The sequence below is a fragment of the Chenopodium album genome, chromosome 5, assembly GCF_948465745.1.
Source record: "Chenopodium album chromosome 5, dcCheAlbu1.1, whole genome shotgun sequence".
NCBI classification, from domain to species: domain Eukaryota; kingdom Viridiplantae; phylum Streptophyta; class Magnoliopsida; order Caryophyllales; family Amaranthaceae; genus Chenopodium; species Chenopodium album.
Genome location: NC_137838.1, coordinates 61,084,231 through 61,185,412, shown reverse-complemented (window position 1 = coordinate 61,185,412; position 101,182 = coordinate 61,084,231). Strand labels below are relative to the sequence as shown.

Here is a 101,182-nt window from a genome sequence, read left to right as displayed (position 1 = left end):
TTCATTTTCTTTTTGTTTTAACATCTCAAGTTGTCTATTGTCTGTTTCGTCTTGGATGTTACACTTATATCTATCTATGAAAGCGTTTATTATCGACTCCCAAGAAGAGGTTTTCTCATTGTCAAGGGAAAAGAACTATTGTTGACAAACGATCTCGAGAGATAGTGGGAATAGAGAGGGGAAAACCTTCTTATCGATACCCTTAATGCTCATTATGGTTTCAAAAGCTCTTAGATGAAAGTAAGGGTTATCTGTTGCCTTGAATTTAGGGATGTCAGTGGCGTTGAACTTATGCGGAATAAGTTCCTTGTCCAGCGAGACCCCTTGTGGACTAATGCCCTGAAATTTATAGTCACTAGATAGCTTGCTCAAGCTTTCTTGCATAAGGTTCATTTGTTGTTGCTTCACAGGGGCATCAATTTTGAGGGTTAAAGCCTTTAACACCTCAGTCACGTCATTCAATTGACTCCTAAGTTCATTGACCTCTTCATGACTTGCCATTATCTTTTTAAAGAGGTTGTCCTTGATTAATTGTCCTTCTCTTCTTGAACAAGTACTGTGGAAAAGGAATTTGGGGATATTCATTGTTAATTATTTGACTCAAACTCTATTCAACATGCAATGGATGGAGGAAGTGAAGAAAGATTGGAATAGAATGTGAAGAAAAATGATGTAGATGGAGGGATATGGAGAATTAGGAATAGAATGTACCCCCAACTCAAATGACGGAAAAAACCGACTCATGTATGAACCTAAGACATGGTCATGGTGATACATGTACTCAAAGTGTGTGCTAAGACTAGTGAGTGTAGGTGACACGTTAAGACTCGTGTTATGACCATGGGACTTAGTGCCTAGACTCAATTAATGACTCGACAAAGTATTATTGACAGTAATATTTTACCGAATTAATTAGTAAACTGGTAAATTAGACACTAGGTGATGACTCGATCAATAATCCGAACTGTCGGCAAAACGACAGGACTGGCGTCACACTGTGTATTGTAGCGCCAAACGACAGAGCTGTCGCCAGGCACCACACTCCAGAGAGTGGCGCTACAGTCCAGACGTTGGCGCCAATGCTGGAGCTTCAATCTGGGACTGTTTTCGGTGTTATTAATCAACAGGGGTATGCCTAAAGTCGTACTAGGTCAATTCTGATTAAAAAATTAGACTTTATTTACTCAAATTAATTAATCAATTAATTAGGAAAAGTTCTTTAAGACATTAATTTATTAAATCTCAACACAAGTCAAACAAACGGTTAAGAAATCATATATATGCACAACAATTAATGCACAATTAGTCAAATAGGCACAATATGATGCAATGAGTTTGCAACCTAACCATGGCTCTAGTTCTCTAAAGTTTGGGATATGGTTTAGTCAATAGAGGGTCCATGGTTAATTGTCCGGATGCACCGCGCGGAAGCCTAACCGTGAAGGGTTGGCGCGAGTGGATGGGACACCGCGAGTTTAGAAAAACTCGCTTCCATGGTTTGGTGAATTCAACATTCTCGGATGTACCCTTTGTTGCTCAGAGCGTTCAATCAGGTAGATGGAGCATGAATTCCCAGAAGGTTATGTCCATATGTAGAACACATATGGGTTTCAGAAAAGTGAGAAAAAATTCAATCAGGAAGTAGGATCGAGCAAACAATACGAAAAACTGGTCGAAATTAGAACGTATATTTCTAGCTCGGTATTGGAAGAATTTGGCGCCAGCAAACAGAGGTTGGCGCCAGGATTTAGCTGTAGCGCCTGGCGACAGAGCTGTCGTCTGGCGCTACAGTTAAATATCTGGCGCCAACTTCTGTTTGCTGACGCTAATTCCTACATGCCTCAGCAGCTTTCTGTGCTCGATAAAATTTTCCAGCTTCGCGCAGTGTTATTTCGGTCCTAGTTGTGAAAGATATTTCTTAAATTTCCTACGTGTAAAATCCTATGTTTTTAACTCATTACGGATGGTCTTTCTAATGAGATATTTTTTATGCATATGACAATAATGTTAATCAAAATTACGCACATGAAATACTTAGGACGTTTCGAGTCTCATCCACTCATTCTAAATCATTGCCGAAACAAGTTCAGAAATTAAAATAGAAATCCTCCCCAGAAGAGTCGCCAAAAAACTGTAGGGACTATTTCAAGTGTTAATCCCCTAGCTTTAACCCCACTGTGATCATACACTAAAGTACGATGGCGTCCAAAGGGAAAGAAGATAGAGAGAAAGAGTTGCCAACAAGTTTTTTTTGGAACTTGTAAACCGTTCACGAGGTGAAGGTTACACCCCTTAACGATCCAAGAGATCGTCAACTCCATAAGGTCTTGAACCAAATAGAGTTCGGGGATGAAGGTACAAATCCAACCTAAAAGAGATTGAACCTGCCCTAATAATAGGCCTCTACTTTATTCGGATCGTATTCATGTGCGTTTTTTGACTAACATGCAATCAATAGGTTTAACCCTAAACCTGTTTATCTATGTTGGTTGAATATTAATGCACAAATAAACTTATATTGGCGATCACTTGAATATTAATGTACAGGAGGATAAAATTGTATTTTTCCTCAAAAATGCTCTTGGATTCTTAATTAAAACTCTGAAAAGTCAGCAAAAGTCAATTTATCAATGCTAATCGAATTTAGAATGAAAAGAAACTTCTAGAAGAATCTAGAAGACTAAAACCATTCCTAATTGCATTAGGATGATAAATCTATATTAGGCCCTCCCCTAGATCATTGGGCCGCATATAAGGCTCAAACCGGGCCCAGTTCAGCAAATTGGCCATAACTTCCTTAATATTCATCGGAATTGGGCTTATAATATATCGTTGGAAAGCTCATGTCAAGCCCCATCCAACTACACTACTATTGGACCCATATAATGGACCAACCAAACTATATTAGTTGTTTTCTTTAAAATAAGTTTTTAAAAATAGAGAGAAGAGAAAAGAAATTAAAACTATCCGCAACACTAAACTTTCCTCACTTTCACTTCATTCGATTATGATTCGACGTGAAAGGTACTCATCGCTGGATTTGGTTTTGGGGAGACACAAATGGGTGTCTACACTATGCAAATGGGTATGCCTCCTGATTGTCCCCCCGCTACGAGCAGGACGGGTACTGCTGCGACTCCCACTGCTGCATTTGGGTTAGGTAGTAGTCGTCCTGCTAAGGGTAGTGCTTTTCACCCTTTCTGACAGGAGCCTCGTCCTAACTTCTTTGATCCTTACTGCGAGCGGGTGCTTGTTAAGGATGTGTAGACACCCAAATGTGTCTCCCTTAAACAAAACTCATTGATGAATACCTTTCATGTCATTAGATGTTGGGGTTTGGTGAGTCTGACTCACCGCGGAAACAAACCCAAAAACAACACCGTACTCGCAATAAATAAAACCATAAACATAATTAAATTAATCACAAGATTAAGATAAAACGATTACCTTTGGAGCCTGCATCGCCCGACCGGAAGGGGCTCTTACTTCGAAAGCAAGCATCGAAATTACGACGGCCTCCAACGATAATCCACCTATAACTCGTCCACCGATAACGGTCCAATGCCTTGGGGTTAGCAAGGCCCAACCAAAACCCGAGTAATTAATGAGTTCAAATGTTTTCGCAATGGTGATGCCTTTTTCAACTCTTACTCAAGTGCTCTTCCCAATGCCCCAAGTTAGGTATTTATAGGAAAGAGCTAGAGAGTGAAAAGCTCTCCCATCAATGTGGGAGATTTTCCCATTTTATTTTAAAGCTAAAATAAAATTAATAATCAAACTAGTAATAAATCAACAAGTGGCAAGCTCATGTGAGAGGTTAGGTGAGGACCATTTGGAGGAGGGGGGACCAAACTTGCTCCCAACTCCCTTCCCCAAAACTGGCCAACACAACACTTCACACACCTCTCACCATGCGCCACATGGAACCCACCCTTGGGCATCAAGGCACCCAAGGTGGCTGCCTTGTCCGTGGCTGCCTCGCCCAGCAGGCTCAGCACAAGCGTCCGGGCTGCTAGCGCTGCCAGCCAGCAAGCCCATCATGCTTGTGCGGGCTGCTAGCGCTCTCAGCCAGCGAGCCACGCACCAAGGATGCAGGCTGCTGCTGGCCTTGCGCCTTGGCCCAACATTCCTAGGCAGCACGCATTGGCCCTGCCATGTTGCTGCTAGCTGTTGCGGCTGGCGCGCCTGGCCTTGCGATGCTAGCATTGGTGCGCTAGCATGCACCAACCAGCCTAGGCTTGGCTTGGTGCGCATGCTAGCCACCATGCTAGGTCATATGCCCTTAGCACTCGGTTTGCTCGGGGCATTCCGATGCTAGGGGTATTTTGGTCTTTGTTGATTTATTATTATTTTCACGTCTCGTCTTTTACTATTTTTCAACTCGACTTCCGACATTCGGTTTTGACGCTCTAAGCTCGAATTCCCGACGTCTAAATATTAATTACTAGGTCGAATTATTAATTCCTTCTGGATTAATTCGTCTCTTCGGTTCGTTAGTTGCTTGGGTGTGACCCGAAGGGTTTAGTCAAGATTAAGCTGTAATATTAGTTATGCATTAATATTACTAATCGGAAGCGGCCTCCACCCAGGCATTCCGATCACTTGACCTTACTGAATATATTAGCTTTCTAATAATTGTGAACCCACTAACAGAATAGTACACTTGTTCGAAGGACACCAATCTTTTTAATCTCCCAGTTGTCCTTCCGGACAAGTGCGCATTTAGTGTGCAACCTTTTTCCTATGTCACTTAATGTCTCTTCATGAACTATAAGGTAAGATTATTTTGTCATCCTTATTACGTCCAGAAGTGTTTCTCGATTCCGAGTACAACTGTCAATAAATAGATGATTTCTAAAATCCATCCGAGCACGGCCATGCATTTTCACATTCTCGCTCTACAAGAGGCCTTGTATACAACAAAGACAACTTCCCTATTTTAGTAGGGGACATTCCCAGTCTTGTAATGTAGCTCCTCTTACTGAGAGGACCTAGCCGCCCGAGTGTTGCCGTTATAATCCCCTATTACAGCAGACGTTTGACAACATCAAAGCGAACTAGTACTCAAACAAGAGAACTCGCAATACTCATGGTCGAGGAAATAGGTTCCCATAGCCATAATGAGAAGTATACTTATGACGATTTTTAATCTCTTAAAGTATTCTCATAGGTCGATCCAGTATGGTTCTAAACCAATACCTGTGCAAATGATTTATGACAATCATGTCCTTGTAGCACCAGAAACGGTGCTATAAATCAGACTACACACTAATCTCAATTGGTCATTAATCGTCCACCGTTTAAATGACCTTGATTTGGGATAATTTTCTATTATAATATTCAATGTTCACTTAATAGGTGTTTCCTTACCAAGACTGGTCTTGATACCCTATTTTGAATATTCTCATAATCAAATGGACTCATTATTTAATCCTAAACCATAATTAAATAGCAAACGGAGCGATAAAATATTGCATGAAATTTATATTACTCCAAAACTTGAATGGTTTTTCTTAGTGTCTTACATTAAATGTTCAAAATTAACTAAAACACTAAACAAGGAAATCAAAGCCAGTCTCCTACATGCTTGATTCCCATTGCCTTAACGTGCTTGCTGTGCTTCACTTGAGGCAAAGGTTTAGTAAGTGGATCGGCTACATTGTCATCCGTTCCAACTTTGCAAATTTTGATTTCACCTTCTGATTTCCATTCTCGAATCATGTGAAACTGTCGTTTGACATGTTTGACCTTCTGATGTTCCCTTGGATCTCTGGCCTGAGCAATAGCTCCATTGTTGTCACAATAGAGGGCTATTGGACCCTTTATGGAAGGTACAACATCAAGTTCACCAACGAACTTACAAATCCAAACAGCCTCCTTAGCTGCTTCAGCAGCTGCTAAGTATTCGGCTTCAGTTTAAGAATCTGCAATTGTACTCTGCTTGGCACTCTTCCAACTAAACGCTCCTTCATTCAGACAAAACACATATCATGATTGCGATTTGAAATCGTCTCTGTCTGTCTGGAAGCTTGCGTCGGTATAACCTTCCACAACTTATTCCTCTGAACCACCATACACCAGGAATTTATTCTTGTTCCTTTTCAGGTACTTTAGGATATCTTTCAGGTACTTATTCTGATTGGTAACGGCTCGTAGCACTCAAGGCATACGATACATCTAGCCTAGTACATATCATGGCATACATGATCGATCCAATAAGCGAAGCATATGGAATCTGATTCATTCTTACCCGCTCATCAGGTGTATGTGGACTCTGCTTCTTGCTTAGGGTTATGCCATATGACATTGGCAGGTGACTTCTCTTGGCCTCATCCATGCCAAATCGAGCAAGTACCTTATCAATATAAGTACTTTGACTCAATCCAATCATCCTTTTTTATCTATCCCTATAGATCTTGATGCCTAGTATGTACTGAGCCTCTCCTAAGTCTTTCACTGAGAAGCACTTTCCAAGCCAGGCCTTTACAGACTCTAACAACGGAATGTTGTTTCCAATGAGCAATATGTCATCGACATATAAGACTAGGAAGGCGATGTCACTCCCACTGACCTTCTTGTAAACACAAGATTCATCTGGATTCTTGATAAAACCAAACTTACTGATGGCTTCATCGAATCGCAGATTCCAACTTCTACTTGCTTACTTTAGTCCATAAATGGACTTCTTAAGCTTACAAACCTTCCCAGCATTATTTTGGTCGACAAAACCTTCAGGTTGTGTCATATACACAGTTTCTTCCAAAATACCACTAAGGAAGGCGGTTTTGACGTCCATCTTCCATATTTCATAATTGTAATATGAAGCAATCGTTAGGAGGATACGAACGAATTTCAGCATTGCGACTGGTGAAAAGGTTTCATCGTAATCAATTCCATGAACTTGTCTGTAACCTTTTGCCACCAATCTAGTTTTGTAAATAAATACATTTCCATCTTTGTCGGTTTTCAACTTGAAAATCCACTTACATCCGATAGGTGTATAACCTTTGGGTAAGTCAACCAATTCCCAGACTTGATTTTCAAACATGGAATCCATTTTAGATCTCATAGCCTCTTGCCATTTAGCAGAGTTGGTGCTTGCCATCGCTTGCTTGTAGGTTGCCAGTTCATCTCCATGCATAATCAGGATGTCTTGATTCTCGATTAATACTAAACCAAGATATCTATCGGGTTGAGATCTCGGCCTCTGAGACCTACGTAGGGTAATGGATTGAGCATTTGCATTGTCGGTTTGACTTTGCACATTTTGATCATTTTGACTTGCGTCAACAGATGCTTTTTGAGCACTTTGACTGTCATTCTGATTTTGTTGCTCATCCTCACGAACTTCGTCGAGTTCAATTTTCCTCCCACTTGTCATTTTGGAAAGGTGTTCCTTCTCCAAAAAGACACCATCGCGAGCAACAAACACTTTGTTCTCCGATTTGTTGTAGAAGTAATACCCTTTGGTTTCTTTTGGGTAGCCCACAAAGTAAACCTTGTCAAATCTGGGATGAAGTTTGTCAAAAATCAATTTCTTGACATATGCTTCGCATCCCCATATCTTTAGAAAAGACAACCTAGGAGGTTTCTTCGTCCATAATTCATATGGAGTCTTTTCTACAGCTTTTGATAGTGCACGGTTCAGTGTTAGTGTCGCAGTTAGAAGTGCGTGTCCCCATAAAGAGATAGGAAGATCTCTAAGACCCATTGTTGATCGTACCATGTCTAACAAGGTCCGATTTCTCCTTTCGGATACTCCATTCCATTGTGGAGTTCCTAGAGGTGTCAATTCTGAAAGTATACCCTTTTCTTTCAGATGGTCATATAATTCTTGGCTCAAGTATTCACCACCTCGATCCGATCGAAGGGCTTTGTTTTTCTTGCCAAGCTGATTTTCAACTTTACTCTGAAATTCTTTGAACTTTTCAAACGATTCAGATTTATGAGACATTAGGTAGACATATGATCTGTGAAGACGATAAAATATCGGTGTCCATTTCTTGTGGTGGAGCTCATTGGTCCACATACATCAGTGTGTATTAGACCTAATAAGTCTCTTGCCCTTTCTCCCAACTTGGAGAATGGCTGTTTAATCATCTTGCCTAATAAACATCCCTCGCAATTCTCAAACGATTCTAAATCGAAAGAGTTAAGAACACCTTCCTGTAGAAGTTTCTTGATGCGTTTGATGTTAATGTGGCCAAGACAACAATGCCACAAGTAAGTCTGATTTGACTCCATGGTCTTTATAAACAATTTTGTCTAACCACACAAACGTGTCATTCCATAAATATAAACAAGAAAAGTCTTGTGATTAAATTCAAAATGATGTCTAACGCCAAAAGATTAAAATATGGTAGATAAAATTAAACAAGTTTTAAATCTAGATAAAAATATGAGATTACAAGCCTTCTTTGGAAAGATTATCTTCATTTTCCACTTGTGTACTCATATCCACTTGAAAAGCACCGCTCACTTTGTTCCTGAAATAGGAGCATATAGTGAGCTAATTTTCCGGTATCTAATGCCTCACAAATTGCTTATTTTCAAGTGTAAAGATGATACCTGATGTTGAGGTTACTTTTCTTTTCGCCTCATCTTCCAAATACATGCTACATTCTATTTTGTAGTGTCCGGGTTTACTACAATAGAAGCAGCGCATCTTAGCTTTGTTCTTGAACTCCTTCTTCTTTGGTCTCAAATCAACCTTAGGCCCTTAGCCTTCTTGCAAGAATAGGTTTTCTGGAGTTCTTGGACAACTTCCATCAAGGACAGTTTGTTCCGTTCGGCCGTGAGTCGCATCTTTAACGCAACATACCCCGAGTGGAGTGAGCTTAGTAGCATGTGAGTCGCTTTCTCATCGTCTCCTAGTTTGCCAATTAGCTCCAGATGGGTGAATAGCCTTGTCATGTTGAGCACATGAGCTTGAAGTGGCATCCCGGGTCTAAGTCTTGCACTATAGACCTTAGCCCATACTTCTTGTCTCTCTTTCGTGAGACACCCATCTTGCGGTGGCTTGATCCTGATGTTCGAGAGTGACCTAGTCACATCTTCCACAAGTCCATCATAGTTGCCTCTGGTACTCTTGGTGACCCTCAAATTGACTACATCCTGAAGATCTTTGAGCATCATGTCCGGAAATAGACCTGGTTATTGGGCGGGTCGGGTCAGGGTCGGTGCGGGTCGGTTGCGGGTCAGGGTCAAAGAGGGTCACATTTTATAGGGTCAATATAGGGTCGGGCCAATGCGGGTCGCGAGTCGATAATGGGCGGGCCTACAAATTAAAATAAATATTGGACAAAGCCATTATTAAATACATATTAATACAAATTAATCTATATAATTATTTTTACATTATGTATTTTCTTTATCAACTAAATTGGAAAAACATGTTGGCCCTATATTGACCCTACCCAATAAGGGCCCTATCCATTAATAGCCCTGTCCATTAAAATCCCTATAAGCTTGGCCCTAACCCTATTATCATTGGGCTACCCTGTCCAATAACCACCTCTATCCGGAAAATAGTTGGAGAACTTCCCCTTCCATTGTATCGGGATGGAGTTTTCCATGAGTCTGGAAACTCTTTTGCAATCCACACTCCATTCCTCATGTGCCTCATCACTCATAATCCCCCTTGAGTAGAAACTCGGGATTTGAGTGTCCAAAATATGCTCTAAGTAGCAATTTCTGAGGGTCTTTCGGAGTTCATCTTCCCATTACTTAAAGTTTACCAAGTTTAGAGAAATTGGCAACTTTTTAGGCGATTCCGGGAGCATAAGGTTGTTGTCATTAGTTGAAGACATGATTCTACAGTTGAAAGAATTTGAAATGAAAAACCATTCATAATACTTAAATAAGATTGAATTCATGCATTATAATCAAACTTATTTAAAACGTCTTATTCACACATTTAAAAGTTGTCCCCATTTTGGGTGAGAATAAGTCGATTCCAAGATCCAAAGAAATAAAGAATGGTTAAGCATGCTTTGGCTTGTCTTAACACTCAATCTCCTAAGGTAAGCAACGCTTTGCTAATAGCTCCAAGCCACTCTTGGTTGAATAAATCGTCGCATCTAATGCTCTCTCAACAATTTATTCACTTTGCCACGACATGTTAGAACTCCATCACTCATATCGTTGAGTACAACCAAAACCAAGTTGCATACCCGGTATGCCTTACGTTCCTTGGAGAAGTAGTGATGCCTCGCTTTGGCGTAGCCCACCACTACCCTCGTTCGATTGGTAAGTGTTGTTTTGGAATGGCAAGTTTTACTCAATATGTAGGGACCTAGGGTTTCTATGTTGGTTGATTTAAGTGGACTTAATTAATCATCACAACATTCGAAATGCTAAACATGCATCTAACATATAATTCATATAAATAAACATATATATATCGAAAAACATAAATAGAGATGCATTTGGCAACTAGCATGACCCCTTGAGATCTTCAAATCTTCAAAAGGCCTTCATTGGCAACTTCATGGCTTCGTCTTCCAAGGCTTGACCAAAATAAATGCAACTACTAGTATCTACAATTAGGACTAATCTAAATATTAAGGTACAAAAATACTCAACGGTTCGCAGACCGTATTTAGATTTACAAAAATACATCACGGATCATAGTCCGTATTTTCTATCCAAATCGGGCCCCACTAGTTGCCATTTCATAAAACCTGTGAGGGAATATACATTCCATTCATCCATTCACTATCTGTGAATGGCCCATGCATTTTACAACGATAAACAAGTAACAATGCATAAACACACGAGAACTAGTAACTAATTTAGGTGGTTAATCCAATTAACACGCCTAATTAAAACTAGTCAAAGTTGTTTTAACCGGTTATGAAAATAATAAATGAAGCTCCCACTAAATTCCGCATCCAACTTAATTAATCCAATTAATTAAGTCAGTAAACCTAAATATTTGCCAAAATTAAATTTTGCAAATGTCGCTCAAAAAACCGAGGCTAGCCTCCAAAATTTTAATTAAATAAACAAAATAATTAAAACGACGATTTAAGCAAAAAATTACGTAGTCCAAAATGTCTAAGTGCCTAGCACTAAGACTTGGAGTGCTCACACCCCGCACAACCGTTTGATGCTCAATGAACGTAGGAGTGGGCCCGATGTCACTAAGCGTTACACCACCCACATCAGCGAACTTTCACGCATCAATAACGTGGCCCTTGATGGCCATGTTGTACGAAATCATTGCACTACATTGCTACGCAAGCAACGTCTACGCATATTAACCATATTATGCAACGCACTAATAAACTCTTAAAAATAGCATTGTTTTAAAACCGGGGGTTAATGTGCTAACTATGGGATTGTGCGCATCGTGCCACAAGCACGTAGCACATCCAATCGCACTCCCCGCAACACCAAGCATGCACTCGGGCTGCTTGTGCTCGCACCAGCCACGGCCAGCCCAGCGTGCACAGCTCCATGCTGCTGCTTGTTGCTGGTAGGCGCGCCACGATGCTGGCAGCGAGCAGCAGCCTCAGGCCTTCCCTCACACACACGCACAGGCTGGCTTCCTATGCGCACAGCACTACGCACACACGCAAGAGGCGCCCAGCAGCCTCGACACCCTCATGTGGGCTGCGTGAGCAGCCCAGCTAGCCGAGAGCTAGCTCGGGGCTCTTAAGCCTCAACTTGTGTGCTTATGCCTCGAAAAAATTTCTGATTTTATGTGTGACAATATTAATCAATTCTAAATTAATTTTAGAATTAATTTTGAGAAAAAATGAAATTAATAACAAGTCCGACTTAATTAAATTCATCCAAGTGCAATTAACCAAAATTATTTCCAAGAACCATTCTTTAATAAAATTGGTTTAAACTTTGTGTAACAAAATAAATTAGGGCAATTCTCATTATTGATTTAATCAATTTAAATTTATCTTGAGATTTTGACAAAATAAAAGGGAGTTGGAAAAATGAACATAAGTTCAATAAAAACTCCAACTTTAATTCTTGTGAATCCTTGAAAAATTACATCTTCCAATATGAAGATAAACAAATTTCTATCACAAGTTTTAAACTTTATGATTCCAATCAACTAAAATGATTAAATCAACAAAGTTAACCAAAAAACATGGAATTTAGTAACTCAAAGTTTCAATCACTTAACATAATTAAAGATTGAATCTTTAGTACTTAGAAGCCTCAAAGAACAACAATTTCACACTTAATGCAATTAATTTGCAATTATGTGAAAAATAAAACCAAGCTTTCAAACATAAATTACCACCAAGTAAATAGTTTTAAAATTGCATATAAATTAAGGAAAGAACCAAATACATAACCACCATAAATATGCAATGAATTTTCAAGGTTAGAAAGACTTAAAAAAATTTGTCAAAACGAAAAATCTCTCGAAGAGTGCATTTCTAGTCGTTTTTTGGCTAAAAACCGAGTCCTAAAAGGGTAAAACCATTTCCAGAACGCCTTTTCCACCCAAAATTCACTATTTTTGGGTCAAAATTTGGGTTCGGGAGCCGAAGACAGCTCTAATACGAGGTTAAAATAGATAAAACGAGCTACTAATCTAATTAGCAACTTAATACCAGAAAAATTAAGCCATAAAAACACCTTGAAAAATATAATGATTTTAAAAATAAACGAGCGAGGCTCCGATACTGCTGTTGGGGTTTGGTGAGTCCGACTCACCGCGGAAACAAACCCAAAAACAAGACCGCATTCCCAATAAATAAAAGCATAAACATAATTAAATTAATCACAAGATTAAGATAAAACGATTACTTTTGGAGTGTGCTTCGCCCGACCGGAAGGCGCTCTTACTTCAAAAGCAAGCCTCGAAATTACGACGGCCTCCAACGATAGTCCATCCATAACTCGACCACCGATAACGGTCCAATGCCTTGGGGTTAGCAAGGCCCGACCAAAACCCGAGTAATTAATGAGTTCAAAGGTTTTCGCAATGGTGATGCCTTTTTCAACTCTTACTCAAGTGCTCTTCCCAATGCCCCAAGTAGGGTATTTATAGGGAAGAGCTAGAGAGTGAAAAGCTCTCCCATCAATGTGGGAGATTTTCCCATTTTATTTTAAAGCTAAAATAAAATTAATAATTAAACTATTAATAAATAAAAAAGTGGCAAGCTCATGTGAGAGGTTAGGTGAGGACCATTTGGAGGAGGGGGGGAACAAACTTGCTCCCCACTCCCTCTCCCAAAACCGGCCAACACAACACTTCACACACCTCTCACCATGCGCCACATGGCACCCACCCTTGGGCATCAAGGCACCCAAGGTGGGCTGCCTTGTCCGTGGCTGCCTCGCCCAGCCGGCCCAGCACAAGCGTGCGGGCTGCTAGCGTTGCCAGCCAGCAAGCCCAGCATGCTTGTGCAGGCTGCTAGCGCTCTCAGCCAGCGAGCCACACACCAAGGATGCGGGCTGCTGGCCTTGCGCCTTGGCCCAGCATTGCTAGGCAGCACGCATTGGCCCAGCCATGATACTGCTAGCTGCTGCGGCTAGCGCGCCTAGCCTTGCGATGCTAGCATTGGTGCGCTATCACGCACCAGCCAGCATAGGCTCGGCTTGGTGTGCATGCTAGCCACTATACTATGCCATATGCCCCTAGCACTCGGTTTACTCGGGGCATTTCGATGCTGGGGGGTATTTTGGTCTTTGTTGATTTATTATTATTTTCACGTCTCGTCTTTTACTATTTTTCGACTCGACTTCCGACGTTCGGTTTCGACGCTCTAAGCTCGAATTCCCGACGTCTAAATATTATTTACTCGGTCGACTTATTATTTCCTTCCAGATTAATTCGTCGATTTGGTTCGTTAGTTGCTTGGGTGTGACCCGAAGGGTTCAGTCAAGATTAAGCTGTAATATTAGTTATGCATTAATATTACTGATCGAAAGCGGCCTCCACCCAGGCATTCCGATCACTTGACCTTACTGAATATATTAGCTTTCTAATAATTCTGAACCCACTAACAGAATAGTACACTTGTTTGAAGGACACAATTCCTTTCATTAGATTATCGAATGAGGCGAAAGTGTGAAAAGTCTAGTGATGAGGATGTTTTTATTAAAATATCTCTTCTTTCTGTTTTTGAAAATATTTCTTTTCTTACCCTATTTGTGAAAAACGTGCATTCCAATTTAGTTTGGTCCATGATAAGGGTCCAATAATAGTATAGTTGAATAAGGCTTGAAAAGATCTTTCCAACGATATATTATAAGCCCAATTCCGATGAATAATGAGGAAGTTATGACCAAAATACTAAACTGGCCCGGTTTGGTTTTTATATGCGGCCCAATGATCTAGAGGAGGGCCTATTATTAATATTATTAATTATCATTCCTAAAGCTATTAGGATTGATTATAGTATTCTAGAATATTTTAGAAGGTTCTTTTAAATCCTAATGGAGTTAGGATTGATAATTATGTTTCAAAGAGTTTGAAATTGAATAAAACTACTCCTTTTAAGAATCCTTGTTTTGTACGAAATAGAATATATTCAGATTTTATTTTCGTGCCTCATAATCTTTATCCAAATTTTATATGGTTGGATAGATCTTGAAATTATCTTTCCAATGATATATTATAATATTAAATCCGAGCTGTAACGAAAAAGATATGAATGAGATATGAAACTCTATCCAAAACTAAAATCGTCCTACTATTTCGGCCATATCTTTTTATCTATAAATATTTTAATCTGATTCTAATTGGGTTGGAATTAAGACTTCAAGAGCTTTCCAACGACATATTATATGCCTTATTTGGACTTCTGGATCAAAAGATATGATAAAAACAAAATCCGCAAAAACTGTCTTGCGGCGCTGGACGACAGACTCTGTTGCGCGACGATAGAGGTTGTTGCAGCGACAGAGGCGTGTTTTATTCCTCTTCAAACTCCGATTCTTTTTTATCATAATCCAGACTGTTTTCATTATAAATAGCGTCCTTAGACCACCGTTTTTAATTACCAACTCTCATCAAGAATTTCTTGATTCTCTTTCTCTCTTTTTCTAAACTAACTTTTTACAAACAAAATTCCGCATTCACAAGATCTAGACACACCTAGCATAATTCGAAGTTGTCTTCGCCCTAGACGTGAAAGGTTTGATTTCTGAGGGTTTGGTCCCAAATCTAGTCTAAACTTTCTTAATTCTTTATTTCAATTATTTAATTTAATTGTTTTGATTTTATTATTTTCCTTGAAGTTACTAACGTGTGTATTTTGTTATTAGAAAGAGATAAGAGGCATCCAAGTAAGTGCTTTAATTGTTTAATTGATATTATGATATAGAAATCATGTTTAGGTTGTTATTTTGATTCCTAGTAACATGTTAGGATGTTTTTCTTAGTATGATGTGTAGGGTGATTTGCTTATATCAATTATGATTTCTATGATGCTTCCTATTTATTTCCTAATAACATGTTAGTATCATGCCTAGGATCTTGCTATTAATAATATGCTTTAACATGATAATTATGATTATGATTATTATGATGATTAAAGTGTATTTTTCCTAAAAAAGTTGTCTCTGTAAAACTCAAAAGGAAAAGTGAATGCCAAAAAAAAAAAAAAAAAAAAACGGTCGCAAGAATCGAACTTGAAACCTCTAGTAAGAATAACATGCGCTTAACCACTAAGCTAAACAAGCTTATGTAAAATTATAGTGCAACTAGTTATTTTCCCGGGCGATGCCCCGGATCATTATGAATTTATTACTTTAATCGAATTATATATATTTTGGCTTGTTTGTCATTGAGAGCTTAAGTGGTGGTTTTTTTTTTTTTTTTTTTTTTTTTTTTTTTTTTTTTTTTTTTAATATGATAGCTTAAGTAGTTTGTTGCTTGTATGAGCTGTTTTGATTATAAAAATAATTTAATTACATTCAAATCATGAAAATATGATAAATCAAATCTTTATAAATTAGATGTCAAAATATATACTACTCCATAATGCACATAAATCTTGAACTCTATGATTACAATTATGAGTTAATGCACAAAATAAAAATGGAGTAATGTTTAATTTCTTACAAACTTTATTATTGTGTAATTATTAAGGAGTTACATTCTAAGGGAAATTGTCATGCATATGAAGAGTTCATCAATTAAACTTAACATTAATACATGGAAGTTAATGCATAGAGTTTTTCAATAATTATCGTTATAGTATGATTTGGCGACACATCATATGCCAAATGGCAAAATTGGTGACACATGGCAAAACATCATGTCTTGCCATATATATTGATATTGATATAAAGTATATAGCCAGTTATAAGGAATTGGGGCCTCATCAGATTTTGGGCCTTGTGTAGTCGCTCTGCACATGGTAAGGGCCGCCCTAGACCCCCTCACCTGATTAAGTATTATTAGAGATCAAATCAATGTTATCTCAAAAGCAAAAGCAAATGCAGAGTAAGGATGCACAAAGTGAATCTTTGATTCCTCATAACAAAAGTCTTGATAATAATATTGCATTGATGACCTCTACATTACAAAATAGACCACCAAGTGTTCTTCCATCCATGCCACATACACCTACAAATCATGTGAACGCCATTACTTTGAGGAGTGGTTCTACATATGATGGGTCGTCAATGCCCAAAGATGATGAACTTATTGTTCCTAATATTGTAGATCCTAAGAGTAAAACTAACTCTTCTGATGATAAGTAGCAAGATCAGGATCAAGGAAAGAAGGATGAAATGCAGATCCCTGCAATTAAACTGTCATTCCTGGATCGTCAGTTGAAGAGTAAACTGGATACGCAGTTTGGTAAGATTTTGGAGGTTGTCAAAAATTTGAAGGTCAGTGTTCATTTTACAAAGCTAATTAATCAAGTTCCTGCATATGCAAAATTCATAAAAGGTATCTTCACCGGAGAATTAGCCTTTAATGAGGTACAAATAGTAGCCTTTACAGAAGAATATAGTACACTACAAAACTCTAACAAAATTATTTGCCCATTATCGCTATTTATTTTATCATTTTTTTAATTTCCCAACAGTTCCATAGTTCCACTTATAAACATTTTTCAAATCAATTGCACAAACTTGGTGTTGTTCACAGTGTTGCAATGAAAAAGGGATGTATACATAATAATGTTAAAAGTCAAAATAATGTAATTATTTGAAAACAATGATTTATTCATCTCAATCAACCATATGATTTCAACCATTCATTATAAAACATATAATTGATATAAAGGTGAACCATTTGCATAAAATACCCTGCTTAATTACGAAACTCGCCACAGTCTATTATGTCCCCGCACTTCTCTTCGCAAATTACTGCTTCTCCTGCATCCTGCTGCCATCAATTATAAGTATTGAACTAAAACAAAACGATTACTTTTTATACTATAAGACAATAATCAGGAACAATAAATTGAATCAATTAAGTCACTGGCTTAGGTCAACTGTACTCCCTCCTTTTTTAATTAGAAGGTGCTAGAATAACGCAATGTTTAAAAAAAAAAAGTTAATTTTTTTTGTTAATAATAATATACTATCTCCGTTTTTGAAAGTTCGACTCGCTTACTATTCATCTGGTCAAAATAAAATAACTTTGACCATATTTTATAATTTATAAAATAGAAATAAATTATTATGAGGGGTCTTATTAGATTCCCCTTATTATAAAACTAGGTTAAATCCCGTGTCATGTACGGTCATAATTAAATTTTACAATAAATAAATAATAAATATGGTGTTAATTCAATAATAATTTATCCAAAAAAATTATTTGTAACAAAATAACTTAAATTGAATGTAAAGATTATTGAATTGGATTGTATAAAAAAATAATAATGTAGTAATAGAAACTTAGACGATATAAGGTTTTATATAAGAAAATTAAATTATTTGCTTAGGTAATTAGGTTAGTACCCATATACGAACTAATATACATTTGTCCTTAAATTTTTGACACAGTTTGATCGACATAATATGAAAATTTATTTGAATTCATTTTACTTTAGGATAATTAGTATTTCGTAATCAACTTTTCAAATATATTATTAGTGAGTAGTAGATTTTAAAAAAAAAAAATAATTAAGTTATAATTTTCCAATATATGTTTTGTACGAAGTATAATATAACAAAATTATTTTGTTCTTATAAACGTTATGTATAGTTTTAAGATTAATACTCCGTACAAAGTATGCTACCAAAATGATTTTTTTTAAAAATTGATATTGATAATATTATAATAATCTTGGAAAACAATATATTCTAATACCTTATTTTTTTTAATCTATGTTAGTATTTTTGTAATTAAAAGTTTCCTAGTATATATAGAATATATATATGTAAAAATTTTAATTGAGTAATATTGGATTAAATATGTTGTCAGAATGGAAATAACTATTGAGCAACTCCAACGGCAAGCTAATTGCCAAATTAGCTTGCCATGCCACCTAGGATTGCAAAGCTATTCTTCCTTCTAGCTAATTTATGCCACAACGGTTAAGCTAATTAGCATTAAGATTTTCAGCTTTATTTTTTAAATAATTAGTATTTTATTAGAGACAATTAATTTCTAAGCTAATTAGCCTAACTAAGCTAATTTGCTTGACATTGGCTTGGCCAAGCTAATTATTAAACTATCCTCCAATGGTTTGGCTATTAGCTTGAAAATTATTAAAATTGCAAGCTAGTCCCTAAAAGCAACCATTGGAGTTGCTATAGGTTATAAAATATATAGATGTCATTAAAATATGGCAAAAAAAATTAAAAAGGAAAGGAAAAAAAAAAACGGGAAAATTTTTAACCAAGAAATGACAAGTATATATCATTCCTGGTTTCTCCTTGAGTATATGTTTATTGATTTTCAAATATCAACTTTTTATAATTGTTACTTATACATAGTCGAAGATATTTATGGTCAAAGATATTCATTGAAGACTGCAAATGCAAAGTAAGTCGAACTTTTAAGAATAGAGGGAGTACATATTATCTCTTACTCGCAACTTTAAAAAAAAAATGTGAAGTGAAATTTAAGAAGTAGGAATTCAAAAGATGTACCTGGCGATGATGAAAGTAGGAAGAAGAACGTTATTAGCAACAACATTGGCAATATAGTCACCACGAATAGATGGATGATGTAGTGGGATGCCATAGAAAAAAATTGTGATAATTATATGTAAAATTTCAAGAAAACTACCCAATATATGTATTCTATTTAATTTTTAAAGTGGATTGTAATGCCAAATTCATGTGTATGTATAATGAAATTATTGGATAGAAATCTCTTGTTGTTTGATTATAATATGTAAGGTATAAACTTTGTGGTTAGAAAATTACATGAAGTTAATGTTATTGATTTTAATATTTAATGTTTGTGGCCTTGTGGGAAAGATATTAAGTTTGATTTAGCTAGGTTGATATATGTTTCCTAATTCCTTAAGATTTTAACCTCTTCAAACAATAATAATTGAATTAAAATCATTCACACATCCTCTTCAGACAAAAATAATTGAATTAAAATCATTCAAACATATAAATGCATTAAGAATTATTCTATCCCTACCTTATAAAAAGTTCAAAAAAACTCTTATAAATAGTGTGATGACTTTTTTACCCCTAAAAATGTTAATTTATATGCCTATTTGTGGTTAATTTTATGCTACATGTAGGAGGGGACGGTTGTATAATTAATGTCTAACTGAGTTGGTTGGTTTTTTTTTTTTTTTGTTTTTTTTTTTTTTTTTTTTTTTTTTTTTGACAAGAAGAGTTGTATTTTAGAAACATGTCAAAAATTCATCTCTCTATTTAGTTTATTGCCTAATTTCCGTTTAATGTTTTTTTCCACTTTATCTTTGTTTTCGTGGAGGAGTATACATTATTTGGACAAAAAAAGTTTAATTATATATGAAGATTATCCTTTTCAACTTAAACTAGGAGTATACATTATCTTTGTTTTTTTTGTTTATTTTTTGTTGTTAATTTATGCTTTTTTGTGTGTTTGTAGCGGATGATGCTAAGCCACACGATGAAGAAGAGGAGATTGTTGAATTTGATGTCGTGTTAGATGACAAAACTGTTGAACCTGATAATAATCCTCCTCAAAGGGTGGGGGAATAGGCTTGATATAACCCACTTTGTTATAATTTCCTTTAAAAAGACCCACTGAAATTGCACCCTCTGAGCTTACCTTATCACCTAATTAGATAATTTTCTTTTGAAACTTTCTCCATTCACTTTAAGTTGTAACATTTTAACTTTCACACTTGCCAATTATAATTGAAATCATTCGAATTTCTAATTATAGATATGTAAAAATCTAAAAATTAGATATTTAAAATATATATAAATCGAGATGAATTTAATTAAACCTATTTGACTATTTTTGCCCAACAAAAAAAAAAATCAATACAAATATTAGTCCATTATAAAAATGTCAATAGTGTGCGTAAATTTTCAAATGTTGTAACTAAAAGTGATGGAGGAGGTATATTATAACTCACAACAATGTTTTTTTTTTATTTTTTTTTTTTTTTTGACAAATGTTTTTTTTTTTTTTTTGGACAAATGCAACTCACAACAATGTTGCGGCAACAAAAAACTTACAATTTTGTGCAAAATGAAATGACAACATTTATCTTCTCAAGGGTATGATTGTCAACGATTTATTTTTAGACTGCGTTCAAAAGCCTCCCCAATAAGTTTTGGATGTCAGGACAAGCTATTAAAACTTCACCAGACAAACTTATTATGTCACGCACAATGCACACATAGGCTCCCGTAGTCAAGATAAATTTGACAAAACGAAGCTTCATAAGTACTCCATAAACACTTTGTGAGATATTAATGTCCTTAACGTATCCCTACCCTATAAAAGCGAGGGAGCACAAATTAGAATTGCTCAAAGGTTGGAATGCTTATGAACAGTGCCAAGGCGAAATTACCCCTAAATTTTAGCCTAGAAATTCCTTATCTACAGTGGCCGGACTATTTTACCCTCTAATTAATTTACATGTGCACATGGGTGGTCTCTCTCCTCTTTACTTTTCAGTCTCTCTCCTCATTTTCCTTATTCCCTGATTTACTCTCAACCTCTCAATTTTCTTGTTTGATTCCATTGAAGCATACTCCCCGTTCTCTCTCTTCCTACTCTCTTTCTCTTTCCTCTTCTATTTTCCTACCACTTTCAGCCTTCCATTGAAGCTTACTCCGATTTTTCCATTGAAGCGACGATTGTTTCGAATTATCAGAAGGAGGAGGGTGATGGGTCTTCTCGGATTGTTGGTGGGTGTGGCCGGAATTGTCTCAAAGAGTGTTGCATACAAGGTATCCGATGAAATTCCTCTTTGAATTCTTGTTATTAATTTATATATGGTCTTTTTTTTTTGTGAAAATGTTTGATTGTAATTATTATGAATGCATGTTGTGCTATTGGTATTTGATGGATTGTATATAATCGGGTTTTTGTCCTAAAATTTTTGGGAATTTATGAATGCATGTTGTGTTATTGGTATTTGATGGATTGATCTTCTGAGCACTTTGGTCCAAATTCCTTCACTTTCCCCTCTCACTCTCTCTCTTATTTCATGTTCTCTCTCTACAGATTTCTTAGAGCTCGGAATTGGCGCCGTCGAAGAAAACGTTGTGCTGAAAGTGGGTTCGCCGGAGAAACGGCGAGAGGACGGAGGAGAGAGATTGGTGTGCGGCTGAATCAGGGAGTCTGAGCTTGACTTCGACCTCCATTGTTAAGGGGAAAAGAGGCCGATTCGTTGGGGTTTGGAGGAAGATCGATCGAAGTGTTGCAGAAGAGTAGTGGTGGTGGTGGTGGTTGTTGTGGTGGTGGTTGTTGCGGCGGCGGAGGAGGTGGTGTCGGAGGTGGAAGAAGGTGTGGTGAATCGGTCTATGTTTACTTATAGTTTTGATTTGATAGTTTGGAAGGAAATTCATTTTGGGTTTCTTTTTACATTGATATAATACTTGAAGTTACACTGTTTTCAATGTCATGTTTATGATGATATTGCTATGCACTTTGGCTATAAAACTCAATAAGCAACACGCATTTATGTGTATGATTTTACCATCCATTAAGAACATGGATTCACACACCAATAAAAAACCCAAAACCCAAAACTTACCGCATTAAAGAACAGTACTAAAAAATTTCAGATCATATGATTGGTAATTGATGATTGATGAATTCATACTCATATTATATTATCATAATAGCCATAATCAATAAGGGCACAAATCAATAAATCACTTAAGAAAAATAGGGTAATTAGGTAAATTAGCTTAAGAAAGAAAATTAAGACAATTATCTTAGGATGGCAAAAAAAAAAAAAAAAAAAAAAAAAAAAAAAAAAGAGAGAGAGAGAGAGAGAGAAAGGAAAAAGGAGAGTGATAGAGAAACAGCTTAGGCCCCGTTCTTTAGAGCTGCTCTGCTCTGTTGAAATCTGTTCTGCTCTGCTTCAATCTGCTCTGCTTTGCTCAAAATTAACAATTAATATTTAATAATAATAAAAAATAATTCGTATTTAATAATAATAATAATTAATATTTAATAATAATAATAAATATTTAATAATTATAATATTTATAATAATAATTAATATTTAATAGTAATTATAATAATGATAATAATAGTAATAATAATACTTATAACTAATAATAGTAGTAGTAATAATAAAATCTGCTCTGCTCTGCTTCAATCTGCTATGCTCTGCTGAGTAGTAGTAGTAGTAGTAGTAGTAGTAGTAGTAGTAGTAGTAGTAGTAACAATAACAATAATAATAAAATCTGCTCTGCTCTGCTCTGCTTCAATCTGCTATGCTCTGCTGAAATCTAATCTGCTCTGCTCTGCTCTACCAGAAGCTCAAAAGAACAGGGCCTTAGTCTTTTATACCAAGATGTTCAGGTACTATATATTGTGTCATGAAAATTAGTTTCTTAATAGAATACACTTCATTTATTTCCCTTACCAAAACCATTATTATCAATTTTTTAAAACAATAACCATCCTCAATAATCCTCTAGACATATGTAACAAGCACCCGAACAAGAATTTCTTTTCGGACTCATTATATATTTGAAAAATAAAAAAGAAAAACCCCTACATTGCCACACCTTTAAACAATAATCACACCTTAAAATTCAAACTAGCAATGTGCCGTGCAAAAAACACCCTAGTTTATAATAAAAATAGAAAGGGACCTTAAATTTTAGGGTAATAGCTGAATAACTAGTACAACATTCGTGGGATGCACGACTTATGGATCAAAATATAGTTTATCTCAAAATTCTTACAAGTATTGGAATTATCAATACGAGTAAAAGTTTGTATAGTATGGTGTACATGTTACTCCAGTATATATAATCATGCCACCCTTCTAAATTTGTTTTTATAAATCCTGTTTAGATAGGATGAATATGAGACAATTGTTCAACATATATATGCCTAAATTAATCATACAATATTTACAAGAATCATATCATATAACTAATATATAAAGCTAAACTTTTAGCCAGACGATGAGATAACGACACTTGACATTCCAACTTTTCGCCAAGTGTCGCGCCACGTAGGGTAGAGTTATAAAAAATTTAATTTAGAATTGTATTTTCAATCAAATTTGGATATAATTTTAGGATAAAATTATTAATTTAGAGTTTTATTTTATTAGTATTGGAATTGTACATGTTAATTTATTAATTTGGATAGAATTAGCTCAAAATGCACCACATCCATTATTTATAATATATTCTAATCAATTAAAACAATATACTTTATTATTTCAGGTTACGGGTCAAGAAATGTTTTTCACCAATATTATTATTAGTCATTACATGCCTACTATATAATTTAAATCATCACAAAAACACATCAATTCCTAACTAATTTTGTATCAATGATATGTTTTAAAATTTGACATATAGTTAAAAATTTATCTTAAAATTCAATAAACAACCCGGGCATCGCACGGGCACAAAACTAGTAAATAATATAACACAAAGTATTGGGTGAGTTAAGCCTCAGTATTGATAAGGATTGAAATATAGGTCGCTAACTATCTCATACTAATTAAATAATTTTTAGGAAATTTTGTTTTTTACCACCTTGCAAAAGCACTAAAATCTGTACTACCACCTCCCAAAAAAAAAGTATTACTTTACCACCTTATAAAAAAAAATAAATATAGGTTTTACCACCTCCACCTGACTCCGGTGACGGAAAGTTGCTGTGGGTCCCATTCTAACGGCTACTTTTTTAAATTTGGCCCTTTCTTCCTCGATTTTCCGATATAAATAACCCGTTTTACCAATTTGTTGAAAAAAATCCACTGATTTTGGCTTTTTTTTTCGATTTGCTTCCAAAAAGCTTAATTTCACTGTGCCCTAGCATTCCCAGCATCGATTTGTTCCATATTTGTGCTCATTTAACAAAGTTCACTGAGACATAAATTGGAAGGAGGTACGTTGTTCAATTAAATCTCGAATAAGATGAATTCGTTGCAAATTTTTGCAATTGTTGTCTGAATTATGTCGCAAATGTGATGTTTGATTTTAATTGTGGATATGACTTAAGAATTGAGCCCCAATTTCGTATTTTCAAAATTAGGGTTCATGTTAGTTTCAATTGAATTGGGGTTTTTTAAATTTGAATTGATTATTGTAATTAGGGTATGGAAATAGTAATTTTGTTCAATTAGGAGTAATGTTGATGATGGTGCTTGCCAATTGTTGCAGGAAATGTCTTCCATAAGTTATTCACCATCAAAAGAAAAAAAAATGTCAATGCGGATTACCCATGGCAAGGCTTACTTCATGGACTAGGGAGAATCCGGGACGCAAGTTCAGGTCCTGCAAGTTCTATGACCCTGTGACAGAGACAAGGGGTTGTAAAGACTTTGAGTGGGTGGATCAGCCAGATGGAACACCATGGCAAACAGAGGTGATTAACAACTTAATACTTGACAAGAAATTGATGAAGGGTGAGATTAATGACTTGAAGAGGGAAGTAGATGATGTTAGTGGGCAGAGGAGATGCTTATTGAATGAGATTAATTCCTTGAAGATCAAGTGTAAGGCACTGAATTCTGACAGGAAGAAGATGAGCATGGAGACTCATGGAAATGAAGGATCATCAAAGAATTTGGCTATGTTTATGGGTGTTGTTGTGTTTTGTTTCCTAGGTTTGGTTATGGCCTTGTATTTTGCTAGATCTTAGGATTAGTGTGAACATTTGGAAATTTAGGCAAGGTTTTATGGCTTTTGTTAGGGTTGCCATTTGAATATTTGCATTTGCTTAATCAAATGAAATGAAATGTATTGAAAAGTTTGCTCTAACTTGTAGTGCTTAATTTAGTCATTCCCATTCATTTTAGTAGCAAAAGGCATATTCACATAAGCATACAAAATGTTGAGAAAGTTTTGTAGCAAAAGAGCACTACATAAGTTCACCTTAAAATACTAAGTTGTCCAACTACACACATGAAATTACTTAAAAAACTAAGATGTTCATGAAGTACAAATTCTCTAAACTATTACAAGCTGTTCAAATTATTTGTCCTGCTCCTGGTAACTGGCAGCTTGGGCCTTGCTTCTGTTGCTTGGGCTGGCTGAGATGAAGACTCATATGGTTGGGGTTGACTTGAGCTCTTTTTTCTGCCTCTGGTGGTGTGTTGAATCAGAGATTGATAGGGTGCTGATGATGCTGGGGCAATTGCTGTAGACTGGGATGATGTTGCTGCAGTACTAGTCTGTGGTTTTGGCATTGTTAATGCAGCCTGCATTTCAAAAAGAACAGAAGTCATCAACTGCTGATTGTTACTCAACCTAACACACATACAATGAATGCAAAATTGTATGTATATACCTGTTTTACAGCTTTAGCCTCACTTTTCTTCCTTTGCACTTTCATCCAAGCTGTCTGCAGCTGTGGCCTTCCCCCTTTGGGAATTGGTGCAGCATGTTGTGGTTTCTCTGGTGCAGGACCTTGCTTACAGGTTTTGGCATAATGTCCAAACCCACCACAGTTGCTACATTGCTTTTTGATCTTTTGTTTTTTCCCCTGAGAAGTAGCAGCAGAAGACCCTTCACCTTGTTCAAGCTTCCTTTTGTTTGCTTTTCGTCTGCCTGGCTGAACCTTTATCACAGGTGGCAAAGGCTCTCTAAGCTGGACCCTTTCCCAATGCTTTGAACCAGGCATTGCAGCTATGGGAGAATCATATGCATCTAGGTAAGTGACCCTATAATAGTGAACATGCACATACAACTCTGGGTCCTCCCTCTTGTCCAAAATGCAAGCATAAGCATGGGTACAGGGTATCCCTGTCAACTCCCACCTATAGCAAGTGCATGTCCTATTTGACAAGTCAACAACGCACTGGTCATCTTTGTACTGAACCTCAAAGGTCTCTCCCCTAGAAGCCACCACAGTACATGCCCTAGCATACTTCTCAATGCTATCAAACAGCTTGTTCACATATGGTGTTAATAAACCCTCCCAGTTAGAGGCAACCTCCCACTTATCATTACTTCTCTTCATCATGTACCTTCTTAACCATTCCATTTGGGTAAGAATGGGCTTATCCCTAGCTTCCCTAATCACAGCATTAAATGTCTCACACATGTTGTTTAACAACATGTTAGACTTGCATGTAGTTGAGAAAGCATGCCTAGACCAGTGATGGGGGGGGGGATGTTTGCAAGGTACTCATAAGCTTCATCATTCATGAAGTGAATTGACTCCATAGCCACCTCAAATTCAAACTGACACACACACACAAAGACACACAACATAGATTCAATACTCCAAATTGTACAACAATGCCAAAGTTATGATATACATCAATGCCAAAATCAATACTCCAAATTGTACACACACACACAAACACACATATGCAAACACAAATATCCTAGACTGTACAAATAATAAACAGTAAAAACACACACATGCAAATACATGAAATTAAAGTGAAGGCACATACCACTGTGCTTGCCCTAGCGGCTGCCCAAAAAAGCTCCTTGAAAGTGGCCCCATGAAATTGCAATTTGAAATTTGCCCAAATGTGTCTCACACAGAACCTCAGCTCTGCCTTTGGGAAAACTTCAGCAAATGCTTCAATCAAACCCTAGAATATTACAAAAGACACAAAAGTTAAACCATATAAATGCAAACAAAAAAAACAAAAAAAAAAAAAAATCAAAAACCAGAAAGAAGATACTTACTTTCTGCCTATCAGACATGAAAGTCAAGCCATGTCCTTTATCAAAGCAGCCTAGTGACTCCATCAGACTTTGAAGAAACCACACCCAGGTCTCCTTATTCTCAATTTCACATGTTGCCCAGGCTATTGGAAATATGTTGTTATTTCCATCTTTACCTACAGCCACCAATATTTGCCCAGGATATGCTCCTTTAAGGTGGCAACCATCCACCCCAATGATGGGTCTGCAACCAGAGACAAACCCAAAACTCAGTGGAGCAAGGCAAATGTACATTCTCATGAAGATTGGCCTCTATATCTGATCCATTGTATCCACAACCACATTGCAACTGCTGCCTGGGTTGTACTTTAGGAAAGCTTTCCCATAGTCCCATACCCTAGCATATTGCTCAGCTGCACTCCCATAAATTACCAATTTGGCTCTGCTCCTTGCCAACCAGGCCTTGTAATACCCAACCTTTATCCCCAAATCATTCAATGCCCTCTCTTGAATCTGCCTTATCTTCCACCCTGGGTTACTCCTAAACTCCTCTAAGTACCAATCTGCCAGATATTCAGCTGTCAACTTCTTGTTCATCTTTGTCCTAACACACCTGTGCTTCAACACTAAAGACTTTATCTGCCAAGCATCTGGTTTCACTAACCTAGAAGCATAGAACTTAAATCTACACTTCCTCCCTTTCACACAAGTACACTGAACCAACCTACAACTTTTCTTGTTGTACTGACAGCTACACCTTCTTCTACAGTAAGCTGTTATCCTTTTGCTGTCATTATGCAATAGGTAGTACTCATACCTATTCTCAATTGCATGTTGCCTCAAAGCTTTCCTCACCACTTGAACATTGCTGAACTTTAAACCCACTTCAAATTGGATAGGCTTGGAGAAATCTGTTTCAGCATTAAACTAAGTACAACCACCATTGTCATCATCAGACTCACCATCTAAGCTCCTAAGTTCCTCAGAATCATCATCAGCTTCTTCTTCAACCCTCACTTCAACTGATTTCAGATGTCTGTCAATGTCAACCCTAGGATCCTTAGGCTCCTCTTCTTCTTCACCTACACCTTTCAAGCTGCCCTGCACCCCAGTTCTAAGCAAATCTAGGTTTTGCCTCAACCACTCTTCATCATCTTCATCATCATAAATATCCTCTTCTCCCTCCTCCCAGTCCAGTCCTAGATCACTGTGCTCAGAATCAGAAGACTCAGTTCCTCCCTCCCTATCACTATACTCATCTTCAAACACCAACTTCTTCCCTACACCTTGCTTGTTCTTGCCTGCACCTTGCTTCCTAGGTTCTTCACCCCTAGATCTAGCACCAACAGCTCCCTCAAGAACCTTTCCCTTACCCTTTTCAGCTGCAGTAAACTTCCCAGAAGCTCCCTCACCTAACTTTCCCTTTCCCTTATCTTTTGTTGTCTATCTATCTATAGCTGTATGCACCCTTTCACCCCTATCCTCAGCCTCTTTGTCATGAATCTCAATCCCTTTTAACCTTGGGCTTCTCCTTACTTCTAAGATAGTATCCTTTGGGCCTGTCTTAAGTATTCTAGGCCCACCAAATTTCTTTTTAAGTCTTCTCCTCTCTTTTGAAGTCAACTCATTACCATCTATAAGATTAAATTGTGTTTTATCAATTGCTTGAATTTGCTCATGGCTAGTCACATACATCTCTATTTCCCCATCTTTATTCATTGTCTCAAGGAACCCCTTTACCTCATCATCACTATTCAACTCCCTTTTACCAGTTACCCAAGACTTCCCTTTCTGTTTATACCAACAACTAAATCCCTTAGGCACCCTAACAGTAGCATACACAAAACCATGTATAGCTGACTCCCTCAAGTAGTGTACATCTATGCTAGAAACATGAACATTTTTCCTCACATAAACCCAACCACCATCCCAATTTAACACCCTTCTATTTTTACCAACTAATGAGGGTATAAATGCACCCCCTAATGTCATTTTAAGGTTCACTTTATCCATCCTAGCTGTAACAGGTCCAACAACAACAAAACAAACACAACAATGCACAATCTCAGTATTTAATTGAACAATTAATCAATCAATCCAATTTACAACTACTCACAAATTACAACATGCAAGACCAATTAGCCTACATTGTGCACTTAATTAACAATTAACATATATATTAGGGTTTAATCAAGTCAAAGATTATAATTAATTAACAATAACACAGTTTAATCAAGTCAAAGATTCGCATAATTAGGGTTTATAATTGTTTAATTCACATATTCCCAAAAACAGCAAATTTTACCCCAAATTACTCCCAATTACCCACACAAAGTACAGTAAGGAGCTAAAAAATACTTGTTTTGTCAGAATTCGAGATTCTTTGTCAGCAAAGACTCAAGCTTTTGGACCTTTCGCGTTGAAGATGAAAGATACCTCGCTGAGTGGCTTCGAAATTGTGGTCCCAACTACTCTTGCTGAGTGAAGAACTGTGCGACTTAGGGTTTACTTTTTGAGAAAGATCAGAAAATGAGAGGAGAGAGAGTGAAAGGTTGAATTTCAGAAAAAAAATTGATGAGAAATTGATGGAGAGAGGTGAGAATTGATGAGAATTCAGAGGGGAAGGTGAGAAAAGGAAGAGAGAGAGGGAAATCGTATTTTTCGTCTTAAATGTGGAGGGAAATGTTAAATGGTGGGACCCACAACAACTTTCCGTCACCGGAGTCAGGTGGAGGTGGTAAAACCTATATTTATTTTTTTTATAAGGTGGTAAAGTAATACTTTTTTTTTGGGAGGTGGTAATACAGATTTTAGTGCTTTTGCAAGGTGGTAAAAAATAAAATTTCCTAATTTTTATGATTCCTAAACTAATCCCTAAACGAGTATAGGGGCAAGTTTCGGAGTTGAACCACAAAGACTAAGGGCACAAATTTGAGTTAATTAAACAACTAGGTCGGACGTGAAATTGAAAGAGATGATTAAACAACACAAGACGAATAAAACCAAACGATTAAAGCATTATAGATAGGGAATTGAGGCGAATTGATGAGTTCTAATAACCAAATGCATATAAATTATCAAGAGCTCAATTAGGAGAAATTAACACAGTTTATCACTTTTGCATAATCAAACATGCTAATTAACTCAACTAAATTAATTCACTCCCACACAATTAATTTTTTAACACAATTAATTTTTTAAGAATATTTAACCATAAAACATAGGAAAAAAAATAGCTGTTATTTTGAAGATAAAACACGGTGCTAGAAATTCATACATGTCATTTCCGACGGCTATTTTAATAGTATTCCGTATCACTACGTATGTTATTTTAGTGACTAGATTTTGTGTTGGGGCCGAGGGCGGGGATGCAGTGAATCATCAAAATGTTGAGCGGGAAGCGCGCAGTTCACTAATTTGAACGCGCACTCAAATACAGTACTACAGTAGTTAGGAGAGCAAGCAACCAAGCAGCAGCAGAACAATGGAGAGTGAAAGTTCAAACAACGACTTACAGAGCTTGATTGAAGCCATTAAAGCATCGGAAGTAAGCTTTCTTCATAATCTCTCCGTTTCAACTTCCCTAATTTCCTTTTCTTTCTTTTTTCAATTTCTGTATAATTTTTGTTCTCATTTCGCCATATTTTTATCATCCAGATGATTTCTATATTGCTCATTTTTTCAATTACTTGCTACAATTTTCTAAGTATAGCAATGTTAATCTGTTGTTCAGCGTGTTTTTGATTGAAATTTTTAACCTATTTTCTGTATCAATTGTTCTATGACTTGAATTTAATTGATTATGAAATTTAGGGTTCTAAAGGCTAAATTAATTTTTGAGTTTTTTTTTTTTTTTTTTTTTTCTGTGAAATTTGAAAAGTAGAGATCAAATGTGTTTTCTGTTGAAATAATTTGTGTTAAATTGTGATTTTGATTCAGCATTGAGACCTTTTGGTGTTTTCCTTTATCGTAATAATTTGGCGCCAAAATAGCTGTTGACAGAATGCTCTAAATGTTGATATTTTATAGTCTTTGATTTTATATTTCGTTTAATGTAAGCGTGTTAAGTATGCGGAGTACTCGATTTCACATTCATATTAAGCTAAATTTAGAATAATTGTAAGCTATTCTTTGATAATTGCCATTGAAAATGAAGATGATTTTCTAAATGTTCGATTTAAACTATTAAATAATAGGTCAATATGTAGAGAATAACTTCCTCAGTGTGAAATCTTGGGAAATTGGGTTAAGGCTCTGAAGCTGTAAAAATTCCAGAACAAATGTAAAATTGTTGGCAAAATTCTGGTGGAAATTGTGTAGAAACTAGTGTTATGGAATCCTGAATATATGCACTCCGTATATTTCAGTGAGGTAGCTCTTCTTTTGATTGGTTTCTAGTGAAGAGCGAGAAGCATTAACTTAGTAACCTAAACGCATAGTTAATCATCTGATAATGGACTTGCATATGAGTATATTATGATATGATTATATGAAAGTATCTTTCTCTTGAATACTTGAAGAACTGTAAAGTATTCTGTCTTTACTGTCATTATTATTGCTCTTAGTTTATTCCATGCTGGTCACAACAACCTTTTCCTGCTTTCGATTTAAGTGTCCCATATTCAAGCTAGTGACTCAATATTCCAGATTTTTAGTGATCATTTTTTGCTTATTCCAGTAATTTTTGGTTGTTATATGCTTATATCTTTAAATTACTTACTGTGAAAGCTTTATGATATCACAGCTTGTTGAGACTCGTATTCAGCTGATCCTGAAGCTTGGGGTTGCAGTACCACCTGATAAAAATCCAGACGTGGATGCTCTTCTAGAATTTCTCATTGTATCCTATGCTAGTATAATAGTTATATACTAATATGTGACTATGCAACTGAATTTAATTTATTATAAAGAAGCCACATAATTACATAAACTTATAATTTTGTGTCTGTTGTCCCCAAAGCTTTAATTTGAGGATTATATCACTGAGCAATAAGTTTTCGTGAGATGGCTTTTAATCCTAGTTATTTTTTGCAATCTATATTACCATTTGTATATCTAGGGTGAACAAAAGTTCTTGGAATTTCTAGAATCCTTACTGTACAGTTTACAGTTATAGAGTATATTTAATTGACGAAAATAGTAAGAGATTATTAGTTCCAAGCTTCACTCGAAGCTTGCCTGATGATCTTATGTTCAAGATGTCACATTGTCACTACACAATGCCTTACACAGTTAATTTTGTGATTGATATGTATATTTGATTTATAGCTTTTGGAATTGCATCACCCTCCTGTTGACTTGATGTCAAGCACATTATAGCTTCTAATATCTTGTATATACACTGATATGATCCTTCTGATATTATGCTCTACTTAAAGTCATGATTACGTTTCCAAACGAGTGACGACTGGAAGACTAAGCATAAAGCCATTGAATATTTACCATAGAGAGAAATCGTATATAAAGCTTGTATTACCCATGAATTTTCCATTTGTGAATGAGTCCTAAATATATTAAAGCAACTCAGTGTATGGTGTTTCTAGCAGAATTTGAAGCATTGAAGTGATCTTGAGCTTTTGAGGGAACCTATGTTTTTTGGTTTCTGACATTTCTATTTCTGCACTGTTGCACTGCTTATAGTGGCCTCCTTGACAAGTAGTTAGACATTATGGGAAGACTTTACATGTCTGGATGTGTCACAGTGCTTATTGAACAAAGCAATATTAGATGTGGCTGCCAAATACTTAGAAGGAGACTGCTTCAGGGGCCAGGGAAAGTTTCTAACCCTGGGGGCCAAGGTATTCATGCTAATATTTTATATGGTCTATGAAGGTGAGTTGTTTTATGCTCACTCTCATTTGGATTATAAATAGGCCAGTGAGTGGTGTGCAAAGCATCTGAAGATGACACTTATGTCGACTGATGATTCTCAGGAAGAGGAGCATTACAATGTATATTTTCAGGTATACCACATTTTATCTGTGATTTGACCTTTTTTGTCTTTCCTTGATGTACTCCTTTGGAATAGTCTTATAAATGCAGGTTTCAGTTTATTTCTGAATTTTTTGGATTGCTCCAAGCTAAATAGTGCCTTTCCCCCCCTTGGACTTGTAGCCTTGTGATAGATTGGCAAAAATGTGAGTGGAGAAAGATTGCAATGTTGTATTTAGTAAATAAGTATCTTAATAATTAATTCAATGAAGAAAGAGAGAATGTTAGCGATGTGAATTTCACCCTGTCTTGCCTCTTTGCTTTTTAATAATTATAACTCACAATCATACCATAACTTATCCTAAGCAAGAAAAAATTTATTGGCAGTTGCTGTTGGAATGTATAAACTTTTCCGTGGTCTGCTTTTTGTTGGTGATAAAAAACCCAACATTGGGAAATGAGCTGCTGATGGATGCCTTTGACAAGTTCATCTTGGAGCACCTGAATTTGATTAAAGAATTGATATCTGAATTCAAGGTTTGTTAGCTCATATTTTCTTTCATATTATATATTTTCTTTCATATTATATATACGCACCAAAAATATTATAATTCATTTGCAAGATAGTGATCAAATTTTCCTCAGCTGTTACACATAAAAATGGCTTTTGAATTTCCAATTTTCAGTTTTATATGCTATCTGACTATTGGTTTTGTATGAGGGTTGCAATATGTGATGTTATTTATAATTGCATCTTCATAATGAAAATTTGGTGGTTGCTTGTGACACTCATAAACTTCATGCAGAAAATTCGTTCACTAACATCAGAATTACTAAAGGGAGTTGAGTTGGCTCTAGATTCTATGATGAAACTCTGCAAAGTGTATTCACAAACAGTAAATTGGGATCTGTGGAGCCAGGTAGCTGTTCAAGATAGCAGTAGTTTGGATTGGGAAAGAGCAGTAGATTTTAATCATGTTGTTAAAATCATCAAATTTATGATAGAGAAACTTTCTGAACTAGGGACCCTAGCTGCAGATAGTGGAGGGAGTTTGGTTACTATTCTGAACATGTCATGGAAAGGTGTTGTTTCTTTGCTTCAGCTTGGAGAAGGAAAATTAGCAGAGAAGATTAATGTAGGAGATATCATATTGACTCTCTTCTCTCTGGCCACTGACTCATTAAAATGTGCAGCTGAAACTTGGTATTCCTCACTTGATCAAACAATATCAGTTATCGAAGCAAAAAGAGCATTTCTTCCAATTAAATTTTATCTGATCAATGCAGTTAGGATATCTTCTCAGTATCCACATCAAGCATTTTCAGTATATCAGGATGCAACTCTTTGTATCTTGCTGCTTACAACCTTAAGAGTTACATTCAGCAGAGAGGCGAATCTGAAAAATGTCTGTGAAGCTATGGAAGAACTCATAAAGCCTACATCTCTTCATATTCTGAAGTCTTTACTAAAGTCAACACAATTGACTATAGATCATAAACTCAGAATTCTTGATTGGTTATTTGCTGTTGATAAAGTCTTACCCTCCAGCCATTCAGATCGTGACACCGATGTCCAAAAAGGTTTGTTGGATGAAATATTTTCAGTAACATGTGAAGGTGTGCCTACAACCAGAATATTGTTGCTTGGTCGGGTGACCCTTTTTATTGATCTACTAAAAGTTTCTTCGGACCTAGAAGAAAATGTAATACTTGGGATCACTAAAAAGCTTCAGTTGTGTTTGGATGTTTTAGTTGATGTAGAGGTTTATTCATCAGCTTTGGTTTTACTGATTCCTGTATCATTTGGTGAGGGCAAATCGTTAGTTCTGAATTGGGAGCCTTTTTTGGTTTCTTTTCTGCGTTCACTAAAGATCTTTATGATAGTTGTCTCTAGAACTCAAGCTTGGAGTGAAATGGAGTCGTTCCTACTTTATAATTTCTTTCATCCTCACTTTCTTTGCTGGGAGATCATTATGGAACTCTGGTGCTTTTTAGTGGGTCATGCTGAGGACGCCACAGTTACTGCTGTTATCGATAAACTTTGTTCATTATACAAGATTATTGCCTCTTCAAGCTCCCTTATGTCTCTGCATTGCACATTGAGGAAAATGGCCAGATCATTGTGTCTGCTTCTTGCTTCATGTACACCATCCACAGCTGATAGAGTTTATAGGTTCATTATGACTGATGACAAATCACATGATTCTGCAGTCATGTATGCAGCATTGTTAATGGAAGGTTTCCAGCTGAATTTATTGTCAGACAACTTGAAAATTGCTGCCACAGAAAGAATATTTAGTGAGTATGTTCACTTTGTTGATGATTTCATTGATAGCCCATTGAAGTCTTGTAGTGCTGATGCTGTAATGCTACCAGCTTTCACACTTTGCTCTGCTCTGCAATCTATGTAAGCGATCATATCTTTGTTTCTATGTTTTCCACTTTCAACTATATAATTGGACTTGTATATGCTAGTGTGATGGGCAGTAAATTTTTCCCATGCCTTTTGTCCATTTAATTGGCAATGTTGCTAAGTCCTGTAGCATATGTGAACTACCTTTATATCTTTTGTGTTTAAAATTCACCCTTTCCTATATATTCTGCTTTCTTCTCTTGTGGCACTATGCATGTCAGTCGCGCCCCATACCTGTTTCGAATTTGTTTTGTTACAAATGTTTTGTATGTATCTTATGGGGCTTGAGACATTGTATATTATTGTTGGAAAGGGATACAGACATTCTTTGATAACTTTGTTTTTTCTAGGAGAGGTAGGAAGGGACACGGGGTACCTAATAAATTGTTTTCGATCTCGTTGCTATGCTAAGCTGAAGGTTCAATTTTATGCTTCTGCACCATATCCTTTTCATGTTAAAACTGCATTCATGTGTAACTGTATGTTGTACCACTTTGGAGAAGAACGAATAAGAGAGTTTTCCTTCTATCTCAATTCAATATTCTTATAGACCATTCGGTCTGATTAAAAGTTTTCTTCGTGTTAAAATTTGGGCAAAAAACAAGTCTCACATATAAAGTTGATATGCACTTGTTCTTACAACTAATTCAATCACCTTCCTATCAATGATTTTCTCTTTCAATCTCTATGCTCTCCCTTTCTACTTTTCCTCTCTCTATTCACTTTCATTGTTTTGTTAAGACATATCACATTTAACATGCGAATGCCCATGCTGACTCTTCTTTCAAGTCGGACTTCTACCTCTCAATCCTAAGTGGAATGTAAGCAGAAAAGCTCCCCAGCGCGCGCGCGCACACACACACACACTAACTTGTGATGTTGCAATTTGTCGATGGAACACTGAAACCTCAATTGTGCTCATGAGCTGTTGGACTCTTTTATGAGGGCACAACCTTGATCCATTTTCTAAGTGTAACATTTCACTTCAATGATTAATACACCATTCCTCATCACTTAACAGCTAGCTGACATCCACTTGTTTAAAGATCATTATCATGTAAAATAATTTGTTCGTTCTTTTGTAATCGCAAGATTTGGAGTTACAGTCTATTCACAGACGCTTATTTGACTGTCTTTTGTGGTTTATCCATGGGGAAAAATTTAGGCATGTGGGATCTTGTTAGATTTGTCTTGATATGTACTTTCAAAATATTAACATTTTATAGATTTTACTGAAACATATTAATGGTATAAAATGTGTACATTGACAAGTGTGAAATCCCAATGTTGCATTTCAAAAAGAACATAGAAAGTATACTGCATAAACTAATAGAGGTCCTTGCCCATAAAACATATAAGTTGGAGCTCTATTGTGTTTATTAAGATCCTCTTTTACAAAAGTTTAAGTTAACCTATAACTGCTAATTGTGTTTATTGAGATCCTCTGTTTCAATTCTGTACCTTGATATTTTTTTTTTCAGTTTCCCTGTATTATTTCATTACTTCTTTTTTCATCACTTGCAGTATTTACCAATTAGTTTGTGCTAATTTTTGAAGGGGGTGTACATCTTTGAATTTATTTTAAATGAAAACTCTTTTCTTTTCTTAGGCAAATTGATCCTTCTGGAATTGACAGGAAGACATTGAAATTCTTATTAGTTGTTGTCCAAACATATAACAAGTCTGCAGATAGGATTACCAAGAACCATTGTTGCAGGCTTTTAAGTGAAGCACTCAGGATCATATCAAATGCAAAACATCTGTATGGTAATGATCAAATGGAAGACATAATCATCGAGCTAGAAAACATGTTCATATCTGTGCCTACTGGTGGGGAATCTGAATTGCAGAAGTGCAAGACAGCTCTAGCTTCGTTCATGTCTAGTTTGGGTCATATGGAAATGGCAGAGAGTGATGAAAATGAAAAGACCAAAGCTGTGTTGCACTTATATCACATGTTGTTAAGAGAGAGACATTGGGCTCTCATTCATCTTGCAGTATCTGCCTTCGGATATTTTGCTGCTCGGACTTCTTGCCATCAACTTTGGAGATTTGTCCCACCAGATGCTGCTTTGTCATATGATCTAAAAACAGGAACTAATACAAATGAGGAAAGGTTTATGACTGAGTTGAAGGTATTTTTAGAGAAGGAACTAGCTCTTCCTGCAACAACAGCTTCTACCTCTGAGCAGCTTCAACTTGTTTTGAAGGACGGCCTTATTCTAAGAGAACAATTTCATAAGGATTCATACCTCAATGAAGATGCTACGGGATTTGAAAGCATGGTGCTAGGACATGAAAATCTATCCAACAAAAGGAGGAAACTTCCTGATGGATTTAGTAGAGGAATGGAGTTGATGCAGAATGGTTTGAGAACCATGAAGAATGGTCTGTCCATGTGGCAAAAGGATCAACCTAATTCTATTGAGGTTGATGATAAGATATTGACTCAGTTCTCACGTCTTGAAGAAATGGTTAATCATTTGGCAGGGTTGGCTGATAGCGACTGAATCCTCAAGTCTCGATTTATGGGCATCAGAACTGTAAATCTTGAAAAATTCGAAAGAAACAGGTAAAAAATGCTTTCAGACCTTCATAGTTAGTATGGTTTCAATTGATTACAAATGAGGGATTGCTATCCTTCTGTCAAGCACATATATTGGAGGTTTAAGGGTGGACATAATACCTTGATGAACAAGAGCTAGTCATTTCACCATGTTTGCCTACTCGTTGAATGAATGGGTCAAGGGACAGAAGCCTTTGTGTATGTTGGATTGTGATTGCTAGTTGCTACACCAATCAATTGACTACCTTTCTGTTATATGATTGGTTAAGAAAATATCTGTCATTTGACTATTGCTGCACAACAATTGATCGAGGAGCTAGCTTTATTGACCATTTTTGCAAATTGAAGGATTTTCAAGTTCAGTTTCATCTCAATTGGAGAGTAGTGAGTACGATATTTGTTTGCTGACTTGTGATAATAATATAAGTTGCATGCATAGTTGAGGGTTTTCTTGTAAACAGGCATATATATCTATGGGCACCAGACTTGTAGAGTGCATGACTAGCACAATAATGGGGAACTCTGTTAAATTCGATTGTGATAAGAAAATAGTTGGATGGTTGGCTTGAATGTGTTTGCTGTGATATGAGTATATGTTAGTTGTCATGTACGTCACCTTCAACCTCTTGTCTTAAACAATGAGATTCTAGGCTTCTTCGGAAGTGCACTTCAAGTCTCATGAGATCTTACTAGGTAAGCTGTAAACAATTTTTACTACGTATTTTGGAAATCAGAAAATGTTGCCATCTTGGATACTCTTCCAAGCCAACGCATGAGCTTCATTTTAAATATCAATCTGCATTTTCAAGTATATCTTGATTTTATTTTTAACTTACTACTATTAATTAACAGAAGTTGAACTCAATGTATTATAAAGCATAATTTAACATTTACGATCGATGAAATGGGCTGACCGCAAACCCAAATGAGGTGACAACCAAGTTTTTCAAGGTAAGCTTTTTTATGCATAGATCTTGCCATCTTGGATTCTTAGCATTCATACTTGTTTATTAAGAACAAGTTCTGATTGAACATGTTTACAAGATGTTTTAAGGCCTTTGAGCATACCAACTCATTGCACTTTTAGGTTTAAGTTAAATAATACTCCGTACTATTATCTTTGTTTCAATTTATTTGCATCATTTACCTTAAATGAAAATTACAAATTATATTTGTAGAAATGTTTTCTATCTCTCTCCTTACCGGTTATCACATGTAGCTTTTAGGGGTGTTCATAAATCGGTCCGGGCCGAAAAAATGGACCGGACCACCCTGGACCGGACCGAATTAATCTGTCCGGTCTTCGGGTCTTGAAATTGATTTTTCCGGTCTTTGGTCCGGTCCGGTCCAAAACCCTATAAAAACCGGTTTTGGACAGGACCGCTTTTTTTATTAAAAATATGTGTGAAACTTCAAATAATGGTTAAAATTATTCTTAATAAGCTTAGTAAACTTTAACTTTATAAGCTTTTTTTGCAGTAAACGTACAAAAAAAAGACATAAAAATGACGTTACAAAATAATTTTTCCAATACTTTTTTTTATTTTCCTTAACTTTATTAAAATTTTAGTATTCTTTTTAAAAAAATCCTTAAATCGGTCCAAAGAGGTCCGGTCCGGGTTTTGGACCGAGTCTTTCGGTCCGGTCCGGTCTTCGGTTCTTAAAATTCTAATTTTCGGCCTTCGGTCCGGTCCGGTCTTGGACCGATGAACAACCCTAGTAGCTTTATCTTTTTCTGTATGTACATAGGCGTAGATGAGGGTGTGCAAAGTGTGCACAAGCACAGGGCCTCCAAAAATTTAAGGGCCCCAATATTTTACAAGCCCATTTTTTGTTTAGTCTGCACGATTTATATTTCACCTTTTTAACCTTTTCTCTTTCATGACACATCCTAAAATCATCCTATTATTGCTCTACAAAGTACAACTCAAATTTCAATTCCCAATACACGTTCATTATGCCTCATTTATCACATTTATCACAGTTAAATTTCTGTTTTCCTTCTTTAATTCTCCAATTTTCCAAATTAATTTTATATCTTTACAAAAATAATCAATTAATTTTAATACCATTCCTCTTTTTCATACAAGTATACTCCACAATAATACAACACTATAAATTAAATTAAATACGAGTACGGAGTATGATAATTCTGAAAAAAAAATTTCCATGGTTCAGGATAATCTATATTAACTTATTTGGGTTTTTTCTTCTTGTTTATCGTTTCAGAAAATTATGGGGCTATGGTCAAATTTCTTCATATATATATATATATATAGGGGAGGGATCCGGTAAGAACCCCTAGATATATAAGAACCCTAGATATATAAGAATCCATCTCAACCGTAGGATCAAGTTGTTTTAGATGGTTAAGATTAAAACACGTGTCCAACTTTTTCAACCCCTTACCCACCTCCCAACCTTTTCTCTCTCCTCTAACTTTCTCTCTCTTCTTCCCGATTTTCTCCATTTTCTCTCTCCTAAAACCCCCAAAAATCTGATAGAAGTTGCAATTTGAAGGATTTTCGCTTCAGGTATGTTTTTCTTTTCGATTTTCTTCAAATTTTCATGAAATTAGCATGATGTTCAAGTGAATTTGCAGTTTTAATTGGTGATTTTTGCAATTTTTAGGGTTCGGATTTAAGGTTCTATTTTTTGCGATTTTAGGAGTCGATTTTTGCATATTATTTTGTGCGATTTTTGAGTTGGATTTTTCGTATGGAGTTTGATTATTTTGAGTTCGAGTTTAGCAAATTTAGGGTTCGAATCTTTGCGAATTATTTTGTTCGATTTTTGCGAATTATTTTGTGTGATTTTTGCGAATGATTTTCGATCGATTTTTGTTCGATTTTTTGATCGATTTTTGTTCATTATTTCGTTCTATTTTTGTTCGATTTTTCGATCGATTTTTGTTCGATTTTTCATTCGATTTTTGTTCGATATCCGGTACTAAGGAGACCTTTGGCTGTGTAAAGATCAACACTCTTAGCTTCTTCTGAAGGCCTGCAATATGCAAATTGAATTGGCTGTAAATTCGGTGGCTGCTCTGTTATAGGTTGTTGGTGAGTGTGTGACGGTGGGTGGGACTCGAATTAGTGACAAAAATAGTGGCTATAGAGCTACGGGGTGAAGAAGGGTGCTGTTGTGGAGTGTGTGGCGACGCTGCGGTTATTTTTGGTTAATTGTTGTTGTTTGTTGGGGAATTGTGAGCAATTTGGCTGGTGTGCGTGGTGTTTGCGTGGATAGAGGTGGTTGTTGACGGTTTTGGCGGTGGCTTGAGGGGGCAGCTTGTAGTGATTGGAGGTTGTTGCTCTTGGGGATTTGTGGACAGCGTTGCTGCTGTTATTGTTGTTGTTGTGGAGTGCGTGAGGAGCAGGGGAGCAGGGGAGGTGTTGTGATGTTGGTGTGTGTTGTTTGGGGTGGTGTAGGATAGTTAAGGGTGTGGTGAAGGTTTAGGTGGCAGCAACTATGATGGCTTGGAAGGTTTTGAATTGTGAAATTTGACACATGACTTAATAATACATGAAGTTTTAAAATAGGCAGAATAAGTATGTATGAAGCTTAGTTGATTGTATCTATATATGATAATTGTTTTATTTTACTAATATAGGGAGGAAGTTCGCTCAGGCTGAGTAGTAGACAAATCATCCTCCTTTTGTCATCAATTTGGGCGCAATCAATCTCTCATGAAAATACACCAGAAAACTTTGAGGCAATTGCACATACATACAGCCTGGTTTTACTGTTTTCTCGTGCCAAGGTAATATTAACACAAGAGAATTTGGTTTAGTCTCTTGCAAAATAGTACTCCATTTCATAATACTTTCTAATTAATTGTTTAGATAATATTAACACAAGCTCAACTGAATATTGCTAATATCTCTAAAATGTCAATACACTATTGCTTAGTTACACTGTTTGGAACACTGGGTACAGACATACAACGCTAATTTCATGAGATGTTCTTGTTTGAGATTCTCTCTTCTTCATTACAACAATTGTAATCTAGGTAAACTTTAATGAAGCATGCTTTTAATTGGATATGATTATTTATACAAATGATTTTTATTGTTTGAATGTGTACATGCATAGTGAGAAACTATTTTCAGCATGTTCTAAACTATTCTTATGTTTAAAATATATTACTAATGTAGGAATGTTACTAATGTTTTTTATTTTATAAAATTTCAGCAAAATGGAAAGCCAAAATAAAGAAGAAGAAATTACTATTATACCGGATGAAAAAATTACTTATGGAAGAAAAAGGTAATTAAAGTTTTCCCTTATGTTCTAAAGTATTTTTCCCTTATGTTCTAAAGTTTTCTCTTATGTTTTAAAGTATTTTTATTATGTTCTATAATTTTTTATTATGTTCTAAAGTATTTTTATAATGATCTAAAGTTTTCTACTATGTTTTAAATTATTTCTATTATGTTCTAAAGTTTTCCCATATGTTCTAAAGTTTTCTATTATGTTTTATTATATTTTTTACTTATGTTCTAAAGTTTTCCCTTATGTTCTAAAGTATTTCTATTATGTTCTAATATTTTCTATCCATATGTTCTAAAATATTTCCTTATGTTCTACAGTTTTCTATTATGTTCTATTACATTTTCCCCTTATGTTCTAAAGTTTTCTCTTATGTTCTAAAATTTTCAATTATATTCTATTATATTTTTCCCTTATGTTCTAAAGTATTTTTATTATGTTATTCTATTATGTTCTAAAGTATTTCTATTATGATATAAAATTTTCTATTATGTATTATTATATTTTTCCCTTATGTTCTAAAGTATTTCTATTATGTTCTAAGAGTAACTATTATGATATAAAGTTTTCTATCAAGTTCTAAAGATTATCATATATGTTCTAAATCATTTATATTTGATTTTAAAGGAAAATTGTTGAAAATGATGCGGAAGTAATTGACAAAGCTGAATTTGAGAAACATGTGCAAAGTCAGAAACGAAAAAAAAGTGCCAAGCTTTCATTAAGGATTCAACCAACTAGAAAAATGAAAGCAAAGGAAGAAGAAGATGATGATGATGATGATGATGATGAAAATGATGATGAGGATGTGAAAAAAAATCAGAAAAATAAGAAAAGAAAGATTGAAAAAGAAAAGGATGATGAGGATGTGAAAATAATCAAAGTGGAAAAAAATAAGAGATCGGCTTATCAAAGAGTTACCGCTAAGGAATTGATGAAACAAGTGTTGGTAAATCTCTCTGATAAGCATAAACAAGCTATTCAAAAAATTGGATTTGGTGCTTTTTTGAATTTGGATGCACCACATTATGTGGATTCTTGGTAAGCACTAGTGTTCTAAAGTTTTCTCATATGTTCTAAAGTTTTCCATTGTGTTCTAAAGTTTTCTATCCATATGTTCACATGATATATGTTCTAAAGTTTTCCATTATGTTCTAAAGTATTTCTATTATGTTCGAAAGTTTTCCCTTATGTTCTAAAGTATTTCTAATATGTTCTAAAGTTTTCCCTTATGTTCTAAAGATTTCTATTATGTTCTATTATCATCTATTATGTTCTATTATCATCTATTATGTTCTATTATCATCTATTATGTTCTAATTCTTATAAAATTCTAATTAATGTTCTAAATTTTAATTATCATGTTAATTTTTATTTTTATTTAAATTCTAATCTATATGTATTTTGTATTCTAAACCTTTAATTTAAATCTAGGTTGACACAACAACTTCTTTCGAATTTTGATCCCAAGAGATGTTGCTTGATGCTACCGGGGAGAGAAGAAGAAATACTCTTTGATGAAATTGATGTTCACATGACATATGGATTGCCAATGGGAGATATAGCAATTCTTGATACAATAGAAAACAAGAATGAATGTGCAAATTTTATGCAAAAATGGAGAAAAAACTTTAACCTTAAAGTGGTATGAATATTTTTATGTGTACTTGTATTCTAAACTTGTTATTTGGCTTATGTTCTAATTTATTTTAATAATGTTCTAAAGTATTTTTGATTATGTTTTAAGATTTTCTATTATGTTCTATTATATTTTTCCCATATGTTCTAAAGTTTTCTATTATGTTCTATTATATTTTTCTCTTATGTTCTAAAGTTTTGCATTATGTTCTAAACTATTTCTATTATGTCCTAAAGTTTTATATTTTGTTCTAAAGTTTTCAATTATGTTCTATTATATTTTTTCCTTATGTTCTAAAGTTTTCCCTTATGTTCTAAAGTATTTCTATTATGTTCTATGATTTTCTATTATGTTTGAAATTATTTATATTACATGTCAATCTTTTAAAGTACTTTTGATTATAAAGTATTTTCTATTATGTTCTAAAGTATTTCTATTATGTTCTAAAGTTTTCCATTATGTTCTAAAGTATTTTTGCTTATGTTCTAAAGTTATTCTGATTATGTTCTAAAGTATTTTTGCTTATGTTCTAAAGTATTTTTTATTATATTCTAAATTACCTATCCATGTTCTAAATTACTTACAGGGTGCTCCAACAAATGCACAATTGATTAATAGGATTCAAAAGGTGAAGGAGGTAGATAAAGAACAAAAACAAGTTTCGGATGAATTCATTTGGAATTTTTTGGTTTGTGTGGTTAATAGTTGCATCCGTTCAACTAATAACAAGCAACTATACATTAAGTTTTTGTATAGTTGCAAGGATACAAAGAATATAGTTAAGTTGAATTGGTGCAAATTTGTTAAGGAGCACTTGATGGAAACTACTAAGAAATGGTTAGATGGAGAATCTTTCTTTACGGGTCCTTTAATCTTTCTTATGGTAAGTTCTAATGATGTTCTAAATTATATATCTATGTTCTACTTTACATATCAATATTCTAAAGTATTTCTAATGATGTTCTTTTAGGTATCCTATTTTGATCGGGTACAAAGGAAGGGGTTAGAGATACCACGTCAAGTTCCATTAATATCATTGTGGAACCAAGAAAGGTTCCATACAAGATTGAAGTTTGAGAAAGACCTTGGATTTGGAAAAGGAAAAGTACTAGAAAGAATGAAATTGAATGTGGTATGATTTTTGTATATGCTTATGTTCTAAAGTTTATACTATATGTTCTAAATTTTGTAATATATGTTCTAAAGTTTATAATCGTTTTATATTTATCTATACAATATATTTATGCATGTATTCTAAAATTTATAATGTAAATTTAAAAAGGGATTGGAAAAAAGGCAAGAGAATGACAAAGGCAAGAAGAAAGAGCAATCCTTGACAATTAGAGAAAAACAAGGGGAGAAGAAAGTAATAAAAAAGCAAGGGAAAGACAAAGGAAAAGAGAAAGTTGTGGAAAACCAATCAATGACATGTGATTCTATCACGTCTCCAATGATATGATGGTATAATGTTTTAATATTTTTTCTAAGTAAATTTATTTACTTATTCTTATAATATTTTAAATATTCATTATTTTATGTTCTAAATTCTTAGGATTTTTTAAGCAAATTTGGAGATTTGGCAAAAAGTCTTGCATCGAATGTAAAAGAGATGTATAGCATGTTGGAACAAGCAAAGGATATCTTTGTTGAGGAAGAAACAACGGGGAAAATGCATCATCTTATAGACAACATTTGGTGCAAGTATACCACAAAGGTATAATAATCATGTTCTAAACTATTTTCAGACTATGTTCTAAAGTGTAATTTTTATATTTATAATAGTTCAACATATATAAATGTCTTATTGGATTCTAACTTATATATTCTTATATATAGCCATTGGTAAATCAAGAAGAAGAAAAGCAACAGACAAAAAGTCCTTCCATACTTAGTCAAGATCAACATTTCTTCGATGAACCGGCATTCATAGAAGAATTGGATATGTTGATGAACATTGCATGGAAGAAATTTAATGTTGAAAAGTCACCAAAGTCATTGGGACATGGTAATTACATGTTTAATTTCTAAATTATACCTATGTTCTAAATTATGCTCTTAAATCAAGTGTTTATGTTCCAACTCAAATCTTTATGATATAGTTAAGTTCTAAAATTGTGTTTTGTAATTATTATGAAGATTTGCCATCAAATGAAGGAGAAAGAGAAAAGAACAACAATGAGAGAAATATCAATGAAAAGATAGATGATACTATCTCTTCACCTATACTTGGTAATTTCCAACTATTTTCAAACTCATTTCTTATTAATGTTCTTTTAATTAATTGATTTTAAAATGGAAAAATACTAAAGTTTAAGCTATATGTTCTATGGTTTGCACTTTATGTTATAAAGTTTATGTTAATGTTCCAACTCAAATTCTTATGATACAATTATATTATATGTTGTGTTTTATAATTATGTTTTCAAGATAAAGAAGAGAAGCAAGACCAAGGACAAGAGGATAATCAAAAAGAAAGACAAGAGGCAAAGGAAGGAGAAAGCCAACAGGAGAAGGAAGGAGAAAGAGAAGAGGAGCAAGAAGGAGATTTGGCAAAAGGTTATGATCTAAAGTATTTCTATTATATTCTAAACTAAAGTTTTCTATTATGCTCTATTATATTTTCCCCTTATGTTCTAAAGTTTTCCCTTATGTTCTAAAGTATTTTAAAAAGGAAAAGTAGTAAAAAAAAAAATGAAATAGAATATTTGTATATGCTTATGTTCTAAAGTTTACGCTATATGTTCTAAAGTTTAAGCTATATGTTCTAAAATTTGCACTTTATGTTCTAAAGTTTATGTTAATGTTCCAACTTAAATTCTTATGATACAATTATAATCTAATATTGTGTTTTATAATTATGTTTTCTAGAACAAGAAGAGAAGCAACACCAAGAACAAGAGGATAATAAAGAAGAAAGACAAGAGGAAAAGAAAGGAGAAGGACAACAAGAGAAGGAAGGAGAAAGAGAAGAGGAGCAAGAAGGAGATTTGCCAAAAGGTTATGATCTAAAGTATTTCTATTATATTCTAAACTAAAGTTTTCTATTATGCTCTATTATATTTTCCCCTTATGTTCTAAAGTTTTCCCTTATGTTCTAAAGTATTTTAAAAAGGAAAAGTACTAAAAAAAATATGAAACAGAATATTTGTATATGCTTATGTTCTAAAGTTTACGCTATATTTTCTAAAGTTTAAGTTATATGTTCTAAAATTTGCACTTTATGTTCTAAAGTTTATGTTAATGTTCCAACTTAAATTCTTATGATACAATTATAATCTAATATTGTGTTTTATAATTATGTTTTCTAGAACAAGAAGAGAAGCAACACCAAGAACAAGAGGATAATAAAGAAGAAAGACAAAAGTCGAAGGAAGGAGAAGGACAAAAGGAGCAAGAAGGAGAAAGACAAGAGGAGCAAGAAGGAGATTTGGCAAAAGGTTATGATCTAAAGTATTTCTATTATGTTCTAAACTAAAGTTTTCTACTATGCTCTATGTATTTTTCCCTTTTTTTCTAAAGTTTACCCTTATTTTAAAAAGGAAAATTACCAAAAAAAAAAAAAGGAAATAGAATATTTGTATATACTTATGTTCTAAAGTTTACGCTATATGTTCTAAAGTTTACACTATATGTTCTAAAGTTTGCACTTTATGTTCTAAAGATTATTTTAATGTTCCAACTCAAATTCTTATGATACAATTATAATCTAATATTGTGTTTTATAATTATGTTTTCTAGAACAAGAAGAGAAGCAAGACCAAGAACGAGAGGATAATAAAGAAGAAAGACGAAAGGAGCAAGAAGGAGATTTGACAAAAGGTTATGATCTAAAGTATTTCTATTATGTTCTAAACTAAAGTTTTCTATTATGCTCTATTATATTTTTCCCTTATGTTCTTAAGTTTTCCCTTATGTTCTAAAGTATTTTTATTATGTTTTTAGATTTTCTATTATGTTCTAAAGTTTTCTATTATGATCTATTATATTTTTTCTTTATGTTCTAAATTTTTCCCTTATGTTCTAAAGTATTCCAATTATGACATAAAGTTCTGTATTATTTTTAAAGATTATAATATATGTTTGAAATTATTTATAGAACATGTCAATCTTTTAAAGTACTTTTGATTATAAAGTATTTCTATTATGTTCTAAAGTTTTTTATTATGTTTAATTTTATTTTTCCCTTATGTTCTAAAGTTTTCCTTTATATTTTCAAGAACAAGAAGAAAAGCAAAAACAAAGACAAAAGAATAATCAAGAAAAAAGGCAAGAGGCAAAGGAAGGAGAAAGACAAGAGGAGCAAGAAGGAGAAAGGCAAAAAGAGAATGAAGGAGAAAAAGAGGCAAAAAAGAAAGTTGAAGCAAAGAAAGGGTAATCAATGTAACTTATTAATAGGAATATTTAATACATTGGTTTTGGTTTAGAACATATGTTGGACGATTTGGTAAAATCTTAATATAGGATTAATGGTTTGTGTTTTCTAGTTATATATATTGGTTTTGATTTTGGTTTGTTATTAGTATTTCAAATATGTTCCAAAGTATATATATTTATGTTCTAAAGTATTTCTAATTATGTTCTAAATTACTTGCCCATGTTCTAAAAGTAATTTTTATTTTGTTTAGACAAAAGAATAAGCTTAAAATTTTCTTGCGTACAACAAAGAAGAAAACGAAAAGAAAGGACGACACACCAAAGACACCAATTCCTCCAAAAAAGATGCATAAAGATATTTCACCTCCAAACTTCAATTTGTTGACGCCCTCACCAATAGTTGGTAAGTTTGACTTATTTTAACTTTATTTTTGTTATATGTATATTGGAAATTTATTATATTTATTATGTCAAAAGTTCTTTTAATGTTCTAAATTTTTTGAATATAGATCATCCACCTACATTGAATGAAGAAGAAGAAGACAACAAAACCAAAAAAGAAAAGAACAACAAAGAGAATAAGCAACGGTAATTAGATTTAGGCTATGACGGTTGTTTGATTATTATTTGATTTTAGTTGTTGATTGTTTTTTTTTTTAAATTCAATTGAATAGGAAGCAAGAAGAAGAAGAAGAAGAAGAAGAAGAAGAAGAAACGAAGAAAAAAAGAGGAAAGGATAAGCTTCCAATGTACTTGCGTTCGCCTTTTATGGTTAATCATGAAAAACTCTTCAACAATGTAGATCATAAAATGATAGCTGAGTATGCTTTTGCTCAAGGAGATAACGCGTAAGATTTCATCCATCTATTTTTATATGCTTATGATAAAAGTATTTGATTATGTCATAAAATATATATATTTATGTTCTAAATATTGTATTTATTTTCTAAGGTAGAAACTTATGTTTTGAAATACATGTTTGAAATTCCCATCTTCGTTTTCTAATCAAATTCAATTTTGATGGTTATATTTTTTCTAAGTAAATGTTCTAAATATTACAAGTTTATGTTCTAAAGAACTATGCTTATGTTCTAAAGTTGTATGTTTATGTTCAAAATTACGTGCTTATGTTCTAAACTATTATGCTAATGTTCAAAATTATGTTTTGATTAATATAGTTTATGTTCTAAAATATTTCTGGTCATGTTCTAAAATTTAGTTCTAAAGCACTATGCTTATGTTTAAAATTATGTGCTTATGTTTTAAAGTATTTTATTTATGTTCAAAATGCTGTTTTGATTTAATGTAGTTTTTGTTCTCATTTTAGGGAACTTTTGTATGCTGACAAAGCGGCAATAGTGATTAGGAGAGATGAGATGGATAGTCTTTCAGGATGTAGTCACATGTTCAACAACATTGCAGATGCTTATGCTTTCATATTAAATTGTGAAAACAAAAGGCGTGGTGTAGACAAGAAGAGTAGATTTTTTTTCTCTACTGAATGCTTATGTATGTTCTAATTATCTTACTATTATATTCTAAATTACATGTCAATATTCTAAAGTATTTCAAAAAATATTCTAAAGTAGTTTTGATTTAGTTCTAAATTACATGTCAATGTTATAAAGTATTTCAATTATGTTCTAAATTACATGTCTTTGTTTTAATTATATGTCAATGTTCTAATTACTTGAGTTTTAATTATTTTTTTTCCAGCTCATTCTTTGCACTGAAAAATACATCAAAAATACTGAAAGTTGGGAAGATAGAAAAAAAGCTTTGTTTCATCAAATGAAAAATGAAATGACAAATGCCGAAGTAACAACATTTAACAACTTTCAATTGGTAAGTTTTTTTTTTTCTTTATATAGTGTTCTATTTATTTTTATTGAGTTCTAAATTACATGTCAATGTTCTAAAGTATTTTTAATTATGTTCTAATTTATTATTATAATGTTTTAAAGTATATGATTATGTTGTAAACACATGTTTGATTATGTTCTAAAGTCTCTGATATGTTCTAAACGTAGGTTTTCTTTCCGGCTGTTTTACCGGATCACTATTATTTGTTGTGCTTCAACTTTATGGAAGGTACTCTTGATGTCATTGATAACATGATTCTTCCACCAAATGTTTCGGTAGAAGACAAATATGGGGATGATTTTACAAAAATGGTAAGGTGTAAAGTTTTGATTTAGTTAATTATAATTTTTTTTTATTATGCTATAAAGAAATTTAGGAACATTGATATCATATGGAACATTAACCTTATTTGGAACATTAACATAATTTTAAGTTATTTTTATTATGTTCTAAAGTTTTCCCATATTTTTTAAAGTATTTCTATTATGTTCTAAAGTTTTCTATTATGTTCTATTATATTTTTCCCTTATGATCTAAAGTTTTCCCTTATGTTCTAAAGTGTTTCTATTATGTTCTATTATTTTTTTTCTTTATGTTCAAAAGTTTTCCCATATGTCCTAAAGTATTTCTATTATGTTCTAAAGTTTTCCCTTATGTTCTAAAGTTTTCTATTATGTTATATTATATTTTTTCCTTATGTTCTAAAGTTTTCCCTTATGTTTTAAAGTATTTCTATTATGTTCTAACATTTTCTATCCATATGTTCTAAAGTTCCCCCTTATGTTCTAAAGTTTTCTCATATGTTCTAAAGTTTTCCATTATGTTCTAAAGTATTTTTATTATGTTCGAAAGTTTTCCCTTATGTTCTAAAGTATTTCTATTATGTTCTATGATTTTCTATTATGTTTGAAATTATTTATATTACATGTCAATCTTTTAAAGCACTTTAAATTATATATATATGTTATTAATTTACATATCAATGTTCTAAAATAATAGTAATTGAGTTCTAAATTCCATGTCAATGTTCTAATTATATTATTAATTTTTTAGTTGGAAGCATTTGGTGAATTTTATGAAGAAGTTGATAAGAAGAGTGCAATTATTTCCACTTATGAAACAAGAAATGTTGAGATGAGATGGAAAAGCAACCAGAATAAACATGATTGTGGAGTATTTCTGTTGAAGCACATGGAATCCTATGAAGGCCAATGTCAAAAACAATGGAATTCAGGACTAGAGAAGGATAATGTAAATACAAAACATATATGATTAGGTTCTAATTACGTGTTAATGTTTTAAAGTAATTCTTCTAAATTACATGTATATGTTCTAAAATCATTTTTTTGTGTGCAGTTTGAGCAAATGAAAAGGTTACGAGTGGAGTATTGTGGGAAGATTATAACATCAGAAGTAAATGAAGAACGGAAAAGAGTGTTGAAGATGGCTAGAAAGTGGTCAAAGATCAACAAATTTTGATATTTGATTGTGTAAATTTCAAGTATATATAATAGTAATTTTTTGTACAAATATATGATTATGGACATAACTTTTTTGAACATGTGTATATTTTGAAACATTAATATCATTTGGAACATTAACCTAATTTCAAGTTATTTTGATTGTGTTCTAATGTATATAAAGTAATTCTTAATATGTTCTAAGTTGCATGTGTATGTTCTAAAGTAATTCTTATTATGTTCTAATTTATTATTATAATGTTTTAAAGTATTTAAGTTGTTACTTGCAAAATTTGCGCAAAATAAATGGTTCACATTAGTTGAAAAATATTATGTTATCTCATACTCATCCAAACCCCATTCTCATATTATAATATTGCCAAAAATTATGTTAATAAAAGAATAAGAGTTATAATATAATCATGTTATATTATAATTGTAAACATTAGAATATAGAGAATAATTGGACAAAAAATAATATGCATTATGTTCTCAAAATAATAAAAAAAATGTATAAAAGAAAAAATTTACACAAAATTTTTTCCATGTGCTATTTCCTAAAAATAAAAAGTCCCATGCGGTTGTACGAATAGCATAATCAACCTGAAAAAAAAAATTAATAATTAGAACATAAACACATTATAAATTTTAGAACATATTTGATGCATTTTAAAACATAAAGTATTAAGTTTAAAACTCAAAGTATTTATATAATATGTTTTAAAGTATTTTTTATTATGTTCGAAAGTTTTCCCTTATGTTCTAAAGTTTTCTATTATGTTTTATTATATTTTTCCCTTATATTCTAAAGTTTTATGTTCTAATGTTTTTATTATGTTCTAAAAATTTCTATTATGTTCTATTATATTTTTCCCTTATGTTCAAAAGTTTTTCCATATGTTCTAAAGTATTTCTATTATGTTCTAAAGTTTTACCATATGTTCTAAATAATTTCTGTTATGTTCTAACATTTCTATCCATATGTTCTAAAGTATTTCTATTATGTTCTAAAGTTTTCCCTTATGTTCTAAAGTTTTCTATTATGTTCTATTATATTTTTTCCTTATGTTATAATAAAATCATGTTATTTTATAATTGTAAACATAAGAATATAGAGAATAATTGGACAAAAAATAATATGTCATTATGTTCTCAAAATAATAAAAAAATATATATAAAAAAAATTTACACAAATTTTTTTTTTTGTTCTATTTCCTATAAATAAAATGTCCCATGCGGTTGTACGAATAGCATAGTCAACCTGAAAAAAAAAATTAATAATTAGAACATAAATACATTATAAATTTTAGAACATATTTGATGCATTTTAAAACATATACAAAATGTTTAAATTAAAAATTCAAAATATTAAATTTAAATTCAAACATATTTGATGCATTTTTTCTTATGTTCTAATTAGTAATAATTTTAATTTATTACTAATTAGAACATAAGAAAAAAATGTTTACTTACAATATCACTTGACTTTCCCTGGACAATTACGACTATCATGATGACCAAGCTCTCCACATGCTCTACATAATCTTTTCTTTTTTTGACTTTGTTCAACAGCTTTTTCTCTGTCACTCTTCATTCTCTTGTCACTATTTGGAACATGCGTATCATTTGGAATAGGGGTATCATTTGGAACATTAACCTGATTTGGAACATGAACCCCTGTACCTTTGTTTTTTGAAATTTTTGGAGCTTTAATCAAAACTTCAGAAGGTAAACTAGCTCCAATAAGCATTTCAATGTCTTTAACTTTGCTACAAAAATTGTTGCTTCCATTTGTTGTTTTCTTCTGTTCCAAATCTATTCTCATGGCTCGAAGTTTTTTGACAAGATCACTTAAATCATCTTCATTGTTTTGCACTAAACTCACACAAGCATGAATTTCACACCACAAATCATTTAATAGCATCTTTTTATCTACAGCATTAAGACATTCCTCTAAAACATTACCCTCTAAATCAAAAATGGGCTTCTTATAAGCCATTGTACACCATCTATTTAGAACGTAAGTGTTGGGAATTTTTTCTAACATCCTTTCTTTCCACACCCAAATCATATGCCTACAAGGCACACCATCACGTTCAAATTTTTTACAAAAACACTTGGTATCTAAGGTAGTTGGATCAAAAACAACATCAAAAGCCCTCCTCCTAGATCCTTCCCTTAATTTGAAAATGTAAATCTCATTGTTATTCTTCATCTCCTCAACACCACAATTAAAACATCCAATTTCAAGCTCATATTGAAAATCATAAAAAATTGTTGTTGTAAACAACTCAGAAGCATCTTTTTCTAAAGGAATTGGAGTCTTACACTCTGGACGCTTATTCTTTGAATCATTATCCATTTTATTTTGAGTGTGCCTTTGAGCATCCAATGCACATTCAAACCTATAGAAAATAAAAATTAACTTTAGAACATAGAAAATAACTTTAGAACATAAAAAAACTTTAAAGCATTAAAGAAAAACTTTTGAACATAAAGATTAAAATTAGAACATATTTAGACATTTACATATTACCTCATGTAAAACTCAATCAAAGTGAGATGGGGATTTGTGAACATAGTGAAAAAATTATTTTCACTTTCGGATCTAGATGTGGTCCTCATGATGCCACCTAAAAATAAATCTCTGAAATACGCTGGAATCCACATATCACGTATGTTGAACATGTGAGCCAACCACTCATGATCGTTCAAATTAAATTCTGAAATAACTTTGTTCCACTTTTCTTCAAATTCTGCTGGCTCAATCTCTAAATGCCAAACACATGCACAAAGTTTTTTCAAAAAATCAGTTTCTTGGGTAATTGCCCGACCTACTTTTTCAGGCACCTTTTTCATAATATGCCACATACAAAACCTATGTTCTGTAGTTTGAAAAACATTACAAACAACAACTTTCATTGCAGGGTCTTGATCGGTAATCAAACACACAGGCTCATTATTTCCCATTGATTTAAGAAAAGTTTTGAAAACCCATTCGAAAGATGATATATCTTCATGAGCTACAAAAGAAGCCGCAAAAGTAACACATTTCTTATGGTGATCAACTCCAGTAAATGGACCAAAGATCATATTATATCTGTAACATACACAAATTATATATGCAGAAAATATTAGAACATAAGGATTAACTTTAGAACATAAAGGTAAATTGTGTAGCATAAAGGTATACTTTAGAACATTAAGGATAAACTTTAGAACATTAAGGATAAACTTTAGAACATAAAGATAAATTGTGAAGCATAAATGTATACTTTAGAACATTAACGATAAACTTTAGAGCATAGAAATTTAATTTAATTATTAAACTTGCCAATATTTTAGAACATAATGCATCTATGTTTAGTATATCAGCAATATATGTTTAGAACATTAGCAATATATGTCTAGAACATAAGATATACATAATCTAGAACATAAGAAATATATGTTTAGAACATCAAAACATGATAGATATTAATTTAGGAACATAAAAAAATCTACATTTAGAACATCACCTGTTTGTTTGGAACGTTGTATCAAAAGATACCATATCACCAAAAAGTGCATAATTTTTGCGACAAATAGGATCAGCCCATAAAGCTCTACAAAGTCTACCTTCTTCATCAACATCATAGTAAAAAAAAAAGGCACTCCAAAGCAATTTCTTATTTTGAAAGTTATCCACAAACATTTGGGCATCTGATCCAGCAATATAAGCCTTCAAATCTCTATAAAAGTTTTTGAAATCTTGTTTAGATGCACCAACATTATCATGTGATCCAGCTAATTCTTTCATCATTGTATAAGACCTCACAGGACCAACATTTACCTGTGTACAAAAACAAAGAGAGAAAAAAATTACTATGATTAAAGATCAACTTTAGAACAAAGAAAACAATATTTGGCACATAAAAATAAATCACCTTTGAATTATCAACAATCAACTTCTTATGCATAATATGCATTTTTCTATTATCCTTTTGAAATTTTGCACAACTTGGAGTATATAAACAATGATTATGTTCTTCTTTGAATTGACTAACAACATACTTTCCTGCATCATATCTCATACATATGTGAGCATTGCATCCTACACGAGTCACTAAACGTTTCCTAGTAATACGAACTTTTCCTTCTTCATTAACAGTTTGTTGAGCAATAGGTTTTTTTGTTGCCTTGAAACCTTCCTTATTACAAACTCCATATTGAAAAGCAATTATATCTTTGTTATTCTTCTTCCTTGTAGTAGTAGATTTCCTAGAAGTAAACCCAGCGGCATTTGCATATGCTTTATAAAAACTAAGACCCTCTTCGGGATCTTTGAATATCATCCCCAAACGAGGTTTTAACTCTTCGGGAACACTTGGAATCCATTCCTTAGTGGTACCACCAGGGCTAAACGATCCAACAACCTCAGGAGTACGATAAATATCACCAACTGCATTAGAACATAAAGAGAAAGAGAAACATACATAGAAAACTTTAGAACATAATGAAAAAAGTTTAGAACATTAAGAATAAACTTTAGAACATAGTAAATTACTTTATAACATACATAATAAAATTTAGAATAAAGTGAAAAAATTTAGAAAATAAAGAATTACTTTAGAACATAACTAGAATTTTTTTTGAATATTAAACAAATTTTGAACATAATCAACAAATTTACAAAATTACTTTAAAATATACAACTAAGTAAAGTTTAGAACATGTAAGTAAATTGAAATTAAAGTATTAAAACAATGAAAATTACCTGAATGAGTAACAACGGAAGAAGGAGAATTATCTTGAACATCATCTAAATCCATGAATATGCCAAAACCTAATTATCATAAATACAAATTGTAGTAAAAAACCAATCTAAAATTACTTATAGAAGAAAAAGGTAATTAAAGTTTATGTATTATTTTTCCCTTATGTTCTAAAGTATTTCTTTTATATTCTAAGATTTTCTATTATGTTCTAAAGTATTTCTATTATGCCATAAAGTTTGCTATTATGTTCAAAAGTTTTCTATTATGTTCTATTATATTATTCCCCTTATGTTCTAAAGTTTTCCCTTATGTTCTAAAGTATTTATATTATGTTCTAAAGTTTTCCCATATGTTCTAAAGTTTTCTACTATGTTCTAAAGTTTTCTCTTATTATGTTTTAAAGTTTTCTATTATGTTATAATGTTTCTATTATGTTCTAAAATTTTCCCTTATGTTCTAAAGTATTCCCTTATTATGTTCTAAAGTTTTCTATTATGTTCTATTATATTTTCCTCTTATGTTCTAAAGTATTTATATTATGTTCTAAAGTTTTCCCATATGTTCTAAAGTTTTCTACTATGTTCTAAAGTTTTCCCTTATTATGTTCTAAAGTTTTCTATTATGTTCTATTATATTTTCCCCTTATGTTCTAAAGTTTTCCCTTATGTTCTAAAGTATTTATATTATGTTCTAAAGTTTTCCCATATGTTCTAAAGTTTTCTACTATGTTCTAAAGTTTTCCCTTATTATGTTCTAAAGTTTTCCCTTATGTTCTAAAGTTTTCCCATATGTTCTAAAGTTTTCTACTATGTTCTAAAGTTTTCCCTTATTATGTTTTAAAGTTTTCTATTATGTTCTAAAGTTTTCCCATATGTTCTAAAGTATTTTATTATGTTCTAAAGTTTTCCCATATGTTCTAAAGTTTTCTATTATGTTTTATTATATTTTTTACTTATGTTCTAAAGTTTCCCCTTATGTTCAAAAGTATTTCTATTATGTTCTAACATTTTCTATCTATATGTTCTAAAGTATTTCTATTATGTTCTAAAATTTTCCCTTATGTTCTAAAGTTTTCTATTATAATAAAAAAAAACAATTTGAAATTAAAATCCAATAATAGAAAAACTCAAGCAAGAAAAAAAAATTTGGAAAAAAAAATTGAAAATGAAAACTAGAAACTTAAAAAAAAAAGCGAAAAAAATTAGGGAAAAAACGAGGAAAAAAAAACGAATTAAAATTAAAAAATTGAAATCGAAAATAAAAAACTGGAAAAAAAAAACGAAAAATAAAAAAAAAACTTAAAAATAAAAATCGAAAAAAAAATGGAAAATGGACAAAAAAAAAAAAACTGGAAAATATAAATAACAAAATGGAAAATCGAAAAAAAATTTTGAAAATAAGAAATTGAAAAAAATGGAAAATCGACAAAAAAAAATGGAAAATAGAAAAAAAAATCGTAAAAAAATTGAAAATAAGAAATCGAAAAAAAAAACTGGAAAATCGACAAAAAAAAAAAATGGAAAAAAAAACTGAAAAATAGAATTAAAAAAATGGAAAATCGAAAAAAAAAATCGTAAAAAAAATTGAAAATAAGAAATCGAAAAAAAAATGGAAAAGCGACCAAAAAAACTGGAAAAAAAAAAAAAACTGGAAAATCGTAAAAAAGAATCGAAAAATCTTATATAAGAAAATAAAAAATGGAAAAAAAAAACTGGAAATTAAAAAAATAAATTATTAAAAATCGAAAAAAATAAAAAAACCAAAAAAATAAAATAAATAAACTTACCAAGTTCCTTGAGGTAGAGGAGAGAGAACAGAGAAAATGTTGAGGAGAGAGAAAATGTTGAGGAGAGAGAAAATGCTAAGGAGAGAGATTTAGGGTTTTCTTTTATTTAAAGATTGAAAAGGAGTTATTAAAATTACAAAAATGCCATTACTAAAGGGGGATTTTAGATGGTTAGATCAAAATCATTGAAGGGTTGAGATGGATTCTTATATAAGATTGGATTCTTATATAGAGGAGGGTTCTTATATGAGCCTTCATATATATATATATAAATTTTTAGATTGTTTAATTTACTGTAGTTATTCTTTTTTAATTTTAAAAAGATCTTAAAGTATTAGTTGATCTAATTTTTATTAAGTTATTATTAATAAAACATACAATTTTTATTGTATTTATTTTCAATCTCAACATACTTATTAAAATATGTACTATCCTTGAAAAAAAAAAATTAAGGGCCCCAATATATAATTTAGAACAGGGCCTCTAAAATCTTCAAGACGGCCCTGACTATATACCACTCATAAACAAATTTTAAGTTTCTCTCCATGCTCAAATATTGATCCCATTCCTCTATTTTATTGTTATAAAGATTTTTGAACCCAACAATGGAGGAAGATGATGAACCAAGCGGCAGAATGACGTTAAAATACCAGTTTCTCGCTAGTTATTCACAAACTGAAGCAATTACTCTTTTTTAATCATTTTTTTATTTATTTATTTTTATTGTTAAAGCATGAATAACAAGGTAATTTATGTACATATTGCCATTTTAAACATATGATGTTTCTTAAGGTGAGAAACTTATATTTTCTCGTTATATTAGGCAGTCAATATACTCATTTACATCATCTTCAAGCTAACAATTAAAATGTACAAATTATTTCAAAAAAAATAAAAATAAATAAAATGTACAAATCATCTAACAAAGTAAATATATCAGCCAACTAAAGAAACATATAAGCTAAATTATGTCTGATATCATCTTTATATATAAAAATGAACCTTTTTACCTTCAACCTATTTTACAAGTTAATTTTTTTTTTTTTTTTTTAATCTTTCTTCTTCTACCTGACCCCTTTCATCCATGTCAACCACCATGACCATCCTTGCCGCATGAGCAACCCTAGCCTCGCCCTTGCCGCCTGAGCCACCCCACCCAGATTTCAAAACCCTTTTGAACAACCACTATCCCCACCCCTTACCTGATATATCCCATCTGGAAACCCCCTTAACCCAACCCTTCACCAAACACCATAGCCACCCACAAAACCCCTCCCACCTAACTTTGCTTCCCCTCAAGCAATTACATTTCATCAATTGATCAATGTATTTCAATTGATGAACCACCTGATTCGAACACATTAAGGGTTATCGACGAAGAGAACGAAGCAACGGAGACAGAGGAAAAAGAAAACGATGATCGGAGAGAGAAAATGGGGCTACAAAGGTGCGTGAGGGAGGTGTTGGTTGATTTGTGGGCTAGGCACTAGGGTGGTTGATTTCCAATAGTGAGTGAGGGATGGGAAGTGTTGTGGTCGTGGCTCTGTGGTCGAATGGTGTCCGGGATGGTGGGGTTTTAGTTTCTGGTGGTAGCTGGGTTTTGGATCTGGTGGTAGTTGGGTACCATGGCTGCCGCCTGCCAGCAACCTGGAGGTGGTTGTTTTTAATTTTGTTTTTTTTTTCTCGGTGTGGGGGTGGTTGGATATGGTGGTGGTGAATTGGATAACCTAGGAGGGAATTAAGTAGGGTGGTTGGTCTGGATTTTTCGGCGGACAGCTGGGATGTGCTGTCGGCGGCAACTAATCCGACCAGGGAGGGGGGGCTCCAGCAAGGGAAGGAAGAAGATGGGTTGTTGGTTTTTTTTTTTTTTTTTTTTTTTTGTAATTCCTTTAACTTTTAAAAATAAAAAATAAAAAAAAACCAATTAGAAGATAACACGTGGCAAAATACCTGCTAAACAGGTTGCAAATTTCACTAACAGGTAAAATTCTCGTTTTGAGAATATAGGGTATAAAGGTGGGGTTATTTCTAGAATACGCAAAGGTGAGATTTTTTTGAGAAGATGAGCCAAAGGCGAGATTATTTGTTTCATTTTTCCTATATATATCAGTCAACAAAATAAATATATTAGTGTAGACACCTAAAAATGTCTCCCCAAAACCAAACCCGATGATGAACAACCTTTCACCGCCATTATTGGTCGGGTTGAGTATTTAATCTTGGAGTGCTTAAATCCATATTTCCATTTTATAAACCAACCCAATTCCTATCCCATTTCTTCAAACCATAACTTATTTTCCTCTTTTCGTGCCTTTAAACCCAAAATAATTCATTTCGTGTCCTTTAAAATCATTCATTTCGTGTCCTTTTTATAAAAACGTTTGATCCATTTTATTTTGGTCCATAATATGGGTCCAATAATTAAATAGTTGGATGGCGTTTGAAAAGAGCTTTCCAACGATATATTATAAGCCCAAATCCGAGTTATAACGAATAAGTTATGGCCAAAATATTAAACCAAGCCCAAACCGAACCTAAGCCCACCTTACCTACGACCCAATGATCATGTGGAGGGTCCAAATGATTTAATCCCAATCCTAAACCAATTAGGATTAATTGGAAGCTTCTATAAGTTTCTAAAAGATCTTAATTATCCTTTTTGAAAAGATAAGATTAAATAATTTGAAATTGAATAAAACTCCTTTTTTTGAAAATCCTATTTATATCCGAATTGAAAGACATTCAAAGATAGACAGATATTATTTTCGTGCCTGATATTTTTTATCCAAATTTTATATGGTTGGATAGCCCTTGAAATTATATTTCCAATGATATATGATAATATCAATTTCGAGTTATAACGGAAAAGATATGAATAAAATGTCAAACTCTATCCAAAACTGACACCGTCTCACTATTTCGGCTATATCTTTTGTTCTACAAAATATTTTAATCAAATTCTAATTGGGTTAAAAAGTAGACTTCAAGAGATTTCTAACCATATCTTATTCATCTTATTCCGATTTCTGGTTCAAAAGATATGATAAAAACAAAAACCGCAAAAACTGCTGTCTATCGCAAGAGTTTTATCCGATTCGAATTCTTATCTTTTTCTTGATTCTTCGACCCTCTTTTTTCCCTATAAATAGAGGTCAAATCACCCCTTTTTGAATCATCAACAAGGTTGATCACAAAATAATTCTCTTCTCCCTCTTTAGCCTAAACACTAGCCTCCACATTCTTTCACTATTTCTTCCCCTAAGCACTCCAAGGAGTCTATACTTAACCCGAGGTTCCGTCCTTAAACCAAGGCGTGAAAGGTACAAATAACTGAGGGTTTGGACCAAATCAAATCTATATTTATTTAATTTAATTTTCATTTGCTTTATATTTTCATTGAAGTTACTAACAGTTTATTCATGATGTAGCAATTTAAAGGAACGCGCGGAATGTGAGTAATTATTAATTAATTTAATTACTCTTATTTTATTTTCTTATTGCTAGTATCATGATTAGGTTATTTTATATTTAATTTGACTAACGCTATTATTGTTAAATTGATTCCAATGTTAATGTTATTTTATTATATTTATTGATCACCATATTGCATGTTCAAAGGGAATATGTAATTGAAAATCACGCCTAATAAGATAATTTGGACAACCGGTTTAGGATCCTTTTAATCTTGTTATTTAATCAAGTGATCACTAATATTTTAGAATTATATGTTGCATTAATATTCAACCAATTTAGGTTAATAATAGTTTGGAGCGAATTGAATATTTTGTTTGTATGCCTTTGAGATCGCATGAATCACTTTTCACTATAAGAATCGAGTAGAGGCCAATACGGGCGAATGTGACTCCATGACTCACTTCGTACCATCATCCCCGATCCTCCTTTCGTGGTTCCGAACCATATGGAGTTAGTAATATCATGGATTATGAATGGGGTGTAACCTTCACAGGTCAATCGTTGTTGCCTATCGTTGTCCCTTATCGTGGTTGCCTTTTTATGATCCGTGAACGGTTTACAAGTTCCTTAAAAACTTGTTGGCGGCTCCCTACTTTATTTGTCCCTAATCGTATATGTCAATTCACACTTCCTATGAGTGCCAAGCATATTCACAATATGCTTTAACGTAGGCGCACTTCGAGCGACGCCTACAATTTGGCGACTCCACTGGGGAGGATTCTTGGTTATTTATCGATTTGAGTGATCGGTATTTAATTGAGATGAGTGGATGAGACTTGAAAGATTCTTGAATTGTATTCCTGCGATTTAATTGGCATTGTCACATACGCATATGCAATTTTAGGTCACCTATTTTGCCACAATAGTACGTGTTCGACGTATGTGGCTAGCCCGGGGGATTTAAGCTCTATCAACCCGAAAACGCTCATGGCAATAAGGGTTCATCCGAGTTTTTAAATCCACCCAAACCATGGAGTCGAGTTCGATTTCATCACGAACTTGCGGAGCCGCCCGTTGGCATACACCCTCAAGGGAGGCTGCCTTGCTAACGCGTCCAAACTCTTAACCATGGTACCCTTTGACACCCAAAAGCTTGACCATAGTCGAACATAGAACTTGACTTTAGGTTGCGAACTTCATTGCATCATGCGTGACGATATGCTTATATGTGCATTTTTTTATTGAATTTTTTTTATTATTTTTTTTCTCTTATCAAATCTTTTTTTTTTTTATTATTAGAGTCGAGCCATAGATTTTTTTTTTTTTTTGAGTCACCCGAATTTTTATTCCCGTATACTGCACAAGAGTCAACTTGTTTTGGTCATAGCCAGAGTTCTAGAAAGAGTTACGTGTCGTGCGACCCATGGATCTGTAGCCCCGAGTTTTATCTTTGATTTAGAGTTGGTTTCGTCCAAATCAGAGTCACAGATCAAAATTTATAACCGATATACTACAGCCTGTCCAGTTTAGATTTCTTTTTAGCGTCAACTTTCTTTTGTTGTTTTTTTTTTTTTTTTTTTTTTTTTCAAATTTTTTAATATCTTTTCGTGTCAAGCTAGTCTTAGCCAAGTCCTTTAATCCGTGTCAACTCGTATAGCATAGGATTATAGATTTTTATTTTTATTTATTTATTTATTTATACCCATGAGTCATAACTCTTCTAGATTCCTAGTCCTCTTCCTAGTTTCTTGTGATCGATTTTTGTGCTAACCTTAACATGTGTTCTTTGTCTTTGATTGTGGTTGATTTTATTTATGACTAACGATTGACAATGGAACGTTTTCACCTAGTAAATAGCATAAACATTAAAATTGGACAAAATTAATCAAGTTAGTTTGTCTTTTAGTCTTCCGTGCTATTTGTTCATTGGGTCCTTTGTTTTCACAACGTCTTCATGTCTAGTCATGCGATCATACCACGAGTCTTAATAAACTCATCTAATCACACATGTTGAGTCATTGCACACACTTTGTCTTCGAGTAATGCACTATATTGTTTATGATCGTATATTAGGACCATGCATGCGTCGTTTTCCGTCATAATAGGAATGAGTGGAGTTTTTCCCATCAGATTTCAAAATTGTTTCTTACACTCTTCCTTTCCAATCTGAGTATTGAGTGAATGCATTAAGTGAGTTCATCCTTACAAAGTACTTGAGTCTAAAATCACTAGGCAATAGTTGGAAGAATAAGGGGAACGTCACTCCTTCCTTCTTTCCTTCCAATCAAAGCATCAACAACAAGAAACTTTTTTCCTCAGTAGGCGGCAAGAAGTAACTCATAATAAACAGCCATGAAGACAAAGCACGATGCAAGCTTCTCACCAAGATTTCATGTTTTCTTCTTCTTTTGTTTCAAACCCTTCCCCCTAAAAAGTCTAGCATAGGTTCTCCTTATCCATGTGTCTATGTGTCACATTTCTTACCTTCTTCATAAATGAGCATCTCTTTCTTACATTCGATCATGTGATTAAAAAAAAAAAAAAATTGCCGAACTAAACACAAGGTAGGTACACCAATGACTTGAGGCACCTTTGCAACCCATTCATTCCCCATTAACCATTCAATCATATATCCATATTTTCATCAACCACTTTGAGCCTCGTCTAACGTTTGGCCTTCATTTTTTCAACCCGCATTCACTCAACCCTGGAATTGGAAGATGTGTAATTTGTGTAACATTCAAAAAGCAAGTTAAAAAAAAAAAAGCAGCAAAGCAAAAAAAAAAAACAATGTCTAAAGGCAAGTGTTCCAATGTCTCCGATATGAACATGTCTCAAATTGCGTCTCTCATTGAGTGCTTGGTACCGTGCCTGAGAAACATGAATGCTAAGTGAGTGATGGACCGCATGATTTGAGATTGCCTACATTGATTCACAAGAATGGAAAAAAGAAAAAAAAAAAAGAAATTCAAAACAAAAAAATATATGAAAAATAAAACTTGCAAAGTCTAATACATAATTGCATATCTTGGGGGATTCTCTCGGGTCTTGAGCCTCATACCCTTTTCTTCTTTAAACCATCAACTTAACCACATTACAACCCTTGAAAGACCTCTTTGAGGTGTACATACACTTGTGCAAAGTTAGGTTAGAGCTACGTTTGGCCCGATTCCTAACGGATACGTAGGCAACCTCACATCGAGGTGCGGCCACATTCATATTCATATCCATGCATGATCGAGTCAAAGAATATTCAATGCTTACCCCAACCCATTTAGAGCTAGACTTGGGGGCTTAAACCCACATCATTTAGCCTACCTAGCCTAAAGAGTCATCATCTTTGACTCTTGTCACATCTCTTTCCATCGCCATAACTCTTGCAGCCAGCCTTAGTATCACATTCACACACTTCACTCACACATCCATATCCATATCAATCATCTTTCCCTTTAAGAACCCTTTTTCATGAAATCTTGTTTCAACACTGTGCATGCTTCATCATATTTCAAGACAACATTCATTAGAAGAAACATTGCATACTTGCTTAGCTTCCTGACCTGAGCAAAATTCATTGTTTCATGCATCGCATATCGTGCTTAGCTCCTTAACCTAAGCAACATTCATTATGTAATACTCAATAATCACTTCATCTATATACGTGCTTAGATTCCAGACCTAAGTGACATTCAAGATTGTTTCTTTACACCATATATGATGCTTAGCTCCATGACCTAAGTTCAATTCATTCATCTATCGTGTCACATGATTTAATTGTCCTTAGCCTCCTGGCGTATGAACATGCATCATGCATACATTATTTTCATGACAAGCAATTCAATCCATACGATTCATTTCGTCTTGCTCAAGGAGGATGTTTAAACCTTCTTCCCTTTTTTCATTATTTTCTTTTGGGGAAGTTCAAAAACTTTTTCAAAATTTTTATCAAGGGAAGTTCGAAAACAAAAATTCATTTTTCACGTCTTTCTTTTTCGGGAGAAAGTCAGTACCTTCCACTCGTCTCATGACAAAAATTGACGGAAAATTGCTTGTGTCTGCACACACACATATACACACACACACACACACTCACAAGTCATACACATGTCATGTCACATCAAGTCAAACTTGGTCAAGTCAGTGGTCAAGTCAATCACAATATATACGAGTCCATTGGCAAATTTATTTTTGCAGGTCTAATCTACAGCCCACGTTCGGGGACAAGCGAACCAACTACAACCCACGTCCGGGGACAAGCGGACCATCTATAGCCCACGTCCGGGGATAAGCGGACCATCTACAGCCCACGTCCGGGGACAAGCGGACCATCTACAGCCCACGTCCGGGGACAAGCGGACCATTTACAGCCCACGTTCGGGGACAAGCGAACCAACTACAGCCTACGTTCGGGGACAAGCGAACTAACTACAGCCTACGTCCGGGGACAAGCGGACCATCTACAGCCCATGTTCGGGGACAATCGAACCACCATCATTTCATGACGCAAGGTTCTCAATACACAGAGACTTGCAATCTCATCATTTGTCGACTTTCCTCAAGCATGGAAAGTATTATCCGGTGGATTTCTTCAAGCATAGAAAATCGCCAAATTCCTTTGTCGGCTTTCCTCAAGCATGGAAAGCATTATCGGTGGATTTCTTCAAGCATAGAAAACCGCCAAGTCGGCTTTCCTCAAGCATGGAATGTGTTATCGGTGGATTTTTCTTCAAGTATAGAAAACCGCCAAGTCGGCTTTCCTCAAGCATGGAAAGTGTTATCGGTGGATTTTTCTTCAAGTATAGAAAACCGCCAAGTAGCCGGCTTTCCTCAAGCATGGAAGGCATTATCGGTGGAATTCTTCAAGCATAGAATGACACCAAATTCATATGTCGACTTTCCTCAAGCATGGAAAGTGTCATCCGGTAGGTTTCTTCAGGCTTAGAAAGCTACCAAACTCATCTGTCGGCTTTCCTCAACCATGGAAAGCATTTCAACATACGTCATCCGGTGGATTCCTTCAAGTATAGAAAGCTACCAAACTCATTTGTCACCGATACACTGGTGTCAGATACGCATTCTATCCCTTTACTCTTTTATCTGTAGAACTAACATTTTTTTGCAGGTATCGGCGTATACAAAATGATTTAGGATCACAGAACGTCTTAAATCATTCTCCGTCCCTATCGACTACTTTGACTATCGTTTTCGAAACTGACGCTTCTACAAACTCAGTCAAAGTGGGGGCTTCTGTAGACACCTAAAAATGTCTCCCCAAAACCAAACCCGATGATGAACAACCTTTCACCGCCATTATTGGTCGGGTTGAGTATTTAATCTTGGAGTGCTTAAATCCATATTTCCATTTTATAAACCAACCCAATTCCTATCCCATTTCTTCAAACCATAACTTATTTTCCTCTTTTCGTGCCTTTAAACCCAAAATAATTCATTTCGTGTCCTTTAAAATCATTCATTTCGTGTCCTTTTTATAAAAACGTTTGATCCAGTTTATTTTGGTCCATAATATGGGTTCAATAATTAAATAGTTGGATGGCGCTTGAAAAGAGCTTTCCAACGATATATTATAAGCCCAAATCCGAGTTATAACGAATAAGTTATGGCCAAAATATTAAACTAAGCCCAAACCGAACCTAAGCCCACCTTACCTACGACCCAATGATCATGTGGAGGGTCCAAATGATTTAATCCCAATCCTAAACCAATTAGGATTAATTGGAAGCTTCTATAATTTTGTAAAAGATCTTAATTATCCTTTTTGAAAAGAAAAGATTAAATAGTTTGAAATTGAATAAAACTCCTTTTTTTGAAAATCCTATTTATATCCGAATTGAAAGACATTCAAAGATAGACAGATATTATTTTCGTTCCTCATAGTTTTTATCCAAATTGTATATGGTTGGATAGCCCTTGAAATTATCTTTCCAATGATATATTATAATATCAATTTCGAGTTATAACGAAAAAGATATGAATAAAATGTCAAACTCTATCCAAAACTGACACCGTCTCACTATTTCGGCTATATCTTTTGTTCTACAAAATATTTTAATCTGATTCTAATTGGGTTAAAAAGTAGACTTCAAGAGATTTCCAACCATTTAATTACTCTTATTTTATTTTCTTATTGCTAGTATCATGATTAGGTTATTTTATATTTAATTTGACTAACGCTATTATTGTTAAATTGCTTCCAATGTTAATGTTTATTTTATTATATTTATTGATCACCATATTTATTGATCATCCCCGATCCTCCTTTCGTGGTTCCGAACCATATGGAGTTAGTAATCTCATGGATTATGAATGGGGTGTAATCTTCACGGGTCAATCGTTGTTGCCTATCGTTGTCCCTTATCGTGGTTGTCTTTTTATGATCCGTGAACGTTTTACAAGTTCCTTAAAAACTTGTTGGCGGCTCCCTACTTTATTTGTCCCTAATCGTATATGTCAATTCCCACTTCCTATGAGTGCCAAGCATATTCACAATATGCTTTAACGTAGGCGCACTTCGAGCGACGCCTACAATTTGGCAACTCAAAAACCATATCAGCCAACACATAAAACATATCAGCCAACGAGTAAAATATTTCAGTTGACCTTCTCTTTTCAAAATATCAATATATATATTGCAATTACAAGTTTATTGGCAGAGAATTGAAGCCGTCAAAATTAATTTTAAACAAAGAAAAATATACACGACTTATACTACTCTATTTGAATATCACATGACTAAAAGTACTTAGCCACTAAATCACTAATCCTACACTAATGAATAAACTATATAATAACATGATAAATAATGTAAACAAAATGAAGAATAAAACTTTATAAGTGTCGTTAAATGCAAGTAGAAAAAAAGCAAAAGGAATCGTATCAAATCTAAATCAATGACGATAACCTAGCTAGTGTTGTTAATCTATCTAATTACAACCTGATCAAATTAAACAATTTATAATGTCATCAACAAACTGGATGTAGCTAGTTGTCTAGCAACATTGGTGCGGCGGGACATCGCATTCATATTATATTTCTATACTATTTATTATTATTAACACTTTGCTCTAAATACTATATTATATTTTTATGCTCTATATTACCTCCTAATGAGGCATATATATAGCTAAGGGTAATATAGTAATAACTGCAATACTCTGATATTTCTGATATTTTCTCATGGTTGTTTGTAATGCTGCTAGCCAATGATTAGCTGTAAGAAATGACTGTTATTTTTGTCTTCTAGCTTGTATTTAATCTCCTGAGCTCAGTCCTTAGAGAATAATGAGAAACGACCTAATATTCTCTCCTCTATTATGCCTCTCTTCTCTCCTATTCTCTCAAACATTGAGCTGCACCCCTTGCATCCATAATCTTCATTTGCTTTTCATGGTATCAGAGTTGTGGTGCAAAATCGGGTCTGTTCTGCTCATTCAGTTCTTTTTGGTCATCTCATTTGTTTAAAAATTCAATCTTTGCTCCTTGTTGTGTTTTATTTTTCTTCTGTTGTAAAGATCGTGTCTTTATTTGGTAACAATGGCTGCTGATACATCTAGCCCATTGCATTTACACCCAAATGATGGTTCATACTCCATATCTGTTAATAAGCTTACAGGAGCACCTGATTACAGATCATGGAAACAATCTATGGAAATAGCCTTGTCATCCAAGAAAAAACTTGGTTTTGTTACAGGCACAGTTCTAAGATCTGCATATGCTGAAGATGCAGCGAAGACAGAGCATTCAGCTTGAAAAACGATTTTCAATGTCCAATGGTTCTAGGAAGTATAGATTGAACAAAGATATTTACAACTTGAAACAGAATAATGAATCTGTAAATGTCTATTACACAAGCATGTCTAGTTTGTGGGAAGAACTTGATGCTATGAATGTCTTACCTACTGTCTCTGAAAATAATGCTGAAATCAGAAATTTGCTGAATGTTATTGCTAAATTTCAAGAAGAAAGTAGATTGTTTCAGTTCCTTAATGGATTAGATGAATGCTATGCTGCTATGAGAAGCCATATTTTAATGTTAACACCTCTGCCAATTGTGGAGTCTTCATGCTCTATGTTACAACAAGAAGAGAGTCAAAGGGAAGTCTTGCTCATAGGCAAAAATGAGCCCGACATCTCAGCCATGTACAGCAGAAATCCAGGCAACCCAAGTTCATTTCCTAATTCTGGGAGTTCAAATAGGGTTGCTGTGTGCAACACTTGTGGTAGAAAGGGTAATTCCTCTGATAGATGCTGGTTGTTAGTTGGATACCCATCTTGGCACCATAAGTATAAGGCTGGTTCACCAAAATCTAGTAACAGAACTCAGGATCAGAGGTGGTCTAAGCCTGTTACAAAGACAGCTGCAGTTGTTCAGAGTTCCAGTTCCAGTTTAGCTATATCCAGCAATTCAGGGACAGTGACTCTCACTCAAGCTCAGTTTGAGCAACTTCTCAGAACTGTTCCTGCTACAAATGCTGCATCTCAGCAAAGGGGGAGTGAAACAGATGATGAACTAGAAAATTTCTCTGGGATGGTATCTTGTTACAATGCTATTGGTGTGTCAAATGATTGGATAATTGACTCTGGGGCTTCTAATCACATGACATCTAATCCACACAATCTGGTTTGTTCAAAATCAATTACTTCTCATCTCAAGATCAACCTACCAACTGGTGACACATCAAGAATCTCACATATAGGATCTGTAAATCTTCCAAACAGTCTGACTCTGAAGAATGTCTTGTGTGTTCCAAATTTCAAACACAATTTGCTGTCTGTAAACAAGCTTATTACTGATTCTCAGTGTGAAGTGATTTTTTATGGCACTCATTGTGTCATAAAGGATATGAACACTAAGAAAATTAAAGGAGTGGGAAAAATGAAAAATGGCTTATACTATTTGATTAATGAGACTGTAAATGAGCATTCTTCAGTTCCTCAATGGACTGGCAAGAATGTAGTTGCTAATAATAGTCACATAGCTCTGGTTGTTCCTTCTAAGGCTGGAAATGTTCCATTTTCTGTCTGGCATCACAGACTGGGACATGCATCAATTGACAAATTGAAGCATATTGACTGTATAAAGAAGACAATCACTCAGGACAGCAAAATGTGTGTGACATGTCCCTTAGCTAAATTCACTAAGCAACCCTATCAGTTGAGTGAGTCACATGCAAGTGCTCCTTTTGAATTGGTTCACATGGATATTTGGGGACCATATAAAGTTAGTACAAGAAGAAAATACAAATATTTTCTCACTCTGGTATATGATTACTCAAGAATGACTTGGGTGTACTTGTTACAACAGAAATCTAACTTTTTGATGCAGTTCAAAACATTTTACAATTATGCCAGCACTCAGTTTGACAGGAAAATTAAGGCTCTCATATCAGATAATGCTTTGGAGTTTGACGATGGACCATGTCAAGAGTTTTTTTTGCTGAAATGGGAATCATACATCAAGCTTCCTATGTTGACAGGCCACAACAAAATGCAAGAGTGGAAAGAAAGCACAATCACATTCTTGAAATTGCAAGAGCAATAAGGTTTCAGGCTAGGCTGGAACTCTCTTATTGGGGTGAGTGTGTGATGACAGCTGTGCACATCATCAATAGACTGCCCAATAAAGTGTTAAAAAAATAAAACTCCATTTGAAATGTTGTTTAACACTGTTCCAAAGTATGATCATTTGAAGGTATTTGGTTATCTTGCCTTTGCTTACACTCATTCCATTCAGAAAGACAAATTTCAACCCAGAGGGATACCTTGTGTTTTCCTAGGATACCCAGCCACTCAAAAGGGTTACAAGCTTCTTGATTTGACAACCAAGAACGTATTTGTGTCTAGAGATGTATTGTTTCATGAAACCATATTCCCTTTCCACCTTCAATCTCTTGATCAACTCATGACACCCTTACCCATATCATTTCCCAAAGACACAAACCAAAACTCTTTCCTTGATGATGACAGTCCTGTTCTTGTTGTTACTATTCCTGATCAAAATGAGGAGACTGAATATCATGCTCATTCTGATCAAGACAGTGACACTGAGCCTGATAACCAAATTCCAATCACAAACCTAAACACAACACCTCTTAGACACTCATCCAGACCTTCAAACCCTCCTCATTGGATGAAAGATTACATCCAACCAGCAAAAAGAAAAGACAGACAGTTTGCTAATGTGGCTTACCAGCAGGTTCACTCTGAGTTTTTTTCTTTCTAACCACTCTTACAGAAAACAGACCCAGTTCACTATAAAGATGTTGTCTCAGAATCACATTGGGTTGAAGTTATGAATTTAGAGCTTAGCCAATGTGAAAATACAGGAACTTGGGAAGTGACTTCTCTGCCAAATGGTAAGAAAGTCATAGGAAGCAAGTGGGTTTATAAGACTAAATTCAAGTCTGATGGGACTATAGAGAGACACAAAGCAAGAATAGTAGTACTGGGGAATAAACAACAATATGGGATAGACTACAAAGAAACCTTTGCTCCTGTTGCAAAAATGACTACTGTAAGGGCAATCCTAGCTTTAGCTGCTGTTTACAATTGGCACACTACTCAAATGGATGTGACCAATGCATTCTTAAATGGTGATTTGCAAGAAGATGTGTATATTTCTATGCCCCCAGGATACACTGCTTTTGGCAGCAGAATTCAAGCTGATACAAGTGGTTCTGCTCCCTACAAAACTGGTCAATTGGTGTGCAAATAAAAGAAATATCTTTATGGGTTGAAACAGGCACTCAGGCAATGGTTTTCCAAGCTGTCTGATACTATCACATCTTTTGGTTTCATTCAGTCTAAAGCTGATTACAGTCTGTTCACAAAAAAGGATTCTAAAAAGTTCACTGCTATTCTAGTCTATGTGGATGACTTGCTAATCACTGGCAATGATATGCAAGAAATTGAGAAAATAAAGTCTTTTTATCTTCTCAGTTTCACATGAAAGACATGGGACCATTGAGATATTTTCTTGGTCTTGAAATAGACAGATCTGATCAAGGTATTTTTATATCTCAGAAGAAATACATATTAGATTTGCTGAGTGACTATAACATGCTCAGTGTCAAGCCACTGAAATTGCCAATGGATACTCACCTTAAACTATCTGCAGATAGAGGTGATATTCTTCCTGATCCTGCTCCATACCAGAAGTTACTTGGCAGACTAATATATCTGGCTGTAACAAGGCCTGATATCTCTTTCACAGTTCAAATGCTGAGTCAATTTATGCATTGTCCTACAACTGTTCACATGCAAGCTGCAAAGAGGCTGCTTCGATATCTAGCTGGTACAAGGTCTCAAGGCATCTTACTTGCTTCAGAATTAGCAGCTACCCTCACTGAATACTGTGACAGTGATTGGGCAAGTTTTCCTACCTCTAGAAGATCAACCACAGGCTATTGCATCCTCCTTGGACAATCTCCAATCTCTTGGAAGTCGAAGAAACAACCTGTGGTGGCTAAATCTTCAGCTGAAGCTGAATATAGAGCAATGGCACTCACTGCCTGTGAAGTCACTTGGATCAAGGCTCTGCTCAAGGATTTGACTCTGTCTCATTTGGATCCTGTTGTTCTTCACTGTGACAACAAAAGCAGCTCTAGCTATAGCTGCTAACCCTGTCATGCATGAAAGAACAAAACATGTCAAAATAGACTGCCATTATGTTAAAGACATGGTTAAAGCTGGGGACATCAAAACTGAGCATGTGTCATCTTCAAACCAGATAGCTGATGTTCTCACCAAGGTTCTGTATGTTAAACAACACAATGATCTTCTTATCAAGCTGGGAGTCACTTCTCCACCTGCCTCTCAGCTTGAGAGGGGGGGGGGGGGGTAATGAGGCATATATAGCTAAGGGTAATATAGTAATAGCTGCAATACTCTGATATTTCTGATATTTTCTCATGGTTGTTTGTAATGCTGCTAGCCAATGATTAGCTGTAAGAAATGGCTGTTATTTTTGTCTTCTAGCTTGTATTTAATCTCCTGAGCTCAGTCCTCAGAGAATAATGAGAAATGACCTAATATTCTCTCCTCTATTCTGCCTCTCTTCTCTCCTATTCTCTCAAACATTAAGCTGCACCCCTTGCATCCATAATCTTCATTTACTTTTCACCTCCGTTTCTTATTATTTATAACCAATATATATTTTATGTTTCCTATATAACAAAAAGTAATCCTTTATTGCAAATAATAAAAAAACACAGGTAATAGTATACTTCTTCCGTTTTTTCTTTTAAATGCAACACTTGATTTTTACACTATTAATATACTCGGTGTTGACTAATTTTGACAAATTTATATATAAGGAAAAATATATTCACGTGAGATTTTGTTCGATTTATCTCAATTTATACTTTATTAAGATTTAACTTTTATATAATGGTAATAAAGTGATTCAAAAAACACATTGCCAAGCGTGTAATGAAAGTGTTACATTTAAAAGTAACAAAAACTTTTGTATACATCCGATTTACACTAATATTAGTGTACATCGAGTAGTATAAGGGTAACTTTAAGCCAATTTAGGGTAACTTTTTGCCCTTTTTGGGTAACTTTTAGCACCATTTTTTTTAATTATTTATTTATTTTTTTTATTAATAGCAAGAAAAGTTTTATAAGGGTAATAAAATTACTTTCAATCACTAATAATTGAATTTTAGTCATTTAATAAAGCGTAGATTATTTTTATTTGAATTGTGTTACTTTTATACATATTCGAGTAACTTTTATTCATTTTAAGGGTAACTTTTGATCACTTTGAAAGATCTTTATAATGGATGTACAATAATTATTGTACACCCTATTTTTTAAAAAGTTTGTGTAAACGTAAATAGAGGAAATATTATACTTTCACCATTTTTCTTTTATTGCACCATAAGGATTTTTACACTATTCACTTAATTTTCTTTGACCATCTTTTGTGATTTATCCATTAGGAAAAACATAGTAATGTGGGATCTAGTTAGATTCGTCTCGAAATCTACTTTTTAAATATGAATTTTTTATAATTTTTACAAAAGTATAATTAAAGATATTAATAGCCAAAGTAATACATTGGCAAGCGTGAAACCCCTTATGGTGTAATAAAAAAAGAACGGATGAAGTATTTTTATATTGACTCTTGAAACAACATAATCATTACAGTAGAGGATATGATAATATAATATGAACAAGCATATCAAGCTTAAAATCAAAAAGACATACATGCATGACATCCACTAATTAATGAGATTAACATATAATCCACTGATTACGTAGGTTGTGTGCCTTCTTCGTTGGTTTTGGACTTCTGACTTCATAGAGCAAACAAAACTAGCATAGGATTTATGCTGTCTTTTTCATCTTTTTACTAACTTGTTTAGCAAATGGTGCAACTTGAGATAATATTAAATAGCCCATTGTTCTTGTTTTGTGGCGATATGTGCAAACTCGTATGATTAAAGCAAAAGAAGCTAGTTGTTAAATTCATGGTTTATTTATGCTGTGTAGGTTGGACTAGGGCGAGCATCTTGTCGCGAAGCATTATTTGTCGGGGGAGCTTTTTTTTATCATTTAATTTGAAACTCAACCTTGAGTTGAATTTAAACAATTTAGAAATTTACAAATTCCAATGTATCATGTGTTCAGGCCAAAATCCGATTACCAGATTAGACCAGGTTCAGTAGGACAACATCAAGATTAACAAAGGGGAAAGGGAGAGAGAGACGCGATATGATGATGTAAAAAACCCCAAAAATAAGGGTAAAAACTGTGGGTGGCGTTGTGTCCACCAATCTACTAGTTTGAGAATTAAGTACATGTACATTGTAGGTTGTAGTTTGATCAAGAATGAATCCGTAATGTAGTTGCTAATTGCTATGGAATGTAATGCCTAGGGCTCGTATCCTGTTTATTTACTATATATTTTTTTTCAATTATAATAGAAAAGCCTTTTGAAGCTTAGCAACGTCTCCTTTGTTGATCCCTTGAAAATAAATTGGGGTTAGTTGCCAGATTCAGCTCTGAGATTCATGCCACATTCTTCATGCTCTTATAGACTATGGTTTGACTTGTTTTCTTTTGCCAACAATTAGTTGTAGTTCATGGTTCCTATTCTTATGGCACGTCTCATGACTCATTCAAACTTTGATTCTCTAAGAGTATTCCTTGGAAATATCTTCATTTAACTTCCATTAATTAAGCTTGACTTTTGGTAACCAGGTCATTGATTTCGTAGCAACCTGTAATCTAACAATCTACAAACATATGAACTTGTAGCGATAATTTAAGCATAACATCATGTAAGATGAAGTCTTATACCAAAAAAATAAATAAATAAAGCTGGATGCATGAACCAATAAACCCATTTTTTGTATTTTGTAACTTCTTTTGTTTGAATCATCGATCTTTGGGTCTTTGGCCTCTACGGTCTCTCTAGTATCACTTTATTATTATTTTTTTGGTGCAAAGTATCACTTTATTATTGATGGAATTTAATTGGTTTTCAGTCCATGAAAGTAAAACTAATAATCTCTACGGAACTTTTTTAATTTGTTTGAGAGGATATCTTGGAAGAATAGATGCACACAAATATGTCATTAAGGGTTTTGAAGAGATTGCACAATGCACACAAATATTACATGTAGCACTGTCAAAACGGTTTGACAATTAGGGTTCGGTTCGGTTTGAAATCGGTTCGGTATTAAATCGGGTCGGTTTGAAATTGGTTTAAATGTATCGCGGGTCGGTTTCAGTTCGGTTTAAATAGTTATCGGTTCGATTCGGTTTCGGTTTATTCTTGAGCGGTTTTAATTCGGTTCGGGTTGTAAACGGTTCGGGAAGTAAACGGTTCGGTACAGCCGGGTTGCGGTTTGTTAACGGTTCGATGTAAACAGTTTTTATACCGGTTCAAACAGTTTCAGGTTTGAAACGGTTTCGAGTTAGAAACGGTTCGGTTTTTTTCGGTTCAGTTTTATTTTGGTTCGGTTTGTTAACGGGTTCGCCTTTTATACGATTTAACGTTATTCGGATCAGTTCCATTTCACGTTTACTAAATATGGTTCAGAACGGTTTTTTATTTCAAAAAGTCGGTTTTTAATCGGGTCGTTTGGATTCGGGCAGTTAAACAATTTTGGTTTGAAATTTCATAGTACTTGCTAACTAACCTTTTGCTGCTTAACAAGTTTTATATCAAGGCGAGACTTCATCACTTCATATTTAGGCATTATATTATATACAAATTCTCATCGATTTTAAAAATACATATCATGTTATTTTCAAGTTTAGTCATATTGATGTTACTAGTTTATTACGAAGTAACGTAGATTATAAAAGTTAAGTGTATTATTGCTTCTTATTCAATCATTTAATTTATGTGTCATAATCATGATTTGATGAGTTATTGTGAGATCGAAATTACAGTTTGATTTATAGACAGTTCGGTTTATAAACGGTTCAGTGCAAACGAGTTGCAGTTTGTTAACGGTTCGGTGTAAACGGTTTTTACCTCGGTTCAAACGGTTTCAGGTTGGAAACGGCTTCGGGTTAGAAACGGTTTGGTTCTTTTTCGGTTCAGTTTGATTTCAGTTCGGTTTAAAACTGGTTTGGTTTGTTAACGGGTTCGGTTCTTATACGATTTGACATTATTCGGTTCGGTTCGGTTTCAGTTTTACTTAAATACGGTTCGGGTTGGTTTTCGATTTTACAAAATCGGTTTTTAATCGGTTCGGTTTTCATTTGGATCGGTTGGTTTCGGACAGTTAAACGGTTTCGGTTTGAAATTTTACAGCATTAATTATATGACTTTAAGGTGTCCGAGAAATTGCTCAATGCACACACACATAATTGAGGTTTTAATTTAGATAACAGATTTGATGATAAAATTATTATTATATAACATTTGATAATGATGCATGCTAATCTTCCACTAAATATACTACTCGGTTTACTTCTTATTCGAAATTACCTAGCCACATAATGTTGCATAAATAAAGTAAGTAAGATAATGGTTTTCTATCATTTGATTCACAAACTAGGTAATGCCTTAGTAATTATGGTGGACACATGTTAAATTATCTACCATCGGCTAGTGAAGTTGACTAGATTATTAAATGTATGATTTGAAAGAAAACGGATTAGTTTCTTCCCATTTTTATTTCTATATATATTTTTAAATGTTGTCTCCCTAGCTAGGTAGTTTTAGTTAATGTATTGCCGTGGACTTATTTGTGATAACAAAATCTTACCGATTAACATTTTATATTATGTAAACAGAGAAGAAGATGGTCAAAGCATATAATTTTTTTTATTTTTTTTTTGGTGTTTATTAGAGAGCCACAAGGGTGGAAAGCTCTAACCACTTGAGCTATCCCTCACTCTCTCAAAGCATATAAATTATTGGTGAACAATAATAAGTGGTTTAAACCCCGGGTAAACCACTAGAAAGAACATATTTGGTAAAGAAAATCACGAATTTATAAAAGAGCACAACATTGAAGTATAAGTATAAAGAACACAGTAATTTTAGAGAAACAATTTTTTTTTTTTTTTTTTTTTTTTTTTTTTTTTGTAAATGTAAAAGATAATTACTAATTAAATATTTTTGAGAAAACTACTAATTAATTTTTATCACGTATATGATGTCAAATCGTTTCAAAATACTTAGTTTTTCATAATTTTATTTATCTAAAATTATTTTCTCCAAAAAAATAAGCCAATGTTTTATTTTCAAACTAGATTAGCACTCGTGCAATGCACGATTTTGAATAAAAAATTCAATACAGTTTAAAATAATTAATTCACAAAATGAGGGTTTTTGGAAAGAGAAATATCACTAATACATTTTTGGTTAATTGATATTCACACTTTAATTATTTTATTAAAATTTATTTTCCCAATATTGAATTTTGAAGGAGAAAAATATGATAAAATGATGTCATAAGTAATTTTGGAGGGAAATATTTTCATCGGAAATTGACATGTGTACAATGGTGATGTAAGCGGTTTTTATTTTAGTTATAGTAACTAGATTAGCCCCGTGCGATGCACGGTTTTAACAAATAAAACTGTACTCCGTAGTGTTGAACTTGCATATATACTACAAAGAATCTTCTCTAGTGAGGCGTTAGATAACTAATTAATATGTTACTTAAAATAGTACTCCGTATTAAGTTTGTAATGCATGACAAAATCACACATCAATCGGATTATTAATATTAATTTTACTTTAATATTTCCACATTTTTGCCATAGATAATATCATAAGCCTATGTTGTTATATTAAGTGATATATTACTAATAATACAATCAACTCTTTCAATATAATTGACCTGTAGTGGTCAACTTAAAATTAAATGAAACAACACCCAAATTATCAAATACAGAGAAATACTACAAAGTTCAATTTATCAATCTTTGAAAGAAAAAAAAAAGTATCATCATCAACATATTCAATAGTATGTCAAAATATTAAGGTGGATGATTTTTTTTTTTTTAAAAAAAAAAAGAGAAAAAACACACAAAAAATAAATAAATAAAATTGTATCAAGAAAATATTCTGTTTTGAAAAAAAAAATATCAAAATTCTTGTATTAAGAAGCAACCCCAACAATATAATTAATCATTATTTAAAAGCAAGTCAATCATTAATATGAATTCGAAGTAGAAAAACAACTATCCGTTAATATCCCCGCATTTTAGGAAAATAGTAGTCAATTTATTTTATTACTTGTAATTTAAATTATTAATTTATGTAAAATGTATAGTAACTTGGGATAAATACAAAAACAATTATACCAATTCAAATCCCATTATTTTAGTAAATAATAGTTTACTGATGTAACTTTAAATGATAATTTTTTTAATTATTTTTTTCTAAAATAAGCCATACAATTGAGCGGGAAAATGTTTCATAATAAGTCGACACGTATACAATTTTGGGAAAAAGATGACGTCAATGGTTGCTACTTTAGTTTATTTATAGATAGATTACAAAAAAAAAATTAATTTTTTTTTAAAATTTTTATATTCATAATAATGTACTCTGGAATAGTTAAAAAACGAAGATAAACATAGAACATACTACCTCCGTTTTCCAAAGTTTGACTCATTTCTATTCATGGGATCAAAATAAAATAACTTTGACTACATTTTATGATTTATATAATAATATAAATAAATTAGCATATGAGATCTTATTAGATTCCATTTATTATAAATTTTTCAAGCATCAACTTTTTATAATTTTTACTTATACATAGTCGAAGATATTCATAGTCAAATATGTTCATTATTGGAGACCGCACAAATACAAACTGAGTCAAACTTCAAGAATGGAGGAAGTACTCCGTATTATTCAAGTAAAAAGAACATACTTCGTATTATTAAAATTCAAGGAACACTTTATACAATCATGTCTTAAGAAAACATATTTTATAATGTAAAGAACATATTGATCAGATTCAAAAAAATATGTTCCACTCCAATTAAAAAAATAAATTTGGATCCAAGAAATGATAAAAGAACATTCATCATAATATAAAGAACATCTTATTCAGCGTTAGAAGAAAAAAGCACAAAAAAAATTACAAATAAAAACAAATTTTTGAAAAATACATTTTCTCTCAACAATGAATTTGTTAACTATATCTTTAAAATAATATTCGGGCGATAAAATCAACTATGTAACAATGAACATTGATTCATTTCAAAAACCAAAATTTACCATTGTTTCTCTTTCAATATAAAAATAATTTCTCGACATACAAAGAAATTAAATTCTACCAAAAATACTCTATTAAAATGGCAGCTTCTATAACCAATACAGTGTATGTACTAAAGTAATTACTGTTGACATCATCACTATCCACATGATAGCTTCTTATAATAAAGTAAAACTTTCCTTCAAAACTATTATTGATATTATTCTCTTTTTTGGTGTTTAGAGAGCTACAAGGGCGAGGTGAGAATCGTTCCCAGTTATTCTTTTTAAAATGATTGATTAATTATACATTTTTAAAAAGCTTTTATTATTAAATTGACTAAATACACAAATTATATTCCTATTGAGTTAAAAGAATTTACGGTTAGTGTAGGGAATATTTCAAGCATTACCCCTAGTTTGAACCCCACTGTGATCATACACTAAAGTACGGTGACGTCCAAAAGGGAAGAAGATAGAGCAAAAGAGTCGCCAACAAGTTTTTTAGGAACTTGTAAACCGTTCACGAGGTGAAGGTTACACCCCTTAACGATCCAAGAGATCGTCAATTAACTCCATAAGGTCTTGAACCAAATAGGGTTCGGGGATGAAGGTACAAATCCAACCTAAAAGAGATTGAACCTGCCCTAATAATATGCCTCTACTTTATTCAGATCGTATTCGTGTGCGCTTTCTGACTAACATGCAATCAATAGGTTTAACCCTAAACCTGTTTATCTATGTTGGTTGAATATTAATGCACAAATAAATCTATTATTTGCGATCACTTGAATTATAATCGTAATTAACCCTAAACAAGATTATTAATTATCTTATTAAGCGTGATTACAAGTACAAATTCCCTTTAAACATGCGTAGAAGACATGATCAAGCAATAACAATAAATTTAATCAAGCAACATAATAATTATCATTAAAATAATAATATTCATAAAATAATAATAATAATAATAATAATAATAATAATAATAATAATAATAATAATATTCATAACCATAATCACGAATCATAAAAATAATCATAATCATAATTAATAATCATAAATCATGTTAAAGCATAATAATAGCAAGATCCTAGGCATGATACCAACAAGATTAATAACAAACCCTAGCATGTCACTAAGCAATAAAAATCAAAGCTTTAACCCTAACATGATACTAACAATCATAAATATTAGGAAAGAAAATAAAAGGCATCATAGCAATCATACTTAGATATTAAATTTACCCTAGACATGATACTAGGAATCATAATAACAACCTAAGCATGAACTCTATATCATAGCATCAATAAAAACCATTAAAGTGCTTACTTTGATGCCTCATACCTCTTTCTAATAACAAAATACACGCGTTAGTAACTTCAAGGAAAATAATAAGCAAAACAATTAAATTAAATAATTGAAAGAGAGATTTGGGACCAAACCCTCATAAATTAAACCTTTCACGTCTAGGGCGAAGGCAACTTCGAATATGGCTAGGTGTATCTAGATCTAATGAATGCGGAATTTTTATATTTGAGAGAAGGCTAGTTTAGAAAAGAGAGAGAGAGAGAGAGAGTAATCAAGAAAATCTTGATGAGAGTTAGTGAATCAAAACGGAGTTTTTACGACATTATTTATAAAGAAAATCAGCCAAAAGATAAAATATCAAAAATAGAGTTCTGACACAAAAAACCGAGTTGGCGTCAGACGCTGACCTTAGCGCCAGACGCTACGATTGGCGTCAGGCACCAAGTCTAGCGCCAAACGCCAATCGTAGCGTCATGCGCTACAGTTGGCGTTTGGCGCTGACTTAGAAATCCACGCGTTTTCTTAAAATCAGATAAAAATTGCCGTACAAGAGGATAAAATCGTATTTCCCTCAAAAAATGTTCTTTGATTCTAATTAAAACTCTAAAAAGTCAACAAAAGTCAATTTATCAATGCTAATTGAATTAGGAATGAAAAGAACCTTCTAGAAGAATCTAGAAGACTAAAAAGACTAAAACCATTCATAATTGCATTAGGAATGATAAATCTGTATTAGGCCCTCCTCTAGATCATTGGGCCGCATATAAGGCTCAAACCGGGCCCAGTTCAGTAAATTGGCCATAACTTCCTCAATATTCATCGGAATTGGGCTTATAATATATCGTTGGAAAGCTCTTTTCAAGCCCCATCCAACTACACTACTATTGGACCCATATAATGAAACAACCAAACTGGATTGGCTGTTTTCTTAAAATAAGTTTTCAAAAACAGAGAGAAGAGAAAAGAAATTAAAATTATCCGCAACACTAAACTTTCCACACTTTCACTTCATTCGATTATGATTCGACACAAAAGGTACTCATCACTGGGTTTGGTTTTGGGGAGACACAAATGGGTGTCTACAGAAGCCCCCACTTTGACTGAGTTTGGAGAAATACAAGTTTCGAAAACAAAAGTCAAAGTATCGATAGGGACGGAGAATGATTCAGAACGTTCTGCGATCCTAAACCACTGTTGTAACGCCGATACCTGCAAACTAGCGTTATTTAAACAGATAAAAGAGTTAAGAAACGCGTATCTTGCACCGTCGAGCACACGTCTCTAAGAGTAACCGATTTGCTGCTGCTTTACTGTTGTTTTGATGACCTCCTGCCAAGAGAATGTCATCCCGCTTGAAAACCGCTACGCTTGTAACTGCTTCCAATTTAGAAGATTGCTTCGCTTGAAACGATCCTCTTCCGCTTTGATAATATTCCACGTCCAAGGGAATACTATCGAAGATTGCTTCGCTTGAAACAATCCTCTTCTGCTATGTGACCATCTTCCACGTCTAAGGGAACATGATCGAAGACAACTTCGCTTGAAATCACCTTCAGTTGTTTGTGACAACTCTCCACAATCTATGGAATGCCGTCGAAGATATCCTCGCTTGAAGCTATCCTCATTTGTTGCGATAAATTCCCAAAGGAAATTACGGAAGATCTCCGCTTGTCGATCTTTAAAAGCTCGCTTGAACTTTGCTTCCGCTATGCCTATACGTCGGCGCTTTTGTTGCTTCTGAACCTGTACGTCGGTGCCTTTTGCGAATGAACCAGTATGTCGGTGCCTTTTGTTAATGAGCCAATGCTTAGGCGCTTTAAGCTAAGTGAGACGATCATTCATCAAGTCGATCACTTTATATAATTGTAATCAAGCCGATTACTAAAAATTGTATCAAATTGCTTAGAGGGGCTAACTGGCGTACCAAGGAACCCAAAATATATTGCAAAAAGGTAGAACAACCTCACTGAGTGGCTGAACATTCTGGCGCCGCTGAAATAACGTCAGTGCCACATAACTGGCCGTAGCGCCAGACGCTGGGATTGGCGCCAGGCGCCAAGCCTGTCTGTTGACGCCAAGGTCTAGCGCTTGGCGCCAGAATAGGGTATTCCTTAAATACCCTTTTCTTCTTCATTTTCGCTGCTGCTCGTCGCGTTTTTGCTCGAAAATTTCCAGAAATTCATTTGCTTCGTTCTTGCTCGTTTTTCAACCAAATTTGCTCAAATTTGTTGCAAATCAAAGCTTATTTCATCCATTTTCCCGATCTATGTAATTTTTCTTCGAACTCACATCGGTTTTTATGAATTTTGCATGTGTTTATTTTCGAATTTCATGAAATTTCAAAACTTAAAATGCTCAATTATCTTTGTTTGTCAAATTTTATGCCATGAAATTGCTTGATTATGTTTATATATTGCCTTGGGAGTAATTTGAGACTTGTTTGACTCAATTTGGTGAAGAAATGTACGAATTGCCATTGTTGAACCTCTTAAGGTCGAGAATGCAATGTGACTTGTTCTTGATGTTTTTGCTAGCAATTCTTGTACAATTTGTCACAATAATTACTACAGTATTGCAAGAAATTATTTGATTGCTTAAAAAATGCCGTTATGCTCAATTTGAATTTGTGCTCTGTTTTAGTACTACGTACTCTATTTTTTGCGAACATAGTATCATGCGGCTAGGCAAACCTTAGATACTATAGAACCTTGTTCTTTTCCCCCGTCCACCACATTTCTAAGAGGGTGAGATGGGGTATCACCGTTGGGAGGACGCGCTGTCATGGCTCCGGCTGTGATGGCTTGGGCGATTTGTACAAGATGTACATCGCCAGGGATGATCAGACGAGACTCCTATGGGAGTCCTGCGGTCTTACTGCGCTGTACGAGACCTCTGAGGCAATGGTTGCCTCCAGCGGGGGTTATCATGTAGTGCGTGCTCTGGTGGAGTTCTTTTGGGACACCACCAATACTTTCCACTTTCCTTGGGGTGAGATGATGGTCACTCCTACCGACTTCAGTCTCATCACAGGACTGGAGTTTAGCTCAGTGCCACTGCCATTGGACAGCGGGATCGACGTCTTTTCCCCTGAGGTCGAGGAGCTGTTGGGGCCGATTACCATTCGGGCTCGAGCTGAGGTAGAGTCGTCTCAGTTCAGCGCTAGGGGGATTCACCGCTTGACTCTGGCAGCGGATTTTGACAATGGTGCGACCACCCGAGAGCATCGGTTGCGCATCTTTGCACTCATCTTGCTGTCAGGGACGTTCTCCCCTGACAAGGGTAGTAGGGCGTTGCTTTATTACCTTCCTGCCGTCCGCGATCTACATCGGATCTGGACTTATGACTGAGCCAGCTTGGCCTATGCTGACTTCATTCGAGCGCTGAGGGACTCGTGTCGACACCGGTCCTTTGGGACGAATGTTGCTCTATCCAGCTTTTAGAGGGTCGTATAGGTAAACATTATTCCCTGTAAAGTTTAGCTCTACACTTTAGCTAGCACTTGCTGATAATTTTAACTCCTTGTAGATCTGGTTCTACGAGTACTTCCCTTCTGCTGCGCCGGCAAGACCGTCGCTGCACAGGTTTCAAGTCAGTGCTTCCTGGGGCAGCCACCGTGTGGGGATGTCCACTGCGTATGTCCGAGATTGGATCATCGCGGAATGATTCTTTTCTTATTTGCCATTTTGCGATGCTTTAGATAGATTCTTGTCTGATTGGCGCTCTTTGCAGGAGCCTGAGGTGCTGTACCGGCCGTGGGTCGGCCTGGCAGTCCCTGGGTTAGCCGCGCAGTATTTCACTAAGCGTCGCTATTTCTTGGGGACTTATGGAGCGATCGCATACCTTGGAGAGAGGGTTGCTAGACTGCATTCCTCCGATATTTTTGTCGTTCTTGCTCCTCCACCACGTTACATGTTTAACGCCGCGAGGTTGTTGAGCATGTCAGAGGGAGCTGGTTACCCTTGGCGATCTTGTACGATCCCTAGGCGATGCTATGCGGAGAAGCTACTGCCGTTGTTAGCTCTAGTTCCTGTACCGGCTGAGGATGTGGCGGTACGATTTTTCAGCTTTTATCTTTCGTTAAGTAGCCCCCAAGTAATGCTTTACTGACTTTGTTTTGCTTTATCAGGACGATGCTGCTGAGTTCGTGCCACCCCGTATGTCTATCCATTACCAGGGGACATACGGGCCGATTGAGGAGATGATTCCTCCGGCTCCTGAGGACGAGCGCTTCGTAGAGCGGTCGATTCCTCGCCACCAGACTCGGGTAAGCTTATTTATTTGCAACTTTTGTCCATATATATTATGTATGTTTACTGACTTATTTCTTTGACAGTTCTCGCGCGAGGTGGTTTCGGCGATGGCACGATGTATAGATGCCTTCCGGAGCCAGCTTGTCTGGATGAGGAACGTGGCTACCTGCCGTCGAGACGACGCCGTTAAGGAGGTAGTCTTTCTTTCATATGTTTTAAATTATCTGCTTTGATTTTGCCTGTTTCTGATTTTAATTTCTTTTGTAGGATCAGCCCATTCCTTCTCGTACCCGCACGAGACCTGAGGTGCGGAGGGATCCGGCGAGGTGTAGCTCGAGACGTCGCCGTACTACTTCGGGAGGTCGGGATGGTGGCCGCCCGTACTGATGTGGCAGAGGGCTCAGGTTCTTCCTCTGAGGGTGCTCATGCTGCGTCGGTAGGCCAGGGAGAGGCTACCTCGGCTCTTAAAGGTGGTGGGATGTACGAGGTTGGCTCGTCATCGCAACAGCCTTCACAGCCTCAGCCTCAGGTTGGTCTTGGGTGGGCTGGTCCCACGTTGAGCTTTCCTCCTCCTGCGGAGACTGGAGTTGATGCTGGAGCTAGATCCGGAGCAGGTGGAGAGGTTACTCCTCGTAAGGCGGAGTTTTATGCGATGATGGGTTTACCTCCCCCGGCGCCGTAGTTTGTACCTGTGCTTTTTGCTTATTTTTTACTTTGTATAGAACTTTGCCTTTTAGTTAGACTCGTCATTTTTCTTTAGACATATTTTGTATATACATACTATTATGAGTTTATTTTATTTATCATGTTTTTTTTTCATTTTTTTAATATTATTATTATATGCATGTTTGTGTGTGCAAGAAAGTGTGACAAATAATTTTGCGCAAAAATCCGTCATCTTTACTATTGATGGAGGGTATCCGACTTTCTCCCCCAAAAAGAAAAAATGAAAAAAGGAAAAAATAAAATATTGGGTTTATAAAAACTTGGAAATTAATCTAAGTAAAATCCCAAAAAAGATAATATAATTAATATAATAGCTATATTAATTAAAAAAAGGAATAAAAAGATGTTTAGAAAAAGATAAAGAAGCCGTAAAGTCATTAGCAGACTCAAATTAAGGTAAAAACGCGGTTTTGGAAAGCGCGTACGACGAGGCAAATTGGCGCCAGTTGGCACCACGCGTTTTGGTGTAGCGCCAGGCGCTACACTTAGCGTTTGGCGCCAAGATTTGGTGTCAGGCGCCAATAGCAGCGTCTGGCACCAAATAGCGCTGACTCCGTATCCTTCCCCGATTAAAACTGCTCCGATTTCGTGCATAAATAGCCCCCTGCCCAGCCGATTCTTTTCATAATTTCAGCAAATAAAATAATTCTTAGCTTTAGAAAAATAATATCATGTCTCTAGTCACCAAAACTTTTACCCAATACACCCATGAATGGTGTCGGTCTCTTAATGCCAAAGAAAGAAAAGAATTCTATGTGTTCCACTTGGGGGGAATTTATGGTATCAAAGGGGTAGATCTTGACTTAGATTTTATTCATACCGCTCTAGAATATTGGGATGTTGATACTCATTGCTTTAGAATAGGGTATGATGAAATTAGCCCTTTGCCGGAAGAATTTTGTGCTATTTTAGGTTTCCCTGCAATAGATCTCATAGTAATCCCTAGAATAGATGCATATTATTACAAGGATTTTGAACGCTTCTTCAATTTAAAAGAAAGGGATCTATCAAAAATAGTAGATGGCAACATAGTTAATTTGAAAGAATTTGCTCGCCATTATTTTGATAAACCTCACTCCGAATCTTTTCATATTTATAGAAGAAGGGCTTTCTTATTTTGTATGCTTAATCAGTTTTTTCTTACTAGTGGTAAAAATAATGAGGGTCAATCAATTATAACCACCGTATTAGAACAAATTGAATCAGGGAGAAATCCAATGCCATTGATAGTTGGAGAGACTATGATTAGTCTAGATGAATTGAAAAGGAATCCAAAAGCACCTTTTCAGGGCTCTCCAACTTTATTACAGGTAGAAAAATAATATTTTTAATTATAGAAATAAAAAAATATATTTTTGTATAGTAATAATAATTTATTTGCTTTGCAATTTTTTTTTACAGATGTGGCAAATGGAAAGGCTGGAATTAATTAGCCCTCCAGACAATATTGAGAAGTACACTCCGAATTGCTTCGTGAGGAGGAAGAAACACTTCTCTAACATGGGGCGCCACGAGTGGAAGAGGGTCTTCGAATCCTGCAACTTTGCCATCAAGTGGGTCATCCCTTGCTGGAAAATAGAAAGGATGGTTAGTGTCAACAAGCAACCTTTCTGTCGTCTTCCAAGTTTGTCCCGTATGACTTATTACTATCCCTACAGGGAAAAAAGACAATACGACCTACTTCAGAATATTCCTTCCGGGGATCTTCGTCCTCCCTACGAGTTCCCCGTCTCCCAGGAAGTAGACAAATTTGATGCTTATTGGAGTGCTAGACCTTTATGGGAAGTGATTACCTGAAAGGTTCCTCCTTCCTTGCCCAATGATGTGAAGAAGTGGTTGCTGAAGAAACCTTCAAAGGACTCGAAGAAAAATCAGGGTAAAACTGATGTGAAGAGTCGTTTAGGCGACAAGGTGGTTCCTGTTAGGGAACGCTTAGGTTAAAGAATTGAATTCAAGACACCTGCAATGCCTAGGAAGAAAAGTACTACAAAAGACAAGGGAAAAAGGAAAGCTGACACCACAGAGAAAAAAACTTGGGTAGAAATGAAGTATGGAGTCCTAGCTGAAGGGGAAACTATCTACTCTAAGATTGAATGTAGGTCCTCTAAAGGATTCCTACTAGCTAAGGTTATGGATGAGGAAGAGGAAGCAGACAAAAATTGGAAAAGGGCTAGGAAAGAAAAGGAAGATTAGGAGCATTGCTTAATTTTCAATTATTAGACTTAGTTTATATTTTTTATTTAAAGTTAATTTATTTAAGCTTTATTAAAATTCTATCAATAATGTAATTTTATTTTATTAATGAAATTTCAGCTTTTAATTAAATTATTTACTTTAAATTTATTTTATTAAAGCAATGAAAACCGAAAGAAATTAATTTTCCAGAAATTTTTCGAGTACGGAAGTCGAAAATTTTCCGAAAAAACACCGAAATATTCTCACAATTTAACTGTGAACTGGCGCCACCTATCTGCGACTAGCGCCTGCCACGGCAGTCTGGCGTCAGGCGATGGAAGCCGTCGTCTGGCGCTGATGGTCATAGTCTGGCGTCGGAATTTTTTCTGCGACGCCGATCTTCTGTCGAATTTTTAATTAATTCTGGGATGTGAGATTTTAAAAAATAAAGTGGCCGCACCCGTAAAGGGTTGCCTACGTATCCTTTCTTAAGGTATCAGGCCAAACGTAGCTCTCTTGAGTATCCTACTCAAGTAATTATAGGTAGTATTTCTTAAGTTGGTCAAGATTTGTCATGTTCGAGAACTCATTTCCATCCATATTAGTTAATTTTGCTGCATCCCCTGACAGGATTGTTTTAACAATGTAGGGTCCAGACCAGTTAGGTCTAAATTTGCCCCTTGGATCTAAAACATTTTTCCTTAATGCTTTTAATACCAAGTCTCCTACTTTGATGTTTCTTGTCTTGACCTTCTTATTAAAATGCCATACGAGTTTGATAACACTGAGTGTGATGCAGAGCTTCTAGTCGTTTTTTATCGAGTAGAATTAATTCTTCATATCTTGCCCTAGTCCATTCAACTTCATCGAGTTTACTCTCTAACGCGATGCGTAGAGATGGAATCTCTAGTTCGACAGGTTGTACGACATCCATTCCATAAACCAAAGAAAATGGCGTATTTCCTGTTGATGTGCGGATTGACGTGCGGTAACCCCACAATGCAAAATGAAGTTTGTCAGGCCAATCCTTATAATTTTCCGTCATTTTCTCGATGATAGTCTTTAGATTTTTATTAGCTGCCTCGACTGCTCCATTTGCTTGAGGTCTGTAAGGGGAAGAATGATGATGTTGAATGCCATATTTTGTAACAATTCTTCACATTCGGCTTGAAAGTGAGTTCCATTGTCACTTATCATTTCATGTGGGACTCCGTATCGACAAATAATATTTCTCTCGATAAAGAGTACTACATGTTTTGCAGTGAGTTTAGCGTATGATTGCGCTTCGACCCACTTTTTGAAGTAATCAATTGCTACTAGTAGAGAGAGAAAGTCTAAGAAAGAAGGTCCTCTAAAAATTCCGTACATAATCGTACTTAAACACTCCTAAAACAAAAACTAAAACAAAACTAATCAGCTACTAAGAAAAAACACGCGCCCGATCGGGCGAAGGGCCGCCTGATCGGGCCCGCCTTTTTACTCTGCCCTTGCTTGGTATGCTGCGCCCGATCGAGCCTACGCTCACCCGATCGGGCGCGCTTCTTCCTTGAGGTTTGCTTTTGCGTGCACTCGCCCGATCGGGCGCATGCTTGCCCGATCGGGCCCGGCTTCTTCTCTGAGGCTTGGACTTCGATTGGGCTCGATTCCTCGGCCCAATCCGGATTTCCTCATCGGGTCTTGATTAATTGATCTAATAGCCCCGGTATCACATATCGATCCCTTAATCACCGGCTCTCACCGATCCTGGGCTTCAAGAGTGGTCGTGTCCTTCTAGCTTCCGTAGTCGATCCATAAAGCCCGGGAAAATGCTCCAAGAGTGCAATTTCCTGTAAAATACAACTAAAACTACGAAAACACTAGAACACACAAATTAGTAATAAAAGTGGCCCGAAAGAGCCAAAAACACTACTAATAACGACCAAGGGACGGGGATAAAACACTATATAAAATGGACATATCAAACTCCCCCAAGCCAAACCTTTGCTTGTCCCTAAGCAAAGAGCTCATCAATGAACATATAAAACATAATTCACCCCAATAATCAAATCAAAAACCAACGATTCAAGGCAAATCTAATGAACACGCTTCAAAATCAATCAATCTTATTCATCTAATCACCCTTCCTCCCTAACAATTGTCAAGTAGAGCAAACCACAAGAGCATATAGAATTCAAGACTAGTGCTCACACACTCAACTCTCATTTATGTGGCGAGTAAAGGATGTACTCGATCGCTCTCTGTAGACACCCATTTGTGTCTCCCCAAAACCAAACCCAGTGATGAATACCTTTCACGTCGAACCATAATCAAATGAGGTGAAAGTGTGAAAAGTCTAGTGTTGCGGTTAGTTTTTGTTAAAATTCTTTCTTTCTGTTTTCGAAAACCCACTCTATTTTATGAAAACGTCCATTCCAGTTTAGTTTGGTCCATGATAAGGGTCTAATAATGGTGTAGTTGGATGGGGCTTGAAAAGACCTTTCCAACGATATATTATAAGCCCAATTCCGATGGATAATGAGGAAGTTATGGCCAAAATACTAAACTGGGCCCAAACCGGATTTTACCTACGACCCAATGATCATGAGGAGGGTCCAAAGGTTTAATCCTATTCCTAAACTAATTAGGATTGATTAGAATCTTCTATAAGTTTCTAAAATATCTTAATTATCCTTTTTTGAAAAGATAAGATTAAGGAATTTGATTTAAATATAAACTTTCCTTTTTTTATAAAACTTTCCTTTTTTAAAGTCCTAATTCTATTCGGATTTAAACATGTTCAAAGACAGTCAGATATTATTTTTTTACCTCATATTTTTATCCAAATTTTATATGGTTGGATAGATCTTGAAATTATCTTTCCAATGATATATTATAATATTAAATCCGAGCTATCACGAAAAAGATATGAATAAGATATCAAACTCTATCCAAAACTGACACCGTCTCACTATTTCGTTCATATCTTTTATTCTAAAACATATTTTAATCTGATTATAATTGGGTTAGAAAGTAGACTTCAAGATCTTTCCAACGACATCTTATTCATCTTATTCCGATTCCTGGATCAAAAGATATGATAAAAACAAAATCCGCAAAAACTGCTGTCTACGAGTTTTATTTCGATTCGAATTTGGATTCTTTTCTTAATTCTTCGACCCTCTTTTTTCCTATAAATAGAAGTAATATCTCCCCTTTTTCAATAACCAACTCTCATCAAGATTTTCTTGATTATTCTCTCTCTCTCTCTTTTCTAAACTAGCCTTTTCTCAAATACAAAATTCCGCATTCACAAGATCTAGAAACACCTAGCCATATTCGAAGTTGCCTTCGCCCTAGACGTGAAAGGTTTAATTTCTGAGGGTTTGGTCCCAAATCTCTTTTTCAATTATTTAATTTGATTGTTTTGATTATTATTTTCCTTGAAGTTACTAACGTGTGTATTTTGTTATTAGAAAGAGGTACGAGGCATCCAAGTAAGTACTTTAATTGATTTTATTGATATTATGATGTAGATATCATGTCTATATTGTTATTATGATATTCCTATTATCATGTCTAGGGTATTTTTAATATTAAATATGATTGCTATGATGCCTTTTATTCTCTTCCTAATATTTATTCATGTTAGTATCATGTTAGGGTTAAAGATTTGATTTTTATTGCTTAGTGACATGCTAGGGTTTGTTATTAATCTTGTTAGTATCATGCCTAGGATCTTGCTATTATTATTATGCTTTAATATTAACATGAATATGATTATGATTATAATTGTTATAATGATTATGAATATTATTATTTTGATGATTATTTTATTTATGATAATTATTTCAATTAATATTAATATGATGATTATTTTCTTTTATGATTATTATCATGATTATTTCAATTATAATTTATTTTTATGATGATGATTATTTATTATGTTGCTTGATGATTTATTTATTTATTGCTTGATCACACCTTTTTATGCATGTTTAAAGGGAACTTGGTACTTGTAATCACGCTTAATAAGATATTAATAATCTTGTTTAGGGTTAATTGTGATTATAATTTCAAGTGATCGCCAATAATAGATTTGTTTGTGCATTAATGTTCAACCAACATAGATTAAACAGGTTTAGGGTTAATCCTATTGATTGTATGTTAATCAGAAAGCGCACATGAATACGAGCAGAATAAAGTAGAGGCCTATTATTAGGGCAGGTTCAATCTCTTTTAGGTTGGATTTGTACCATCATCCCCGAACCCTTATTTGGTTCATGACCTTATGGAGTTGACGATCTCTTGGATCGTTAAGGGGTGTAACCTTCACCTCGTGAACGGTTTACAAGTTCCTTAAAAACTTGTTGGCGACTCTTTTGCTCTATCTTCTTCCCTTTTGGACGCCACCGTACTTTAGTGTATGATCACAGTGGGGTTCAAGCTAGTGGGATTTTAAAGGCTTGAAACTATTCCCCACAGTTTTTGGCGACTCCACTGGGGAGGATTTCTATTTTAATTCCTGAATTTGTTTCGGCAATGATTTAGAATGAGTGGATGAGACTCGAAAAGTTCTAAGTATTTCATGTGCGTAATTTTGATTAACATTATTGTCATAAAGTTCTAAGTATTTCATGTGCGTAATTTTGATTAACATTATTGTCATATGCATAAAAAGGTTCTCATTGGAAAGACCATCCGTAATGAGTCAAAAACATAGGATTTTACACGTAGGAAATTTGAGAAATGTCTTTCACAACTAGGACTGAAATAACATTGCGCAAAACTGGATGATTTTATTGAGCACAGAAAGCTGCTGAGGCATGTGGGAAGTAGCGTCAGGGGCCAGAGCTTGGCGCCACACTTTTAGCCGTAGCGCCAGACGCCAGTATTAGCGCTAGGCGCTACAGTTAAAAGTTGGCGCCAGTCTCTGTTTGCTGGCGCCAATTTCCCCCAATACCGAGCCAGAAATATGCGTTCTAATTTCGACCGGTTTTTCGTATTGTTTGCTCGATCCTACTTCCTGATTGAATTTTTTCTCATTTTTCTGAAACCCATATGTGTTCTACATATGGACATAACCCTCTGGGAATTCATGCTCTATCTACCCGATTGAACGCTCCTTGCAACAAAGGGTACATCTGAGAGGTTGAATTCACCAAACCATGGAAGTGAGTTTTTTCTAAAAACTCGCGGTGTCCTATCCACACGCGTTAACTCTTCACGGTTAGGCTTCTACGCGGTGCATCTGGACAATTAACCATGGACCCTATTTGACTAAACCATATCCCGAACTTTAGAGAACTAGAGCCATGGTTAGGTTGCGAACTCATTGCATCATATTGTGCCTACTTGACTAATTGTGCATTATTTGTTGTGCATATATATCCTATGCTCCTCTTAACCGTTTGTTGATTTGTGTTGAGATTATAATTGATGACTTAAAGAACTTTTCCTAATTAATTAATTAATTTGAATCAACAAAATTTTTTCTTTTAATCGGAATTGACCTAGTACGACTTTAGGCATACCCCAATTGACTAATAATACCGAAAACAGTCCCAGACCGAGGCTCCAATATTGGTGCCAAAATCTGAGCTGTAGCGCCACTGTATGGTGTGTAGCGCCAGACATTTACTAAAAATTCTGGCGCCAACCACCATATTGTGACGCCAGTTCTGTCGCTTGGCCGACAGTTCGGATTATTTGTCGAGTCATCACCTAATGTCTAATTAATCAGTTTCCTGTTTAATTCGGTTAATTTTGCTGACAATAATGCTTAATTGAATCAATGTTCGAGTTTAGGCACTAAGTCCCATGGTCTTACACAAGAGTCTTAACATGTCACCTACACTCACTAGTCTTAGCACACACTTTGAGTATACATCACCATGGCCATGTCTTAGGTTCATGCATGAGTCGGTCTTTTCCGTCATTTGAGTTGGGGGGTAAATTCTATTCCTAATTCTTCATATCCCTCCATCTAAATCTTCTTTCACATTCTATTCCAATTTTTCTTCACTTCCTCCATCCATTGCATGTTGAATAAAGTTTGAGTCAAATAATTAACAATAAATATCCCCAATTTCCTTTTCCACAGTACTTGGTCGAGGAGAGAAGGGCGATTAATCAAGGACAACCTCTTTATTCAGGTCTAGATTTTTGATAAACCGATTCGTCAAAAGAGGAGGGCTAAGAAGATAATGGCAACTCAAGAAGAAGTCAATAATCTTAAGATTCAACTGGCTACTGTGACTGAGACACTGAAACTTCTCGCACTTAAAGTCGATGACCCCGTGAAGCAAACAAGATCCCATTGCCTCTAGCTAGCGAGAAGACTGGGTGATGATGAAGCGAACAACACAAGACAAGAGGCGAGCTGCAATGACAAGATTTCATGACCTCTTTTTCTATTTCTTTTTCATTTTTTCCTTTCCCCAATAAGTTTAGCATAGGCACCTTTCTTTTCCCTTAGATTAATTTTTGTAGATTCTTTATTTATTTTATTTTAATAAAAATGAGCATTTATTTCCTTGTATATGATCATCACATTGCATTGCAAAAAAAAAAAAAAAAAAAAAAAAAAAATCCATGTCGAGCGAAGCACAAGGTATACCAATGATTTGAGGCACCCCTTGTAGCCACATCATATCTCCTTTCGCCTTTCTAATTTACAAATCCTTTCTTCATAAACCACTTTGAGCCTCGTCTAACGATAGACCTTTCTTTTTTTCAACCTACATTTACCTAACCTTGGGATGGGATGGTGTGTAACTTATGCAATTCTAAGCTTGAGTGAATCCAAAAAAAATTAAAAATAAGCAATGATAAAAAATAAATAAAAGTGTACAAAAGGGTAAGTGTTCCAATGTCTTTGATATGAAAGTATCTTCGATAAGAACACGTCTCAGATTGCGTCTCTTATCGAGTGCTCGGTACCGTGCCTGAGAAACATGAATGCCAAGTGAGTGATAGACCGCATGATCGGTATTGCCCACACTTATAAAAATAAAATGGATGCTAAAGCAAAAGAAAAGAAAGAGCTAAAAAAAGAGTAGAAAACCTCAAGCATGAAAATACAAATATTCAAAAGCAAGGTTGCACACCTTGGGGGCTTATCTAGGGTCTTGAGCCTTTATCCATTTTTTCTATAACCTTTAGCCTAACCACGTTACAACCCTTAAAAAGACCTTTTTTTGAGGTATACACACTTGTGCGAGGTTCGGCTAGAGCTACGTTCGGCCTGATTCCTAACGGATACGTAGGCAACCCCACATCGAGGTGCGGCCGTAATAAACATGCATTCATATTCACATTCACACACTTACACCATAATCATATCAAGGAATCTCCAATGCTCATCCCTATTCATTTAGAGCTAGACTTGGGGGCTTGATCCCTACATCATTAGCTTACCTAGCCTAAGAGTCACCACCATTTGACTCTTTTCAATAATATATTTTTCCACACACTTAGCTCTTGCGGCCTAACTTTAGTGTCACTATCACACACTGCACAGATACATGACCAAATATACTTCCCTTAGGAACCCTTTGTCATGAAATCTTAATACAACGCTGAAGCATGCCTTGTCATATCAAAATCGCTCATCAATCGTAATCATCATTGCATCACGAAGTATGAAGTGCTTAGCCTCCGTGCCTAAGTTACCCAAATACTTTCATCATGGAGTCAACAGTTGAGATAGCCTAGGATGGGTTAATCCTTGAATCTTGAGAGATAGTATCTAACAACATTTGACTAAGCTCATTCAACATGCATTCGAAAACTTTTGATTCTTTTTCGCGTTTTTCCTTTTTGGGAGAAAGTCGGTACCCTCCACAAAAATGACGGAAAATTTTTGCTTTTTTGCATTTTTCGAGTCGCATAATCAACACTATGCACACACGGGTCATGAGTCTAACACATGTGTCATTTCACTTTGAGTCGAGTCAACCTCGAGTCAGTCATATCGAGTCAAGTTTATACCTCGAGTCGTGCCAAGTCGATGAGTCAAGCAACATTAAACCTTAGGTCAACCCTAAGATAATATTAAGCCTTAGGTCAACCCTAAGATGGTTAAAGAAATTGGGAAAGTTCTATAGTAAAAAATAAATACAGGTGCAGCAGAATAGGGAGGACCCTACTCCAATTCCTAGCGCCAAAGATATCTCAGCCACGACAGAGCTTGAAGCCTCTCAGAAAGGTGATTTCGACCTCATACAAAAATTTCGGGTTCCTTGGTACGCCAGTTAGCCCCTATAAGCAATTTGACATGATTAAGTAGTCAGTTTGATTACAATTGCAATAAGTGATCGACCTGATGAAAAATCGTCTCACTTAGCTTAAAGCGCCTAATCACGGAAACACCGACATACTGGTTTTAGCGAAAGCAAAGTTCAGGCGAGCTTTAGAGATCGACAAACGTTGGTCTTCGGAAATTTTTCTTCAGAACATTACCGCAACAAACATTCAAGCACCGAAGCTCTTTTGTTCAGAAACGCGTGAACATTTCCTTCAAAAGCTCTTTTGCCACAGTGACGCGTGGGCATATCATCAAAGCTCTTTTGTTCAGAGACGCGTGGACATTTCATTGAAGCTCTTTTGCTCAGAGACGCGTGGGCATATCAATCAAGCTCTTTTGTTCAGAGACGCGTGGACATTTCCTATTTTCAAAGCTCTTTTTTACAGAGACGCGTGGACATTTCATTCAAGCTCTTTTGTTCAGAGACGCGTGGACAATCCTTTTCAAAAGCTCTTTTGTTCAGAGACGCGTGGACATTTCCATCAAAAGCTCTTTTGTTCAGAGACGCGTGGACATTTCCTATTTTCAAGCTCTTTTGCTCGGAGACGCGTGGGCATCCTATTATTAAACTCTTCGTTCAAAGATACGTGGACACATCATTCAAAAGATCATATAAAAAAGAAGCTCTTTTGTTCAGAGGCGCGTGAACATATCAAAAGGAAGCTCTTTGTTCATAGATGAGTGAACATCGAAACAACAAGGTGGCGTTCCCTAGACTGTGGAAAGTTGTCACAAACAACTGAAGATTGTTTCAACAGAAGCAATCTTCGATAGTATTCCCTTGGACGCGGAATATTATCATTGCGGAGGAGGATAGTTTCAGGCGAAGCAATCTTCTAATTTGGAAGCAGTTACGGGCGTAGCGGTTTTCAAGCGGGATGACATTCTCTAGCTTGCAGGAGGTCATCAAAACAACAGTACGGCAACAAATCGGTTACTTTCAGAGACGTGTGCTCGACGGTGCAAGATACGCGTTTCTTAACTCTTTTATCTGTTTAACTAACGCTAGTTTTGCAGGTATCGGCGTTACAAGAGTGATTTAGGATTGCAGAACGTTCTGAATCATTCTCCGTCCCTATCGTTACTTTGACTTTCGTTTTCGAAACTTGCGTTTCTCCAAACTCAGTCAAAGTGGGGGCTTCTGTAGACACCCATTTGTGTCTCCCCAAAACCAAACCCAGTGATGAATACCTTTCACGTCGAACCATAATCGAATGAGGTGAAAGTGTGAAAAGTCTAGTGTTGCGGTTAGTTTTTGTTAAAATTCTTTCTTTTTGGTTTTCGAAAACCCACTCTATTTTATGAAAACGTCCATTCCAGTTTAGTTTGGTCCATGATAAGGGTCCAATAATGGTGTAGTTGGATGGGGCTTGAAAAGACCTTTCCAACGATATATTATAAGCCCAATTCCGATGGATAATGAGGAAGTTATGGCCAAAATACTAAACTGGGCCCAAACCGGATTTTACCTACGACCCAATGATCATGAGGAGGGTCCAAAGGTTTAATCCTATTCCTAAACTAATTAGGATTGATTAGAATCTTCTATAAGTTTCTAAAATATCTTAATTATCCTTTTTTGAAAAGATAAGATTAAGGAATTTGATTTAAATATAAACTTTCCTTTTTTAAAGTCCTAATTCTATTCGGATTTAAACATGTTCAAAGACAGTAAGATATTATTTTTGTACCTCATATTTTTATCCAAATTTTATATGGTTGGATAGATCTTGAAATTATCTTTCCAATGATATATTATAATATTAAATCCGAGCTATCACGAAAAAGATATGAATAAGATATCAAACTCTATCCAAAACTGATACCGTCTCACTATTTCGTTCATATATTTTATTCTACAACATATTTTAATCTTATTCCAATTGGGTTAGAAAGTAGACTTCAAGATCTTTCCAACGACATCTTATTCATCTTATTCCGATTCCTGGATCAAAAGATATGATAAAAACAAAATCCGCAAAAACTGTTGTCTACGAGTTTTATTTCGATTCGAATTTGGATTCTTTTCTTAATTCTTCGACCCTCTTTTTTCCTATAAATAGAGGTAATATCTCCCCTTTTTCAATAACCAACTCTCATCAAGATTTTCTTGATTATTCTCTCTCTCTCTCTTTTCTAAACTAGCCTTTTCTCAAATACAAAATTCCGCATTCACAAGATCTAGAAACACCTAGCCATATTCGAAGTTGCCTTCGCCCTAGACGTGAAAGGTTTAATTTCTGAGGGTTTGGTCCCAAATCTCTTTTTCAATTATTTAATTTGATTGTTTTGATTATTATTTTCCTTGAAGTTACTAACGTGTGTATTTTGTTATTAGAAAGAGGTACGAGGCATCCAAGTAAGTACTTTAATTGATTTTATTGATATTATGATGTAGATATCATGTCTATATTGTTATTATGATATTCCTATTATCATGTCTAGGGTATTTTTAATATTAAATATGATTGCTATGATGCCTTTTATTCTCTTCCTAATATTTATTCATGTTAGTATCATGTTAGGGTTAAAGATTTGATTTTTATTGCTTAGTGACATGCTAGGGTTTGTTATTAATCTTGTTAGTATCATGCCTAGGATCTTGCTATTATTATTATGCTTTAATATTAACATGAATATGATTATGATTATAATTGTTATAATGATTATGAATATTATTATTTTGATGATTATTTTATTTATGATAATTATTTCAATTAATATTAATATGATGATTATTTTCTTTTATGATTATTATCATGATTATTTCAATTATAATTTATTTTTATGATGATGATTATTTATTATGTTGCTTGATGATTTATTTATTTATTGCTTGATCACACCTTTTTATGCATGTATAAAGGGAACTTGGTACTTGTAATCACGCTTAATAAGATATTAATAATCTTGTTTAGGGTTAATTGTGATTATAATTTCAAGTGATCGCCAATAATAGATTTGTTTGTGCATTAATGTTCAACCAACATAGATTAAACAGGTTTAGGGTTAATCCTATTGATTGTATGTTAATCAGAAAGCGCACATGAATACGAGCAGAATAAAGTAGAGGCCTATTATTAGGGCAGGTTCAATCTCTTTTAGGTTGGATTTGTACCATCATCCCCGAACCCTTATTTGGTTCATGACCTTATGGAGTTGACGATCTCTTGGATCGTTAAGGGGTGTAACCTTCACCTCGTGAACGGTTTACAAGTTCCTTAAAAACTTGTTGGCGACTCTTTTGCTCTATCTTCTTCCCTTTTGGACGCCACCGTACTTTAGTGTATGATCACAGTGGGGTTCAAGCTAGTGCGATTTTAAAGGCTTGAAACTATTCCCCACACTCTCCAACCAACCCCTTTAATGTGAACAATGCCCTCCCAACTCACACTCTCGTGTGTGTAAAAACATTAAACGCTCATCCTACTAGTCGACTCGAAATATGCCAAGTCATAACTTGCATTGATAAACAACACTTTCACATTTACATAACTTCTATGCACAAGGTCGGAAGGTCTTTTAAGCTTGTAATGTAAGGCTAGGGTAAAGGTAGGATAAATTTGGGATTATGTGAGAGAAAAGCTATGCATTAAGGGAGGAAAAACCTAATAAACCCATGATCAAATAATGATGATCATACACATCTCCAACATAACCAACTCCAACAACAATCCACCAAATATACTCCAAACAATATAAACAATCCCAACACTCACAATTTCACTCATAAAAATATGATAATATGGAACAAGAGTGAATAACAAACTTTGAACTCATAACTTGAAATATTTACATTGAAACTCAACTTTTTTTCTTTCTTTTCTTTTGATTAACCTTCACTTAGAACATTTGAACATAAAAAACTTTTTCTTTTTTTTTTTCTTAGAAGTTCACTTTCTTTTTTTTTCAAATTTCTCACTTTTTTTTTGAACTTCTTTTTTTCATCACACTTTTATTTTTCTCAAATATATACAACTTTTAAACTCATCAAAACAAAAATATGATCAAGAACAAATTACTTCTCAAAACCCACCCAAATTGTGCAAATAATGTGCACACTACAAACTTCCTCACCTCA

The 101,182-nt window shown here is 34.4% G+C and overlaps 5 protein-coding genes and 2 long non-coding RNA genes across 7 annotated transcripts; 4 read left to right on the top strand and 3 right to left on the bottom strand.

The window, feature by feature from the left end:
• Positions 1–20,972: 20,972 nt before the first annotated feature.
• Positions 20,973–22,044, top strand: LOC145630822 (uncharacterized). The gene is made up of 2 exons (XR_014112261.1): positions 20,973–21,303; positions 21,581–22,044. It is a non-coding gene; the product is annotated as an uncharacterized LOC145630822 (long non-coding RNA).
• A 3,473-nt stretch (positions 22,045–25,517) lies between these two features.
• Positions 25,518–27,477, bottom strand: LOC145632973 (uncharacterized). Its single transcript, XM_081685291.1, has 5 exons — positions 27,205–27,477; positions 26,964–27,107; positions 26,690–26,745; positions 25,850–26,576; positions 25,518–25,760 (listed from the first exon to the last, which is right to left on the bottom strand). The coding sequence occupies exons 1-5, from the start codon at positions 27,475–27,477 to the stop codon at positions 25,518–25,520; spliced, it is 1,443 nt and encodes a 480-aa protein (XP_081541417.1).
• Positions 27,478–30,544: 3,067 nt separating this feature from the next.
• LOC145630821 (uncharacterized) lies at positions 30,545–32,945 on the top strand. Its single transcript, XR_014112260.1, has 3 exons — positions 30,545–30,730; positions 31,928–32,023; positions 32,847–32,945. It is a non-coding gene; the product is annotated as an uncharacterized LOC145630821 (long non-coding RNA).
• A 1,574-nt stretch (positions 32,946–34,519) lies between these two features.
• On the top strand, positions 34,520–38,817 carry LOC145630820 (uncharacterized). The gene is made up of 2 exons (XM_081682973.1): positions 34,520–35,521; positions 37,137–38,817. Exons 1-2 carry the CDS (start codon positions 34,533–34,535, stop codon positions 38,035–38,037), a joined length of 1,890 nt encoding a protein of 629 aa, XP_081539099.1. The 5' UTR covers positions 34,520–34,532; the 3' UTR covers positions 38,038–38,817.
• A 1,733-nt stretch (positions 38,818–40,550) lies between these two features.
• On the top strand, positions 40,551–50,573 carry LOC145632972 (uncharacterized). The gene is made up of 16 exons (XM_081685290.1): positions 40,551–40,627; positions 42,285–42,359; positions 42,990–43,403; positions 43,797–44,007; positions 44,588–44,884; positions 44,972–45,133; positions 45,284–45,367; positions 45,554–45,715; positions 45,838–46,006; positions 46,138–46,230; positions 48,219–48,372; positions 48,627–48,778; positions 48,885–48,963; positions 49,703–49,841; positions 50,092–50,220; positions 50,406–50,573. The coding sequence occupies exons 2-16, from the start codon at positions 42,289–42,291 to the stop codon at positions 50,571–50,573; spliced, it is 2,484 nt and encodes an 827-aa protein (XP_081541416.1). The 5' UTR covers positions 40,551–40,627; positions 42,285–42,288.
• A 2,602-nt stretch (positions 50,574–53,175) lies between these two features.
• LOC145632971 (protein FAR1-RELATED SEQUENCE 5-like) lies at positions 53,176–54,791 on the bottom strand. Its single transcript, XM_081685289.1, has 2 exons — positions 54,235–54,791; positions 53,176–54,103 (listed from the first exon to the last, which is right to left on the bottom strand). The coding sequence occupies exons 1-2, from the start codon at positions 54,789–54,791 to the stop codon at positions 53,176–53,178; spliced, it is 1,485 nt and encodes a 494-aa protein (XP_081541415.1).
• Positions 54,792–55,084: 293 nt separating this feature from the next.
• On the bottom strand, positions 55,085–56,576 carry LOC145630819 (protein FAR1-RELATED SEQUENCE 5-like). Its single transcript, XM_081682972.1, has 2 exons — positions 55,625–56,576; positions 55,085–55,530 (listed from the first exon to the last, which is right to left on the bottom strand). The coding sequence occupies exons 1-2, from the start codon at positions 56,030–56,032 to the stop codon at positions 55,213–55,215; spliced, it is 726 nt and encodes a 241-aa protein (XP_081539098.1). The 5' UTR covers positions 56,033–56,576; the 3' UTR covers positions 55,085–55,212.
• Positions 56,577–101,182: the final 44,606 nt, after the last annotated feature.

Excerpts from the sequence above, each read along its gene's own strand:
- LOC145630819 (XM_081682972.1), bottom strand. The coding sequence starts at position 56,032 with ATGATATTCAAAGATCCCGAAGAGGGTCTTAGTTTTTATAAAGCATAT. Across the intron at positions 55,531-55,624 it reads TGATTGTTGATAATTCAAAG|GTAAATGTTGGTCCTGTGAG; the intron begins GTGATTTATTTT and ends TTTTGTACACAG.
- LOC145632971 (XM_081685289.1), bottom strand. The coding sequence starts at position 54,791 with ATGATCTTTGGTCCATTTACTGGAGTTGATCACCATAAGAAATGTGTT. Across the intron at positions 54,104-54,234 it reads TTGATTGAGTTTTACATGAG|GTTTGAATGTGCATTGGATG; the intron begins GTAATATGTAAA and ends TATTTTCTATAG.
- LOC145632973 (XM_081685291.1), bottom strand. The coding sequence starts at position 27,477 with ATGTACATTTGCCTTGCTCCACTGAGTTTTGGGTTTGTCTCTGGTTGC. Across the intron at positions 26,577-26,689 it reads ATGAATGATGAAGCTTATGA|GGAAGCTAGGGATAAGCCCA; the intron begins GTACCTTGCAAA and ends TGCTGTGATTAG. Across the intron at positions 25,761-25,849 it reads AGGCTAAAGCTGTAAAACAG|GCTGCATTAACAATGCCAAA; the intron begins GTATATACATAC and ends TTTGAAATGCAG.
- LOC145630820 (XM_081682973.1), top strand. The coding sequence starts at position 34,533 with ATGGAAGAACTCATAAAGCCTACATCTCTTCATATTCTGAAGTCTTTA. Across the intron at positions 35,522-37,136 it reads TGCTCTGCTCTGCAATCTAT|GCAAATTGATCCTTCTGGAA; the intron begins GTAAGCGATCAT and ends TTCTTTTCTTAG.
- LOC145632972 (XM_081685290.1), top strand. The coding sequence starts at position 42,289 with ATGGAAAGCCAAAATAAAGAAGAAGAAATTACTATTATACCGGATGAA. Across the intron at positions 45,134-45,283 it reads AAAGAATGAAATTGAATGTG|GGATTGGAAAAAAGGCAAGA; the intron begins GTATGATTTTTG and ends AAATTTAAAAAG. Across the intron at positions 46,007-46,137 it reads ACCAAAGTCATTGGGACATG|ATTTGCCATCAAATGAAGGA; the intron begins GTAATTACATGT and ends ATTATTATGAAG.